This window comes from Eulemur rufifrons, chromosome 3, assembly GCF_041146395.1.
Source record: "Eulemur rufifrons isolate Redbay chromosome 3, OSU_ERuf_1, whole genome shotgun sequence".
Classification (NCBI taxonomy): domain Eukaryota; kingdom Metazoa; phylum Chordata; class Mammalia; order Primates; family Lemuridae; genus Eulemur; species Eulemur rufifrons.
In genome coordinates this window covers 4,826,105-4,956,057 of record NC_090985.1, presented here as the reverse complement: position 1 = coordinate 4,956,057, position 129,953 = coordinate 4,826,105, and the positions used below count along the sequence as shown (strand labels likewise).

At 51.2% G+C, this 129,953-nt stretch overlaps 2 protein-coding genes and 1 non-coding gene across 6 annotated transcripts; 2 read left to right on the top strand and 1 right to left on the bottom strand.

Moving 5' to 3' along the window:
- Positions 1-9,657: 9,657 nt before the first annotated feature.
- On the top strand, positions 9,658-62,744 carry ALPK3 (alpha kinase 3). 4 transcript variants are annotated; one of them, XM_069466579.1, is made up of 14 exons: positions 9,658-9,828; positions 15,041-15,079; positions 19,106-19,227; positions 30,489-30,606; positions 31,170-32,388; positions 48,682-50,806; positions 51,494-51,641; positions 52,043-52,170; positions 52,869-52,904; positions 55,422-55,702; positions 56,327-56,415; positions 57,221-57,444; positions 59,690-59,738; positions 60,293-62,744. In XM_069466579.1, exons 1-14 carry the CDS (start codon positions 9,683-9,685, stop codon positions 60,636-60,638), a joined length of 5,070 nt encoding a protein of 1,689 aa, XP_069322680.1. In that variant the 5' UTR covers positions 9,658-9,682; the 3' UTR covers positions 60,639-62,744. The 4 variants fall into 4 exon arrangements, with proteins under 4 accessions (XP_069322680.1, XP_069322678.1, XP_069322679.1 ...); XM_069466577.1 differs by lacking the exons at positions 9,658-9,828; positions 15,041-15,079; positions 19,106-19,227 and adding exons at positions 22,837-23,033; positions 23,796-24,013; XM_069466578.1 differs by lacking the exons at positions 9,658-9,828; positions 15,041-15,079; positions 19,106-19,227 and adding an exon at positions 23,640-24,013.
- A 9,307-nt stretch (positions 62,745-72,051) lies between these two features.
- LOC138381928 (sodium/nucleoside cotransporter 1-like) lies at positions 72,052-121,184 on the top strand. Its single transcript, XM_069466576.1, has 18 exons — positions 72,052-72,176; positions 83,798-83,909; positions 84,815-84,900; positions 86,135-86,226; positions 88,911-89,094; positions 93,548-93,689; positions 94,423-94,536; positions 96,201-96,278; positions 103,428-103,508; positions 103,934-104,014; positions 106,598-106,723; positions 112,794-112,924; positions 114,761-114,929; positions 115,045-115,242; positions 118,461-118,542; positions 119,211-119,309; positions 119,392-119,503; positions 119,785-121,184. The coding sequence occupies exons 2-18, from the start codon at positions 83,814-83,816 to the stop codon at positions 119,855-119,857; spliced, it is 1,944 nt and encodes a 647-aa protein (XP_069322677.1). The 5' UTR covers positions 72,052-72,176; positions 83,798-83,813; the 3' UTR covers positions 119,858-121,184.
- On the bottom strand, positions 117,371-117,477 carry LOC138382083 (U6 spliceosomal RNA). The gene has a single exon (XR_011233255.1). It is a non-coding gene; the product is annotated as a U6 spliceosomal RNA (small nuclear RNA).
- Positions 121,185-129,953: the final 8,769 nt, after the last annotated feature.

Here is a 129,953-nt window from a genome sequence, read left to right as displayed (position 1 = left end):
ATGAATCTGATTCACCTGGTAGCTACAAGGTTCTGTCAGGGTCTGATCTGATCAAGACAGGACCTTCTAGATTCCAGAATGTGTCCCCTTTTCTCTTCCAAGAGGTTCAGGATGCTGTTCACCTTCTCCACCAACAGATACCACAGCAGCTGTAGGAGCTGGGCACAGGGAGCACTGGGCCCCTGGAGGAAAACACAGAAACTAAAACCCAGGTCCCCAGTATGAGATTTTTTTTTTTTGGTTCCTACTTAAAATACCTTTTTCTTATTGGAAAATGATGTAACATTATTAGAGAAAATTAAAAACACATGTATTTATAATCTCATCCTCCTACCATTGCAGTTATTTTGGTTTTTGCATATCACTTTCCAATTCTTGTTCAGTATATTCATAGTTGAATTTATGGTATAATTATGATAATAACAGTGGTTAACATTGAATATTTCTATATAGCAGACATTCTCACATTCATTCTCTTATTTGGCCTCATAATCATCATGTAAGATAGATACTGTTACCCTGTTGGAGACAGTAGAATTGAGGTTCACGGTGGTTGAGTGATTTACTTAAAGCCATGGAGCTGGTAAGGGGCAGAGCTGGGACTCAGACTCAGGTAGGACAAACACTATATTGTCTCTGATTTTGTACCCGCTTTTTTCCATGTAACGTTATGTCCTGGACATTTTTGTGTTTCTACATAGCCTTTAAATCACAATTTATTTTCTTTCTTTCCTTCCTTCCTCTCTTCTCTTCTCTCTTCTTCTTTTCAGAGACAGGGTCCCCCTCTCCCAGGCTGGAGTGCAGTGGTACAATCATAGCTCACTGCAGCCTTGAACTCCTGGGCTCAAGCTAAGGGATCCTCCTGCTGAGGGATCCTCCTGCCTCAGCCTCTCTCGAGTAGCTAGGACTATAGATGCACACCACCTTGCCTGGCTACTTAAAAAATTTTTTGTAGAGATAGGGTCTCGCCGCGTTGCCCATGCTGGTCTCGAACTCCTGACCTCAAGCCATCTTTCTGCCTCCCAAAGTGCTGGGATTGCAGGCATGAGCCACCGTACCGGCCCCATCATTTTCTTTTTTCTTTTTTTTTTTTTTTTTGAGACAGAGTCTCACTCTGTTGCCCAGGCTAGAGTGAGTGCCGTGGCGTCAGCCTAGCTCACAGCAACCTCAAACTCCTGAGCTCAAGCGATCCTCCTGTCTCAGCCTCCCGAGTAGCTGGGACTACAGGCATGCGCCACCATGCCCGGCTAATTTTTTCTATATATATTTTTAGCTGTCCATATAATTTCTTTCTATTTTTAGTAGAGGTGGGGTCTCGCTCTTGCTCAGGCTGGTCTCGAACTCCTGAGCTCAAACGATCCGCCCACCTCGGCCTCCCAGAGTGCTAGGATTACAGGCGTGAGCCACCGCGCCCGGCCTGGCCCCATCATTTTCAATAATTGTTAGTCACTTTCATCGTGCCAAGTTAACATAATTGACCATTTCCTGTTTAAAATTTCAATTTCCTACTTCATCAGTGCAATGAAGAGTGCTGGGCATATAGTTTTTGCCTCTGCAGAATTATTTCCTTAGGAGTTTATCCCTATTTTTTCTGGAGTAAACTCCTGGCAGAGTGGATAGAATGGAGAAAGCCAGTGACTAGAAATCGGAAGCCCTAGGTTCCAGTGTCATTTGTCCCTCTAACTGACCTTTGGTCTGTCTGGTCCCAGTGGGAATCTGTCAAATGAGGGGGTTGGTTTATATCTCTGGCAGTCTTGAGCCTGGCAAGATTTTTATCTTCTCATTCCTGTATATGTCCATGTCAAAATAGAGATCTTCCCAAAGGCAAGAACTCATATTTCCTCTTTTGTTTTGTTTATTTACTTTTGGCCTAGATATATACAAAAATGGAAAAGATCCCTCCCACTCAGCACCCCCCACCAAGGCAGCAACACTTTTATCTGCGTTTATTTGTATTTCAATTTGCATCGGATTTATGTGTTTTCAGATAGAGTTCTAGCTTTTATGAGTACCTGTTTTGTTTTTTTTTTTTTCACTTTGTCAAGCCTTTTGTAGTTTGAATTCTATCTACTTGGTAATTCCCAAGCATTTTCAAATCCCTCTGTCACCCAGGCATCTTTTCATTAGGTCCAGATGAATTCCTGAGCTGGTTCATTGTGTCTGTATTGGCCTTTAAAAATGCTCTTCTTTTTTATTATTTTTTTTAACCATTTGCAGATTTGAGGTTTTAGTGCACGAATACTAAAAAAATCAACAAATACATAATTGGCCGTATGGAAAATGGGACACAGAAGGATGTGATAAAAACCATTTAAGTCAATTAATTCTAACTGGGAAAAGCCCCCATCACAGCAAGTGCTCAAGTGACAGGGATCTGCTGCACCGTCGTGTTTCGTGGGTGGGCAAGGGATCACACAGACCACGTTCTCCCGGGTCTGCTGGATCTTCTCAGATGTAATCCCATAGCCTTTGCCTTCATGGGGACAGCAGATTATGCTTTTGATGTTTGAAGAGAGGGATTAAGCTCCTCTTCAATCTGGCATTTATTACACTGGGTAGCCCCACTGTTTCTAGGCCTCCCTGTTCAATTACAGCCCAGGGCATACTACACAATTCCTATTTTCCTTTGGGGTTTTATAGTCCATAGACCAGTTTGCTTGGGATTTTTCCCTAAGATGCATTGCACATAACTGGGCTGGATATTTTTTATTTTTTATGGGCTGAATATTTTTGCTATCTGAGGAAGAGGCTAGGTGCTGCTAGGAAGCTCTTTGTCTACAGAGGAGACTTTGCATTTCTTCCCTAGACTGGTTCTGAGGAGGGCTTTGGGTGTGATTTTAAAATGAGGAAAAGGAGAGAATGTGAAGCAGGGGTGGAGTGGGGGGTGGGGAAAGGGACAGAAAGTTGTGGAGGAGCAGGTAGGAGAGTTGAGAACCTGGGAACTGCGCTTTCAGGACAGTGCTGGCTGTGGTGCTGGTGAGCTCAAAAAGGAGGTGGTGGCCTGATTTGTCAGTGGCGTCCCTGGGTGAGCAGCAATTGCGGCAGCTTTTGCCGGGAGCTGTTCAGGAAAAGGAGGGCTGAGATACAAAGAGTTACTTAGAAAAAGACCTTGCAACACCAGGAGAGGCCTGGGCTGGAAGCGGCCTTTCCAACTGAAGACGTGGATTTGTGTCTGGGCCCAACCAGCTAATTGCTGCCCCCTGACCACAGACTCACCCTCTCATCTAATGATTATTTTATTCTGGAACATTCCTAGATTTGTGGCAGTCCTGCATGGAATCAGAGCAGGTGGACTGGGGAGAACACCTGGCTGGGGCAGCTCTATCCTTGAGTCTCAAATTCCTCTTCCAATGAGATGAATCAGGGGTGGCTTCATGTTGCCAGTAATCCTTTAATTGGTGTCCACGTACCCAAGCACAGCTGTGGCCACATCTCCAATCCCTGGATAGGAGCATGCCAGGGTCACCAGCTCATCCCAGAGCGGCAGGAGCTAGAGTGTCCACCCTCCTAAAACAGAGGCTTAGCTGCCTGAGCTGGGAGCTGTAGCAGCTCCTGGAGGGAAGTCAGACAAGCAGCAAAGAGTGCTGATCAGCTGGCAGGAAGGGCAGCCTGCAGCACCACGCGGTAGGTTCCCATGGGAGGGCAAGACCAGCAGAGATTTGGGCTTTGTTGAGCTTTGCGCTAAGACCTTACTTTGGAATGAGTGGAATCAAGAGAAGGGAAAATAGAGGAAAAACTGGAGGGGTTGGGCAGGTATTTGACTGCCACGCTATTAGTGATTCACACTGAGATGGGCCACAGGTCTGGGGAGCTTTGAGGACTGAAGTGGAAGCTGATGCTGCTTCATAAAGGGGTTCTTATTGACCGCTGACGCCAGTGCTGTGCCACAGCTTGTGGAAAAGGCCATCTAAGCATGAGTCCACATGGGTGCCAAAAAAGCGAAATAAGACCTGGAAAGTCTACTGACCAGAATCAAGTTGATGAAAGTTGTACTACACTTTGTCCTAAAAAGCTCATAGTGAATTACGACTGTTCATGGCACAGTAGCTTATGGTGGATGTTGGCAGCGTGGACACGTCCAGAGAGGACCGTCCTGAATGGTGTGAAGCTCTCCGCGCCATTTTGTTCAAGGAGCTATTGAAGGAACTTGATGTTTCATTGAGAAAAGAGATATTTCAGGCCAGGGCGCAGTGGCGCATGCCTGTAATCCTAGCACTCTGGGAGGCCAAGGCAGGGGGCGGGGAGGGGGGGGAGCGCTTGAGGCTGGGAGTTTGAGACCAGCCTGAGCAACAGTGAGATCCTGTCTCTATAAAAAATAAAAAAATTAGCTGGGCATGGTGGCACACGCCTATAGTCCCAGCTACTCGGGAGGCTGAGGCAGGAGGATCGCTTGAGCCCAGGAGTTTGAGGTTGCAGTGAGCTATGATGACGCCACTGCACTCTAGCCAGGGTGACAGAGCGAGACACTGTCGCCAAAAAAAAAAAGAAAATTTTCATGAACAGTATTTTCACGCCTTTGCGGGGCTATTATATCAACAAAGAGTCTAGACTTCTCTGTGGCTCCAGAACAGAATTTGACTCCGAATAAAAGGAAAACCCGCCTGAAAATGAAATGGGCTGCCTGGATGAGTAGCATTCTCCACTCCCTGGAGATGTCCAGGCACAGGCTGGGGCACCTCCAACAGGAGCATCTAGACATCACTGAGGCCCTGCAATGGCCTTTCCTCCCCTCCACACAGCTGGGGCAACACATTCCTCCCCTGCCCCAGGCCAGGCGACCAACCCTGGCCCCTAGGAGCTCCTCAGGGATTGGCATCTGGCTACTTCTATTGGGTGGGTGGGCCTGGCTCTGACATGTTTCAGATCTAGTCATTGGGTTGCTTCTGCCTCGTTCAGGAGGCCAGTGTTTACACTTTATCACCCAATTCCGGTACCTATTCCTGCTTGATATTGTGGCTGGTTCCCCCTGGGCTCTTGAGAAGTTTAATAGTGAAGGGAAGTGAAAGGGTGAATATTTCAGGGAGAAGCAAACATCTGATCATCTTCACAGGCTGTGGGGAAGGAGGCCAGGCCAGGGAAGATAGAGAGCTGTTAGATAGAGCAGGGCACTGAGAAGGCCAGAAGTTTGGGGTCTTTTAAGGAACAAAACGCAGGAAGCAGAGGTTAGAGTGACACAGGGATAATACAGATAGCCTGTCCTTCAAAGTCAACGTTCTTGTCCGATGGTCTCACTTTTGCCTGTATTTTGAAGGGACAGTTGACCATTGCAAGTGAGGAAGGCAAAGGGGAGGTTGTAATCTTGTTTGAAACAGTTGCCGTAGGGAAAGGAAAAGGTCAGCTTCGGAGAATGTAAAAGGATTGCCAAGCTGCCTGAGACCGTACTCAGGTTGGAAACCAGAAATGCTGGCCCTCCGTTGAGCAAGAAGCAGCCCACAACCAGCTTCCAGGTTAGAAACCAGCAAGGTAAACGTAGTAGAAGGTCAAGGGCAAGTGAAATGAGATCCCTGAAGTTACTGTTCACTCTCCTCTGTGTCCATGTGGATATGGGAATGAGGTGGGGATGCACCAGAGAAGCCAGCTAGGAAGGAACTCAAGAATGTAGAGTTTGGGACAGTTGAGGTCTGGAGTCGCCCAAAAGCTGAGGGTAGGCTTGGGAGGTGGAAGGATAACAGGATGGCATTTTAGAGGTGGAGAAATTCCTGGTGACAAGGCTCAAGTGGTGGGCATTTGATTAGGTTGCTAAAGGGATGTGGGAGTGAAGGTCTTTGAAGGGACAAGGTCAATGGACCTGCTGCCAGGGTGTTGGCTGTCATGGATGATGGCAGGGGACGAGAGCCTGGTACATGTGGCAGTCAGTGTGAGGCGGCCATTGTTTTCAATAAGTGCAGGTGGATGATGGTGAAGAACGTGGAGTGGTGTCCTCATAGCTAATAAATATGACACACGTTGGGGCTGAGTAGTGTACCATGGCCAGTGCTTCAAAGGAGGGTGGATTGTCCCCTTTGCATTCTGTTAGCATTGGAAGAGAGAGCGCTGAGTAGGATGGGGAAGAGATGGAACTAAGTCCCAATAAAAGGCATGTTCAAACTCATCCAGACCTTGTTGAGAGAGGCCGACATAGTTGGGTCTGAGTGTCCTGGGAGACTCCACCACGCTCTGACAGGGAGCAGCTTCCCCAGTTACGCTAAGCGTGCCAGTAACAGTAGCCCAAGCTTTTCCTACCACAAGCACCCAGTTTACTCTGGGGCCCCAGGAAGTTCCAAACAACCAAGAGGAGGGATCCTGGCACCAATAACAAATTCCTACAGCACTTCATCAGTACTCCCATTGAATGGCAAACACTGACTGCCTTGTACTACCTAGTTCCTAACACAGATCGAGAGCATGTGCTCCTCTGTGCTCCTTCAACACCATGTACAAAACTCCATCAGAGGATTTATGAAGATTCCGTTTTAATTTTTCTATCTTCAGGCTTGAGAAGTTCTTGAGGGAAGAAATGATAACGTGTTCATTTCTGTACCCTCAACATAGTAGCCAGTAGTCAGTAAATACTTGCAGAATGAACAGCTATGACCTTCAGAATCGTAAATGGAATGCCCCTCTCCCATTCACAAAGGAGACCGCTAAAGCTCAGGCATGGTAAAGCCACTTGCCCAAGGTCTCAAACCTGCTCAGTGGAAAAGTAGGATTAGTCTCTGGACTGCTGGCCCAGTCCTTGTTAGACAACACACTTTCCATGTCCTCTTTCTGTCGCTAGAGAGGAAAGACATTACTGACCTCTCCATCCCTATGTGCCTTGACACTCCTTACTCAGCGCTGTCCCTATCGTCATGAACTTGGTTGCAGACAGAGAAAGTCTGCTTATTAAATCTGCAGATAGCAAGAAGCTGGGAAGGACAGATTATCCTATAGGTTAACACTGGATGATGGGCAGAGTGAAAAAAAAAATCTAGATGAGAAGGAAAGGGAGTGTGAGCGTAGGAAGATGAGATTTTTAGTTAAAACAAAAGTAGGTAGGATTTTCCAGTTAGGATAAAAAAGACTTTACAAGTAGGAGTGGGGAAAACTTAAATGAACAGTGGTTCATGTTGAAATCTCACAGGCTCAGGAGTCAATGAAATAATTTGGCTGCCAAAAAAGTTGTTAATTTGTGGAGCTCAGACCCAGCGAGATGTTAATTTAGTTGTAGGTCGCTGTGGTGGTTTAAGCTCTGCAGAGGCCACATTTTCAAAAGGAAATCAGTCAGTTGGAGGGTCACTAGAGTAACTAGTGGCACCATATCCATTGCCACATGAGAAATGGCCTAGAAGGGAAGCCCAGGTCCCCCGGTGTGCTAGGCAAGGCCTTCAGCCCCTAGCCCCTGTCTAGTTCTCTCTCTACCAGTTCTACTCTCTCCCATCTCCTTCACACTTGGGTGACATGCATACCAGGCTGTTTCATACCTCTATACATGCTGTTCCCTCTATCTGGAATATTCTGTCCCTCCTGCCCCCCACCCCTAACAGTCTACTTGATGAGCACCTGTGTAATTTTCAGAATCCTCAAGGCTGGGTGTTGTGGCTTACACCTGTAATGCCAGCACTCTGGGAAGCCAAGGTGGGAGGGTCACTTGAGCTCAGGAGTTCGAGACCAGCCTGAGCAAGAGCAAGACCCCATCTCTACAAAAATAGAAAAATTAGCCAGGCATGGTGGCAAGAGTTGTCCCAGTTACTCGGGAGGCCGAGGCAGGAGGATCTCCTGAGCCCAGGAGTTTGAGGTTGCTGTGAGCTACGATGACACCACTGCACTCTAGCCCCGGTGACAGATGGATACTCTTGTCTCAAAAAAAAAAAAAAATCCTTCTGAAGCTTTACTTCCTTCCTTATAAAACTGTCCTAATTGAATCTCCAGGCAAAACTCACAACTCTTTTCTCTATGCTTTTATGCTACCCTATACAGGGTTTTATAATTTTATGTTTCACCCTGCATTGTATTTTGCCTGTCTCCCCTATTAGACTGTAAGCTTACTGAAGGCAGAGATTATGTGACCTAACCTGACACATAGGTGTTCACAGGATTTAAACAAATGAACCAAAACTTCAAGTGGGTTTTCAAATATTTGAAGGACTACTCTGTAGATGACTGAAGAGATTTCAATAAGTGCACCTCCAGAACACCAAGAACAAGAATGAATGGGGGCATGTGATCAGGAGACAGATTTGGGATCACTAGGAGAAAACACTTTTCTATGGGTCAGGATACTTAGATGCTACTAACAGAAGCCCAATTTGAAGTAGCTTGAACAGCAGAGGGAGAACTTTTTTGGCACACAGACTCCAAGGCAAGTTTGAACTACTGACCTGCAGGGAGGCCAGGGGCAGAGCTGGACCTCAGGAACACCTGCGAGGAGGAAAGCCACCCGGACTCCGTGCCCTTGGCTTCTGCTTCTCTGTGTCAGCTTCCGGAAATGTGGCTGCTCCGCTGCAGGCTTGGGCCTCGCGGCTCACGGATGTCCACCACAGAGGGCCTGGTTTTCTTTCCCAGTTTCAAGTTCAAAAGGTTTGGTGAATAACTTTAGTTGGCACAGCCTGGATCTGTGGTCAGGGAGGGAGGGCACCAGGAACAGCCTGGCTTGAGAGACACCTGGCAGCTGAGGCCAGGGCTCGGATCATGCAGGAACAAGGTAGTCGCCATGGGAACCCCGCAGAGTGGGGAAAAGCCATTTCCAGGAGCAGGATGTGGTGCAACTCTGGGAACAGAGGGTCGCACTCCTTTGCTCTCACTTCCTGACAATTATAACCGCCCAGCTCTAGGCACTTTCTGGATGCTCTCAGGGATGTAAGAGAAGGAAGGAGGAATAAACAGGTTGTGGTCACTTCCAGTGTTTAGAACCAGGTTTAGGTAGTGCTTTAGTACCTTGCTCTTGGAAATTGTAGAATGATTTAATTATTTTTCTGGGCATTAGGACTCGGCCCATTTCCCCCTCTGATGCTGGGAAACAGGCCGAAGGGGTGAGGAAGGAGGTTCCACTAATCTAGACGTGTTAACTGAGCCCGTCAGTCATCTACGCTGGATACTGGGAGGTGTCGTATCCCGAGCAGTTCTGGCATCCCAGGGAGGGGGTCACTGATGGAGGTGGGTGGGTTTGGCCGAGCCCTGGGCCAACAGCCCCTGGGGAGGCGAGGGTCGGTCTGGGCTGGAGCCGGGAAGGGGCCGGTTCTGTGGCTCCGGGTCTCCCGCCTGGTCCGGGCCCCCAAGCAGCTTACCCGGCTCCGCGCCTCCCCGGCCTCTCCAGGCTGCGTCTCACAACCCGCTCCGGGAGGGCGGCAGAGCCGGACCCTCCGCACCAGCGGAGCGGACCGGACCGCAGCGGGACGGACCACCGCGGGAAGGGGGCTGGCGGGCAGCGGGCGTCGCGGGAGCTCAGCGAAGGGCCTGGCCCGCGCCTCCCTCCCGAGGCCTCCCCGCCCGACGCCGGGGCTGGACGAGGAGCCCGGCGGCCCTGGGACGCGGACCGCGGCGAGGCCACCCCCCTCCGCCCCCGCGGTGCCTCAGAGTCAGAGCCGCTCGCCAGGCCCGGCCAGGGAAGGGACAGCAGCAGGTGACGACGGCTGCCGCGGGCTATAAATAGGGGCGCGCGTCAGGCGCGGGCGGGAGCGGCGGCCGCGGGCAGGGGCTGGAGGCCGGGCAGGGCGGCGGCGCCATGGGGTCGCGGAGGGCCCCCAGCCGGGGCTGGGGCTCGGGCGGGCGGTCCGGGACGGAAGGCGACGGCGGCGAGGACGACGGGCCCGTGTGGATCCCCAGCCCCGCCAGCCGCAGCTACCTGCTCAGCGTGAGGCCCGAGACCAGGTGAGTGCGCCCCAGGGGCAAGGCCCTCCATGGGTCCCCTGGTCCCGCCGGCCCGAGGGCGGCCTGGCCTCGAGGCTGAGCCCAGGCCACCCCCCATCCCCCCCAATCCCCGAGCTCTCAGCCCGAAGGCCCAAGGCCTGGGGCCATGGCCAGGCTGGAACGGCCCTCAGGGCCCTCGTGGCCCCTCATGGCCCCTCATGGCCCCTGGGCCTCAGGCCTCTGGCAGTGCAGGCTTAAGAGAGGAGAAAGGCCCCACTTTGGGGTGATCTCACTGGCGCCTGAAGGCTTTCCTTACCTCCCGCCCCATACTCCGCTACTCCCTGGACTCCGCATTTAACTGGATTCCACAGTCAGCGATAAGGACAGCCAGACTGGCTGAAATTCCTCCCTGGCAGGAAGGGAGGGAGAGCACTTGGGTGGGGGCTGGAGAGAGGGCAGGGGCGCCAGGGGGACTGCCCTGGGTCGGGGAGATTCACCAGGAAGAAATAAACCTGTGTAAGTGAGGCCCTGCTCTGGGTCCAGGACGTTGGTCATCCCCAGGGTCTTTGCGGGGCGCAGAGATGAAGGGGTGGGATGAGGTGCTGGTTGGCCCTGTCTGGGGATGTCCGGGATTTGAGGACTTGCAGCTCTGAGGGAGCCCATTGCCCTGCCCAGTGTGGGGGAGCCAAGTGCCAAGGGAGGCGGGGAACTGATGAGTCCTTCACTGGTCTTCTAAGAGTTAAAGAGGTGTGGATGCTTTGTTTCAGGAGCTAGCTGCCCAGATAGAAAGGCACACGGACAATAGAGAAGCTACAGGCACTCCGCAGAGGTACACAAACACACAGGACACAGGACACATGCTACACGTGCATTGCCATGGAGACAGACCCTTCCTGCCCCCCTGGGCGGCTCAGTTTCCCTCCACCTCTGGAAACTATTTTCCAAAGGGAAATGTGATGGTTTAGCTGTTGAGATAGTGGTTGTTTCATAGCCCAAGAACTTGGCTTGTACGTTTATGCCGAAAACAGCCACTCCTCTGAGACGCTGTCTAGAGACCTGTTGTTCTCCGTTCCTAAAACAGCACAAAAACAGGCATCAAGGACGTTCAGGAAAAGTCCTGGGCACTTCCTCATGGATTGGCCAAGTCCTATTGACCTTGGAGTCGGAAAAGTTCAAATGTAACCGGAACCGGTTTCTGCATAAAACTCGTCAAATGGTGTCACATGTCTGGGGCAGGGCTGAGGACTGGTGTTAGTGACTGAGTCAGACACAACAAGGCCCCCTGGCTGCCAGGAAAGAATGCCCCTTCCACCTCCCAAGTCCTGGCTCTACAGATAAACCGGAATGAATTCCGATTCTATCTAGTCCGTAGTGAAGTTGATGCCCTTGTGGGAGCCTCACACTTGTCTCCCACTTGTGGCAGTGACTTGTCTGGGCTCTGCCTCTTGTGTTTGGCCTTTGTCAATACCAGTGGGACAAATAGAAGAGGCAGAAGCAGGATCCTTCTTGGACACCCCAGCGGTGGAGGAAGGGAGTGAAGGGTGGCTTGGGAACCAGGCAGAACGGGGAAGGCAGGGGATCTGGGCTGTTAGGGGAAAGGCCTCTGCCTAGCTGAGCAGTTGCAGATGAATATTAATTGCACACCTCACGAGCACAGAGCAGTGTGCCAGCCTGAGAGCTAGAGGTGGGGCAGAAGTGGCTGGCTTAAGTGTCTTTGGACCTAAATGGGAACACTCTCAAAAGGAGTCTCTTTTCATGAAGTATTTGTAGGAGGCAGGACAGGGACAGTGGGAGAGAGAGTTTTCTAGCCTTGGACTGGGCTGTGTGTTGCCCCTGCAGAGTTTCTCACTGCCCTTGCCAGCTGGCCACAGACCCCGCAGGTTCTGAGGGATGCGGGGAGCCAGATTTCTCTGGCCTCTGGAAAAGCCTTTGGCCAGAGTGAGGAGAGTGTGAACAGGGCTGCACTGGGGGATGCAGGAGAGAGGCAGTTCCCAGTTCTCTAGCAAGGCCTGACTGCCCGTGAGGGGCCCAACAGACAAGGAGAAAGAGTCCCTTGAGAGCTTTGCCAGCCGAGCCCTGACTGTCCCAGAGTCCTGACTGAGAGGCAAGTTCCGTCTCCACTCTCTCTTCACCCCGATGTTTTCTAGGACCGCCTTTGCGTAACTCTGTCCTGAAGCCCCTGAGGCATCATTCTCATGGACGCTTGTGAGGATGGGCTGTCTTGGGAGCTTATGGCCAGCCGGCCGGGCAGGTGGCAGGGCACCAGAAGCCTTGGTCCCGGGGCCAGAACCCGTCTCCCCACACATACCTGACCTCCACCTGCCCCACAGCTTTCGGGGGTTCCAGTCAAGCGTCAGCTGAAGGATATTTCCAGTGCCCATTGGGGTCAGAGCCCCACACACAGCTAGTCCCACCAAGCTGTAGGCCCAGCCTCCTGGGCCATCCAACGTCCAGCACCTCACCCCATAGCAAGGTGGGGTGTGGGGAGACTGGAGTAGGTTAAGGGACCACAGTTGGGTGGAAGCAGTTATTACCAATTAGCTTCTGTGGTACACTCAGAAGTTCCAGAAGCCCCTGTCCCCTCATTTCTTGGAGGCCCTGGTCTAGGTGGGCTCAGAGGAGCAGCAGAACCTGTGATGTTGCTACACACGGTTTTGAAATAACCTCTGCTGTTCTGCTTGGGTCAGTCAGGTTGTTTGGGGCTTTCAGGGAAACTGAGGTATCAGAACAGGACTTTCCCAGGGCCTTTTGCCTCCCAGAGTAGATGAAAGCCAGGAAGGATGGAGACATCTGGCTTCCGCAGCCAGCCCAGGTTTCCCCCGGGCCTACTTTTCTCCCCTTTGAGGAGACCTTTCCTTCCTGGGCCCTGAATTCCCATTCTGTAAGATGAAGGTGGTGTGGAGAACACTTTAAAGCCTTTCTGCCCCAACATTTGGTGCCTGTGATTTTGACCCCGTCGGAGGCAGTAAGTGGAGCTCCCCTGCCTGGGCACGAGCCCTGAGCGTAGCTGTGGCCCAGTCTGCCAGGCACATGCAGGGCTTCTGCCTTCTGAAGACCAGGTGCCTCCACTGGCTCAGGGTTCCCCCTGGCCGGACCAACCAGGGAAGGGCGAGGCCTAGAGAAAGCAGGACAGTGGGTCCAGGGAGCAGAGCATCCCAGACGGCTCCAGAGAGAGCTGGGGGAGGGCCAGCTATCCCAGCTCAGTCCCTGCAGGTGGGTCCTGTGGAACCTGTCATCTGCCTCTCTGAATGAGAAAGCTAACTCTCCCCCTCTTCTTCCCAGGGAAAAGTCCAGAGCCAGAGAAGAAGAACTCTCTCCATTCTAAGGAGAGAGACCAAGGAAATTTATGGTCAGGAAAGGATGGAGTTGGCCAGTGCCTTGGAACCATGGGAGGTTCTGCCCACGCAGTCTCCAGAGGATTTTTAAAGCTCTGAGCAGAGGCAGCTGCACTCTTGAGCCGTTCTTTCCATCTTTTCTGGAGTGGCAGCTCCCTCTGGGGGCCGGACCTTTCTTGCTCGAAAAATGCATTTCTCCTCCCACTCCCTCACTTCCTCTCCCCCGTTCCCCCTCCCTCCCCTCCTTCCTCTTCTTCCTCCTCCTTTTTCTTCTTGTTCGTCCCTTCTCTCTCTCTTCCTTCTGTAGAACAGCAGTTGAATACCCATTGTATGCCTAGCATTGTGCTGGGAGCTGCAGAAGCTACGAAGGAGCTAGGCATGAAGGCTCAGTGCACAGGACTTAGTTGAGCAGAAGGAAGGAGGGAGGACTTTCCAAACAGGGAGGACAAAAGTGAAGGCTCAGAGGCCAGGAATGGACTTGTCCATGCCATTTAGGGACAGGTCTGGCTGCAGTGGCCCCTGAGTGTTGGGAAGTAGAGAGAACCACGGTTGTAGTGGGGTGTGAGTAGATTAGTAAATGACTAACCAAGGAGGGAGGCTCAGTATAACCTACAGCTGGGGGACGATAGCATTTTGTTTGGAGAAGTGGTGTGGTACGAGGGTTAAGGAGAAGGGGGTTGAGATGGTCACCAAATACGGAGCCGTGAGGGTCTAGATCAGGGCACAACAGCAGGAGTATTGAGAAAGGGAGAAAGACGGGCCAAGAATTGTTGACTGGCTGGATTTGGGGGACGGAGGAGGGGCAGGAATACAAGATGGCAAATTTTGAGTTTAGGAGTTTGGGAGAACGCCCGGTGATATTCACAAACCAGGAGCATTGGGGAGGAGGGAAGCCAGGTTTGGAGGAAGAGGATGGGTTTGTTTTGTAGTTATAAAGAGATGGGATATTAGTAGAGCTTTCTTGTGGTTAGAGATATAGACCACAAGTGCCATGGGACAGACTGGGCTGCTGACAAAGGAGGGAGAGCTTTTCTTACCCTGGGGACAGCTGCAGGGAGTGAGTGTGGAAGAGCTGGGATCTGGAGCCCACTGGAGAGATTGTGTTAGGAAAGGTGGAGGGAAAAGTAAGAGTTGGCTCAGACCAAGTGGGCGGGAGCTCCACTAAGCGGGGCAGCCCTTTGTGGGTCCCCGCCCCTCAATGGCCTACGCAGTCCCCCGTTAGTGTCTGTTCCTAGCTGCCCAGAACGGACACTAACCGGGGACTGCGTAGGTGGGGGTGGGGAGTGGGGGGGGGGGGACAATCAGGGCCTCCAGGCAGGATGGGCCTTGTGCTGGTCTGATGGACCTGGGTGCCTCCCAGCTCCTGCTGAATTAACTGCTTTGTTTTTCTCTTCACTCTCCCAGCTGGTTTGTACTTTAACATATTAATGGTGGGTGTTCTCCAAAGCACCTGTCTCCTTCCCAGCCTGTCAGGGGACTTCCAGGAATGGGACTCTTTGCTTCCAAGGGGCCCAGGGTTGAAGCAGGAGCTGCCCCCAGGCTGGTGTGCTGTGGGGTGGGGAAACATACCCGGCAGCTATAAGCCTCACTCTTGGGGGCAGTGACCCAAGTGCCTGAGACACACCTTTTTGAAAGCATGGCCCCAAAGGGCCCCCTTCCTGCCTAACCATTTTCCTGGACTCTGCTGCCTTTAATGAGCTCTTGGTTTCAGATACACTGGTGTCCGGTGGTGAGGCCACTTGCTAACCGGAGCAGGCCAACTAAGACAGCTGGTCCCTTTTAATAGAAAGGCCTCTGGGCCCCAGATGGTGGCCGATTAATAGTTTGCGACTGTTGATTTCGGCTCCTCCCCTCCTTGCTTTTTTGGCCTAATGGTTCCATTTGCTGTTTTTGCTTAGCTTATCAAGCAACCGGTTGTCTCACCCCAGCTCTGGAAGGTAAATGCACATTGCACTACATTTCTCTGACTGCTTTTCTCTTGGGTCTGGGCACTGAGGGGCCACCGAGTGACTGCTCGTGCACTAACCAGGCTGCATGGGGTGGGGAGGGTGTGAGAGGGCACTCACGTGGGCATGGTTCTCACAGGGGCCAGAGTGGATGCTTGCATGGGCCATTTGAGAGGGGCACAGGGACTCAGGAATAGAAATGCCTGTAAGGACATCCCTGTGCCCCTGGGAGGGGCACCATGAGAACAGAACAGGAAGTCACCAGGCACATGATCCACCTCTTCCCCATCCTAGGTTTTCATGTTTTTTGTAACCACATATCTAGGTGTGACACTTTATTGTCTATCTTCTTCTAACCATGGCAACCTCCTTTTAAATTTTTTTTCTGCAGTCCCTTAATTAAGTTCTTCTTTTCCCTCCTCTTTCTCTGAATTTTCTTTTCCTTTGGTTTCTCTCCATCCCTGCAGACTGGACTCTGGGAGACCGTAGAATACCATGTTAGTGTATTCCTGCGTTGGCTTAATCTCTGAATCTGCTTCCGGGCCAGGGCAAGGCCCAGGCAGGCTCGTAGTCCAGGTTTGCAGGTTGAATGACTGTCCTCTTGCCTCCTGAGCTGGGGACAGCTCTCCAACCCTGGGTGAACTGTTATGACCGAAGTGGGAACATTTCCTGGCTACTTCCTACCACTTGGGCCTCATCCCAGGCTCTGATAGATTTGGGGAGAGTTGGTTACAGTTTCTCTGTGTAGAGAAAGATTTCTGAACAGCTAACTGGTTTCTGAAGAGCTAATCATGTCTACAGACATGATTATCACTTACCATGTATGTGGTCCTTGTTGGGGATGAACACTGAGGAACCTTTGTGCTGTGCAGCTCGCGGTGGCAGAGAGGATATCACAACTAATTCAGAGTGGAGTGTGTAAGTGCTGAAAGAGAGAGGACAAAGCAAACCTAACCTAAGGGCAAGGTTAGTTCCCTTCGAACATCAAAACCCCACGATACTGATGTTCTTTAGAGACCCGTGATTAGTCTGTGATATCCTTATGAAGTCATGGAGTTGAAAGCACTGGGCAGTGTCAAGATCATTCCAGATGTGTGGACTTCCTGGCTGTCCAGGGGACTGGACACAGCCCACTCAGTGTCCATCCCACATCCATGTGGAGGAGTGGGCCAGAAAGCTCGTGGCAACAAGAAGCTGTGCAACATTCAGTCGGCATGACAGTGTATAAGTGACTCTCCCCGTCCCCCCAAATGCACCTCAAATCCTCTTCCCTAGAGGGCGGGCTTTCACCTAGCTATGGCTTTCAACAGTTACTTGTGGTTTTCCAACGTGAACATTTTTTATAATATAGCTTATGTTAGCTCACGCCTATAATCCCAGCACTTTGGGAGGCTGAGCTGTGAAGACTGCTTGAGGCCAGGAGTTTGAGACCAGCCTATGCAACATAGCTAAATCTCGTCTCTATAAAAAAAAACCACAAAAAAACTAGCCAGGCGTGGTGGCACACGCCTGTAGTCCCAGCTACTTAGGAGGCTAAGGCAGGAGGATCACTTGAGCCCAGGAATTTGAGGCTGCAGTGAGCTATGACGATGCCACTTTACTCCAGCCTGGGTGACAGAGTGAGACCCTGTTTAAAAATATATATATATATTTTGAAATATATATAAATATATATATGGACCTAGTGTGGAAGGTTTGAGAACATAAGTGTTCTTTTCCATTCAAAAAGAGTAGTGAAATAAAATAACTGTCTGTTGTTGGATATCTAGCATGAGCACTTGTTTCTGCAAATTTGTTTGAAGCATAGTTTCTCTGTTTTCTCACTTATCCAATAACTCAAATGATTTTCTTAGACTTGCCCAAGAAGCTTCATACCTAAGAGCCTAAGCTGAATATTGGATCTAGGCTCATGTTCCAGGATGAGGTAGGATTCAAATTATGTAGGGAGGACATAATCAGAGATGTTTTGAATTAGTTACAGAATCATAGAAGTATGATTACGTTTGTACCGTTAGTTTCTAGCAACTGCTGGTTTAAATTTGGTATTTCCCAAAGTCAGAAATTGCTGTTAGTGTGATAGCAGCAGGAAATGTTTTCAGATGTTGTATTTCCTGACTGTTGAGGCAGTTGATAGCCTAGGTCCTGAAGGACCCTCTATTTCTGAGTGGCTTAAGAGGGAAAGGATTTGACACCAGCCTGAGAAAGAGCGAGACCCTGTTTCTACAAAAAAATAGAAAAATTAGCTGGATATGGCAGTGCGCACTTATAGTCCCAGCTACTCAGGAGGCCGAGGCAGGAGGATGGCTTGAATCCAGGAGGTGGGGATTGCAGTGAGCCATGATGCCACTGCATTCTAGCCTAGGCTACAGAGCAAGATCCTGTCTCAAAAAAAAGAAAAGAAAAAAGGGGGGGGGGAAGGAAAGGAAAGAAAAGGAAACAGCTTCTTGGACAGATGAGTTCTAGGTGAGAGAGCATTACAGGAAGAGTATAGAACATGTATAGGTGCAGACCCAGCTCAAATGTTCAGGTGTGTGAGAGGTTGGGATCCTTGTTTGGGGTGGCCTTTGTTGGGTGAGGGCTCCTGCCAACCCCTTGAATGCCCAGACATCTGCACCCCTGTGGGGAGACCATGGCTGGCCCCCATCAGTCCAGAAGTCTTACTTGACTCCAGACACTGTTCCTGGGCTGCAGCCTTTCTCCTCAAAGTCAAGCCCAGACTAGTAGTCACAGAACAGATGCAATGAATGTGGACCCCCTCCCCACTGTGGTGTGCAGAGTCACGGGTTCTGTTTGCTTGTGCTCCCGCAGACTCTCCCTCGGCCGCTGGAGAGGTCATGGCGACGCCATTGCCCTTGGCTGACCACCCTTTCCGTGTGGCACAGGGAAGGCACCTTTGAATGACTTGTCTTTCTCACCACGGTTCCTCCTGCTTCTCTTTACCCCTCACAGTCCCCTCTGCTGCTCACATGAGGGTGTGTGCCTGGGGAGCGGGAGGAGGGCGCGCCTCGTGCACCACACAGCGTGGCTCTGCCGTGGCGCTTCACGCCTAGGAATGCACTGTGTCTGTGCTGGCTCGGGAAAGGGTTTGGCACTGTGGTTTGCTTCCTGGGCCCAGGAAGGAGAAGACTGTGAGCCCTGAGCATTGGTGGTGAGTCTGGGCTGGACTCTGTAAGCCCACAGATGCCCCTGAAATCTGGGAGATGGACTGCCACAGGGGAACTAAAAGTTCTGGCTTTTGCAGGGGTGGATCTGTTTGGTTTGGCCGTCCTGCTGGTTGGTCCAGGAGCTTTCACCCATGTTTTCACTACGGCACGTGGTAGCCAGGGCTGGAGCAGGGCAGCCACCGCTGGCTTTCCAGCGCTTTTCCACAGCCCTGTTTGGGATCAGAGTTCATTTGAGTCTCTTTCTGATACCCCTAGCAATTAGAGTCCACCTGTGGGTCTAGACCCCTGGCATTGGCTAGCGTTTTCTTGGTCCACCATGAGTCTGTGCTCACAAATGGAGATGCTTATTTCTGAGCACAAGCTCCAGGAAAGGCTCCCAAGCTCTTAGGAGCTCTGAATCCTTGAGGGTTGGCTGGCTATTCCCTCTTTGGCATGAACGGAGGCTCTGCTATGCTGGGGGCTCCATCTCTGAGGCTTGACCTATCCATATGTGTGTCTCCCCCGTGCACCAGCTTCCCTGGAGATGAAAGGGAGGGTAAAGCAAGGCCCCCAGTGAGGACGGGATGGGGACACCCGGGCTGGCAGTCTGGCATGCTCGGGAGCATGGCCCATGGTCAGCAGCCTGCCCATTGCAATGGGACTGGATCAGGAGTCCATATGATCCTTTGGTGCCATCCCTGCCCCTAACCCAGCAAGAGGCACAGGCTGCCGTGAAGACAGACTTGCCCAGGGGCTGGAGCTCTGGCCATAGGATGATGGACAGGCATGGTAAGGTTTGGGCAGCCTTGGATGAGGCCAGGCTGAGGTATGTGTGTGGGGAGGGCGGCTCTGAACAGCTCCTTGCCTTTCCTAGGAGCACCTTCTGCTCCATCATCGCTCAGCTAACAGAGGAGACCCAGCCGCTATTCGAGACCACGCTCAAGTCCCGGGCTGTATCCGAGGACAGCGACGTCAGGTTCACCTGCATCGTCACAGGTAATGAGGCTGTCCACATGCTCGGCGCCAGGGCATCTGCACAGAGCAGGGTGCATGCAGGCCGTGGGGACAGGCATGGTGGGGCGCTGGGCTGTGTGTATAAGGCTGCCAGCTGACATTTGCTTTCTCAGCTTTCCCTAGGGCTTAATCTTCCTGCGTGGGCTATTGTCCCTGGCTCCTCCACTTCTGGAGCCTGTACCCTGCTGTCTTCCTTCAAAACCCGTCCTCAGTGAAGTTTCCTCATCCTCAGGCATACAGACATGACTGCCCAATCTTAGTTCAATTGAAAGAGATCTTTGAGGCCATCTCTCCGAATGTCCCCATTTTACAGTTGAGCAGTTTGAGGCTCAGTCGCTGAGAGGCAGTGACATGTAGTGACTGCAGACCCTGGAGCCAGAATGCCTGGCTTGCAATCCTGTATTATCCCCTTTCCAGTTATTATACTGAGCAGGTGACATGGCCTCTCAGCTGCCTCATGTGTAAGTGGGGATAATAACAGTGCGAACATCGTAGGGTTGTGAGAGACTGCATGAGTTAATACCTGCAAAGCATTTGGAATAGTACCTGGCACGCAGTAAATGCCAGGTAAGTGCTAGACATTAAGACAGGTATTATTTGCATTCTATTGAGCTCCATGGTGGAATCTGAAGCAACAGACTGGCAAGAGTGATACTCCTTGGAAGGGGAGGGAGGATGGGGGTGGGTGTGCCAGGAAGCTGCTCCAGGCATTGCCCCTCCCCCAGACCACCCAGCAGTCTCCCTTGCACCAGCCTGACCTACCTCAGGGCCCGCAGGACCCACCAATGGGCACCTACCCCTCCCAGCTGTGCAGACACCAGTTCAAGGGTCCCAGGTCCAGGCACCGTCTGAGAGCCTGTCTTTTCTAAATCAAGGCATTGGTGGTTTCCAGCTTTGACATTCCCTGATTCCACGGGATTTGTCTACCCGAGCCAAGAAAGAGCTTCTCTGGGATTGGGTTCCCATGGGCAGTTCTCACCCTTACCCAGAACCCTCTGAGCTCCAGGCTGAGAACACTCTCTGCTCCAAGGGACCAGAGACAGGCCCGCATCCCTTACCTTTGTACAGCGTGATACATCTCGCAAGTTGTCTGTTCCCATTGTTGTTGGATTCTTACAAAACCTGTGAAGTAAGTGCTATTTTTAGTCAAATTTTACAGAGGAGGAAACTGGAAGAGGCTAGATGACTTGCCAGGGTTCACAAAACTGGGCAGGAGGAGACATCGCTCGTTTCTCTGTGACGTCCGTGGCTGGGGGCCTGTGCCTGCGTCTGCGGTGTGTCTGTGGCACTGACAGTTTCCCAGAAAAACCCAGTCCTTTCACAACTTCACGATTTTGCATATGCTATTTTCTCTATTTGAAAATCCCTTAACCCTTCTTTTTAAAGAAAATTACATTTTATTGTGCCAGATTAATATAGGTACACAGATTAAGACTTCAAATTATGCTAAAAGGCATATATCAAAATGCAGCAGTTCACGCCTCCCAATCCGTCTTCCCAGAAGCAACTGTCTTCTGGGAAGAAGTTGTCCCTTCTGGCCGCTATACATTTCCATCATGCTGAGTAACATGTGAGTATTTCTGAGTATTCAAGTTTAGATGTTCACTATTATTATATCTTTCTGCTACGGTAGATAAGGAATTAGCTCTTTTACACCATCATTTTCTCTGTTTCCCTAAACTTACCTTCTCATTATAGTCATATCATAATTTTTGCTTATATCAACATTTATCGTTTACCTTATTATGCCTATGTGATATTATTCATAATCGAACATTATAGTGTATTGTGATTTCTTTCTTTCTTCTGTTTTTCCTCAGGTCAGTACTTTCCTTAGTTTTTAATTTATTTGGTTTTATAATTTCTATTGCTAATTTTTCTCATACCTTCTGATAGCCTCCCAATACAGTGTTCCACATGGGCAATGCCGTCAGTAATCTGTTCCTTCCCTTGGAGACGCCCCTCTCGGACACCTCCATTTATTCCTTTAACTGAACTGGTAACCTCATACATCTGGTGCACAGCTGTTATCCTGGGTCTTCCCTTTGCCTTTCTTCTGGGTTTGATCCAGCTTTCTGGATCTTTCTTGGTTTATTTCCTGGCTTTATCAAAGTTCTGCCTCCAGAAGTGTCCTCAGGTCCTGAAGATGGTGCAATAGCAAAGGGCATTGTGATGGCAAGCCCGGGACCTCGCTCCCCTTTGAGTCACTCTGCTCCAATATGACTTAGTTTTTCTCTGTGTGGTGCATGGGTGTCACCCTAGGATCTCTTCACTGCCATCCTGTAGATTCCCTTTACATCTTTGCTGGGGTGGATTTTCTGCTTTTTGTATTCTACATTCTTTTCTTTCTTGATCTACATTTTGGTAGCTTTCTCTTCTCTTCTCTTCTCTTCTCTTCTCTTCTCTTTTCTTTCTTCCTTCCTTTGTCCCTCCTTCCTTCCCTCCTTCTCTACATTTCTTTCCTTTCTTTCCTTCTTTCTTTCAGACAGGGTCTCATTCTCTCACCCAGGCTAGAGTGCGGTGGTGTCGTCATAGCTCTCTGCAACTTCAAACTCTTGGGCTCAAGCAATCCTCCTGCCTCAGCCTCCAAGTAGCTGGGACTGCAGGCGTGCACCACCACACCTGGCTAATTTTTCTATTTTTTGTAGAGAAGGCGATCTCATTTTTGCTCAGGCTGATCTCAAACTCCTGGCCTCAAGTGATCCTCCTGCCTCGGCCTCCCAAAGTGCTAGGATTACAGGCATGAGCCACCATACATGGCCTTGGTAGCTTTCTAGAAAGAGTACACAAGAAGTAAATGTTGGACTGCTTGTGTCTGAAAATATCTTTTGATGGAGAGCTTGTCTGGGTATAGAATTTTAAGTTGAAAATAATTTTCCCTAGGAAGTTTAAAGATACTGCTCCTCTGTCTTCTTGCTTCCAATGTTGCTGTTTACAGTGGGAAGACAGTTTGATCCTAATTCTTTTCATGTGACCAGTTTTTCTCCTGGAAGCTTGTAAGAGTGTTCTGATATTTCAGAATGATGTATTTTGATATGGGTCTCTTCATCCTGGGACGTGCTTAAATGCTTTCAGCTGGAAACTGAGAGCCTTTAGTTCTGGGAAATTTGGGACTATTTTGAAGTTGATTTTATCCTCCTGTTTTCTTTGTTCTCAATTTATGAACTCCTGTTTGAATATCTGTTCCCCTGGACTTGTTTCCTCATTTTCTTATCCTTGCTTCCCCTTTCATGTATTTGTCTTTTTGCTCTACTTTCCAGGGGATTTCCTCAGTTTTATATTAAAGTTCTTCTACTGAATTTTTAATTTCTAAGAGTTTTTTAAAATCCTTTTCTATAGCATCCTCTTTTCTTCTCTTAGTTCTCTGAGACTATTAATAATAGTTTTAAAAAGTTTCCTTTTCTCTTCATAGTGTTTCTTCTTACTTGCTTTTTTTCTGTTTAATTTGATTTTGTCCTTTCGTCTTCTATTACGGGCTTTCCTCAGGAATCTGTGGCTGTCAGGTAATGATTAACAATAGGAGCCTAGCTGGGCATGGTGGTGCACACCTGTAGTCCCAGCTGCTCAGGAGACTGAGGCAGGAGGATCACTTGAGCCTAGAGTTTCAGAGCTGTAGGGAGCTATGATGACGCCACTGCATGCCAGCCTGGGCAACAGAGTGAGACCCCATCTCTAAAAAAAGAAAAAAAGAGTAGGAGACTAAAAAGCGATTGGAAGTTCTGAGCAAGCAGGAGGGGCCTGAAAACCTGGATCCTCTCTGTAGGGAAGTCACTGTTGGGAACTGCCAAGTAAGTTTTTTCAGTTCCTTCCTCTTGGGCTAACTAGATTCCCCAGTAAAAGGTTTCCTGGCAGTTGTGCAAATTAGAGGGCTGGGTGGGCTCTTAGCACGAGGCATTTATTTTATAATATGTGACTATTACATTTTTCTGTTTTTCATAGAATAGTCATGCCCTCAGTTCTGCTGGTTTACCTGAGGGCAAAGTTCTACACATCCGGCTGATATCCTCGCCTTCTGTGGGGGGGAGGAGCGGACACCCGGGGGTACCGAGTGCGTGAAGGATTCCAGAGATCTACTTTTTAAGCACATTTTAACCTTTCCTCCTTCCTCTTTGCCCGCAGTTCCAGAAGTGCTTGGCTGTCAGCACTTACGCCCTTTGGGGATTTTCTGGTGTTAAAAGGGTAGTTCTCAGTTCTCCCCACTGTGAGTGTGGGGTTCAGCTGTCCTGCGTCTGCGGGGTCAGTTTGCACGTGCCCATCTGCTTTCCAGCCTTCTAAATTTTGTGGCTTCCGTTGCTCTTCTTGCTTGGACTCCCCAACCTTATATAAATTTTGATAAAAAGTCTCTTTAGTGTAGTTGTTTGGGGGAAGGGCACGAAAATAACTGTCGTGTTCCTTCTGCCTTTTTACCCAGAGGGGTACTTCTTCGCCTGGCACATTCCTTCTCGTCTTTTAGGGGCTCGCCCTCTGGGAGAGCCTCTCTGGCATTTCCAGGAGAGTTCTTCTTCCATCCTCCATGTCACAGTTGGTTCACACGTCTCTCTTTCCAACAGGATCGTGACAGGGCGCACACCTGACACATCGTGCCTCTCTAGAGCTGGCACAAACAAAGTGTACATACTTGCCAGATGACCACAGCGAACCCTGACTGTGCCGATGACAAAATCAGCGTCTTTTCTACTCTCCACGCTGCCTGTTCATTTCAGTTGCAGCTTTGGTGCCTTGGTAGCAGCAGCTGCTGTGGGGACCTGGGGCCAGCTGAGAGGTGCAGGTATCGGGGATGGTTCTCTTTTCTTTTCTTCTTGTATTCTGTAGCCGTGGACTCTGAGAGCAATGTGGAGATGCCAGGCAATAGTCTGGCTTAGAGAAGCTTGGGGCGTTTTATTGAATACTCCCAGTGTAAGTACAGAGTAAGCTTTACCCTGATTCAAGCCCAGTCCAAAAGAGCAACCTTTTATCTCCTGACGACCAGCCAAGGCCAAGGTCTTCTCAGGAGCACAACGCTAAGATCAGAAATGCAACCAGTTGAGTCTGTAAGATTTCCAGGGTTCTGCCTATCTCTAACATCCAGACCGTAGTCTGTTGTCAGACCTTACCCTTTCCTTCCTCCTCCTGAACCTCACATACATCCAAAGTCTTGGGTTACCTGAGTTTTATGCAGTAGATTAGGAAAGAGGTCTCTGTGACTACCATAGCACAACATAAACATGCCTTTTCCTATTGGCAAGGGCAAAATGTAGACTAGGAGAGGGGAGCGGGGGAAAGGAAGGGTTAGAAATTAGGTCTCCCCAGTCTGGAGAGGTGGGTGGTGGATGGATCTCTGGCTGAGACTGACCCTTCTGCTCCTGGCTGTCTGTGTAGAGATGGAGTGACCACAAGTGCCTCTCCTCTCCCCCTCCGCCCCTCTCCCGCCAGCAGCTTTTCCTAAACAAGGCTGGGATGAGTCAGCCCCAGCAGGGCCCTGCCAGGCACAGGTGATGTTTTCCTGGTGGTCAGAACCTAGTCCAGGTGAGGGAGAGCCACCTGTGCTGGTGTCCCTGCTGGCTGACCTGTGAGGGAAGCCCTTGGGGCTTGGAGAACGGGGGTACGTCTGGGGGTCCTTCTACTCAGAGGAGGCACATGGGGAGATAATGGGCCTTGGCTGGGCCTTCTGGCCCCCGTCTCCCCCAGGGGCCCCTCTGGCTGAAGTGCTGCTGTCGTCCTTGAGGCTGCCCGTCTCTGTCCAGCATGGTGGCTTCTCTCCCCTACTCTCCTGGACCCAGATGTAGATTCTGTGTGTGTGCATGTGTGTGCATATATTGTAGATTCTGTGTTGAGGTGTGTGCACGTGTGTGTGCATATGGTGTAGATTCTGTGTTGAGGGGTGTGTGCACATATGTTGTAGATTGTGTGCTAAGGTGTGTGCACGTGTGTGTGGGTATGTTGTAGATTGTGTGTTGAGGTGTGTGCGTGTGTGTGTGCATATGCTGTAGATTGTTGAGGTGTGTGCATGTGCATATGTTGTAGATTGTGTGTTGACATGTGTGCACGTGTGTGTGCAGATGTAGATTGTTGAGGTGCGAGCACGTGTGTGTGTGCATATGGTGTAGATTCTGTGTTGAGGTGTGTGCACGTGTGTGCATATGGTGTAGATTGTGTTGAGGTGTGTGCATGTGTGTGTGCATATGGTGTAGATTGTGTGTTGAGGTGTGTGCACGTGTGTGTGCATATGGTGTAGATTCTGTGTTGAGGTGTGTGCATGTGTGTGTGCATATGGTGTAGATTGTGTGTTGAGGTGTGTGCACGTGTGTGTGCATATGGTGTAGATTCTGTGTTGAGGTGTGTGCATGTGTGTGTGCATATGGTATAGATTGTGTGTTGAGGTGTGTGCGTGTGTGTGCATATGGTGTAGATTGTGTGTTGAGGTGTGTGCGTGTGTGTGCATATGGTGTAGATTGTGTGTTGAGGTGTGTGCATGTGTGTGTGCATATGGTATAGATTCTGTGTTGAGGTGGGTGCACGTGTGTGTGCATATGGGAGGAGGAAGCACCAGCAGCAGGCAAGTTGGACAAAGGGACTGCAGCTTTAGACAGAACCGTGTTTCTGAAGAAATTGTTTTAAGAGAAATAAGTCTAGTATAATGACTACTGGTAGCAAAAACTCATATATTAGTCCTAGATCCCCCAGGGGAAGGAACACTGGAAAAAGGAAAAGGAGACCTGAGGTTTTGTCATGTGCCAGCTGTGTGACCCTGGGTAAGATACTTAGCTTCTCTGACCCTCATTTTCCTTTTGCATAAAATAGAGATGAAAACATCTGCTGTTTTATAGCTCTGGCTCTTCTACTTACTGGCTAGATAACTTTGAGCAGGAGCCTTAATTTCATGAGCCTGGATTTCCTCTTCCTTAAATTGGAGATTAGTAACAGTATATTCCTCGTAGGATTTTTATGAGGATTAAATGAGATAATACATGAAAAGTATTCAGCTCAGTATGTGGCACATAGTAAGTCTTCATTAATGTTAGCAGTTGTTTGCACAAGGTTGTTCTGAGGGTCAAGAGAAATTCTATATGTGAAAATTCTTTGCAAACTGAATTTCCATTCACTCTTCTTCATCTCCTGAATCTGAGCGTCTACAAACTGGGAATGGTTGGGGCTGCCTGTCTCGGAGCTGGGTTCTTGAGTCAGGCCTGCTGGCTGTGAAACAGAGGTCATAGGGTGTGAAGGGGCCGAGGGAAGGCCGCAGGCTCAAGTACCGCTGTGGGCTCTCCCGGCCAGGGCCGAATGTGTGTGCGTGCACACCTGCCTGTGGGCACACACACGGGCATGCACATTGTAGCACCCAGACCCCCCCTGCTTTTGTGTGTTTTAGAATACAGTTCTCATTATTCAGGGGACAAGGCGATGTGTTCTCCCAAATAAATTTTCTTCCAAAGCCCATTGTTGCTATGAAGGTCTAAGCTGTCAGGCTGGCCCCTACTGTGTGTAGAGGTACCGGAGGTGGCAGAGAGTGGCATGGAGGCTGAGGCCCTGGCCCTGGGGCCGCAGGGCCCTTTGACCATCTCCCTCCCTGCCCCTCCCCTGCCCTCTCCCGTGGACTCAGATGCCCTGGAGGCTGCAGCTGTGCCGGGCAGGTCATGGGGCAGGGAGGCTCTGAGCCGGGCCCTTGTAGGGATGAGATCACCCCACGGGATGGTGAGGACACCTGTGCTGGCCCTGGCCACACGCACGGTGATGTAACCAGGGGCTTTAGCTCACAGTGGAAACATGGGGCTCGCTTTACAGTCAGGGTTGCCCAGAGTTTGTTCCTGGCCGGCCCGGCTGCAGCGTCGCCTCCCTTGCTCCCGGCTCCTGTACACAGTTCCCCACGTGCCCTTTGCTTTTCACCCTCACACGCTGCTGTTGCAGTTCCTTTGTCAGCACCCACTTCCCACCCACCCCCTGCTTGTTTACTCATTCCCCTGCTCACTCATGCACTAACTTGTCCAGCAGAGTTTTATTAAGTATCTACCATGTGCCAGACACTCTCTTAGGTGGCGGGGAGGTAGCAGGGAACGAGGTACAATTCCTGCCCATGGGGACCTAAGTCTAGCCGGAGAGACAGACAAGGAAAGAGTCAGCGATGGTATGGTGACTGGTGTATGCAGGGGAAGAGCAGGTGATGTTAAAGCTCAGGGGAAAGGAGGAGATTGGAAGTACTGAACCCAGTTTTTATGAAATTGTGCTCATCCTTCAAGGGTGCTTCAAGAGCCACCTCTACAAAAGCCTTCCCTGATTCCCCAGCCAGAGGTGACTGCTCCCTCCTTTGCAACCCCGAGCACTTTGTACCTTGCTTCAGTTATTCATCTATAAATATTTAATGAGTGTTGATTCCATACCAGACACTATTCTAGGAACTGGGGACACAGCACTGAACAACACAGATAAGTCCCTGCTGTCATGGAGCTGATATATTTGTCTTGGAAAGGGTGGACCTAAACCAACACACTCCTAGTGTATAAGATGTCAGGTAGCAGTGTGTTCTATGAAGAAAAGTAAACATCGTGAGAGGAATAAGAAATGCTGGGGAGGGAGAGTTGCTGTTTGACACAGGGTGGCAGGGAAGGCCTCTCTGAGGAGGTGACGTGCCAGTGGAGACCTGCGGGAATTGAGACGTGGCCGGCAGGGACACGTGGCTGGGGCGCAGCGAGCAAGGCAGAGAGCGGTGGGCGGTGAGGCCGGCGCAGTCGCGGGGCCTGAGTGATGTGGGAGCTATTGGGGTGCTTTGAGCGAAGCAGCACCAGGTCTGGCTTTCTCGTTAAAGGATCGCTGTCCCCTGTGCTGAGAACAGATGGGGGCAGTGAGGTCGGCGAGGAGGTTATTACAGAAATCGAGGTGTGAAGTGACGGGATGTGGACCGGACCGGCGGTGGGGAATGGCAAGAGGTGATGGGATTCAGGATACTTGTGAAGGGAGGGCCGTTGGGGTGCCCGGTGGAGTGGGTGTGAGACAGGAGGAACACGGGATTGCCTCTGGGTGTGGCCCCAGCCAGATGAAGTTGCCATTTACTGAGCCTGGTGGGTCTTGGCTGGAAAGCGGAATAGGAGTTTGGCTTGGGGCATGGTACGTTTGGGACCTCTTAGACCTTCCAGTGGAAGTGCCAGGTCTGCCAGCAGCAGTAAGGGGCAGGGGTTCGGGGGAGGGGTCTAGGAGGAGGTAGGAATTCGGGAGTCACGAGTGTACGGAGATTTGAAAGCCACAGGACAGGAGCAGGCCCCGCGTGCTGTGAGTGTAGGTAGAGAACGGGGAATGCTCCTGAGGCCTGAGCCTGGGGCAGGTGGGGGTGGCTCGGAAGGACAGATAAAAGAGCGAGCGCAGCAAAAGCGGCCAGTGGTGTCCCAGGAGCAGGTGAGGTGAAGGTTTCAGGAAGTGGGGTCACCGCTGCTGATGGATGGGGCAGGTGAGGCATCAGGACTGGCTGTTGGATTTGGTGACGTGAAAGTCGTGGGGGACCTCGAGGAGCAATTCCAGCGCAGTGGTAGGTCCAAAAGCCCAGCTGGAGAAGGGATAGTGAAGACAGCGAGTGCAGGGCTTTCTCAAAGAATTTTTCTGTAAAGGAAAGAGCAGAGAAATGAGGGCAGGAGCTAGAGGAGGATGTGGGGTCAAAGGAAGTTTCTTTTAAAAAAGGGAGGCAGTATGTCAGCCTTGATGGCTGCCGGGAAAGATATGACAGAGAAGAAGAGTTTGCCCATGGAGGGAGAGCAGGAATAATCGTTGGAGAGATGCCCTTGACTGGGCGAGAGGAGAGGGGATGCCGTGAGCAGTCGCGCTGGACAGGAGTGTGGTTTAGCCGTAGGCAGTAGGGAAGGCAGAGCACACGTGCAGATGCTAGGTGCAGGGCTACCTTGGGCGGGTACATGTCTCCTCTTTTCTACTGTAGAAATTCGCTGAGAGCGGAGACCCTGACTTATGTGCTTCTCCGTCCTCATAACCCTAGCCTGGCAGTCAGCAGGTACTTAATGTATATATTTGAGTGAATGTATGTTAGGAGTCTGTGATTTCTGACAAGGAATGCAAATTAGTTGGAGTCAGCTTAAGAAATGCAGCAGAGCTGGGCGTGGTGGTGCACACCTGTAGTCCCAGCTACTGGGGAGGCTGAGGCAGGAGGGTCCCTTGAGCACAGGAGCTCAAGCCTGCAGTGAGCTAGGATCCTGCCACTGCACTCTAGCCTGGGTGACAAAGTGAGACCCCATCTCTAAAAAAATATTTTTTAAATTGTGGAAGAAATGAAGCAGAATTCATTGGTAAGGCTAAAGGGCCTTCTATGGAATTGACGAGAGGAGTGTAGAAGTGCCCAGGCAGGGAATGGAGCCAGTATCTGGAAGCGTGTTGGGACTCTCTGTCTCCCGCCTCTGACTCTATCCTGAGCTCAGCTTCATTTTTCTGTCTCTCTGTTGGCCAGCTTTGCCCACTTCTCAGTCCCTGTGCAGAACGTGGCTACCCTACCCTTTCAAAGTTAAATTTCCAGACACAACGGTAGACTGTCTCTAGGTCCTAATTCCCAAATCCTAGGTCAAATAATTAGATTATATTAGCTGCTTTGGTGTCCATTACTGGACCCATAAGCTAAGGCCAGGGAGGCAAGAGACATGTCACTGTAACAGTTGGAAGCTCTTCCTTATGGGTGGCCTGGGTGTCCCCAGAGAAGAGAGGCTGGACAGACGCCTCAGTCGGTCTCACTACGGTGGTCGGTTGGACAGGTAGGTGTGGATGGCTGGGTGGATATGGACAAGGGGTGGATGAATGAATGGGTGAGTGGATGGGCGGATGTTTTTAGCAGTGTTTTTGAATAATGCTAACAGCTCAGGAACTCGGCCTGAAAGGAGGAGGGCTCTTGGCAGCGGTGCTGGTGGTGGAGAGAGGGAGACCTCTGAGGACAGAGCCCTTAGCACAGCTGAGGGTGTAGAATCGGCCACTGCAGAAGGAAGCTCATTACTACTGGCTGGAGATTGCTGGAAACTCCTGGTTTCCCTTCCTTCTAGGAAGCTAGGAAGTTTCTCCTCCATATTTTCTTCCCAGCTGCTGAAGTGGAATCGTTTTCAGCCTTGACAGGGACCAGCTTCTAAAAATAAGCTGAGACATACAGTGGCTCTCTTGTCACCAAGCCTGGGGCAGTTGGTCCTGTCCAGTCTCTTCAGGTGGTCTGGGGAAGCCATGGCCTGCTATCCTCCCCTCCCACTATTTTGGGACTGGCCTTTCTGCAACCCAATCTCCTGTTTCCTTCTCAGGATACCCAGAACCAGAGGTGACCTGGTACAAGGATGACACAGAGCTGGACCGCTACTGTGGCTTGCCAAAATATGAGATCACTCATCAGGGCAACCGCCACACACTGCAGCTGTACAGGTGAGGGAGAGGGGCCTGTTCTGCTCTCTCTGCTGGATTCTGCCCTCGGCAACGGGGTTGGCTGGATGGAGATGCCCAGGCACCATGTGCGGGTAGAGGGCAGGGTTCCGTTGCTGAGTTGGGCCTCCTGGTGACCGTGTCTGCCTGCCAGAGCCTGGGATCTCCTAAGGCCAGGGTGGGAGTATTTCTGACAGAGAGCTAAGTGCAACCAGAGGAGGTCCTGACCCACAGAAACATTTTCCATGAGGTCAGCGGCCAAAAAAAGCAACTGTGTCATCATTACTTCACAAGGGGCTATGTTTGTCACCTGCTTCTGAAGGGAGCTCTCCTGGGCCCCACGTCTAATCCCTCCTGGGACAGTGTGACCTTGGTCAGCTGCCACCCTTTTGCCAGCCTCAGTTTCCTCAACTATAACGGAGGGTGTTGTATGTGGTGACATCTGAGGTGGGTGTGGCACTCAGCAGGACTTGCCGTCAGAGGGGAAGCGTGCTCAGCTCTGAGAGGGGAGCGGGGGCTCTCGGTGCCCCGCAGGGTCAGGTGGCACCTCACTCTCCTACCTCTAGGTGTCAAGAAGAAGATGCTGCCATCTACCAGGCCTCTGCCCGGAACACCAAGGGCATCGTGTCCTGCTCGGGGGTCCTGGAGGTGGGCACCATGACCGAGTACAAGATCCACCAGCGCTGGTTTGCCAAGCTGAAGCGCAAGGCTGCAGCGAAGCTGCGCGAGATCGAGCAGAGCTGGAAGCACGAGAGGGAGGCGGCGGGGGAGGCCGACGCCCTGCGCAAGCTCAGCCCCGACCGCTTCCAGCGAAAGCGGAGGCTGAGCGGGGCGGAGGCGTCGGTCCCCTCAGCCCCTACCAGGGAGGCTGATGGGGGGGCCCCGGCAGCGCGGCAGGAGGGAGAGGCCGAGTCTGCTCAGCGCTCGGGTTTGGGCCTGATCAACAGTTTTGCTCCCGGAGAGGTGACTACCAACGGGGAGGCTGCCCCCGAGAATGGGGAGGACGGTGAGCATGGCTTGCTGACGTACATCTGTGATGCCATGGAGCTGGGGCCTCAGAGAGACCCCAGAAAGGAGTCTGGGGCCAAGAAGAAAAAGAAGGATGAAGAATCTAAGCAAGGTCTGCGGAAGCCAGAGTTAGAGAAGCCCGCCCGAAGCCACCGTTCTTCAGAAAACCGTGTCCCCAGTTCAGACAAGCCTGATTCCTGCGGGACACAGGGGCCCAGGGGTGTGGAGCAGGCTCAGACCCAGCCCAGGGGCAGGGCTGCCCGGGCACCTGCATCCTCTGGGACAGGCAGTGCCAGGAAGCCGGCCTCTGCCGTGGGCACTCAAGACAAGGCCCCTGTCCCGGGCCCAGACCAGGAGGGGTATTTCTCCCTGAAGGACATGTATGAGGAGAGCTCAGGGGCAGGCAGGCCGCAGGGGGAAGGGCCCCGGCCCCCAGGTGTTAGGGCAGCTGGAGAGGTTCCCTCAGGGAAGGCACCCAGCAAGGCTAGAGGTGAGGGGCCGCCTACTGCTCCTGGCCAGCCCACCCCCGCCGTGGCCCCCCAACCCACTAGGCCTTTCAACAGGAAGCGATTTGCCCCTCCAAAGCCCAAAGGGGAGCCCGCCACTGACAGCAAGCCCGTTTCTTCCCCGAGTCAAGCTCCAGAGCACGAGGCCCAAAGCTCAGGGAAGGCGCTGCCTCAGGCCTCTGCCCAGGTGCCGACGCCTCCTGCCCGGCGGAGACACAGCACCCGGGACAGCCCCTTGCAGGGGCGAGCAGGTCACAGGACTCCGGGAGAGGTAAGTGTGGGTGTCAGGGGCCTGGAGGCTGCTCTGGGCACTGACCTCATGGAAACTCTTGCGGCAACAGCTCGGCAGCCAGTGAACAGTGGGCTAATTATAGAAGGGGGTGGGGAGGGGAAGGGGTGCCAGGAGCAGGGGACCACAGGCATGGCCCTCGCCCCAGCCATTCTGCAGATGCCAGGCATGTGGCAGCACAGCCTGACTGTGACCCTCTCTTCTGAGAGGGTGGGAGTTCATGGCCAAGGGGACTGTGCCCCAGAGGGAGGTGGAGGAAGATAATGTTCCCTGGGGCAGGAGGGGCCAGTGGAGAGTGTTCTGCGGATGTGCTGAGGCACCGGTGTCTCATGTGGGAGACTGAGGAGCAGGAGCGTGCTGTGGTGTACAGCGGGTCCCAACCTGGATGCTCATTAGGAGAGTCGTAAAAATACTAAATGTCTAGGAAATGCATTTGTGTTTATCTAAGGTTTTAGAGTCGGGTTATACTCTAAAGTTTTAGAGTCGGGTTATACTTATATGCAAATCTGACTACCCTCAACATGGTGTGATCTTGGACAAGTCGTAAAATTGGAACAATAATACTACTGCTTGCGGGGAGTTAGCTACGCTCCCTGCAAAGAGGTTTTTTCTCTTCTGATCAGATCTCTCAGGCAGGGGTCATCGCAAAGGATGAAAAATAGTAGGAAACAGAAATAAAAAATAAAATAATGGCAATAATAATACACAGAGCCAAAGATATAGTTTATAAAGTAAAGGTTTATGAAAATAGATATAAGGAGGGTATCCAGATGGATATATTTCTACCCGCATAAAATATATCCCCGACTGAAACTCCACACAGCTATTATATAGGGTAGATACAGGCTCCTGTTGCTAACAGGCAGTTTGCTTTAGGGTCAAAGTCTCCTAAAAGGCTACTACAGATCCTTTAACTAACTCTAACTAGGGGAACAATGAGTTATAAAATCGTCTTGGGGCAAACTTCTAAGTTTTATGATAAGGCTATTACTTTAGCAAAAAACAGAGACATCTTGGCTCCGGTGATTGTGTTCTTGGAGACAGAGATGATCCCAGAAGTCAACATGGGCTGTGCTTTGTGTTAATTACTTTAACCACATGGTTTGGTTTGGCTTGGGTATTAGCATATCTATCTGATTAGCTCTCATCTCCCGGTCTACGCCTGTCAGCTCTGGCAACCTTTGGTTCTAAGGGAGGCCTGTCTTGTCTTTCAAAACAGGTGAGAACCGTAGGCCTAGTTTATAGCTGTCTCTTTGAAGTGCAGCTATTACTGACCAACAAGACGCCCTCCTGAGACGAGGCAGCTTTTGAACTAACATATTTATTTTTTCTTTAAGGCAAAGCCTTATTTGACTTCTGAAATCAAATCTTGTCTCCAGAAATACAGGGGGCATTTCTATAACTCAGTATTCTTAGGCTCAACAACAGCTTACTTCACAGGGCTGTTGTAAGAATCAGGGTGTTTAGCACAGGGTCTGGTGCCCGCTAAGAACTAAATAAATGGCAGGTAGGCCTCACGTGGTGGCTCACGCCTCTAATCCTAGCACTCTGGGAGGCCGAGGCAGGGGGATTGCTTGAGGCCAGGAGTTCGATACCAGCCTGAGCAAGAGTGAGACCCCCCCCCCATCTCCACAAAAAAATAGAAAACTTAGCCAGACATTGTGGCACACACCTATAGTCCCAGCTTTTTGGGAGGCTGAGGCAGGAGGATCACTTGAGCCCCAGAGTTTGAGGTTGCTGTGAGCTATGATGACACCACTGCACTCTAACCAGGGTGACAGAATGAGACTGTGTCTCAAAAAAAAAAAGGCAGTTGGTGTAAGATACACTGTGGTGGGAGACAGAGGCAAAGGGTTTACCTGGGAACAGGAGTGCCATCATTTCCTGGGGAACAGGTAGCCAACAGAGAAAAGATGATGTTTTGTGTGGAGACAGGGGTAGTGGGGTGTCCACTCGTCACAGGAAGAGGTAGACGGGTGACAGCATAGGAGCCTGAAGAGTAGGATTGAGAGGATTGACTGGGGGAGGGGATAGTTTGTCTCTTTTGTTCATTGTTTCATGTTTCGGGTCAGAGAGGGCAACATTTCATAGGGGTTTAGGGAAACTGCTTTATAGCTAGAAATAGGGCAATATTTCTTACGAGTGGCAGAGGAAAAAGTGTTTCAAAAGTGGGGGTGGGGTGGACAAAATAGATGGGACATATTTATCCTAAGAAATTATTGGTTGTTTATCTGAAATTCCAATTTAACTGGGTGTCCAGTATTTCTTTTAGCTAAATCTGGTAACCTTAAGTGGAGACAGCCCCTGGTCTGGGTGGGAACTGAGATGAGACCGCTTTTGGGGATGGAGGAAGCAGGAGCCCTGGGTTCCGGGATGGAGGCCTGCGGGGTGGGGGTGGGGGCAGGAGAGCCTCAGGGAGCAGTGTGTCGCAGGGGTGGGCAGAGGACATGGGGTTTCTTGGAACAGCGAAGGGAAACACATGGGGACCGGCTGGTACAGCACCTCATGGAGGGCAAAGCAGAAAGGAGGCTCTGTGGGGCACAGGGAGGGGAAGAGAGAGAGACCAGTGTCAAAACCATGGGACATGGTTTTAGTTCAGAGGGTGCTGAGGTCAGACCATGGGAAGTGGTTCAGAGAGCTGTGGAGTGGAGCAAACCTCAGGAACCTCAAACCAGACTCTGGAACCTGTTTGTGACTCTTGCCCGCCTTGTGCGTGGTCTCGGGCGATTTCAGCCGCTGGTGGGGTGAGTTCACAGTGGCCGAGGAAGGCTTGGTAGGGCTGCTCCCCGAGCCTGCCAGCCCACAGGCCACACCGCAGGGCCTTTCGCAAGAGATGGCCTCGTAGGCCCCAGGGAGCTCGCTGACAAGTGCCCAGGCTGGCTGCCCGGTCTGGGTGCAGGTCTGCTTCCCCACCTACAGGGCGGGGAGCTCCACACAGGACGGCAGCGTCCGCCTGGCAGGGCCGGAGGGGGACGTGCCAGCCCCCACGCCCCCTTCCTTACCTCCAAAAGGTGGGGGCTGGTCAGGCAGTGCGGGCACCTGAGAGGTTGTCTGTGGTGGTTCTGCAGCTCCTGCAGAAACTTTGTATGGTTTCTGTTTTATTCTTTTAAACTTTAAAAAATTGTAAGATGAATCATACATGTGAAAAATGTACATATATTTTTAAGCTGTACCTTTCTAGTGGATGAATTTGATCATTTTTTCGCATTCTCGTCCTACCAAATATTTCTGGAAAAAAGTTATTTTTTCTGATTATAAAAGAAACAAATGGTCCTAGTAGAAATATGGAGGAAACTCTGAAAATTTGAAGGAGAAAGTAAAAATTCACCTACACTCTATCATCCAGAGGTAACCATTACCCAAGTGTTGATGAGACATCTTGGTGTATCTACCAATCTTTTTTATGTGCATGTTTAGTTTGTTTTTATTATTTTAAAAATTTAATTTGTACTGTTACTCAATTCAGTTTTATGTCCTGTTTTCTGTACTTCTCATTATTTCATGAGTATTTCCCCATGGTTTCTAGGAATTCTTTGAAAAACTTTATTTTAATGGCTACATAAGATGCCATAGTATTATTTTAATGATGTTTTCCATAGTATTTATGATTTCCTTCCCTGTTCTTTTTTTTTTTTACCTGAAAAGCTGCTAGTTTTGACCCTTCCCTATTCTAAATTAAATATTAATCTGTATTTTTTCTAATTTTTATTGTTTGAATGCTTTCATTTGACTTTTAATTTAATCTGGAATTAATTTGTGTATATAATACAGCATCAGTCTCTGGCTTGATTTTTGACTAATAAATGGGTAATTTTCCCCAACATGATTTGTGGACAATTCAGCCCTTATCTATTACTTTGTCATTCTTTCTTTATAAACTAATTCTTATACATACTAGAGCCTAGTTTAGTTCCTACATATTCATATATTATAATTTATTAATCTATTGATTCTTACAAGATAATCTTGTTTTAATTTTTATAGCTTTGATTTCTGGCAGGGCAAGTTCTTCTCTTACACTGCTTTTAAAATTTTTCTTAGCATTATTTATTCCTCTGGGAAAACTTTAGAATCGTTGTTTGAAATTCTCTAAACTCCCAGATATCATTTTTTTCTTTTTACTTTATATCTTTATGTTCACCATTTTTTAAAACTACATTTTAAACAAGTGATGAATTATTCATTTTTAAATTATTTATTTATTTTCTTTTTGCGACAGAGTCTCACTCTGTTGACCGGCCTAGTTCCATGGCATCATCATAGCTCACAGCAACCTCAAACTCCTGGGCTCAAGCAATCCTCCCCGCTTGGCCTCCCAGAGTGCTAGGATTACAGAAGTGAGCCCCCACACCTGGCCATGATGAATTATTTTTAACAAGATCATAAAGTCTCTTATATCCTTTCATGGATAACTAAAGGCAGAGTTGCATTTTGAATGCTTTTTTATTAATAGTAAAACTTGCTGTGTATATATATATATATATATATATTTTAAACAGCTTTATTGAGGTATAATTCATGTACCATAAAATTCAGTTATTTTAATTCAATGTAGGTAATTCAGAGTTGCAGAACCATCTTCACAATCCAGTTTTAGAATATTTCCATCACCCCAGAAAGACCCCTGTTTCCTTTAGCTGTCGATCTCTGCTCCCATCCCTAGACCCAGACAACCACTAATCTGCTTTCTGTCTCTATGCTATTGGTATTTTGATTGGGATTGCATGAAGCATAAGAACTAATATGGAAAAACCAATATCTTAATACTTAGCTTCCTCATTTGGGAGCATGGTATTTATTTCTACCATTCAAATCCTTTTTCTTATCTCTTTTTAAGTTCTGTTGTTGTCTTCATATAGGCTCAGCATGTCTCTTGTTAGGGTTGGGTATTTGGAGAGTCTCTGCTTCTGGGATATGATGCCAGTACTCCCTTACTCTGTCTTGATTTTCTTTCCTGGGAATAAGGGGTAACTCTGGAAGCTTGAGTTAGGCTTGGGTATGAATGAGGAACAGATGCTAGAGCTGGGGCCTCTTGGCTTGTTAAGAATGTCCAGCTATCCTCCCCTCCAGCCCAGCCATGCTGTTCAGACAGCACTTTCCCTGGCAGAAGCAATCTTGCCTAAAGGTACCTGATATGTGGAAACTGGCCCTCAGTGCCCTCAAAGGTTGCTTTTTAGATCCTAACCTGGGATCTTTTCTGAAACTGCCTCAGATCTCTGGAGCTGAGGTATGGGAGTGTAGGGACATGGTAGAATGCCCCGTCTGCCCAAATCCTCAGAGTGGACACTGCAGGTGTGGGAGAGCTCTACTGAATGCTGTGGGACCTAAGAGTGTGTCTCCTTGAGAAACCCCGTAGGTCCTGAGGATGATCACCCCAAGATGTGGGAACTCCACTGTCACAATAATGGCTCCTTGGTTTTCAGGTAACACATGAGTATAAGTATCTTCTGAGAGCTGTTGAATGGAGTGAGGATCGAGGGGAGATGTGATCCTTGCCTTGAGGCATCATCTACTGAATTGAGAGGAACATTCTCACACAAGACAATGAATGATAACCGCAGTGGACTTCCAGAGAGGGGGAATGGTATGGTGTGGAGTCACCTAGATGCCTCTCTGGAAGGTATCTAGGAAGAGGCTAGACTGCTTGGAACATGTATAGGATTTATTACTGGAAATGCCATATTAGAAAAATATGAATATAATTTTTTTAAATATGGAAGGATGCCCATAATATTCCCAGATAGAAAGAAATTAGATATGTGAAACAGAAGGAAAGACATTCTGGGAAGGATGAATAGCATGACGCAAAGGTAAGGTGGTAGGCTAGACAGGGAGTATAAAACCAGCCTGTCCTAACTTTAATGCCTAAGTGCATCAAAAGCTTCTCAACACTTTGTCTTGTGTTTTGCTCTGGTTTGTTTAGCATCAGTTGTGACATTATCTAGGGTCAGGGGTGAGACAGAAAGGGGAGAGAACTAACATTTATGCAATTTCAGCTTCTAGTATAGTGCTGGGTTAGATAGTTCAGATGAACTTTGCTACTGAGAACAACTATAAAAGCTGGGCAAAATATAAAATATCAGCTTGCAGGCATTGGAGAGATAACAAAGTGAAGAATCACTAGGCCGGAATTTGAGAGGAGATGGAAATCCAGATGGTGGGTCCAGCATTTGGCATGGCTTTTGTCCTGGGGGTGTTTGCCATGCCAGAAGAGGAGACTGAGAGACTGAGTATTTTAGATAGTCTCATGAGACTAAGGAGACAAAAACTAGAGTCCGTGGTCTCAAGATCAGAAGCCTTTGTAAACCCCCAGGGCTTTGGAGTGGGACCCTGAAGGTTTGCACCCTAAGAGTAAGGGGAACCAGAAGTAAATTCCTCTCATAGATATTGATGAGCTCTGAGTCATCTGGGTGACTAAGAAATATCTCAATCCCTGAAATTAGATTAAGGTGATTCAAGATACCTAGTGCCCCAAGGCACCTGGCAAAAGCAAACAAAAATTACATCTGGGCCGGGCGCGGTGGCTCACGCCTGTAATCCTAGCACTCTGGGAGGCCGAGGCGGGTGGATCACTCGAGGTCAGGAGTTCGAGACCAGCCCGAGAAAGAGTGAGACCCTGTCTCTACTAAAAATAGAAAGAAATTATCTGGCCAACTAAAACATATATATACAAAAAATTAGCCGGGCATGGTGGCGCATGCCTGTAGTCCCAGCTACTCGGGAGGCTGAGGCAGGAGGATGGCTTGAGCCCAGGAGTTTGAGGTTGCTGTGAGCTAGGCTGACGCCATGGCACTTACTCTAGCCCGGGCAACAAAGCGAGACTCTGTCTCAAAAAAAAAAAAAAAAAAAAAATTATATCTGAAGGATGACAGCATCATCTTAAGCCTCAAACTATTTTTAAAAATTATTTCAAATATAATATTTGGCACAAAATGAAGATAAGCAGACACACAGAAGAAAACATGAAAAAGAACTAGCAAAAACAACAGACTATGGAAGTTAGCCATAGGGTTCAAACTTTTGGAATTATCAGACATGAACTGTAAAGCTAAAACTATACTTTCTATATTAAGGAAGGTAAAAAGACAAGATTGCAAATTTCAGCAAGGAACTAGAAAGCATAAAAAGTGGCAAAGACTTGAAAATGAACCAGTTAGAATTCCAGAACTGAAAAATACAATAACTAATATTAAGTCAGTTATTATGGTTATGGCAGTTTCAGTTCTGGATGAGATGGGTAAATATACTCCATCCTGTATCTCCCATTGATTGTAGCTAAAAGTTTAGCCAAAATATATGGTACAGCTATTTGAAAACATTGAAAAGCAAATAGTAGCAGACAGACTGGGGAAGATCGCAATTCAAAGTACCACTAACCAGCAATGTTTAACTTTATTTTTTCCTTCTGGTACTTCCTAGTCTGTTCTTAATGCAGTCTGAAACCCAGAAATAAGCATCAACATGGACAGAGAGAGCTACAGCAGAAGCCCTCTAGATCAGTCTTGAGGAATGGGAAGAGGATCTCTTGGTAGTGACAATGGTAACAGCAGAGGCCACAGTGCCCAAAACTTTGAGAGAAGAGAATCTTCCCCTCTATTCAGAGGAGCTGTGATCCTAAGAGAGTGGGATGAACCCCCATTGCCTTTTTTTCCTTCTGTCTCTTGGGTCTTTTCCTTAGTCCAGAGCACAGGCTCATGTGTGAAGGTATGTGGCAAAGAGGGGTAAATGAAGCCTCAGCTCTCTGACCAGAGGACTGAAAAAGGGAGCCCTGGGGACCTAGAAAGTACTGCGGAGATCATGGAGGGGACAAGCTTAGAAAAACGACCTCTGAGCATCATTTAATGGCCTCTAAGTTTATAAACTCTTTATAAATTTCTGTGCTCATTCCCAAGCTGTTCATGCATGGATCTGATTCTCAGCAGCATATCAAAAACTTTGAGAATGAAACTAACAGACCACCATCCAAGTCCCAGACTAGCCACTGGGTGGCACACACAGAGGGCAGATCCAAATAGCACTAGAAAGTCTTTGAAAATGGAACTGACATTGAAACTACAATCTCAGAGGGCTGAATGGAACTTGCAGCCTGAACACAGCCAAGTAGATTGCCTGCTAAGAGAAAAATGTTAATATTCTCCATGGGATTTAAACAAGAAACAGAGTCTCAAAATATTCAAAATGTCCAGGATACAGTAAAAGTTACTTGGCATATTAAAAATCAAGAAAATCTCAACTTGCATGAGAAAGACAATCAAAGAACACCAATGCCAAGATGACATAGATGTTAGAATTATCTGACTGTAAAGCAGTTGCTATAAAAATGTGACGGGGGTGAACACTCCAGAAAAGAATGGAAAGATAGAAAGTATCAGCAAAGAAAAAAGATATAAAGGAGAACCAAATGTAATTTTTGAACTGAAAAATACAATAACTAAATGAAAAACTCACTGGTTGGGCATAGCAGCAGAATCATAGATGACAGGGAAAAGTCAGTGACTTTGAGGTTAGTTCAATAGAAATAATTCAATCTGAACAACAGAGAGGGAGAAAAAAGATCAGAAAAAGAAATGAACAGAGTTTTAGGGACCTATGGTGCGATATCAAAAAAGTCTAACATTTGCATCATTGGATAACCAAAAGGAGAGGAGAAAGTGTGTGATGCAAAAAACAAAACCAAAAAAACCAAAAACCCAACAACAACAACTAAAGAAATAATAGCTGAAAATTTCCCAAATTTGGCAAAAGTCACAAACTTATGGATCAAGAAGTTCAGCAAACTCCAAACAGGTTAAGCCCACAGAATTCCACACCCAGAAACATCATAATCAAACTGTTGAAAAGTAAAGACAATGAAAAACTCTTGAAAGTAGCCAGAGAAAAATAATGCATTATTTACACGGGTACAATGATTTGAGTGACTGCAGACTCCACCCAAAACAATGGAGGCCAAAAGGAAGTGGAACAACATTTTTTATTAATAAATGCTAAAGGAAAGAATGTTCAACCTATAATTCTACATTTGACAAAAATATATTTAAGTATTTAAGGTGAAGTAAAGACATTCTCAGATAAAGGTAAAACGAAGAGAAGACATTGTCAACAGACCTGTTCTAAAAGAATTGTGTAAGTAAAATTTTCAGACAAAAGGGAAATTATACCAGAAGGAAACTTGCGGCATAAAGAATGAAGGAAGAGCTATGGAAATGGTAAATATCTAGGTAAATAGAAGAGATTATTGTTTTCCTCTTGATTTTTTCTTTTTTTTTTTTTTTGAAACAGCGTCTCATTCTGTTGCCCCAAGTAGAGTGAAGTGGTATCATCATGGCTCACAGCAACCTCAAACTCCTGGACTGAAGTTATCCTCCTGCCTCAGCCTCACCAGTAACAGGGACTATAGGTGTGGACCATGATGCCCATCTAATATTTCCATTTTTTAGTAGAGATGGGGTCTTGCTCCTGCTCAGGCTGGTCTCGAACTCCTGAGCTCAAGCGATCCTCCTTCCTCAGCCTCCCCACATGCTAGGATTACAGACGTGAGCCAATTTCTTTAAAATATGTTTGAGGGTAAAAAGTAAAAAATATAATATTGTGTGTTGGAGATTTTAATGTATGTAGATGCAATACATAACAAAAGTAAAACATAAAGGAAGAGAGGCTATATTGTGGTGAGAGGCTATATTGTGGTGAGATTACTATGTGTAATTTGAAGTGGTAAAATATTGACTTTAAGTAGACTGTGGAAAGTTAAGAATGTATACTGTAAGCCCCAGAACGACGATGAAAATACTATAAAAGAGATATAGTAAAAACCACAAAATGTAAATTAAAGAGGAATACTAAAAGTTGTTCATATAATCTAAAAGAAGGCAGGGATGGGGAAACAGAGGAAGGAGAAACAGAGGGAACAAATAATAAAATTATTGACCTAAATCCAAAAATATAAATAATTATATTAAATTCAAATGGTCTAAACATACCAATAAAATACAGAGATTGTGAGACTGCATTAAAAAACTTTCCCAACTCTATGCTGTCAACAAGAAATTCACTTAAAATATAATGATATAGGTAGGTTAAAAGTGAATGATAGAAAAATATATACTAATACCATGCAAACACTAATCAAATGAAAGCTGGAATGGTCATATTAATATTAATATCAGACAAAATAGACTTCAGAGCAAAGAAAATTACTAGGGAAAAATAGTGAATTACTTAATGGTGAAAGGGTGGATTCAAGAAAACATAACAATGAAAAATGTATGTGTACCTAACAACATAGCTTCCAAATACAGGAAGCAAAACCTGGCAGAAGTGAAAGGAGAAACAGACAAAACAACAATTATAGTAATCAACAGACCTAATATGGAAAACCAGTAAGGATATAAGAGAACTGAACAGTACTATCAACCAACTATATCTAATAGACACTTACAGAATATGCTGTGTCACAACAGAATTCTCATTATTTTCAAGTGCATATAAAACATTCACCAAAATAGAATCATATCTTGGTCATAAAACAAATCTTAACAAATGTAAATCATACAAAATATGTTCTCTGACAGAAATGAAATTAAACTAGAAATCAATGATAGAGAATAGAAAAATCTCCAAACACTTTTAAATTAACGAACATACTTTCATGGGTCAAAAAGGAAGTCTTAAGAGCACTTGGAAAACATTTTGAATTGAATGAAAGTAAAGATACAACATATCTAAATTTTGGATACTGCTACATAAGTGCCTTGAGGAAAATTTATAGCATTAAATGTTTATATTAGGAAAGAAGGCTAGGTGTGGTGGCTCATGCCTGAAATCCCAGCTCTCTGGGAAGCCAAGAGAGGAGGACCACTTGAGACCAGGAGTTCAAGACCAGCCCGGGCAACATAATGAGACCTCATCTCTACAAAAAATTTAAAAATTAGCTAGGCATGGTAGCACACACTGTAGTCCCAGCTACTTGGGAGACTGAGCGGGTAGGATCACTTGAGACAAGAAGGTCAAGATTACAGTGAGCTATGATTGTGCCACTGCACTCCAGCCTGGGTGACAGAGAGAGACCCTGTCTCTAATTTTAAAAAAAGAAAAGGAAAGAATAAGGGTCTGAAATCAATAATCTAAGCTTCCACCTTAGGAAACTGGAAAAGGAAGAGCAAAATAAACCCAGAGCAAACAGAAAGAAGGAAATAAAGAACAGAAAACAAAGAAATTAAAAACTGAAAAACTATGGAGCAAATAAATTAAGCCCAAAGCTGGTTGTTTGAGAAGATCAGTAATATTTGATAAACCTTTAGCAAGACTCACAAAGAAAAAAAAAGAGAAAGACACAAAATACCAGTGTTAAGAATGAAAGAGGCCGTGGGAGCATTATAAGGTTAATAAAGGACTACTCTGAAAAACTGCATGTAAATCCAGCAGCTTAAATGAAACAGACCAATTCTTTCAGAATTAAACTACCAAAACTCATGAAAAATGTAATAGATAACTTAAATAATCTTATAACTCTTAAAGAAATTGAATTTGTAGTCGAAAATCTTCCAAAAAAGAAACCTTCAGGGCCAGATGGTTTCATTGGGGAATTCTACCAAACATTTAAAGACGGTGAAGCCTCAGTATCAGCCCTGGGTCTGGGCTTCAGGGAAGAGAGATTCCGGTTCCTTGATACCACCCTGCCCCATCCTTGGTAAGCTCCTGGCTTTGTTGCCTACCCCCCAAAACCAGCACCCTAGGGCCATGCCCCCTTACGGGGTTATGAGCCATTCTGCTTTTTGTTCAGTTGTTCACTCCTCTGAACCTCCTATGTGCTTGGGTCCATGAAGGATGCAAAGTGAGTCTGCTTGGGTCCTTCCTATCTGAGAATTTACGGGGGAAAAGGGAAAGACAGGCCGGCAAATTAAACCTAGTAATGTGCTTTGTAGTGAAAAAGCTTATGTAGAACCAGCTAGGTTCACTCTGCTTACATAATTTTTCTTTTCTTTCTTTCTTTTTTTTTTTTAATTTCCTGATTGAGTCAAACAATTTTTATTTTTAAGAAACACATGACATTCCTTCTCATGTCTTTACCCACTTCCAGATGTAGATGTACACACACACACTGTAATGTTTAGAGGGGTCAGCCCTTGTAGAAGTATACAGAAAGCATTCAGTCGTCCACCATGTGTTTATTGGTCTCCAACTCCTGGGCTTGTGCTGGGCACTCATCAGAGGGAAGAGTTCACAGATTAGCACGTGGCACGTGCGTGGAACACAGAACTGCCACACAGAATGAGGGCAGCGTGATGGAATTAGGTGCCTTTGCTATGGGGGCGCAGGGTGAGGGGCCATAACATTTTGGGGCGTGGAGAGAACTCAGGAAGTCTGTACAGAAGAAAGGAAACTTGAGTGAGGCCTTCAAGGGTGAGGAGGAGTCCTGCAGGTGGGCAAGGAAAAGGGTGAGAATGTCCTGCAGAGAAAAGCACGCGGAGGCGGTACAAATAACACAGGTGTCGGCACAGTTAAATTAGTGTTGGGTAGAGGGACCCAAGAGATGACCCTGGGGAGAGAGATCAGGGACCCTTGCTGAAGGATGGGCCGTTTGTTTACATTTACAAATGTGTGTGTACCTGTGTATTTTCCATACAAAGGCTGTGTTTTGTACTTTCTATTCTTCACCTTGATTGCTTATTTGGGTATTTATTTCTACTATGAATGTACGTAATTCATTGAATCAGTCCTGTATTGGAGGAATTTAGGTAATTCTAGCCTTTTGCTGTTATAAACCGTGCTGCAGTGAATATCCTTGTATACAAACAAGTCCGTCTGCACATGAAGACATATCTGTAGGATAAATTGCTAGGAATGGAATCGTTGGGTCAAAGAGTGTAAGTATGTTTAATTTTAGTACATAACACCAAATTGCTGTCCTCAGAAGCTGTGCCTGTGCCTGTGAGTCCGGCCAACAGCGTACTATATTCCCTCCTTATCCATGGGGGCCTTTCCCAGACCCCTAGTGGAGGCCTGAAGCTGTGGATAGTACCAAACCCTACAAATACTACTTTTTCCCTATACATACATACCTACGATAAAGTATAATATAGAAATTAGGCACAGTAAGAGATTAACAGTAATAAAATAGAAGATCCACACAAGAAACTGAAATGGCAGAAAAGAAGGAAAATAAATATTTAAAATTTTAAAAATTAATAAATTAATAAAAAATAACAATATGCCAGCATCACTACCCTTGTGCTTTGGGGCCATTATTAAGTAAAATAAGCGATACTTGAACACAAGCACTGTGATACCTCAGCAGTTCATCTGACGACCGAGATGGCTACTAAATGACCAACAGGGCAGGTGGTGTCTGCAGTATGGATATTGTGGACAGAGGGGTGATTCACGTCCCGGTGGGACGGTGTGAGATTCCATCATGCTACTCAGAACAGCACAAAATTTAAAACTTATCAATTATTTCTGGAATTTTCCATTGAATATTTTCGGACCAAGGTTGATTGTGGGTAACTGAAACCACGGAAAGTGAAACCATGAGTAAGAGGGGACTACTATGTAATTAAACTTTTTGCTCTTTTAGGCTAGGGCTTTTAGGCTTTATCCCGTAAGCAATGGTAAGCCATTGAGAGGTTTTTGGGCAGGGGATGTACCATCAGATTTGTACTTTGGAGAGATCACTTGGGCTGCAGTGAGGATGAGAGTTTAGCAGAGGCAAAGACTGGAGTCATGGTTACCAATTATGAGGCTTTACAGCAGCCCAGACAAGACAGAATTGTTGGCATCTTAGATTAGGTAGTTGGCAGTGGAGACAGAAGGAAATGGATATTGGGCTTAAGGAAGTAGATTCAGTAGAACTACGGACTGATCCCGCTGCGGGGAGAGTGAGGAGGAGTGAGGGCAGCTTTACTCAGGAAGTTCTGTTTTCAGGAGTCTCAACAGTAGGAGGCTGTGTGCGAAGTCCGCACTTCCTTTGCAAATTTATAGATCTACGTCTATATTAATACTTTCTAATCCTAGAATATCAGAAGGTAAAAGAAGCTTCTAGTATGTCACTAATTGCTGTTTGTTGGCTCCAGGCCATTTTCATCTGTTAGTATCTGGTTGTCGGAGAAGGTGGAAGAGCATTTTTGTTTAAATTCTTCAGTCGGACTTACTCCTGATAGTCACCGAACTCTTTAATTTCCCTGTATCCATACCATTCATTCAAAATTCCATATTCAGTAAAGTAGCTTCAAATCCTACACTTAATTTGTATGTATTTTAATTGGATATGTTTTATTTTATTTTATTTTTTTGAGGAAAAGGAAAGAGAAGTTTATTAATTTGCTGGCAGATGAGGAGGGCGGCAGACTAGCATCTCAAAAGACCACAATCCTCCAATTACGTATATTTTAAAGTCTTTCATTATGTGGTCTGATTGCTTTGATTTTGTGTGTGGTTCTGATATTTTAAAATGTTTGCATGTAGTAATTTAATTTATAATTTGAATTTGACACATTGCCATCAATTATTTTATTCATTCTCTGTTATTTTTTACAAAGAGCAACAGTAAAGTGTTCCTACTTCCTCCCACCCTTCCCCCATTCATCTTCTCTTTCATATCAGCCTAAAGTTTTATTTCTAGGTGAATATCTTTGTGTAGTTACATAGCCTATATTTTTGTCACTTGGCTTTTCAGCTTTGAGTTAATGTCTTTGGTTCCTGGACAGGTGGTGACATAATCAAGGCACTTATTCCACTTGTCATTCTCTTCCTTCTTTCACTCTGTGCTAGTTGCGAGGTCTCTGTAGCATCAGGGCATGTCACACGGACATTCTGATTTGCCGCTCTACACCCCACCTGGCTTTAGTCTTGGTTCTGCTGTTCTATGTCAATATTAATATTTAATATATGCTAATACAGTATTATAAGTGAAATGTATTTAGTGCTTACCATCAATTCTTTCTCTGTGGTTTCCTCAATCATCTTTTTGTTGACTGAAGTTTGTCCTCTGGGCGTTTCCTCAAGCAGAGCTCATGGGAACAATAATCCTTTCCGAGATCTGTCCTCCCCGTCCCCTCCCCACAATGTGTTCCGCTTGATTTCTACCCAGCCCCCCTCCCCCCCACCCCTGCTCCGCCCCGCAGCTCGTGTGGTATTTGCCTGTCTGTAGGCTTATCACCTCCAGGGGAGTCCTTCATCTATGGTGCTAATAATTGTGTTTTTGTTGGCATATTCTGAGACCTGCTGAGCTGCTTCACGGTTTATGTCCACCCCCTGTAGCTTTTGTTTCTCCTCCGCCTCCCAGTGCCTGCATTCCTACAGCCCTTATCCTTTTGTTTATTTGTATCTTTAGACTGTGGTTTTATTTTCACTAACAATGGAGTTTGCTCTGTTTATTTCTTGTTTACTTTGTTGGTTTTGATGATATCCAGGAGGAAAAGAGGCAAATTACTGTCTTATGCCACCATAATTAAACAGGAAGTCTTTTACAATAACTATATTTAAATGGGTGGCATTGCAGTATAATCTTAATAGCAAAGAACATGGGATTTGGAGCTAGACACACCTGGTTCCTAATCTAAACTCTGTCACTTACTTACTACCTGATAGTGGACAAATCACATCCCTTCTCAGCATTATCTCTGGGGTGGGGATGAGAATGCACAGTTGTGAGGAGTGTGGTGATGTGTGTAGTATGTAGGAGCCGAGCATGGTGCTTTGCAAACAGTAGCTAGTGCTTTGCAAACAGTAGCTATTCAGAAGGGTAACATTACAGCGTTTCACTGATTTCTCGGCATAGGTGCCGTTCATAAGTTCATTAACCCTCCCTGTTGGGACGGCATCATGTCATCACCACTTGCTCAGTGTTACTGGTGGATGCTGTCATTGAGGCCATTACTGGGAGACCCTTTGGCACTCTCCCACTTCACCCATATTTCTGTCTGGGGCCGCGAGAGAAGGACAGAGTGACTACTCTGGGAGCCCTGGGCAGCACTGTCGTCCAAGGGCAGGGGTGAGGGGTAGGATAGCACAAGAGCAGGGCCTTTCAGGAAAGGCGGATTTCTTCAGGAAGAGGTGGAAAAGGCTGGAGCTGGGCCTGGATGCTGGATATTCCCTAGTCCAGCTTCTGGATCAGAGATTAGGGTGGGTGGCACAGGGATCTGGGACTATGTCCTATGTCTGCCTCCCCAGCCCCACCAGGATTCCCATCAGAGCAGTTCTGGGTGAGGTCAGAGGAGGTTGGAAAGAGCTTCTAGTGTACATGCAGTGAAGTCTTTGCTTTTGTCCATGTGTTCTCAGGTCCTGGAGTCCCAGGCAGCCATGGCTCTGACCGTGTCTGCCAGCAGCAGCTCTGATGTGGCCTCTGTTGGCTGTAGCACCTCCAGAAGTCAAGGTGCCATTGAACGTATGGATGTGGAAACCCAGGAGGATGGGAGACCGTCTGCCGACCAGGGGACTGGAGGCAAGAAGGACGTGCAGGCAGATGGGAAGATGCAAGCGGACGGGAGGACCCGTGGAGACAGAGCACAGGCAACTCAGGGGACACAGGCAGACAGCAAGGCACAGGTGGATGTCGTGACACAAGAGAGTGAGAGGCCACAGTCAGACAGGAGTTCACAGAAGGATGCGGTGATACAGGGAAGGGTGGAGACACAGGTAGAAAGGACACAGGCAGGTGAGAAGATGCAGGAAGACCGGAAGGCACAGGCAGATGAGAGGACACAGGAAGACAGAAGGGGACAGGAAGGAAAGGGGACACAGTCAGAGGGGAGTGTACCCACCGCCACCAAAGGCCAGCTGGAGCAGGAGGCCGTGACCAGCCCCAGCCCACCGGCCACAGCCCCCGAACTCCCACCTTCAGAGGGTCCTACATCTCCTCAGATTATTGAGAGTTTTACACAGACCCCAGAAGCATCCTATGTCCCCGAAAAACCTGCTTTCATGCTCAGATCTGAGAAAGCAGCAGCCACAGCCTCCAGGAACCCTGAGGGTCCCCTGTCAAAGAACCTTGTGCTCCCAGCACAGCTGCCTCCCAAGGGGAGCCTGGAGCAGGTGGGAGGAGAGAGATGTCAAGGGCCAGGGCCGTCAGGGCCAGTCAAGGCCAAGCTGGAGGACAGCGTGTTCCAGCGCTCCACGGGGGAACAGCCAGGGGAGGCTCCGTGCGTGGATCTGGGTGGCTGTCCTCCAGCTGACCTGCGCCAGGAGGCTCCCACTATGCCCTCTCTTCCCGGGACTGGCCTGACCCATAGCCCCAAGGAGGGGCTGCGCAGTGCCCCGACTTCTCAGCACATGAGCACAGCTGCCTTCCTGCCTTCTGGGGACCAGGCCTTGCTGAGTTCTACCCCCATACCGCACTTGGGGCCAGGGACCCTCACCCAGAGTCACCCGTCAGAAACCATGGCCTCCAGCAACGAGGGGGCCTGCGCCATGGCACCAGATGTGGAGGGGAGGACCCCAGGCCCCCGGAGCTGTGACCCCGGCCTCATAGATTCCCTGAAGAACTACTTGCTTCTGCTGCTGAAGCTATCCAGCACAGAGACAAGTGGAGCAGGGGCAGAGTCCCAGGCGGGGGCTGCCACTGGAGGTCTGGAGCCCCCGTCCACTCTGGTCCCCACCGTGGAAGTGGCTGGGCTGAGTCCCCGGACATCGAGGCGCATCCTGGAGCGTGTGGAGAACAACCACCTGGTGCAGAGCGCGCAGAGCCTGCTGCTGAGCCCCTGCACCTCCCGCCGCCTCACCGGCCTCCTGGACCGTGAGGTGCAGGCTGGCCGCCAGGCCCTGGCTGCTGGCCGGGGCTCCCAGGGCCCTGGGCTCAGCCCTCTCACTGTCCCCGCCATCGTGGTAGGTGAGGCGGGCCCTGGGCTGGCCTCAGAAGACGAGGGAGAGGTTTCCCTTGAGGGGCCTGGCCTCCTGGGCGCCTCCCAGGAGAGCAGCATGGGTGGGCCGCTGGGGGAGGTGAGAGGGCAGGCAGCCCCTGGGCAGGGCCTGCTCTCGGCAGAGGCCAGAGCCCAGGAACGCTCTCAAGAGGACGAGGTCCCAGCGGAGGCTCTGACAGGTCTCCCTGCAGCCACACCTGAGGAACTGGCACTAGGGGCACGGAGGAAGAGATTCCTCCCTAAGGTCAGAGCAGCAGGAGATGGGGAGGTGACCAGGCCTGAAGAAAGGGAGAGTCCTACGGTTTCCCCCCGGGGCCCCAGGAAAAGCCTGGCGCCTGGGTCCCCGGGGACTCCGGGGCGGGAGAGATGCTCCCCTACCCAAGGCAGAAAGGCGGGCATGCTGGAGGTGCCACGGGCAGAGGAGGAGCTGGCAGCAGCAGACCTGGGCTCCAGCCCCAAGGCCGGGGGTCTGGACACAGAGCTGGCCCCGGAGGAAGGCAAGCAGGAAGCTCTGGCCAAGCCCAGGACAGCCAAAGACCTGCTGAAAGGTGAGCCGTGGGGAGGGGGTATGGCTTCACGGGGAGGGCTGCCGAGAGGCCACTAACAGCACCACCCCACCAGGATGACACATCCCTCCTAGGGGTTTATAAATGACCTCTGTAGCGGTATTTTTATCTCACAGCCTTTGGAATCCGAAAGACCTAGTTCTTGTGTTGGTTCCGCCACTCCGTACAATGGGGATAAAAGGACCACCCTGGGACGTTGAGAGGCTGAATGGGATGGAATAAATCAAGTACTCAGCACAGGGCCTTGCGGCAGTAGCATTCGAGCTCTGTCATCATCGCCACAAAACCCCTCTTCGCAGACTTGTCCCGCGATTACAGTCGGGGAGACGGAGCCACATGCAGGTTCCTGGAGTTAGGGGCCTGGAATACAAACGGAAGTTCCCGTCTTGCCAGCGGTCTGTGTCCTCAGCTGTGAGCCCCTCCGGCCTGGGCTTGGGGGCGTAGCCGCTTCTTTCTAGCCGAGATGTGTACTGTGGGGTCCGGCGGGAGCCTGAGGTGCGGGTGGGAGGCGGCTGAGGACTATGACGTGGAGGGTTTGTGTGGACACTTGAATCCTGTTTCCTCGCAGCGTCTTCCGCCACGGACACCCAGGGAGGCAGGGCTGTGGCCAGAGAGGGCACAGGATGGAAGGGCCGTGGTTTCTCCCTCTTGACTTGGCCCTGCTCTCAGCCCCACAGGTGATCCGGAAGATTCGAGTGGAGCAGTTTCCTGATGCCTCGGGTAGTCTGAAGCTCTGGTGCCAGTTTTTCAACATTCTTAGTGACTCAGTCTTGACATGGGCCAAGGATCAGCGCCCAGTGGGCGAGGTGGGCAGGAGGTAAGCCCCCCGATACCACCTCCGCCTCACCCGGCTCCCTAATTAAGTGTCGATGTTGGGCATTTTCCTAGCACTTTGAATCTGTCGCCCCATTTAATCCTCATAATAGCCCTATGAGGGAGATTCTATTATTCCCATAGTAGAGATGAGAAAATTGAGGTTCAGAGGTCTTTAAGCCACTCGCCCAAAGTCACACAGCTAGTAAGTGACAGGACTGCAAACCACACCTGCATGATCCAGGACCAGCTCTTGACCATGGAATTTCGCTGCCTCCCCGGAGCTCTCGAAGCCTGGATTCACAGCAGCCAGTTGGAGTGGGGTCTAAGGACCCCTAGGACCGCCGTCTGGGCCTGTCTGTGACTCGGTGATGGCTTTCACAGAAGGGTCTCTGCTTTCTGCAGCGCAGGGGATGAGGGCCCGGCGGCCTTGGCCATCGTGCAGGCATCCCCCGTAGACTGTGGCGTGTATCGATGTACCATCCACAACGAGCACGGCTCGGCCTCCACCGACTTCTGCCTCAGCCCTGAGGGTGAGTGTGCCCCGCGGCCTGGTCTCCGCCTGGCCTGGCTCAGCCCTGAGGGTGAGTGTGCCCTGCGGCCTGGGTCTCCGCCTGGCCTGGCTCAGCCCTGAGGGTGAGTGTGCCCCGCGGCCTGGTCTCCGCCTGGCCTGGCTCAGCCCTGAGGGTGAGTGTGCCCCGCGGCCTGGTCTCCGCCTGGCCTGGCTCAGCCCTGAGGGAGAGGGTGCCCCGCGGCCTGGTCTCCGCCTGGCCTGGCTCAGCCCTGAGGGTGAGTGTGCCCCGCGGCCTGGGTCTCCGCCTGGCCTGGCTCAGCCCTGAGGGTGAGTGTGCCCCGCGGCCTGGTCTCCGCCTGGCCTGGCTCAGCCCTGAGGGAGAGGGTGCCCCGCGGCCTGGGTCTCCGCCTGGCCTGGCTCAGCCCTGAGGGAGAGGGTGCCCCGCGGCCTGGGTCTCCGCCTGGCCTGGCTCAGCCCTGAGGGTGAGTGTGCCCTGTGGCCTAGGTCTCCGCCTGGCCTGGCTCAGCCCTGAGGGTGAGTGTGCCCCGCGGCCTGGGTCTCCACCTGGCCTGGCTCAGCCCTGAGGGAGAGTGTGCCCCGCGGCCTGGGTCTCCGCCTGGCCTGGCTCCCGGCGGGGAGGCAGCAGCACCTGTGCAGGAGGCACTCGCCCTGGGCACGTCCGCCTGAGGCAGCTTTCTTTTCTTTTTCTCCACATAGTGTTGTCAGGATTCATCTCCAGAGAAGAAGGTGAAGGTACAGTGCCCCGCTGGGGGAGGAGGGGTGGGCCTTCATCCCTCCCTGTCACCTGCAGGGAGGACCTTCTTTCAGGGCTTGGAATCTGGTCCAGATCCACACACTGCCTCCCTTTGCCTCCTAGTTCAGGCTATGGCTTAGGGAGGACGATGGAGGATGCTATTTTCAGAAGATTGTGGGGGAAGAAGTGGCTGCGGGGCGGGCAGGCGTTGCACAAGGAGTCATTCCAGCCTTGTGCCCTTTGCCCACATCAGATTCCTTGATCAAGGGCAGGACTGGCCACCAGGGCACATCTTCTCCTGCCAGCTCCTACCCAGAGTTTGTCACAGTGGTCTGTGGACTCGTGCATTAGATTCACACAGTTTCTGGGCCCTACTGCAGACGTCCTTAATATCTAGGAAGGACCTAGGAACATTGGATTGTCAGCAGGCTCCCTGGTGACTGTGAAATAGCCAAAAAGTTTGATAAGCATTTTAAGGACTCAGATATTAGGGGAAGAGTCTATCCTGCTCCTGGAAGAGACATGCTAAAGGCTTGGGACTTTGAAGGCAGCCGATGATGAAAAGATTTTTAAAGCTTCATTTGCTAATTAATGCATCAATTCCTTCATTCATTCACTCATTCATCCAACTAGTGTCTTTTGTTATCAAATAATGTAATCAATATCAAATATAACCTCACAGCTAAAAACTTAGTAATAATTTTTTAGTATCACCAAACATCCAGTCATATTGCCCCAGTTGTCTCATAACTGGATTTATTTGAATCAGGAACCACTCATTGCTTTTGGCTGATACCGCCCAGGTCTCTCTGAACATGTAACAGTTTCTCCTACTTCATCTCTTTTCTCTCCTTGCCATTAATTTGTCAAAGTCACTTGACATGTAGAATTTCTTACATTCTGGATTTTCTTGATTGTATCACCACTTAACATGTTCCTCCACACATGTGCTTCTAAATTGTAATCAGATTGAGAGGTTTGGTCAGATCAGGTGTGATTTTGTTTTTGGCGTGAATAATTCACAGGTGTGCTGTGTAGATCCTTCTGTAGCCTGTGGAGAGGCACAGAACATGAGATCGTTTCACTTTTAGTGATGTTAAGCTCGGTCATTGGGGCCAGGTGCAGTTGCTCACGCCTGTAATCCTAGCACTCTGGGAGGCCGAGGCAGGTGGATCACTTGAGGTCAGGAGTTCGAGACCAGCCTGAGCAAGAGTGAGACACCCCCCCCCACCCCCCCCACCCCCGGCTCTACTAAAAAAAAAAGAAAGAAATTAGCTGAACAACCAAAAATATATAGAAAAAATTAGCCGGGCATGGTGGCACATGCCTGTAGTCCCAGCTACTCGGGAGACTGAGGCAGAAGGATCGCTTGAGCCCAGGAGTTTGAGGTTGCTGTGAGCTAGGCTGATGCCACGGCACTCTAGCCCGGGCAACAGAGTGAGACTTTGTCTCAAAAAAAAAAAAGATTGGTCATTGGGTTCATTCATTTGGTGTCTGTGGGATTCATCCTTTTTAAAGTTTACGAACTGTCCAATGCAATCCCTGTTGTCATCTAAAGGTTTTGGCAGTCACTGAGCATTGCCTAAATGTATCATTTCATCAGGAGTCGCAACATGGAGATATTTTAATTCTATCCTTCCTTCTTCATTCATTAGCTGAAACTTTTCTGTAAAGAAGAGATAATTATTTGGTTACCCTGATACAGATAAGTCCAACAGAAAATGAAGGATAAGTACTTGCTCTTTTCCCTTTACTTACTAGGTTTCAGAATAGTGAGTTGGTACCCTAGCAGCCCCTTCCAAAGGTGACGAATGAGGTTTGTTTTTTGAGGGGTAATTGGGTTTTTTTTTTCAGTTACCATTGTGAACACATGGATTTTTAACATATTTGATGTGTTCAGTACATTACAGTAATTACTCTCTTGTTGTTAAGACTGTTTTCATCTGTGGCCAAGGGAAACCCCTTCAGGTTGGCACCTGTGTCCTTTCGACAAGTCTCCAATAGTGTTGATGGCTCCCTTGCCTTCTGGCCTCGCAAGGTGTTTCAGGTCCATGCTGTACACCTGCGGGGGCTCTGGTTCCCTGTAGTGGGAAGTGATACTTGGCAAGCACAGTTTGGGCATTGGGGTGCTCACTGCTACTGGATTGATCCTGCAGACTTTTTGTTTCAGTCAAACGTGTTGGTTGAGATGGAATCATTTGATCACACCTCATTCTAATTCTAATTCTAATTGCTACTGCCCCAGAAAACCCCTGCCTTCCGTAGACACTTGCTGATCCCTTGCTGTGTGATAACCACTGTTAGATGATGGGGGTGGGATCAAGTGCAGTTGCTGCCCCAAGGAGCTCACAGTCTGGGAGGGGGCTCGTAGCGTGCCCGCGAAGAGCAGTCGTGGACAGAAAGTGAGCGTACCAGGTTGGCAGAGCGAGACCGTTCTGGCCTTTCCCTTCCCTATGGGCCCCATGCTGGTCAGGCAGGAGTTTCTAGTGTTTCACATTTTTCCTGTTCCCCTTCAGTTGGAGAAGAGATTGAGATGACCCCCATGGTGTTTGCTAAGGGTCTGGCTGACTCTGGCTGCTGGGGGGACAAGCTGTTTGGGCGACTGGTGAGCGAGGAGCTCCGAGGGGCTGGACACGGGTGTGGCCTTCGGAAGGCCTCCCAGGCCAAGGTCATCTATGGGCTGGAGCCCATCTTCGAGTCGGGCCGCACGTGCATCATCAAAGTGTGCAGCCTGCTTGTGTTTGGGCCCAGCAGTGAGACTTCCCTTCTGGGCAGAAACTACGATGTCACCATCCAGGTAGTGTGTCCCGTCATCATGCCCCATCCCTTTACTCTCTCACTTCCTCCCCTTTCCCAGCCTGGGTCCTGTGGGGAGGCCCAGTACAGAGGCAGGTGCCATCTCAATCTCGACCTCACGAGGTTCCTAGAATGGACCTCAAGGAGAGCCTGAGATGCAGCCAGAGTCCAGGTGTTTGGCCTCAGAGGACTCGAGAGCTTCAACACCATTTGGGCCATAGTTTTCAAGCCGTATATTTGCAGCAGAAACCTTTCCCCCCCGCCTCAAACATAGTTTCTCATGGCAGCCTTATTTCTATGTGAAATAAAAGGGAAGTGATGTGGGTGGGGTGCGTGGTCTTCCCTGCTCTCCAGAGCGGTCCCGAGGGCGCTGCCACCTATCATTGGTGCTCCAGGAAACATAGTTGGGAAACCACTTTGAAAACCTCAGTTTGAAAAGAAGTCCAAAGCCCCTTCTTATCCAAACGAGGAAAATGAGGCACAGAGTAGGACGGGAAGGAGTGAGCCCACCTCCCCCGGGCTGGGGGGGGGTGCATCCCCCGCAGGCGGCCCCCACTTAGAGCTAAGCACAGTAGAGAACTGGGGGCTGCTTTGCTGATCCGATTTGGTTCCCTCTAATCCGCAGGGGTGCAAGATCCAGAACATGAGTCGAGAGTACTGCAAAATCTTCGCGGCTGAAGCCCGCGCGGCGCCTGGCTTCGGGGAGGTGCCCGAGTAAGTGTGCAGGGACAAGGACGTGCAGTGGCAGAACTGTCCCCTTGGGCTTCTTCAAAGACAGTGATTTCACAGCCCCCCAGGGCCATCCTGAGTGACGGCCATGTGCAGATAGGCTCACAGCTAATCCCTCGCTCAGCTCAATGGTCCCCCAAGATCTAGAAATAAAGACCTCAGGATTCACTCCCCACTTGAGAAAGGTCTCTGCTCTGGTCTGAGTCTCTCCTCACCCGCCCTAATTCCCCACCCTTTAGCTCAGATTCTGCTGATGGCAGGGTGTGGGCACAGCAGATTCCGGGTCTCTGTGCAGGTGATGGGGTGGGCCTAGCTAGGCAAGCCGGTCGGGACTCTCTGCCTAGGCAGGGTCCGTGTGGATTTTTGTAGGACTCAGCTACAAACGGTGATTATTTCTGTTCTGAGACTTGAACTCTGACTCTTTCGTATCTAGGGTCTGACTGGCAGTGAGCCCCAGTCTGACTCTCTAGGGGTGTCCTTGCTGTGGACACTCACTGCCCTCAGTCCCTCACCTAAGCACAGCATCTGCCTGTGGCCATAGCAGCATGTGGTTCTAAAACCACCAACCACAGAGCGTGGACAGGACTCTGAAGCCCATGGCCTCCATTTCCTTTCCTGAGCTCAGGGTGGAACTGCGCCCCCCGCCAGCCCCGCTGTCCTCCAGGCTCAGAGCTGACGATTCCAATCTTGGAAGGGCCCTTCTTTTAGATTCACGAATGCAGAATTGGGTGGGAGGGAGGAGCTCTCTGGGCCATAATTCCTGCTCAGGGCAGGGTGAACCTGTGTTTAGGATCATCCCGCTGTACCTAATCTACCGGCCTGCAAACAATATCCCGTATGCTACCCTGGAGGAGGACCTGGGCAAGCCCCTGGAGTCTTACTGTTCCCGGGAGTGGGGCTGCGCCGGGGCCCCAGCAGCGTCCAGCAGCTCTGAGGTCATGCAGAAGTGCCGGACCTTCCAGCACTGGCTGTATCAGTGGACGAATGGCAGCTTCCTCGTCACGGACCTGGCAGGTACGAGGGTGCGCACGTGCATGGGCGTGAGCGCGTGGGGAGGACGCAGAGCCGTAGCGAGTGTTTGATAGTTTACAAGGCGCTTTTGTGTCTGTTCGTGTTTACTTTGCACGATAATTCTACACAGTAGACGGGACATGGGCTGTTTCCGATGCAACCCTAACACGCACCAGGGCCTCGCGTGGCCCCGTCTACAACTGCAGTTGCATTTAAAGAAGTGCAGTCCAGGCCTACTTAAAATTAAAAAGGAAGTTATCTCAAAGAACATTACATGCGATCTAATTCAAAACCCACAACCACCCTTTTCAAAATCTCCCTTCCTCCCTTCCCTGTGGCTTTGCTCTGGACTGTCACTCCCCAAACCTCCCAAGCTCTCTCTCCCGTCCTGGCACGAGTGGCTTCACTGTCTCTCTTCCTCCTCCTCCTTTTCCTCCTCTTCCTCTTCCTTCTTTGTTAGCTTTCTGTTATGTAAGCCAACTTTGTCTGCCTTCCTTTTAGTTTGATTTATACGTCTCCGATTGCCCAGAGACTCCCCAGCACAGGAAGGCCAGAAGCACGAACCGCCTTCCTTCCTGGAGCGTCTGCCAGGCCCGCTCTGACCTCAGCGGGGCAGGGGAGAGGAAAAGATAAAATGCTTGGTGGGAGGAGAGGTTTCTGGGAATATCACACATTAGTACATCTTGTTCCTGAGGCAAACAAGTGAGAAAACCCAGGGTCAGAGATGTAAGACTGACTCCAATGTGCTTTTCATTGGGGTTAACTTGTACAATAATTGTATGTAACTCCATATATTGGGGATGAGAGAGCGAGGTAACACATTAGGCCATCATCAGTCAATCTGTTTATTAATTTCCACATTCATGTGTCCCTCCCTCTTCCATCCAGCCATGACTAAATATTGGGAAGATAAAGATGAATTAGAATAGTCATTGTCCTCAAGAAGCTGTGATAAATAGGCCGATTTGTACCGTAAGACAGTAACATGGTGTAGTAGAAAGACTTTGCAGTCAAAGAAATTTCATCTACGTCTAAGCCCCGTTGTTTTCTAGCTGAGTGAGTCTCTCTCTGTTTTCCAAAGAAGAAAACGAAAGCTCAGACAGGGTAGGCCATTAATCTGAGCTGCAGTGTCCTTTCCCTCTCCAGGGATGACATCTTCCCTACTCTGTCTCTGCCTTGTCGTGGGGACTGAGTGAGACCTATCTGTGAGCGCCTCTGCAAGGGGCCGGGCAGGATGACATGAAATGGCATGCCGTGGGTGCCAACAGAAACGGGACGCAGGAGTTAGTGCGTGTCACGTCACTGCTGTGTTCCAGACACTAAGTTAGAGTGCTGCACACATGATGACCTTCTCAGCACCCCCGTGGGACGGGCCTTCTTGTCCCCACTTTTACAGCTGAGCGCTGGAGACGTGAAGTGGCTGGCCACGGTCACAGCGCTCGGAGGGACAGAGCCAGGGTGTAGATCCAGGCCTGTCTGATTCTGAAGCCCACGTCTGTTCTGCTCTACCGTATGTTGGTGCCCAACCCTGCTGGTGAAAGGCAGGCTCCTAGAAAAATGCTCTGGGCAGTTTGAAAATGGGGAAAGATCACAGACCTGACACAGAGATGCTGAGAGCCTCGGGTGGACTGACCAGGACAACTTTTTTCTCTCTCACCGTTGTTCCTGCCTCTGTTCTTCCACGGCCGTCTTCACCTGGACGCGCACCTTGGCGCCTCCCAGCGCGTGCTCGCTGCTCTAGCGCGGAGCCAGGCTTGCGCATCCTTCTGCTGCCACCCCACCCCCCACCCCGCCATCTGCCCTCCCGCTCCCAGCCCCTCCCCTGTCCCCATGCGCCGCTCATCTCGCAGGAGGGAGCAGAAGGTCTCAGCTCAAAGCCAGAGGCCAGGCCAGCTGTGACCCGGTCTGATCCAGGAGAGGCAGGACTGCGTAGCTGGCAGAGCTACCGCTCTAGGAGTGAGAAAAACTGAACCCTTACGTTGCCTCACAATGGCCGCTGCACTTAGTCAGGGCTCAGTTATTGAACGGAAGCACAAGCGTGCCTTTGCTCAAGTCGGTTAACGCCATACCGTTCCCAGTAAGGACGCAGGTCTGCACGCGGCCTGTGAGACAGGCTGGTGTGCCGGCCGGCCGGTGAGGGGACACCTGAAGGTGTCTTCACTGAAACCCGGGAGGTTCCCGTCTGAGGCGATGTCTGTGCTGGGGACGAGGGGACGTAGGGCCAGCCCTCAACTCTCTCTCCTCCCAGGGGCTGACTGGAAGATGACTGACGTGCAGATTGCTACTAAACTGCGAGGGTGAGTGGCTCCTGGGACAGAACGCGCTTGGAGAGTCTTCTCAGGGTGTAAAATGCCCTTTTGCTTCTCCATCCCTGAGGAGCTGGGCCTGGGGCCAAATGGTCCCAGTCACACCATGGCCACGTGGGAACATCCTAGGGGCCCCCGATCCCAGGTCTGGACCAGCCGCTGTTGCCGATGCCCGCACACAGGGTCCCCTGCAATTCGGGCCCTCGCTGTGCCCCTCTGCCTCCCCGTCCCCCGAGTGTGCCCGCAGCACGCAGAGGAGCAGGGCCCTGTGTTTACACTGCCGGCCCGAGGCCGCCCCGGTTCATGGTAAAAAAGCAAACCATTCTCACGCCAATTGTGTTCCACATGTGAATTCCATGTGTCAGGGTGTAATGAGACCACAGTTGTAAAATTCAGGTTTTGTCACCCAGGGGAGGCTCCCCATCACCCTCGGGTAGGGTAGGATGTACCCTGGGCGTGACACCCTGACAATAGCCATCCCAAAGCAGCCCCCCCAAGGGACTCCCGCTGTGGGTGGGAGCCAGCGTCTTCCTGTCTGGCTGCAGATACCAAGGCCTCAAGGAGAGCTGCTTCCCCGCCCTGCTGGACCAGTTCGCCGCCACGCACCAGTGCAGCGCCTACTGCGAGATGCTGGGGCTCAAAGCCCTCAAGGGCCCGGAGGCTGCCCACCCCCAAGCCAAGGCCAAAGGTTCCAAGAGTCCATCTGCTGGCAGGAAGGGCTCCCAGCTGAGCCCTCAGCCTCAGAAGAAAGGCCTCCCTAGTCCTCAGGGCACCCGCAAGAGTGCCCCAAGCTCCAAGGCCAGCCCTCAGGCCTCAGAGGCAGTCGCCGTCCAGTTGTTGGGACAGCCTCCCAGCCAAGAGGTGGGCTCCAAGGCCCAGGGCATGCGGTAGCCCCGACAGGAGGCTGGGGGCCTCCACCCAGCAGCAGACCAACCAGGAAGCAGCTTGAACCGGATGGAGACTTTCCTAACACGGAACTAACCAGAGAAGGTGCACTAAGGAGGCACCACTTGGGGACCTCTCTGAGCAGCCTCTCAATCAGCTCCTCACCAGACGGCGTTGGTGCATGGCACACAGCCCACTGGCCTCTTCTGGTGCCATCATCACCCAGGGCTCCCAGGCCTCAAGCGGGCCCCACCTCCAAGTGCCTGGCGGCCTAGGCCCTCCTTGAAGTTTACACTCGCCACTGCTGGAGGCTCCCCTGCGTCCTCTGCATGAGTTCTGCAGCCCAGCCCTTGCCCTAGACAGATCCTGCAGCAAGTGCTGTACCCGCTTGCCCTTGCCTGGCCCTGGTCTCTCCCTGTCCTCAGGGCTCCAGACCTCCTGTGCTGGGTCTGGCCTGGTGACTCTCAGGGTGTCTTCTCCTTCCACCTACCTTGGCTCATGCATCCCAGCTTATCCTGCCACTAACCTGCCGCTGAGCGCAGATGGGGCTCAGGGCCCTTCCGGAGCCTGTCATGTCCTTGCGCAGTGGTCTTTGATGACGTGTGTTCATGCTTTTCCTTCCCCCGCCACTCACTGCCCTGGCCCCTCGCACCCACCCACACATCCCAGGCTGTGAGCCCAGTGGCAGCCTGCTGCCTGCCCTTCACCGACTCTTTGCTTGTCCTTTCGCCTGGGGGCTCCCTTGCCCTGACCCCTCACCCTGCCCACCCATAGCCAGGTGAGGAACAGACCCTCTGGCGTCTCCCTCCACCCCAGTACGCCCTTCCCCACTTCTCCCAGGCTCTTTGCTCACAGGGTGGGAGCTGGCAGGAGGGCTGTGTCAGCAGGTGTAGCCAGAGGGCGGGGTTGACTTTGAGGAACCCTGTGCTCCATACTGAAAGGGGTGGGGTCACAGGGAAGTGCACAACCAGGGGTGGAGGGCTGGGACCCTCCCCCATGTGCTAGGAAGGACGCAGTCTTTCCATGCACTTGGGTGGAGGGGTGTCTCTGTGCCTGGAAATTAGGACCCCTGCCCCCAGCCATTAGCTCTTGACCCTGGGGCTCCACCTCTGGCCCTTGTGTTTGGGCTCCCAGGGGATTTCTATGCTGGCCCCAGCACCCTGGCTCCTTCCTGAGCACCCTCCTTGAGGCCTGGGGGGTGGGTCCGGAGCTAGCCGGCTCCCCTTGGAATGCATGAGTCCCGCTGGCCCTCTCTGGTGTGGTTAGAGGCACATGGAGTCAGGGTTCCCTGCCCACAGAGAGGCTTTCTGAGGGCGCCCTGCAGTCCCTGGGCCCACTGGGAGAATAGAAGCTATGTTTTGGCTCCTGGACTCAAGTTCAGTCTCAGCCTTCTGTGGCCACAACTAGACAGTCTGTGCTTCTTGTCCAACTGAGCCGATGGCTTGTGCCCCTCAGGGGCCTATGCCTTTGGAATTGCTCCTTCACTTGGAAGAAGAACACAAAGGAAGGAACCCAGGAAGGAGGAGCCGAGCTGGGGGCTCTGCAGAAATGCCCTGTGCCTCCGGCTGCCTCCCTTGCCGCAAGACCATCCCAGGAGACCAGCAGCACCCGCCTCCCAGCTGCGCTATTTCCTGCCTCTTCCCATTCCCAGCCCCACCCCTCGCTCCCCGTGGGGGGCCTTCCCTTGCCTGACATCTCCCCTCTGTTTTGACATTTCTGACTTGTCTACCTCCTCTTGTGCTCAGGTGACCCCTCACTTTCTCCTCTTGCCTCAGTGTGACCCCAGCTCTCCCAGCCTGCATAACCAGATCACTTTGGTGAACCGAGAAACGGAGTATTGCTCGTTCATTTGCGCACTCACCCACTCATTCAGCACACAGAAGCTGAGCACCTCCTTTACGCCAGACCCTGGGCTAGCAGCTGTTAGGGGGCAAAGATGTACCAGGCAGTCTCGGGAGAGACTGTCTATCCGTTAGGATTCTTGGGGTTTCAGCAACAGAAATGAACTTGGACCAACTTGAGCAAGAAAGAGCGTTGATGGGAAGGATGTTGGGACAGTTCACAGAGCCAAAAGCATAGCTGAACGACTAGCCGTGGGAAGGGAGGGCGCCAGGACAGCTCCGGGACTTGCCTCCCAGAAGCTGCTGTGGTCAGCACGTCCACACCCACCTGCCGTTGTTCTAGTGGGTCTCCTTCCTCTCAGGATTCAAATTCCGGGTCGGAGAGTCTGGCCTGGAGCTCAGGGCCTCACAGAGTGGGGGAGAGGCAGTTTCCCAAAGGATGGGGATTCTTCCCAGAACGGTGGAAAGCGGAAGATAGAGAGGGTTTAGTAGACAAAACCAAGACACTGCCTGACACACACACACTATTCTTCCCATCTGATGTGTTACGACTCTCCCACGTACAACCCAAACCAAATTCCTCTCTGCTTAGGGAATTCAAGGTCATATCCGACTCCTAAGTCCAGGGGTAATGACAGGACTACTATTCTTCAAAGCCCAGTGTCACTAGTGATAATCTTATCCTTTTAGTTTTAGCACAACCCTATTGTGAAATTCTGTACCCTGTGGATTAACTGGTAAAGTTAACCATAGTCAACCAAAATTATGTAACCCAGCAAGAAAGGAAGTATGTGTGAAGTCTACTGTCCATTTCTATAACTGGCCATGAGAACTAGTGTTTATGGTTATGGATTTTTGGCCTGTTGGAGTGACCCAAATCTTCAGTTGTGGGCTTCAGGAGCTGGCTCCTTGGTGGTCCTGCCTGTGTGACGGGCATTTACTGTTGGACGTGGAGCTCCAGGAAGCTCTCCCGGAACCCCGCCATGTCCATCTTTACCCCGCCCGATAGCGTTCATCACCTCCTGTTATCTGTCACTCAGAGATATGAGGAGCCTGAAGCAGCCAGGTGGCTGCCTTGGCTTCCAATTCCGTTGAATCCTTACTATGTCTTTGAGGATGTGTCTCTTCGTTGGGGACTAAAACCTCTACACTAGCCTGGTCCCAAACCTCAGGTATGAGGAAAGCATTGGGACGTGGTGACAGCACGTCCACACTGCTTCCCATCCCTGCAGGACAAATGGCACCATGCATTGGTTGCCAGCTCAAAGCTTATGCTACCTCCTGCAGGCCTGAACCAGGCTCTCAAGACGTTCTTTCTGGTGCCACAGAGAGTTTTCAACAAACCAGCCCTCCACACTCTCAAGCCAACTACTTGTGGTTTGTGGGAGTCCTGACAAGATGAGCGAATGCCCTCCGCCTCCACCCATGGCTTGACTTTTGCCATAAAGTACGTTCTTTGGTTGAACGTCATATGTGAGGATACCAGAGGGATATTTATGGCATTTGATAATTCCGTGGATGTTGACGGTGGCAGAGGCATGATGGGTAAGGAAAATAAATTCAAATCCAGAACAAGGGCCCCAAGTGGTCAAGACAAATGACTGCTCCCTCTGAGAGCCATAGGTGTAGACTGAGGGACCCTCAGCAGTATGGCAGGAGGCAGCAGTGGGAGAGTGAGTGCACGGACCACACACGCGACTGACATGTGCCTCCAGAGCCCCAGCCTGGAGCGACAATGTCCACCTGATGACGGAGTGCTTCTGGCCGTGCCTGGCTTTAGGGCTAGATGAATCAGATAACCCGCTTCCTGAGGGGCAGTATGGCCACCAAGTGTGCTACAGCCAAGCATTGAGGCCCCCCCCAGAGCCCAGTAGGGAGTCAGAGGGGTGTTGCTTTCTTTCTTTCTTTGTTTTGAGACAGAGCCTCTATCATCCTGGCTAGAGTGCAGTGGCGTCATCATAGCTCACTGCATCCTCTAACTTCTGGGCTCAAGCAATCTCCTGCCTCAGCCTCCCAGGTAGCTGGGACAACAGGTGCACATCATGATACTGGCTAATTTTTCTATTTTTAGTAGAGACAGGGCGTCTCACTCTTGCTCATGCTGGTCTCGAACTCCTGAGCTCAAGCGATCCTCCCACCTCGGCCTCCCAGAGTGCTGGGATTACAGGCATGAGCTGCCGCACCAGAGGGGCATTTCTTAAAGGGATAATAGCTGCCTGTTGGCCAGAGCATTAATTGGTTCCAAACCCCGGGTTCCTCTGCCATATTTTTCTTATTAGGTCTTACTGCAAGCTCCATCTAGCACTGTGCTCTGCCACAGGCTCTGTCTGGCTCTCTGGGATGCCACAGACAGACACATACCTCAAGCACCAGTGGAGCTGCCAGGTCGTGGGGCCTGGTGGCAGAAGCAGTTGCACGAAAGGCGTTCCCGGCTGGAGGAGCTTCACTTGCTCTGGGCCTAATGCCACGCTGGCAGCCTGCTAAGCAAGTCAGTCAGTAAATGGATGGGAGCAAGATGCCCCAAAGTGGCATATATTGCCTGGAATTAGGCCTTAGTGACAAGGGGTTACAAATTTGTCCTACATTATGAAGCAAATATTCTGACCTCAAGCAGACCCCTCAACCCCTAGAACTTCATTGAGGGGGCAGATCTTTGCACTTTTATGTGATTTATCTCCCTCTCTGACTCACGTACGTTTTACCAAGGCACCCAGGCAGGGAAACTACTGACTTCCTATCCTTTCTGTGGTTCCCAGCTAAGTGGACATAGATCCTTCTGGGGAAGGCTGCAAGGAAGTTTCACACTACGCATCTACGTGTTACAATAAGGTTTTCCTTCAAAAAGATAGTTGACTTCCTCTCCATTAAAGGTCTGGAAGCCAAGTGAGAGATCTTAACTTTACCTTGGCACCTTGAGACAGACCTGTCGGCGCAGCTGGAGGTCTTTAGTTATGGGGATCACTAGGCAGTGCCTTAGGGATGTCTGGCCTTTTTCACTCCTGGGACCCCGTGATTGATTCACCACCCATGTCCAGCATCATGAGCTCCCTACTTTGTTCCCCTGCCTATCTCTGCCGCTGAGACCCGGGGGCTCATTTTCACAGCAGCTCTTCCAGCCAGCGTTCCGGGCCTGGAGAGGAAGACCAGCGGAGCCTCCTGGACTTTTGTCCTGGCAGGGACGGAGCCCATCCTCCGGGTCCTGCCGGAGGACAGTGAGTGGGTGAATGTGCTGGATGCACGCCAGCGACCCAATAAAGCATTGTTGTCTCCTGAAATCTTTGAATTCATGCCTTGCTCGGATTTGGAGGATTTTGATATAATTTAGCATGGGCCCACAATGGGTCCAGACATGTACTGTCCCAGCCCCCCTAAAATGGCAAGAACTGCATCTGGCTGTTTGAGTTTCTACATAGAACGTAGAACCTCTGGTACGTGAACATACCAATAAAGACAACCTGAACCAAAAATAATGCTCTGCTCATCTTGGCCAAACAGCCTTTAAAAAGTTTCCAGAATGTCTCCCATATTTTTTGACAACATATTCACTCATTCCTGCGGTTTCTTCTGGACATAGCTCTTCTCTGTCCTGATCCGAGCCTGCCTCTCGTCCTTCCAGCCGTGCGGGTGTGGGTTCTGGTTCCTGGTACAGCAGCCGCGTGGTGCGGGCAGGGGGGGAGACAGAGGTACTTTCTTGGCAGTGAAGATCAGAAGAAAATCTTCCTGAGGGATTGTGTTCAGGGTTTTTATGTCCTCTGGCGACTTCCAGATATCACTAATCCAGTTGACAGAATTCCACCCTTTTCCGAGACTGGCTGAGGTTATGAATTCAACTAGCGGTGAATTTGGCAATTTTGCAGAATCAGTCTCTGGGTTTGTTTTTATTAATAGACACACTCAGTGGCTACAGCCAGCAGTAAGGGGATTTCTACGTAGCTAATAGAAAGGTCCTGAGTGTCATTCCACGCCCTGTGGTAAGAGGACTTCGATTATCACCCTCTAGCTTTAGAAGGGATCCACCCGGTGATGTCCAGAGGCCATTACTTTCCCTTCCCTGGATAAAGGCAGGGGTTTCATCGCCCTCCCGCATCTCACCTACGAAACAAATTCCAAAAACCCTCATTTCCTGGGCAAGGGGGAGACCGGCCAGGCCCTTTAACATCTCCAGAACGCACGTCTGCGTCGGTTACAGCTCTCTGACGGCCAGCACTGGACACCGGCTCCAACTTAAGAACTAAAGAGTCCCTGGAAGATGCCCGCGGGCCACTGACCAGAAGGGAGGACTGAAGCACAAGCCCAGGGGAAGACGGCAACCAGGGCGGCTCTGAGGGCTTCGCCTGACCGTCGCCCTAAGCGCACCCAGGCGATGACTCAGCCCAGCTGCCCTTGGGTACCTTGTGTCTCTACTCAGGAAAGAGACTCTGATTGGCCTGGCTTGGGTCACGTGTATCCCTGAGCCAGGAGCACCAGGGGTACTGCGGGACAGAGGAGGAGTGATTTCTGTCCCCTCCCACCAAAAATACCCCACAAAAACAAAAAGCAGAGGGGGTAAGTTTAGGAGAAAAATGGTTAGCACAGAATACAAAGTGAGAGTACCAGCTCGTTCTGCGCCCAGACACAGCCCCAGAAAACTCGAAAGGGGTTCTCACCACGGAGGGGCCTCAGGCTGGGCCCCAGGGCCCTAGATAAGTGGAGCTAACTTAGTGAATCCACCCCAGCGCACGGTCTGGGTCTCAGTTTTGTAACTTGATGCTGTCGGTGCCTACGCCTGAGCTGATCAGACTCGTGGAGGCTGCCTCATCCTGGTTAAATTTACACAAAATTGAATTTACACACGCAAAACTCCCCTTGCAAATTTTCAATGAGAAATTTCACCATCCAGTAGACTGGACACTTGTATTTATCCGACAAGTCAATTCTTCCTTTCTTCTGAAGAGACAAGTTCTAGGGAAGCCAAACTATCAGAAGGTTTGGTGAGCTTAGAACAAGTCCGATAAACCTCAGTTCAAATGCTGCTTTCCCAGCCGTGTGAACTTGAGCTTGGTGCTTGACCTCTCTGAACTGAGATGCCGCTTTTTTAAAAATCCTTTTACTAATATTTATAGAGGCTCAGAGAGGGCCAGGGCTAGGATACGGAAGGACATTTGGATTGAGTCCTAAGAGCGGTGTGCATCGGTCAGGATCAGCTACAGCTGGAAGTAGCAGAAGCCCCCGAATGACGAAGACAAAACAAGGCGAAGTTATTCCTTCCTCAGGAAGAGGAAGTCTGTAGGCAGTAGGAGATCTGTACCTGGTCCATCAGGGCTGGTGTGGCAGCTCTAGGATGCCACCAAAACTGGACTCCTCCAGCTCTCTGCTCTGTCCTGCCAGCACGAGCCAGAGCAACGATTGATGCCAAGTGCAGTATCATGAATAGAAGAACTAAAAATAGTATTGTAACTATCAAACATCAGAGAGGTAAGGGTTTGTTGTATATAGCAGAGAGTCAGTAGATAATGTCTAAAGTTGACAATAAAAAATAGTGGCCTGGCGCAGTGGCTCACGCCTGTAATCCCAGCACTTTGGGAGGCCAGGGTGGGAGGATCGCTTGAGGCCAGGAGTTGGAGATGAGCCTGGGCAACATAGCAAGACCCTGTCTCTACAAAAAATAAAAAATTTAGCTGGGCATGGTGGCATGCACCTGTATTCCTAGCTACTTGGAAGACTGAGGCAGGAGGATCACATGAGCCCACGAGTTTACGGTTACAAGGAGCCATGATTGTGCCACTGCACTCTCACCTGGGTGACAGAGTGAGACCTTGTTGCTAAAACAAAAAAAAAAAAAGAAAGAAAAGAAAAGAAAAATAGTATTGATATTGATTTTTTTTTTTTAGACAGGGTCTTGCCCAAGCTAGAGTGCAGTGGCATCATCACAGCTCACTGCAACCTCCAACTCCTAGGCTCAAGTCATCCTCCTGCCTCAGCCACTCAAGTCACTGGGACTACAGGCACACACCACCGTGCCCAGCTAACTTTTCTATTTTTTGTAGAGACAGGGTCTCGATATGTTGCCCAGACTGCTCTCAAACTCCTGGCTTCAAGTGATCCTCCTGCCGTGGCCTCCCAGAGTGCTGGAATTTACAGGTATGAGCCACTGTGCCTGGCCTATATTGATATTTTTAAATCTATTTATCTATCATATATTTTATTTACAGAGGTTACTGCCAGAAGGGAAAACTGAGAACGGCTTGTTCATAGTTGTCCAGGCGGGGGTCTGGGGGAACGGGGCTGGTCTCTGGCTTTCTGGGCCTTGTCTCCCCGAGACTGTCCAGTGGAGAGCTTCCCTCCAGCTTCCTTTGCTGGTTACTTATTTGGACCTTTCTTGAAACAGAAAGGCCAACAGAGGGACCCCAACCAACTCCTGCTTCAGGAAGTGCCAGAGCGGCTCATATCTCACCCAACCCAGGCAAATTTGAGCTGGGTTGTTAAGTGACAATGGCAGATATGAGGCGGAAGGAATGCAGCCGGACAGGAGTGTCAGTCTTCAAGAGGCTCCTGGTTTTAAGGCTGGAGCTACCTCTGGACAGGAGGTGCCCTTGGACACTCACTTCCCATGAGGCACTGTCCTCCGATTTCAGAACTGATGGGGTCCGGAGATGGTGCTTTCTTACTATTCCAAAGGGCGCCGAGGGGTAGCAGCCCAGGAGCCTCAGGGAACACGGCACACATGAGGAGGAAGGACTGTCACGCTGGAACCGGAGGCACACTCCTGGATGCAAGAGTCACAACAGGACGTGATTATGTGGATTTCTCGGCTGAGCAATGGTCTAGTCAATTGCTCTGGCCACTGGCTTTTTAATGATTGGACTAGTGCACCCAGGCCCAGGACGGGACATGTCCCCGTGGATTCACCCAGCTGACAGTTATGACCAAATTAAATACCCTGGTTTCACAGTAAACCTCTTTGGTTCCACCCAACCGCTGATAAAGATTCTCATTGGAACAAGGCTGTGGGCAAAGCCAGGGTCCTCCCCGAGACCCCCCCGAGGCAGGCCGCGTGCTGTGGGGAAGAGACTCTGCCTTGTCGTGGGCCCGTGCCCACCGTAACCCACAGGAGCCTCCCCCTGCTTCCAGAAGCCTGGGGCAAGAGGTGCCTACAGGAGCAACAGGTTCTTGCCTGTAGTGGATGCAGCAGGTGCCCGTGGACGCCCATCCGCAGGTGCTGTGAGTTGGTGCGGAACAGCCCACAGCAGCGCCTTCCTGGGAACACTGCCCTGCGCCCAGTGGAAGCCGCCTCACCTGGGAGGCAACGCCGTCCTTGGTCTGTGACAGCCAGTGGGCACAAAAGGCTGGCCTGCCTCGCCTCCCCTCAAGGTAGGACTAACTGTATGGGAGAGTTTGTGCTCCAGAGTGTTCCTGTGGGATCAGAGCAAAGCCAAGCTCCAGGTAGGACCACACTCTTGCTTCTCACCCTCACCCTGATCTGCCTCCCTGGCTCCCCTTCTGCCAAGAATGTTCCTCCAGCAAATTACTTGGACAAGAAACCCCATCTCTGGCTAAGGACTCTGCCTCAGACCCATAGGCGTCCTGCTGTGTAGACGCTCACTCATAGAAATTCCACCGGGGCTCCTATTTTCTATCAGTGCATATGTATGTGCTGGGAGCAGTTGGATTCTTGGTCAGTAAACAGCTCTTGCAGATTCGCAGTGGGGGTGATTCAGGAAGTCCTTCAGAGGCACGGTGTCCCTGATTACGTGGAGTCTGAGCAGAGATACACATTTAACAGCAATGGAGTCCAAGTATGGGCCCAGAAACCACCCTGCCTGCCAAGCAGCAGGTGAGATGGTGACGTGGGGTAGGTGACAAGTGCCAGTGCAGATCTCGCAAATACCAGCACGTAGCACGGTGGCCCCTGGTCGTACCTTGGATTGTACTTTGCAAGAGTTGCTCCCTTTGTGGTGCTGGCTTCTCCGTCACACAGCTCCACGGAGGAGGTTGCAGACATCGTGGCCAGTGCCCACCTCCCGGGCTTCCCGTGAGGGCTAATCGGGAGAGTGCACATAAAGCTCTTACCACAGAGCCTGGCACCTGCGCTACCATCTCCTGGAACTGCAGGGCCCATCTGAGGCCCCTCACACACTGCTCTTCCCCTCAGGCCGGGAGCCCTCATCTGCCTCCATTTCCTGAAGGAAGGGCGGCCAACAAAGATTTCGGCCCAGACCCTTGAATGCCATCCTCCCAGCTCTCATCCCTGCAGGAAACAGCACCGGCCAGAGAAGGGAGGACTGTTGGGAACCAATGGGACCTGCAGCAGTCGAGACTTCTGACCCAAGAGCTGGCCAATACTCAGCTTCCGTGGTGGGTCGGGTTCTCCTAGAAACGCCAGCGTCACGGAACCGAGCGGATTGGACACAATCTCTGAACTAATGAAGCCCGCGTCTACGGCAACAACACCCTGAATGCGCCCGATCTCGTCTGAAATAATGAAACTTGCGTCATGATTTAGGCTTAGTAAAATGGAAAGGAGTGTTTCAAAATGAGTCATCGTATGTAACTGGCAGGTCCCTACAGGAAGAATAGTTGGTACTCGTCAGAGTAGAAGAAGAGACGTGGCCATTGGGCCTTTGATTTTATGGCATGATACTGTCAGCGGAATTCTGCCTGGGTGGAGGGAGATGAAACGGACCTGGAAGGTTTCAATGTCTGAGTGTTAGATGTGACACTCAGAAGTGTGTGTTTTTGTTCTTCCTAATGACTATTTCATTCGTGTTGCCCTACATGTCAGCACCTTCTGTAAGGACACTGCTGGTCTTTGGTGGATTCATTGGACTGGCTCCTTCCAAAAGGCCTTACGTCCTCTTCATGACAGCTTCTGCAAAACACCTGCTCTGCTCCGAGGCTCAGTGGGAGCCATGTGACACCACTTCTCTGAGAGGGGGAGAAGACGGAACAGTCAAGGAATTATTTTTGCCTGTATAATTAATCAGCTTATCAACTATGACTCAACATGAGGCTATCAGCCAACAAGGCAACAGAGACCCAAATTAAGAGTCCCCTTGGCCCCTGCGGATGGCTGGAGGAGAATGGTGCATCTAGGAAGGACGGTACAGCCTTCGGTCCAAACCCCGCAAAAACGAGGGACATCATCCTTGCCCCCAGCGGGATGAAGACTTACCTTGGTTTGCAGAACATCTTAATCTGGAAAGGAAATATTCCGGTTTCTCACTATATAAAGAACTAAGAGGCCAGGAAGGGACAATTGCTTGAGGCCTGGAGTTCGAGACCAGCCTGAGCAAGAGCGAGACCCCATCTCTACAAAAAAATGGAAAAATTAGGTTCAGAGTTGTGTTCATGAGATAACACAGGGCTTGAAACATAAGGAGACATTTGCCGAGAACCTTTCAGAAAGGAGATTCTTGAGAGAAGACTGTTGACACAGTAGTTGGAATGGTTCCAATTGCAGACCTTGCAAAACACTTACGGTTCAAGGAATTTCCTTTTTTTTTTTTTTTTTTTAATTTCTTCCCCTCCCCCCCAGACATTGTCCCTGAGAAAAAGAATTTCCTTTGTAAAAGGAGAATAGAAGACGGCCATCTACGTTCAGAAGAAACCAACCCCACCGACACCTTGATGGTGGACTTCTGACCCCCAGAATTAGGAGCGGAACACGAAGGAGCAGGATACCGGCGGAGACCGAGCCCGGGAGCCTTGCAGTCCAGCAAGAAGGGTAGGTGGCGCGGCTGCTTTCTCCCCCCCCATCTCCGGCAGGCGCTGGGCTCCCGAGCTGCTCGAGGGCCCTTCTAGCCTCACAAGCCCAAACGCTGCGGCTGCCAGTGAACTGGGGGCTTTTTCCCAATGAAGCACCAGGCAGCTGGCGCCTTGGGTCACTCCCGTCACCACAGACCCGAGCCGAGGCGGCAGGCGCCGTGTTCCTTCTCCACCCACCGTGCACTTTGTCCTCTTGGGGCCTCGGCCCCTGGGTTTTCGTCTCGCTCATTTCCACACAAACCTTTCCCAACTCGGGTCCAGATGGCAGGAGCCAGATGGGGCTGGTGGGTCCCAGGGGATCTGCATAACCCCAGAGTCTGGACGTTCTGGGTGGGCTGCCTTCAGGAGAGAGGGACAGAGACGACCAGAGTGCTACCTTTGTGCTAGCTTTCCTCTGCTCAGACCCTTTTCCTCTCCTTCCCCTGCCTGGCCTGTGGCTGCTGAGAGACTGAGCCGGGCTCGCAGGAACTGCTTCTCCTCTCTGGTGGTGCATCCACCACGCCGGGCCTTCCACAGAGAGTGGGGCTCAGACCTTTCCAGACTCTTTTTCTCCCCTTCCCCTCCCCAACCTGTGGCTGCCGAGAGAGACAGTAGAGCCACTGCGCCAAGGCTTCCACAGAGACTGGGGCTCAGACCTCTCCTCTAGTGGGCCTGCAGGGGACCGAGGGGTGCTCGGTCTGTGAGCTCCCTGCCCATGGGCCCTCCCTGGTGCCACTTGCGCAGTGACTCCGTCAGTGCCGGGCACTCCCTGAGGCAGAGGGACATTGAACCAGCTTGGGCACCTGAGGGCAACTTGGGACCAGTGTGTGTCTCCCTGGCATGATCAGGGATTGATCTCTGGGGACCTAGGGACAGGCGACGGGCCAGATCCCATGCCTGTAGGTCTCAATTGCATTGCTGGGGGCAAGGAGGGGAGATGTGTGATTGGGTGGGACCACTACCTCCCCTCCCTGGAGGCTTTGCCTAGAAGCTGGGAGCCGGCCTTCAACCCCTGCTGGGAGAGATCCCTAGCCAGCTTTGGCGGAGCCTAAGGGCAGGCTCACCCAACCCAGCCCCCACTTCCCTACCCACCTCTGCTGTCCTCACCTGAAGTTCCAGGGCCCCACCCACCACTTGGGGCAATCAAGTGCTTCTCTGGAGGGACCAGAGCTGGTCACAGGACTCAAAAACAACATTGCAGCTTGTTCCTTTCTGGCAAGCGCCACCTACTGACAGGGAGGTCAATTTGCATGCACTTATAGCATTTACAGACTGAATCATACAGCATGTAGTTAGTTGAGTACCACCCACAAGCACCACCCACAGTCTCAGAGATTAAACTGGGCGTGCCATTATCTAATCAAAAGAAAATCCAAAAATAAGAAGCAAAAGCTCCTCCAGATGGGAAGGAATCAGCAAAAGATATCCAGATACTTGAAAAATCCAAGTGAAAGGACACCCCCAAAAGAAAACAATAACTCCATACTAATGAAATCCAACCAAAATAAGAATATTGAAATGGCTGATAAATAATTTTGAATATGCAGCCTGAGCAAGTGTGAGACCCCATCTCTACTAAAAATAGAAAAAATTAGCAGGACTTGGTGGTATGCACCTGTAGTCCCAGCTACTTGGGAGGCTGAGGCAGGAGGATCGCTTGAGCCCAGGAGTTTAAAGTTGCTGTGAGCTGGGCTGATGCCATGGCACTGGAGCCTGGTCAACAAAATGAGACTCTGTCTCAAAAAAAAAAAAAAAAAAGAAAAAGAAAAAAAGAAAAAAATGAATTTTGACTATGGATTGTAAAGAAGCTCAATGAAATATAAGAGAAAATAGAAACCCAACATAAACCACAAAAACAATGCAGGATACGAATGAACAATTCACTAAAGATATTAGATTATTTTAAAAAATCAAGCAGAACTTTTGGAAATGAAAAATTCATTCAAGGAAATACAGAACACAGTGGAAAGGCTTAAGAGTAGGCTAGATCAGATAGAAGAAAGAATCTCAGAGCAAGAAGACAACAGCTTTGAATTAAACAAGTCAGGCAAAGAGAAGGAACAGAGAATTAAGAGGAATGAACAAAGCCTACAAGAAATATGGGATTATGTAAAGAGGCCTATTATAAGAACTATAGGCATCCCTGAGGGTGAAAAAGAAAATACACAAGGGCTGGAAAACCTATTTAAGGGAATACTTGATGAAAATTTCCCAGGTTTTGCTAGAAATCTGGACATTTAGTTACTAAAGGCACAACAGACTTTTGGGAGATTCATTGTTCAGAGGTGATCACCATGACATAGAGTCATCAGACTGCCCAAAGTTAACACAAAAGAGGAACTCCTACAAACTGTGAGGCAAAAGGACCAGGTAACTTACAAAGGAAAACCCATCAGACTAACTGCAGACTTCTCATCTGAGAACTTACAAGCCAAGGGAGTGGGGCCCCATTCTCAGTCTTCTCAAATAGAATAATGGCCAGCCTAGAATTTTGTATCCTATAAAATTAAGTTTCTTATATGAGGGAGAAATAGAGACCTCCTCAGACAGGCAAACACTGAGGGAATTTGTCAAGACCAGACCTGCCCTGCAGAAAATACTCAGACCTGCATTATACACTGATCAGCACAGTAGACACCCACCAGTGGAAACCATCTAAAAGATACTAGTCAGAGCCCAGATACACAATGGCTCAAGAGGTAAAACAAAGCAGTCCAGTTCTATGCAACAGGATGAACAGAAATCCCACCTCACTTATCGATTCTTTCAATAAATGTGAACAGCTTGAATTCCCCACTGAAGAGACATAGGCTGGCTGAATGGATAAAGAAAATATAAGGCAAGTATCTACTATCTCCAGGAAATGCATCTAACCCATAGGACTCATTCAGACTCAAGGTGAAGGGATGGAAAGCAATATTCCATGCCAATAGAAACTGAAAGAAAGCTGGTGTAGCCATTCTCATATCCTAGGAGATAGAATTCCAATCAACAAAAGTAAAGAAAGACAAAGATGGTCATTATATAATGGTGAAGGGAATAATTCAATAAGAAGACATAATAATCTGAAGCAGCTATGTACCTAACACAGATGCACCCAGACTCACAAAGCAAATCCTACTTGATCTAAACAAAATGATAAACAGCAGCATTGTAATAGCTGGGGACTTCAACAGCCACTGACAAAATGGGACAGACTCTCTAAATAGGAAATAAACAAAGAAACAATGGACTTAAACAGGACTCTAGAACAAATGGGCCAAACAGATATTTACAGAACATTCTACCCCTAAACAAATGAATATATGTTCTTATCATCAGCTCATGGAACATTCTCTAAGACTGATCACATCCTAGGCCACAAAACGTGTCTCAACAAATTTTAAAAAATAGAAATTATACCATATATCTTCTCAGACCACAGTGGAATAAAATTAGAAATCAATTGCAACAGAAACACTCAACTCTGCACAAAGTCATGGAAATTAAACAACCTACTGTGGAACCATTATTAGGTCAAGGAGGAAATTGAAATGAAAATCAAAACATCCTTCAAACTAAATGACAAAGGGGACATAAATGACCAAAATCTGTGGGATTCTGCAAAAGTAGTCTGAAGAGGAAAATTCATAGTCTTAAATGCCTACGTCCAAGACAGAAAGAACACAAATAAACAATCTAATGAATTGTCTCAAGGAATTGAAGGGGAAGAGCAAACCAATCCCAAACCCAGAAGAAGAAAAGAAATAAGCAAGGTCAGAGCAGAACTAAATGAAATAGATTCCAAAAGAATTATACAGAAGGCTCATAAAACAAAAAGTTGGTTCTTTGAAAGATAAGCAAAATTGACAGGCCTCTCAGTAGATTAACCAGAGACAGAAAAGAAAGGACCCTAATAAGCTCACTCAGAAATGAAAAAGTAGATATTACAACTGATACCATGGAAATATGAAATATCATCTCTGAATACTACAAAAATCTCTATGCACATAAACTTGAAAATGTTGAGGAAACAGACAAACTCTTGGAAACACACAACCTCCCTAGGCTCAGTTAGGAAGAAATAGAACTCCTGAACACACCAATATCAAGTAAGAAAATTGAAGCAGCAATAAAAAATCTTCCAACAAAAAGAAAGTCCCAGACCACATGATTTCACAGCTGAATTTTACCAGAACTATGAACAGAGGATCTAGTACCTATACTGTAGAAATTATTTCATAGCATCAAGAAGGAAGAAATCCTCCCCAGCTTGTTCTACCACACCAATATCACCTGGATACCAAATCCAGGAGAGGATACAACAAACAAATAAAACTATAGACCAATATCCTTTATGAATATAGATGTAAAAATTCTCAATAAAATCCTAGCAAACCAAATTCAGCTTCACATCAAAAAATAATCTACCATGACCAGGTGGAATTTATCCCAGAGAGGCAAGGATGGTTCAACATATGCAAATCTATAAACGTGATTCACCACATAAATAGAAGCAAAAACAAAGACTATATGATCCTCTCAATAGGCACAGAAAAAGCATTTGACAAAATTCAGCATCCTTTTATGATAAGAACTCTTAACAAAATAGGCATAGATGGAACACAACACAAATTATAAAAGCCGTATATGACAAACAAACCCACAGCCAACATCATACTGAATGGGGAAAAATAGTGAGCATTCCCACTGAGAAACTGGAAAAAGACAAAGTTGCCGATTGTCACCACTTCTATTCAACATAATGCTGGAAATCCTAGCCAGAGCAATCAGGCAAGAGGAGGAAATCAAGACCACCCAAATGGGGGAAAGAAGAGGTCAAATTATCGCTGTGCTGATGATATGTTCTTATATCTAGAAAACCCCAAAGATTCTGCCAAGAGACTCCTGGAATTGATAAATAAATTCAGCAAAGTCTCAGGTTACAAAATCAATGTACACAAATCAGTAGCATTCATATACGCCAATAACAGTTAAGCTGAGAATCAAATAAAAGTTTCAATACCTTTCATAACAGCAACAAAGAAAATAAAATACCTAGGAATATGCTTAACCAAGGAGGTGAAAAACCTCCACAAAGAGAACTATGAAACACTGAGGAGGGAAATCACAGAGGATGTAAACAAATGGAAAAACATATCATGCTCATGGATTGGCAGAATCAACATTGTTAAAATGTCTATGCCACCCAAAGTGATTTATAGATTGAATGCAATCCTCATTAAAATAACAATGTCATTTTTCACAGATCTAGAAAATATAATTCTATGCTTCAGATGGAACCAGTGAAGAGCCCAAATAGCCAAAGCAACCTTAAGCAAAAAGAACAAATCAGGAGGCATCACTTTATCAGACTTCAAGCTATACTACAAGGCTACGGTAACCAACAGAGCATGGTACTGGCACAAGAACAGAGACATAGACCAATGGATCAGAACAGAGAGCCCAGATATAAAACCACCCTCATATTGCCATCTGATATTTGACAAAGCAGAAAAAAACATACACTAGGGAAAACAATACCTATTCGATAAATGGTGCTGGGCAAATTGGATAGCCACATGTAGAAAACTGAAGCAGGATACACACCTCTCACCACTTACAAAAATTAATTCATGGTGGATAACAGACTTAAACTTAAGGCATGAAATTATAAGAATTCTAGAAGAAAATGTTGGAAAAGTTCTTACAGATATCAGCCTAGGCAAAGAATTTATGAAGAAGAGCCCAAAGGCAATCACAGCAACAACAGAAATAAATAAATGGGGCCTGATCAAATTAAAAACCTTCTGCACAGCCAAGGAAACAATCCACAGAGTGAATAAACAACCTACACAATGGGAAAAAATATTTGCATGCTATACATTTGATAAATGTACAGGTAGATAACCAGAATCTACAAAGAACTCAAGCAAATAAGCAAGAAAAAGTCAAATACCCCACTAAAAAGTGGGCAAAAGACATGAACAGAAGGTTTTCACAAGAAGATAGAATAATGCCCAAAAAACATGTAAAAATGCTCAAAGTCTCTAATCATCAAGGAATGCAAATCAAAACCACAATGAGATATCACCTACCTCCAGTGAGAATGGCTTTTACCAAAAACCCCCAGAACAACAAATGCTGACATGAATGCAGAGAGATAGTAACACTCATACACTGCTGGTGGGACTGCAAACTAGTACAACCTCTATGGAAAGGAATATGTAGATACCTCAAAGAACTAAAAGTGATCCAGCAATCTGACTGCTGGGTATTTACCCAAGGGAATAAAGGACATTTTATAAAAAAGACACCTGCACCTAAATGTTTTTATAGCAGCACAATTTACAATTGCAAAGATGTGACAATAACCCAAGCGCCCATCAGTACATGAGTGGATTAATAATGTGATATATATATATATATGTACAAAGGAACACTACTCAGCCATAAAATAATGATGAACTAATACCTCTTCTGTTATCCTAGATGGAACTGGAGACCATTCTTCTAAGTGAAGTATCTATAGAATGGAAAAACAAACACCACCTGTACTCACCATTAAATTGGAACTAATCAAACAGCACATATGTGCACATAAGGAAATAACACTCATGAGAAATCAAGCAGGTGGGAAGGAAGAGGAGGGGACGAGTCCATTCACACCTAATGGGTACAATGCACACTACCTGGGTGATGGGCACAGTTAGAACTATGACTCCAACAGTACAAAAGCAATTTATGTAACCAAAACATTTGTAGCCCTATGGTATTCTGAAATAAAATAAAATAAAGAGCTAAATGAGATGAAGAGGCAGGAGGGATAGAGAAGGTGAAAGAACAGCAACAAGGGAAATATACTTTAGACAGTACCAACCAATTAAATATTCGGAAATAGTGATCCCTGAACTGCTCGTGTAAAATTCCCTCTGCCTGTGGCCTTGAACCCGCATGGCCGTGGGACCAGCTGTCCTTATTCTACCAGCCCTCTATTGCTGTGAGGGAGATGAATCCAGACTCACTGTGTCATTGTGTACTGGACAGTGGCCACTTGTGCCCAGCTGTTCCCAGTGAGTAGAATGGGTCAAGGGCTAGACTGTCTCAGGGACCCTTGGATAATCAGGCCAAGCAGGCCAGGGGCTGTCAGCCTCTGGGGTATTGGAATGCTTCCTTCCCCTGGGAGTGCCTGCGCTTGCTGTGTAGGTGCTGGGAGAGCCCTGTGCTGGAAGACGTGGACTAGTGCCTTCCCTCGGGAAATTTTATGAGAGTTACAAGTAGAGGGTATAAAAGCCTGAGATACTTCTTCAGTCTTTGTAGTGCTCTATGCGGTCGGAAGTTTTACATGCTTGCTGCTTTCCAATATTTCTACTATAGCGTATAGAAAGTCTACTTTTCAGTGCCCTAAATGTGAAAGAAAAAATCGCTCTGGGTGTCCTTTCTGCCAGTGATTCCAGGTTTAGGAGAGACAACGATGAGGTCATGTTCATGGAACTTGACTGGGGACGAGCCTCCCTATGTGCCCACTGCTTGGACACACGAATCAACGCGAGGAAAGAGACCTGCAAAGAGCCATGAAACGAGCGTGGGCCAAACCATGGGGAGAAAATGCGGAGACTGTGGGACCACCCTTCTGACCACGTTGCTCACACGGCTCTGAATGGCTCGCTCTCCACTTACACCAATAACCTCTTTATGGTACCAGAGCCTGGCAAGGAAAGGGATTCTCTTTAACTCTTTGGCCAAGAATCCCCCTAAAACAGGAGGAACCAGCAGAAGGACTAAAACCGGAGACTGTCACATGCCCCTGAGGAGGGGGGCAGGGTTGGGAGAGCTGGAGCCGCCTCTGCGTGATGAGCCCTTCTAAGTGCTGCTGGACTGAAAGGGAGATGATACACGGATGTCTGCATGGCCCTCCCTTCACTCTGCGCTGGCCCCACGGGGTGGGCCGGGCCTCAGAGACTGTCCTCAGGAAACAGGCCACACAGGGTGCAGAGATGCTCTGTGGTGCCACAGCTGGTGGCAGAGCCAGGACACCTTTGGCCATCCAGCTCCCAGTCTGTCCCTGGGGGTCTCCATCCTGCTCTCTGCAGCCTCCCAGTGGCCCCACCTGTGGCTTCCAGCCAATTCCACCTGAAAAGAGCATTTGGCTCTTGGGGCTGCTGGTCACCCCTCCTTGAGGGCAGGACCAGGGGAGAAGCTGGGGATCTCCTGGCCTAGAGGAGGGGAGAAATGTGTCAAGACAGCCCCGAGATGGAGCTGTGACAGCAGGGACACCTGCCAGCCTGACAGTGCCGGGCTCCCTGCCGAGCTCTTCTGAGCATTCGCTCCTTTAATCCTGACAGGCACTGTTACCCACCCCACTGCTTTGCAGAGAGCAAGGAAGTTAACTAGGGAGTCAGGAGTGAATCGAGACCTGTGGGCTCCAAGCTGAAGGTTCATCCCATGATGCACAGCTCAGTAAATCCTTGTAGTGGAGATCAGGGCCCACGGCGAGGTCAAGATTGTAAGCTGCAAAGTTGGGAATGTTTTCAAACCAGCATGGCTGCTGCTGGATGTGCTGTGCCTCCTGGCTTCCCTCTGGCACCAGGAGAAACCGAGGCAGGGAGGAAAGGGCAGCAGGAGATGAGGGAAAGGAGGAGAGGGGAGGAGGGGATGGAAGGGGCAGGGGAAGAGCATGGTTAGGGCAGGGTAGGGGCAGAGAGGCAGGTAGAGTCCGCTTGTCCTTCAGTGGCCTTGATGCGGGTAGCTCCGAGCCCATCGCCATGGAGGCTGCCCGTGGAGACAGGTGTCCTGCTCAGGAGAAACACTGAGTTTCCCAAGGTGGCAACGGGCCCCCAGCAGGGTGTAGATCCCTGCTGGAAAACTCAAACTGTGAGAATGCTGGTGTGGCATGATCCCCTGTTGGAAAATGAATGACATAACATGATATACATTTAGGGAAAAAAGTGGAGAAAAATGCCACAAACTCAGTAGTGGCCATTCCCAGGGGGCTCGGGGTAGGATTTTAACTTCCTGTGTTCTGTGTATTTCTACAGTGTTTAAATGTTTAACAGTGCACTTGTAATGCTTTGGTAATTTAAAGGACAAATGACAACAAAAATGTTTGCAAAGAGAGAGGGTGTGACCCCACTCTCCGTTCATCGTCCTCTCCAAACTTCCAAACAGCCAGCACGTGCAGGAAACTGCACACCCTGTGCTGCCGGGAAGCATTTGTGCATCGAAAAGGATTTTGTCCTGAGTATGAACCATTAATTATTAAGCAGATGTTGTTGATCCTGTCAGATTAGTTTAATGTTTAGTCTGAAGGTTGAAAACTAAAGAGTTTGTCCCTTCACTTTGCATACTGTTGCTTAGATGTTACTTTCAAAAAAGATGAAATGAGGCCAGGCAGGATGGCCCACGCCTGTAATCCCAACACTTTCGGAGGCCGAGGCAGGATGATTGCTTGAGGCCAGGAGTTCAACCAGCCTGAGCAACATAGTGAGACCCCATCTCTACAAAAATAGAAAAATTACCTGAGTGTGGTCGTGCATGCACCTGTAGTCCCAGCTACTCACAAGGCTGAGACAGAAGGATCCCTTGAGCCCAGGAGTTCAAGGTTGCAGTGAGCACCAACCTGGGCAACAGAGCGAGACTCTGTCCAGAGGAAAAGAAAAAAAAAAAAAAAAAAAGCAAAGAAAGAAAGAAAGAAAAGATGAAATGAAAGGGGAAATGGTGGTGATTTCATTTTGTTTTTGTGACTGTGTCAATGCTTAGGCCTGGAACACTGTTACTATTTGTGACAGCTACACTGGTCCCGTCATCTTCAAGCCAAGTAGGTTGCTGGTATAATAATTACAGATCCAGTGAGAAAGGCAGACTGAGTAAGATGCAAAATGAAAGATAAAACGTAAAAGCCTGAGCAGTGAGGATGGATGGTGTGGAAAGGAGGCCACGGTGGAACCAAAAATCTCAGCAGTCGTCCTCTAGACGGCGGCGTCAGAAGAAGCAGGACAAGTGGTTTGAAGAGAAGGAAAGGGGGGTTTATTAAATTGCAGGCAATTTGCCGGGAGGAAAATGGCAGACTCCCGTCTTAAAGTCCCGATTTCCCTGACTATAAGCAGAAAGACAGAGCATTTAGAGGGAGGGTGTCACCTCCAGGCTATGTCCCTTTAACTACAGTTGATGACTCTGATCTGTGCCATCTCGGCAGAAGACAATCTCCACCCTCCCCAAAGGGCTGTTGGGACATCTCCTGTGGTACAAAGGACACTCCCCTGCCCCTCCCAACCACTGGTCTGAGACAGAGATGCTGGTTTCGGTTCCCAAAACGAGTAGGGGAAGTTTTAAAAAGACAGCTCATAAAACACTCATGCCCTTTTCTTGGGCCGTTCTGTTACCACAGGAGGAAAGGGAGGGAGGGCAGGAATCACCCAAGAGGCTTCCTGGAAGAGATGGGCGGGGCAGGCCAGGAGGAGTGCGGGGGTTGGGGGGTGGAGCAGGCAGCAGCAGAGGAGGAATCTCAGGGAGGGGTGCAGCAGTGAAGGGGAGGAGCTGCAGGGGACAGCCCTGGGGTGGGCCCCCTCCTGTATCCCCTAAATACGCTTTGGTTCCCCGCCCCAGCTGTGGCTCTGGGCTGTAGGGAGGCGTCGGCCAGAGCTGAGTTGCAGGCCCAACGTACTCCCACTCTGGACTGTGCCCAGCAATTCCTGCGGAAGTGAGAAGACAGGCCCTAGGGAAGGCAGATTGGACACAGCTTGTCTCCACAGAAACGCTTCTGTCTCTCCCTGAGAGCGACCTGTTAACCACAGATCTGTGAGTAGAAATAGGACCCTGCCTCTCTCTGTGCAGCCGTGTGTCTGTGTGTGCACAGGGTGTTCCAGGCTCTGTCCTTGCTTGTGTGTGTGTGTCTGCATGTGTGTCCATGCACATGCCGCTGGGCATGTCAGCTAAAGCAGGCTGGCGTTTGGATAGAGTAGGGTGTCCCTCAAGGTCAGAAAAGGTGAGGGAACAGGAGTGGGGAGAGAAGAGGTGGAGGTGTTCGTGGGCACTCCTGCTTAGAGATGGGCTTAAGCCTATGAACTGAGCTTCAGCTAAAAAGGGACTGTATTCACTCTGGCAGTGAAAGAGCCAGGGACAGGATGGGTTTCAGGTACAGCTGGATCCAGGGACTGAAAGGATGTCTTCAGGAAGTTTGTCTCCATCTTTCAGAGGTGGGGAAGTGTAAAACACCCGAGATGGCACTTAGTGGCAGTGGTTTAACCTGTTGTGACAGGAGATGAAAGCTGGGGCCTCTCCAGAAAACTGCGTGTATCGGAGACAAACACATGCTGTCCTTCCCCGGGAAGTGGGCAGAATGGGCCCTTTCCGCCTGGAGCTCCCAGGCTCACAAGGACTTGCCTCTCACAAGGTCAGAGGTTAGTGTAGGAAGGGGGGCCTTCTCCATGTGCTGGGGGCAAAGGCCATGGCCAACAGGCATAGTTCGGGGTGAGTGTGGGGACACGCACGGGGACCCCTGCAAGGCCCTGCTGCACCAGGCATCTGCCCCCGACCCAGCCCTCTCTCCCTTCCCGGGCCCCAGCCTGGGTCCTTCCCAGGTCGCCCCTTTCAGCTCTGGGCCCTCCCCGATTTGTCTTGCAGCTGGAAGGTCTGGCACATGGAGAACGACACGCCAAGCAGAGGGGAGTCCATCCCTCTCAAAGCCGGGGCCAACAGTCCGGAGAATACAGGAGCGGATACCTTGGAGAGCCTGGTCTGTCCCCTTCCCATGGGCGGTCTTGGCCTCCCCTCCTCCTCACCTGAGTCCTGGCCGCTGGTGGGGGCTTTGCTCACTCTCCTCCCTCACCTCCTCCTCTGCCGCTGCCTCCTCACCTCTCTGCTTGCACAGTTAGGAAACCCAACGTGTCGGCCTCCGCAGCACAAAGCAGCTCCCTTTATTTCACTCACTAAACGTTTCCTGAGCACCTACTATGTGAGCGCATAGCCTACCCTAGTGTGCAGGGCAGGGGAGGTCCCAAGGAGGAAGTGACATTTGAGCTGTGATGTAAGGAATCAGAATAGGAAGCAGGTGAACGGGGCTCGTGGAGAGATCTCGGAGGACGCCTCGGCCTTCAAGGCTCTGGTCATCTTGTCCTCACTCTGAAACTGCCAGCTTGAGGCACACCAGCCAGGACCTTGGCACCTAGTATGAGTCTCCCAACCTCCGTGGCAAAAGCCCCTGCTCTTCACGGCCCTGTGTCCCACAGGGTGCACCTTTCACACCATCGTCTGCAGGAATGTCCACCCCTCGCCCCAACCACCCCACAGCCTGTGGGGTACATGGTGCCCTGAGTCACGCGATCAGGATGCTCGGCCTGGGCCTTCCTTAGAGGCTTCCTCCTGGCCCCCTGCAGCCAGACCTCAGTCACAGGTGTCCCTCCCTCATGAGGCCCAGGACCCCTGAGGGCAGGATGTGTCTAGAGCAGAGCCCTACACACAGTAGGTGCTCAGTGAGTGCGTTGCGGAATTTAGTTAAGCGCCTTCCAGTTCCTTCCTGTGCAACAGTCCAGTCCCGCCTCAGCCCACTCACGAGGGGCCTGCGGGTACCCCCGTGCGGCCGGGGTCCCCCTTTCCCGCCCCTCAGCTCTGTCTGACCTGATGGCTCCCTGCTGGCTTTAGGAGGAAGGACGGCTCCCTGGCAGCGACTGGAGCCCCACAGAGGCCGGGCACAGCCGGAGTGAGGCGGGGCCGGAGCCCTCCACCTGGTAGGTGACCTCTGTGAGGGACCGTGGCTGCTGGGGCGGAGACCGCCTTGGGGAACAGGGTGGGAGCCGCCTCCTGACCATGGGGGTCGGCTCCGCGCACCTTTGTTGGAGGAAGGGGTGATGGCGCCTCAGCTCCCTTGCAGCCAGATGAGCCTCAGAGGCGAGCCAGGCCCCGGGTTCCACACCCACTTTTAAGCAGCCAGAGTGAAGTCCCACTGGGAGGCCCACAGGTGCTGTGTGGCTGGTCTGGTTGAAGTTGGGTAGGAGGCCCCGAACCAGTCGGGCCGCCCTGCCAAGCTCCCCCACCTGCTTCCACCTCATCCAGTCTCCAGGGATCTTGGGGAGCCCCGAGGCTCAGTCTGGAAACTCCTGGACTGGGCCAGGCTCTCGTTTGTCAGGGGGAGGCCAAAGCCAAGAGAGGGAAAGGGACTGACTGGTCCAGTCGCACAGGCGAGTGGCCGGGGTGTGCCCAGAGCTCTGGCTCCTGATGTCCCAGCCCCCAGGGGCCGTCACTGGCCAGATCCTGAGCTGAGGAAAGCGGGAAGGGCAGGAGTGACAGTGGTGCAGGGGTCCCATCTATCTGCCCGGGTGGGGGATATGGGAACATGCCCTCCTCACCCTCTCAGGACCTGGGAACTGGCGAGAGGCTCCATAAATAGCAGCTGGGTGGCTGCGGTGAGCACTGGGTGAGCATCTAGCGGACGCTCAGCCTAGGGCAGCCCTGGAGCTGTTCAGGCCTCAGCCTTGCCCCGGGTACCACAAGTGACCAAATGGCCAGGCAAGAATGGGCAGCGGGGGCACGTGACTGCCAGGCAGGGGTGGGCTGCTTCCAGCATCCTCTCTAGGGAACAGGAGCTGCCGACTGGGCTGCTAAGTGTCCTGGTCACAGGGAGTAAATGCAGAGCCGGAGCCTTTGCGCCTTGTTCTGCGGACAGGTGGACGTGCGGTGGGGGAGGGGAGGCAGCCGTCCTGTGTGGGCGGGTCTGTGTGTTCACAAGGTTCTGCCTTATCAGTGAATTCCCCGCAAGCCCTGCAGGCAGGGTTATCACTGGGGTAGTGGGGTCTGTGGGTGCTGCGCCTCAGCCCTGTGCGATGTCAAGGCCAGCGCCCAGCTTGCCCCCAGCACCATTGTACGGGGGACACTCCTGAGTGGCTTCTGCCCGAAGGTGCTGAGGGATCCTCACTGCGGTGGGAGTCTGGGTGCCACTCGCAGACCTGCTGGTCCTATTCCTAGGAGGATCCTGCAGCCGTTCCAGAGAGCGACACGCTTCTGCAGGGAGCACAAGCAGCTGATTCGACGCATCTGCATAGGCCTGCTCTGTACTGGTGAGCCCTGCCCAGGGGACAGTGACTCCTGGCCCAGCTGTCCATGTCTCAGGGCAGCGTTGTTCACTTACCCGACCATTCAACAAATGTTGGTTGAGCAGCGGCTCCGGGCCTTCCCCCTTGCCGGGCACGGAGTCATCAGTTAGCAGGACCAGATCCTGTTCCCGAGGCGCTCCCTCTCCAGTGAGGGAGGGGAACGGACATTCCCAGCGAAGGCAGGAAGCCCTCTGGAAGCACGGAGTAGGGCAGCAGGATGGTCAGGGAGGACTTCCAGGAGGAGGTGACATTGGGGTCTGACAGGTTGAGCAGGAGGCAGCCAGATGGAGAGGAGGAACAATAAGAAGTGAGAGGCTCCCCATGCAGAGAGGAGCAAAGGTGAAGACTGTCAGGCTGTGGGTTTTGGGAAAGTCTAGACTTGGATTTTACCCTCAAGACCAGAGGGTGCCATTGGAGGGTTTAACTTTCTATTTTAGTTTAGTTTAGTTTAGTTTGTAAGATCTAGAACGTTGGAGGTTTAAACAGGGACGTGTCCATGCCGAATTCACACTGTGGGACCCTGGGAGGGGGCAGCACAGACAGGGAGAAGGCCGTGTCGAGGGCCACAGTGCATGTGTCAGAGCGAAGAGATGGAGGACGGCGGGGTAGAGGGGGGCCTGGGGAAGCACAGCCAGCTGAACGTGGGAGCTGGTCGCGTGTGCGGGACAAAGGAGACCCTGAGTCAAGCCTGCCTCGGTTCCTGCTTTCGTGTCGGGGGACGATGGTGCCCCCCGCAGAGCTGGAGAACATGGCTGAGGAGCTGGGAAGGGGTAACTCAGACAGTTTGCTGGAGACACAGCTGCCAGGCCACTCAGGGGGAGAGGAGGTTCCCAGGGTCACCTGGAGAACGAATTGGGAAGCGGGTTAAGGACAGAAGCCTGGGGACCAGCTGCACAGAAGGGCTTGGCCGGAGCCGGAGTCCCGGAGAGCGAAGGGTTTCAAGAAGGAGGGAAAGACCGACAGTGCGTCCAGAGGACCAGCAGGGCGAGGACTGAGCAGCGACACAGTGTCCACTGATGTAGGGACAAGGGGCTCCTTGGTGACATAGGATGTGGATGCCACAAGTGGACTGGAGTGAAAGGAGCTGAGGCAGTGTAGACAGCCAGTGTAGACGGCCCTTTGGAGAAATGTTTTCTGAGAACAGGGTGGGAGTATGAGTGGGCAGGGTGTGACCAGGTGTCTAGGATGGGCATGTGTCTATGAGCTGAGGCGGGAGCTTTAGGAAGCACGTGAAGTGACAGGGGATGAAGAGGTGACAGATGGAGCAAGGTCCTCTGGACACAGAGAAGGGCTCCCGGGCCCAGGCGGGGCAGGAGTGCCTAGGGGAGGCTGACTCGTGCCATCGGGTAGGGGTTTAAGAGGAGAGGATGTGTGTAGATGCAGAGCCCATTGTAGGTGCCAGAGAGGGGAGGGGACAGTGAGAGAGGTGACAGCAGTGGCCCCAGTCTGCTGAGATAGGGTTGGTCCATGTCCCTTCTAGAGAGCGTGTCCCAGACAGTGAAGTCTTCCTTTGGCAGGGCCTGAATCCAGGGCCCTCTCTGGTCCCCTTGCAGACTGAGATTTGTTTCTCTTGAAGAAGTGATCGAATTCTCTCTAGTAGAGAATGACAGTTGCCTCGTGTGTGTACTGACCTGCCCGCTTCTCCAGCTGGTCCGAGTTCTCTGTCTTTGCAGGCAGGTGGCCCTGGGGATGCCCCTCTCTCCAGCACGGGCCTGCTCCGGCCTCCCACCCCTGTCTTCTTCTGAGCCTCTCGTGGGGACAGCTCCTGCTGCTCAGTGCCTGCAGAGGCTCAGGAGCTGTCCGGGGCTCTGCCTGCCCACACCCGCACAGGCCCTCCCTCCTCTCTCGGAAGCCCTGGCGCCTCCCTGCGCCCTGCCCAGGAAGCCAGGCACGGGGCTGCTCTGCCTGCGGTGCCGGGGACACAGCTGGCTTTGGCTGTGGTGTCACAAGCCAGACCCCTTCCCTGGGGCCCACCAGTGTCCTTGCTCTTGTCATGCTTTCACTAGTGAGGCAGCAGGAAAGTAAAACTAATTTTTCAGATCACTTTTTTTAGTCCACGGCTGTTAGTCCTTTCCGTTCTTTAAGGGCCCTGGGTTTTCAAACTCAGAAGCCAGAGAGAGAGATTTCCCCTTTGCTGTCCATGATCACATTTCTGGAGGCCTCAACACAGACCGGCTCAGCCACTTAAATGAGAGAAAGGCAAATGGGGAAGAGCATTCCCGGAAGGAGACGATGGATTAATATTCCAGAATACAGGCCTGGCACACACGCGAACTCCTTCATGGAGCAACTGACTTGTTCGTCTCCGTCCTCCATCCTAGCAGGGCTCGGATCCTGGCAGGTGCTCCATGGAAGCCCCAGAGATTCATGCTGTTTTGTTTCACGGCCTCCTTACACATCTCCCTCCCATTTGTTCGGCACATTACAGTTTGCAAAGCCCTTTCACACGTTCTGCCAATGAGCTCATGACACCCTTTGGACATAGGAGGGATGATTGTTCTCGCTGACAGTTGAGGACACTGAGGCTCAGAGAGGTTGGGCGACCTTCTTGCCCTCTAAGATGGAGTAAGGTGGAGTCCGTGGAGGGCTGCAGGGGCCTGGAGAGGCGGGGTGGTCATCGCGGGCCCCTGCCCGGTCTCATCCCCCAGGGTACGCAGCCTTCCTGCTGGCTGCCTGCATCCTGAATTTCCGGAGGGCCCTGGCGCTGTTCGTGCTCACCTGTGTGGTCCTCGCCTTCCTGGCCTACGGCCTGCTGAAGAGGCTTGTGGCGCCACAGCTGGGGAGGTGTAAGAAGCCTGAGGCCCAACCCCGCCTGAAGCTCTGGGCTAAGAGGTGAGTGAGCTCAAGCTCCAAGGCAGGGCGGGGGGAGCACCTGTTGTCTGGGGGTCAGCTCTGGGGTCACAGCGGGGGCTGAGGACTTTCTGGGGGCCCCAGGGCAGGAGTTGCTGGCTGGCCAGAGGCAGCAGCCACCTCTGGTGTTTGCTAGTTCTCCTCTGGTTCTGTGGCCTGGTTACGACAGGTGACTATGCTGGCTGAGAACAGGACTCAGCAGTTCCCTGCACTCAGAGATCCCAGCCCATGCAAGCAGGGAGGCCCTGTCAGTGCCTCCCCTGAGATCATCAGGGTGAGCAGGGACCACCCCTGGAGTCTGATGGAGCAGGCTGGGTTGGGGTCCAGGTGCCAGTGTGTGTAGTTACCCCCAGGGCATTCTGACTAGCCAGCCACGCCCCTGGACAGCTGTTTGGAATCCCCTGGGTTTCCAGTTGGATTCCTTGGAGCCCTGGAAACCTCAGAGATGCCACAGGGCAGGAGAGGAAGGTTGGGAGGGGAACATCAAACTCTCCCCTTCCCATTTTAACCAGGCAGCTCTACATTTATGTGCTTTGTAAACCAAGGTTTGCAAAAAAAAAATACCCTAGAGAAAAAGGTTTCTATGGTTTAAAAAAAAGACCACAGCCTATTTCAGTGCTGATGTCAATGAGTGAAGTGATGGCCAAAGACATCCAATGACTAAGTCAGGACAATGTAGGGCACAGTTGTCTTTCCCAGAATGAGATTCACATACCAGAGCAAAGTGATTTGACCTGGCCTATTGATGAACACATGTAGAATTTTATTTATAATTGCCTTCATTTTTAAATTTGCTTTCCCTTTATTGAATAGGTTTTTCTTTTCTTTTCTTTTTTTTTTTTTTTTTTTGACACTAAGTCTCGCTCTGTCACCCCAGCTAGAGTGTAGTGGTGTCATGATAGCTCACTGCAACTTCAAACTCCTGGCCTCAAGCGATTCTCTGGCCTTGTCCTCCCAGAGTGCTAGGATTACAGGCATGAATCACTGCACTCAGCCTATTAAATAGATTTGTTAAAGGATTTATTTTTACAGTGGTCTTCTATTTATGACAAGTCATTGATAATGGTTTTCCATTTGAGGGATTGATAGAGAGTTTGCTTTAAAAAATACAGATAAATTGGACTTTATAAGAACTAAAAACTTTTGTACCACAAGTGGTGGCTCACAGCTGTAATCCTAGCAAGCTGGGAGGCCAAGGCAGGAGGATTACTTGAGCTAAGGAGTCCCTGGCCAGCCTGAGCAACAGCAAGACCCTATCTACACTAAAAATAGAAAAAATTAGCTGGGCGTGGTGGCACATGCCTATAGTCCCAGCTACTCAGGAGGCTGAGGCAGGGGGATCCCTTGAGGCCCAGGAGTTGGAGGTTGCTGAGAGCTAGGCTGACTCCGCGACACTCTAGCTTGGGCAACAGAGACTCTGTCTCAAAAAAAAAAAAAAAAAAAGGAAAGACAGGAAGAAAAAAGAAATTCCATTCCTAGGTATATACTTAAGAGAAATGAAAACATATGTCCATACAAAAACTGGTACACAAATTTTTATGTAGCATTATTCATGACAGCCAAACAGTAGAAACGTTCGAAATACCCATCAACTGAAAAATGGATAAGAAAATGCATATATCCATACAAGGAAATATAATATGGCCATAGAAAGGAATTTAGTTCTGATAAATACTTCAGTAATGATGAACCTTGAGAATGTTACGCGCAGTGAAGGGAGCCAGTCATGTAAAAGCACAGACTGCAGGATTCCATTTGCATGGAATGTCCAGAACAGGCAAATCTATGGAGACAGGGATAGAGTAGTGATTGCTGGGGTGCATGGGAAGATTAGGGGGTGATGACCAGTAGTTCAGGGTTTCTCTTCAGGCTGAAGAAAATGTTCCAGGATTGAGGTAATGGTTGTACAAATCTGTAACTCTACTAAAAACCACTGAACCATCCCCTTTACATGGGCAATTTGTATGGCTTTTGAATTTTGTCTCAATAAAGCTGTTAAAAAATACATGGATTTGGGGCCAGGCACGGTGGTTCACACCTGTAATCTCAGCACTTTGAGAGGCTGAAGAGAAAGGATCACCTGAGACCAGGAGTTCGAGACCAGCCTAGGCAACATAGGAAGACTCCATCTCTACAAAAAATACAAAAGAAAAATGAGCCAGGCATGGTGGTGCGCACCTGTAGTCTCAGATTTTTGGGAGGCTGTGGCAGGAAGATCACTTGAGCTCTGAAGTTTGAAGTTGCAGTGAGCTGTCATGATGCCACTGCACTCTAGCTGGGGTGACAGAGCGAGACTCTGTCTCAAAAACAAACAAACCGAAACCATGGATTTCATTTTGGCTTCCAGTCAAGATGAAGTAACGGAGACCAGGTTTACCCTCCCACTTGAAACAACAAAAACACTGGAACAAAAATGTGAAACAAGCTCTTGTGATACTGGACATTACGCAGTAAAGGACAGTGATCTTTGAGAACTAGGAAACACATGAGGTGAGCCCTGTGATCGTCCCAGCTTACTGTCTGGAGAGGGTGTCCAGGTCCCTACAGGGCAGAACTAGGAGGGGACAGCAGATCCCCTAAGCTGAAGAGGCAGAGCTGGAAATCCAGGGAGGACAGGGTGGCTGGAGTTCACGCTGCAGAGCACCAGAGAAGAGAGAGCCACGCAGACAGAAAGGTCCAGAGATATGCAGAGAGTCCTCCCTGAACATCCAGTGGAGTTCTGATCAGTGAGTGCGTAGGAGGAAACTCCCCGAAGCTTAGGACAATATCACACAGGGCCAGGAATAGTGTCCCAAGAGTCTGGTGGAAAAACCTCATAATTCACAGGACACTGTGAGCAATAGCAAGGGTCTTGGCTCAGTGGCAGGGAAAAAATTAACCCCAGAATAAATGCTTCTGAGGCCCTGCCCTGCAAATCTTCGACAAAACCTGAAAGAATCAAAGGGAGCATCAGTTAACCACGGCGCAACTTTAAGTGAGCAAATATACGTGCAATTGACTTCAGCAAAGGAGAAGGAGGGCAGAAAGGAGAGTTGAAGAAATAATGTCCAATAAATTACAAATTTCCTGAAGATTTTTATACCCAAGGATTCAAGAAGCTCCATGGACCCCCAGCACAAGAAACATGAAGAAGACGACACTAAGGCAGCTCATAATAAAATTGCTTAAAATCAGTGATAAAAAGAAAATCTTAACAACTGGAGAAGAAAAGACAAAAAGTATGGATAACTAGCAGATTTCTTGTTAAGAACATGTGAGAAAAGAGTGGAACAGTAAACAATAACAGTAACCCCCCAAAACCTGTCAACCTAGAATTCTTTACCAGTGAAATATCTTCCAAAAAAGAAGGGGAAATAAGACCTTTTTCCAGACATGCAAAAGCTGAAATAATTTTGCAGGCACGAAGCCAACTTATGCTATAAGAAATGTTAAAGGAAATTCTTCAAACAGAAGAAAAATGATACCAGATAGAAACCTGGTTCTTCACAAAGGAATGAAGAGCCCCCAAAATGGTAACGCCACGGGTCAATATAATGACTATTTTTTTTATTATTTAAACATCTTTTTAAAGTGTAATCAACTTGTATATCAAGAATAATAACAATATATTGTGGAATTTATTTTATATATGCAGAAGTAAATAGCTGGGTTCAGTGGCACACGCCTGTAGTCCCAGCTACTCAGAAGGCTGAGGTGGGAGGATCAGTAACAGTGTTTCTCAGCACTCAGCATATTACCTGCACATAATAGGTGTCAATGAACATTAGCTGTCATTGGTAGTACCCAGTGAGTTGACAACCAGGTTGGGGGCAGACCTTGAGCGCCTGACGCCCAGAGCTGGGCTGTCCCACCCGTTGGGCTGACTCCTGGACAAGCAAAGCCCAGACCCGGGAAGGGAAGCGTTGCTGTCAAGGTTGGATCCAGGCCTTGGTCTCAGGTGCCTGGCTCAGCGATCCAGACTGACACTATTGCTCCTAGGTGTTTGGGAGCGTGGCCCACAGTGCTCAGTCCTGGGCTGCACAGGCCCCTCCTTCCCTGAGGTCAGAGACTGGGCTGAGCATCATAGCAGCTGTGAGAGTCCCGTACCTGGGTGAAGCCATGTGCTGGGCACCACGCTAAGCTCCGTACACACATCCTCTTATTTAATCCTCTCAGCAGCCTCGAGAAATGAGGGGTCTTTGGCCTCATTTGCCCAGTGAGGAAAGTAGAATCAGAGAGGCCCGTGGGTCTGCCAGGGGCCACACAGCTAGAGCGGGACTTCCTAGTGTCTGGGTCCAGAGCTCGTGCTCTTGCCACGGTGCTGTATCCTTTCTCCTTCTCTCTGCCCTGAGTGCCCTTCCTCTGGGTGCTCGTGTGTGTGTGTGTGTGTGTGTGTGTGTGTGTGTGTGTAGGTGGGGACATGCCAATGTTGATGGCTTTCGCCTCTCCCCTGCAGGGGCCTAGCTCTCGCGGCTCTCCTGGTCCTGGTCCTGTGGCTGTCTCTGGACACGTCCCGGCGGCCTGAGCAGCTGGTGTCCTTTGCAGGAATGTGTGTGTTCATCGCCGTCCTCTTTGCCTGCTCGAAGCGTCACCGCGCAGTGAGTGCTGATCTGTCAGGCCGGGGCTGGAAGGGAGTGGACGCCTCTGTCTTCTGGCCCTGGGCTGGATCTGGGAGCTGGGGTGGGAGCAGATGCTCCTGCTGGGAGAGCCCCGGAGGCTCAGAGCCTGGAGAAGACAGTGGGTATCAGGACAGGGTCCCTGTGAGGCTGGGGAAGGAGATCCCAGGACTAGAGGCCCCGAGTGGGCTGTCACCTCTCTTAGCAGAAGTCCTCAACCTTCCCAATGGGGCAGGGGATGCTGCCTGGATGTCTCTGCAGACTCAGAGGCCGTCACTTCTCGGCCACTTTGGCTAAGATCAAGTGCAGACTCAGAGGCATGTGTTTCCTTGGCGACAGCCCCTCTGGTCAGCGCGAGCCTGGTCCTCCGATCTGTTTTCTCAGGAGGCCAGACACCCAGGCACAACTCTGGCTCCCCCTGCCCAGTGATGGCCCAGGGACACAGTGCCGTGGCACACCCAAGGCTGCTCCAGTTTCACACGGGTTCTTGATTGTGTCTTACCCACTGCCCTGGCCCGCTGCTGCCTAGAACGTGGCCTATTCTGAATGCCAGGGAGGCTGTGACCATTGGCAAGTGGCCCAGCCCCTGTCTGACAGGTGGACGAAGCTCCCACCTCCCCTCAGCGGCCCATGGCCTGTGCCCTCACCCCACCCTGTGCCCTGCCCATCCCCCAGGAGCTGAGCTCACCACACCTTTTTGTCGGGTGGGTAACAGGTGTCCTGGCGGGCCGTGTCCTGGGGCCTTGCGCTGCAGTTTGTCCTTGGACTCTTTGTCATCAGAACAGAACCAGGATTTATTGCGTTCCAGTGGCTGGGTGACCGGATCCAGGTGTGTACATGGGACATCCTAGGCTGCCAGGGAATGTGGGAGAAGCCACTGGTTTGGGGCGAGGTGGGTGGTGACGCCACAGAGCAGGGGCGGGACTAGGCGGGTGGGTGTGAACGGGGCCCAGACCAGGTAGTGCCAGCTGGACACAGTGTCCTTTGAGAGGCTGGGTCGTCTGTGGAAGAAAATCCCAGACAGGAAGATCTCCGGGTACCTGACCATGGCACGTAGCCTGGGCGGCCATCAGTGATTTGTAACTTAAAATAGTTTAAAGAGCTGACAAAAAAAGAATTGCAAAGAATTTACTCCATATGTGTGAGTTTAAAAATAACGTTTGTTGAAGTTATTCTTTTTTATTTTTTTTATTGTTCTAAAATACACATAAGATAAAGTTTACCATTTCAACCATTTTTAAGTATCATTAAATTCATGCACATTGTTGTGCACCCATCATGACTGACTTTTGTCAGAAGACGAGATGACAGCAGATTTAGTTTAAAGAGCTTGATAGGCGTTTATCTGCGATTCTAGAGTCGGGGCACAGCTGGTTCTGCAGGCTGGAGTGAGTATTCCGGGGAGGCGAGCAGAGGGCTGCGGTTTGGACGAGGGAAGAGGGCTGACGACGGCAGGAAACAAGAGGGGGCTGCGTGTTTCGCAGTTGCCGTCCCTGCAGGGGTTGAAGCAGAGGGGACTCCCCTCCCCTGCCAGGTGGGGCTTGGCCGGTGTCTCTCCCTCTCCCGACTGCGTGGGAGGCCGAGCAGCAACGTGGTTCCCGGGTGGACACGTGGAACTGGAGCACGAGGGACTCCATTTGGGTGGCTCTGTTGGGCCCGTGCAGGAGCTTGGTTAAACCAACGGCCTCCTGTCATTTTATTTCACTTTAGGAAACATAAATTATCGAGGGCACGAGTGTAACCCCCCACTCACCTCCCGCTCGCCAGCTCGCCCGCGTGCTCTGTGTGGGGTGAGCTGGCTGTCCTGCCTGCCCGGCTGTGCACACCCGCTGGCCCCACGCCAGCACCCGCGTGGCTATTGTGGAGGAAAAGACAGAGTTGCTGCTCTGGGCCCCTCCCCATTTTACAGACTGGAACGCTGAGGCCAGGGCGAGAGACGTGACTTGTCCCTGCAATCACAGTGCAAGTCGGGACCTAACACTGATCTCCCGTAGAAGTGTGGCTGGACTCGAACGCCCAGTCCGTGAGCCCGGGATGGGGACAATATGAGAGACGGCTGTGCCCTTGGTTGTCAGGGGACTGAGCAGGCACGAGAGGCACCACCTTTGACAGCCTTCGCCACACATCTCGTAGTCTTGCTTCCTCACCGTCCCTTCTGTATTGTCCTAACCACTCCCGACTCAGAGCATTTCCTTAAAATTGACTGAAAAGGTGTCTCTTTGGAGAATGTGTTCAGAAGGAGCCAGTGCTCACGATCGTGGCTTTACACACCCAGCCAGGTGGCACCCCACCTTTGCTAAGGGACCAGGGGACTTCGTCCCTGGCCAACCTGCCTGGGCCTGGTGTCCCTGTCTCCCATCTAGGCCGGGCTCTGGCTGCGGGGTGCTCACGGCCCCTCCAACTCACTCAGCCTGGTTCTCTGGCTACTGGTTCCTGCGTCCTCCCTTCCTAGCCTCACTCCGTGTTTTGGTTTTGTTCTTTTTTTAATTTCAGGTCTTCCTGAGCTACACCAGGAATGGCTCCGTCTTTGTGTTCGGAGAGAAGCTGGTTGATGAGGTCTTTGCCTTTCAGGTCAGCTTGACTCTCGGTCCTAGAGGCCTTCAGTGGCCGCTGCCCAGCCACCTCCAGCTGGCAAGGGGTCTGGGCAAGGCAGCCCGGCCAGGCAGGGCGGGGCGTGTCCTGCGGGCAGAGGCTGGTACTGGGAGGGGCCCAGCAGTGTGTTCAGCTGGTGATATGTTTTTGTTATATTTAGTAACATTTGCAAAAGGAAGACATTTCTGTATTGTTTTCCTTAGAGATGACCCCCAAGTTACAGAATTGCTGGGAGGCTGAGGACAAGGAGCAGGGTTGGGAGTCTGTTCTGATCTCCTGCTGAGACCTCAGCCCTGACGTGCAACCAGGACTCTGGGCCTGGAACAGTTTCCAGGAACACTTAGGCTCAAACCATCCCCTTCTTTCGAGGCCTCTCAAGGCCACCTCCACCAGGAAGCCTGCCATTATTAATCCAGCTGCAAGTACAGCTCCTCCTCTGCATCCTCCTAGCCCATAGTCCCTGCCTTTCTTTCTCTTTCCTTCCTTCCTTCCAACAAAACTTCATTGTGCACTTAATGCACTGCTAACTATGATAGGGGAAATTGAGACAAAGACACTGTTTGAGAGACCTTGTTGTCCAATGGCAGAGCCCCAGTCCTAAGTCACAACAGGGCGGCCTGTGTGTGCTGCTGCTGTGACCTGCCGCACTGTTCTGGGGGTCCTGTGGCTGTGTTTCTTATTTCTCCAGGTAACTGCTCAAGTGCCTAAACGCCATCTTTAGCGAGAACCCTTTAGCGTGGTCCTCCTGTGCCTGCCTCACGTCAAGACTGTCTAAGACCATGAGGCTGCTCCAGGCCTGGGCTCCACTGGCCGGGTAGAGAGAGAGACCTGGGACCCGCTCACTCAGCACTGACCCGGGGCCCCACAGAGGGCAATCGGGGCTGCCCGCCCTGGCCTATCCTGGACCACCGTGACCATGGAACTGCTGTGCGGGACTCCATGCACAGGTTCCAGAGGTTTCTGCTCTTGATCATTGCTCTGGCCACTGTTCCCAGGCCCCCCCCCCCCCCCCCCCCCCCCGCCGACCCTGCTGGGCCCAGTAGGCCTTTCAGCCTAAGCCATGGACTCGGCCATGGACTTCTGGGCTGGTGTTGAGCCGCTCATGAGTCCAGAGCCTCCTGCCTACCCTGACCTGACCTCTGGCGAGTTCCCCTGGGAGCCTGAGTGTCTGTGTGCCAGCAGACCCTGTGGGGAACGCCCAGGCCATCGAGGGGTTCTAAGAGTCTCACCCTAAACAGAAGGGAAGGGACAGGTTCCTGTCTTCCCAAGAGTGTTCTTGCCCTCCCCGGACAAATTTTCCCATCATGTTTCTGAGACCAGCTCTGTGTAGAGAGGATATGGGGAGGGGCAGCCTCTGTCAGTCCCCAAAGGTCCCCTAACCCCATTCCCTTAGGGTGAAGGGGGCTGCACCCTCCACATTTGCATAACCAAGTAGGGAGGCCACCTAGGGTTTCAGGGGAGAGCAGTGAAGTTCTGACTTCTTGTGTCCGCCCAGACAGAGAAGCTCCAGGAGCTCCTCACACTTAAAAAGCAAACACACAGTGCTGCAGTTCCCCCTGGCAGGCAGCTGCATTCAAGTGCAGTAAGACAGGTGCAAAGGGCAGTGCCTGGGGAGTGGCTCTAGGGAGAGGTCGTTTACGATGAGGGATGGTGAGGAAGACTCTTTCAGAAGGTGCCATTCGATGTGGAGCTTCAGGGCAGAACAGATTTGGACACACGGAGCTAGGCAGGAAGAGGGGACAGTGAGGGACGCACGCAGCTGAGGATGTGCTGCTGTGTCCACGGCGCAGGGTGCAGGTCAGCGAGACGGGCATGTAAGCTGATCCCCAAAGGGAAGTTACAGCCCAGTGAGCCAGAGGAGCTGGCGGAGAGGAGCTGGCCAGGCCACGCGGCTGCCGTCCACCAGGACCCCACCCCACTACTGTCCCATTGCAGCACTGAACTGTCACTTGGCCTGCCGCTGTGTCTGCTCCCTGGCCAGTGAGCTGTGCTCCTTCCATCTTTCCTCCCCTTCTGGAAGAACGTGCACACACCTGCCACTTGCCTGTCGCCCCGAATCACCCTTCAGAGCCATGAACTCCTAGACCGTTAGTCACAGGAGGGAGCCCAGGGGTCCTTGGGTCTCCTCTTTGTATTGCCATGGTCCCAGCAAGCGCCAGAGAGGAGCAGGGGGCCGGCCAGGATCGCCCAGTGAGTCAGGGCAGAGCCAGAGCCCGCCCCGTCCCTGGACTTCAGGCCAGGGATGTTTTCTTCCTCATCGTGTAAGTAGGAACCAGTGGCATCATGTCTGTCCTCCAAAAACAAAAAGGTGGGCACGGTGGCATATGTCTGTAGTCCCAGCTATGTGGGGGCTCAGGCGGCAGGATCCCTTGAGCCCAGGAGTTGAATTCTGGCCTGGGCAACATAGTGAGGCCTTGTCTCAAAGCAAAGGTTCCCTACATAACAACAGTAATTTTAAAACATATTAATGGTGCAAAAAACTTTGAGACTTCAATTGAGAGAGCAGCAACAGTGAGTGCCTTTATCATTAACCAGCCTCAGCATTTCCAGCCAAACATGAGCCATTTCCTGGCGCCTGGGAGGCCCTGTCCCCTGGACAGATTCCTGGCCAGCGTGTTGGCCAATGGCATTCGCAGCTGTGTTGGGCCAGATGCAGGAGGGTTGAAAATAAGTGTTCCACAGCCCCAGAATTCCCTTTCTCACGTCTCACTAATCACACAATGTTATTCACACTCCCCATATCACACACATGCACTCGTGTGTGCACACACACCCATACACACATGCACACACACACACATACACACACACGCTTGGGACTTGTCCTCAAGGCAGGGGTGGCTTTGTTGAGTGCTCAGTTCTCTCCGTTCTTTCCGTAAATCACGTGGACCTAGTCCAAGGCCTTTGGCCAAGTTCAGCCGGGGAAATTCTTCTCTGAGCTCGCTGGGATGCTCAGAATCCAAGCTGCTTCCTCTGGGCCATGGTCCAACTGGTCTCTGCTGGAGGTTGTAGCATCTCTCCTTGGGGGTCCTCAGCCCTCAGCCTACCCTGGGCCTGGAGTCCAGCACAGTGGATGTGGCAGTCACCTCCCAGCCGTGTCCCCTGGGTTAGTCATTCCTGCTTGGCTCCGTCTCCCCCTTAGCAACTTCCCAGCATGTAACCCCCGGCCCAGCCCCACATCCTTCCCGGGCCTGGCTGGCCTGGGAGCACACTCGCGCCTTCTTGCACTGTCGCTCCGCCTCTGGGACAGGCCCCCACAGGTGCTCACCATTGCTGCCCAGATTCTATCCCTGAGCAAACTCAGGATGAAGGGAGATGTTTTCATGTCCCGAGGGTCTCAAGGTGTCTGACTGACGCAGACTGCAGTGCCAGTGGTCAAGAGTGCCAAAGTTTGCACACAAAGATCAAACAAGATAAGGTCTGAAGGTGCCGGTGGCTTTGGTAATGAAGGGGTCACCTGTAGCCTTAGTGGGCGTGATGTTCAGGGGGGGAAATGGGAGGAAAGGCTGGGAGGAGGGAGGGGGGACAGTCCCGGCAGGAGAGATCTGCTGAGCACGAGGCATCCCGGCAGAGACAGGCATGAGGGGCAGAGTGCGGTGGTTCAGGGCGAAGGGATGGCACAAACGGGAAAGCAGGGGGCATGTCCAGGGCACAGCCAGGGTTCCAGCCTATCTGGACTTGGAGTCCTTTCTGCTTTTTGGTAATGCTGGTGCTGTGGACCCTGCAGCTGTTGTCTCTGAGGACTCTTCCAGCTCTGAGTTTTTGTGGTTCATTGTTGCCTGAGGCTAGTGACAGGACTTAAGCCTTGGGGTCTGGGGACATGGTGGTGGGGGTTGCCCAGACAGCCCTGGGAAGTCATCAAGAGCCCTGGCTCAGACCCTCCAGGGAGAGGAGGGGGCAGGGCCTTGTCCTTAGTGGGTTTAGTGCTGCCATCGAGGCCCGTTTCCTGGCAAGGCGATGGCGTTTGCCCGGGGTCTGGGTCTGCTCCCCGAGCACGGCGGTTCTCATGGTGTGTGTAGATGAGCAGCAGCAGCAGCGTCCGGGACAGCCCCCCCTGGACCTGCTGAATCCCAAACTCTATGGTCAGGCTCGATTTCCATTTCTGACAAAGTCTCAGGTGCTGCTGCTGGTGCAGGGACCACACTGAGAACCGCTGGCCTAGAAGAGCTGGACGTTCCTTCTTCCCTAAGTCTGGCACTAGCAGGCCCAGCCGACAAGGCCATTTTCACAAGGCCGCGGCCAGCGCTCACTTGGCTTTTCCAAGTGAGGGGCTCGTCGTAGTCATGCAGGAGGCTGTGATGAAACCGCAGACCAGGTGTCTCAGAGACGACAGAAAGTTCTTCCTCAGAGTTCTGGAGGCCGGGAGGCTGAGATGAGGGTGCCGGCACGGTCAGGTTCCGGTGAGGGGAGCCACATGCTGGTCATAGCGATGTTCTTCTGTCTGTGTCCTCGCATGGTGGGAAGGCGGGGGAGCTCGCTGGGGCCTTGTTCATCAGGGCACCCATCGAGTTCATGAGGGCTCCGCCCCATGACCTGATCACCTCCCAAAGGCCCCACCTGCTAGTACTGTCACCCTGGGATTAGGTTTGACCAAATGGGTTTGCTGGGACACGAGCACTCAGGCCCCTGTGGGGAGGCACGCTACCCCTGCAGACAGGGAACAACCCTGCAGAACTGCACCCAGCGCAGACCTCGGGGTCACGGCAGGACCTTGGCAACCTGCCTGGTGGCTGGGAGGTGCCTCTGCCTCTTTGCAGGCACGTGACCTTGGGCAGGTGGCCAAGATCTCCCAGCCTCAGGGCGCCCATCTGTGAAGCATGGACAGTTGCATGTGCCGTGGTTGCTTTGTGGATCAGTGAGTCCCCACACATCAGGCACCGGCACACGGTAGGCCCTCACAGCGGCACATAGTAGGGCTTACTGGCACTCCCTTCCCCTCCCAGGGCAGCACTCACCGCCTGGAACCACCTACCCCGTTGTTCTGCCGTCTCACATGCTGCAGGCCCCAGAGGTGTGTCCTGGGCTGTGAGAGCAAACCAAGCACAGGGACCTCACTTAGTGGTAAACATGCCACCTTAGGAAACTGAGGGTCACCTCCGCTATCTTTCATTTCCTTCCCTCCCTAGACACTCAGCACTTAACCTAGAACATAGCTTCTCTTCCACCAAAGTCCCCATCTTGCAGACAGAAAACCAGTTTTTGTTGCTGGGGGGCGAGATTCCCAGTTCTGCAGTGGGGTCCTGCCGCCCCGGGCACCCTCCTTCCTGGCTGGGGCCCGTCTCCGCAGGCCTCCCCGCTGCCCTGGGGTGGCTCTCAGGATCAGCTGGACAGGCAGTCTAGACAGTTCCTGATCCTCTGTGTGTCTCGCCCCCAGGGCGAGCAGGGTGATGTCATCACACCCTGTGCTGGGGCTGTTTGCAGCCCAGGCAGCCAGGAGGAGTTGCAGGGCAGGGAAAGGGTTTCTTGGGCCAGTGCCTGTGTTCCCTGTCAGGTGACATGCCCAAGTGCAGTGCAGCTGGTGACAGAGGTGGCGAGTAGAGCAAGCTGAGGTGGAACCTGCGGGTTGGTCTGGGAAGGGAGGGGAAGCACCTTGGCAGGCTTATTTCTCGTGTCCGGCCGCAGCTGCCTGGGCAGAATCTCTGTTCTCGTCAGGGGACCGTTCTGTAGTCCAGATGCATTTTCAGCTAGAGCCGCCCAGATTTGCTTGCGCAAGACTTTCCTTCTTAAAGAATAAAAACAACCCTCCCTCGACGCCTAACCCCTCCCCAGCGGTGGCTCCGCTTCTCCACAGGGCTGGCGTCCTTGCTGTGTCTACCCTGTCAGGGCCCAGGCCCTCCTTGGCTGGTGACATTAGTCTCTGTGCCCACCCTCCTCCGACACTGCTCTCACCTAGTGGCCAGCGACCCTTGAGTTGCTAAGGGTCCGGCTTGGTCCTTACCTTGCCCAAGATCTCTCAACCATCTGACTCAGCCCTTCTTGCAAAGCCGCCCGGCGGTTTCCATCACCTTTCTCCTGGACGTCCTCCTTCACAGGTTCCTGGCCTCAAGTGATCCTCCCACCTTGGCCTCCCAGAGTGCTAGGATTACAGGCGTGAGCCACCGAGTCCAGCCACTTTCGTGTCCCTCTAAGATATCCCATGACCATACAAGATCACACATAATGCTCCATCTTTTCTTAAATTTTTTAGAGATGTGATGTCACTGTGTGCCAGGCTGGCCTTGAACTTCTGGGCTCAAGTGATCCTCCCACCTCGGCCTCTCGAGTGCTGGGACCACAAGCGTGCCCCACCACGCCAGCTGCCCCCTGGTTTTCACTCGCATCAGAGCACAGCATGCACCCTGTTGTGCACCTTCCTTCTTTCCTTTTGATAAACTGTCTTGGAAATCGTTCCCCAAGTGCCATAGGGCTTCCTCACTCTTGTCTCCTTTCCGTGCACCATTGTGTGGCTACACCTAGCTTATTAACTAGTCCTCCAGCAGAAGACACTTCACTTTTTACCAGTTTGTTATTATAAATCAGACCACAGAAAAGAAAAAGCACTAGGGTGGGGCCCTGGGGCTGGGAAGGAGCGAATGGACGGGAAAGAGATTTGAGGGGAGAACTGATGGATGTTGGGGTCAATGACCAGCAGTGCAGAGTCCGGCACCAGGTACCAAGTGACAGGAGGAGGTGCTGGCTGCAGGTGTCACATGAGTCTGCTTCTGGGCTTGCTGGCACTGAGTGGACCTGGAACACTGGAACGATGCAGGTCCCCTCAATCAGGCTCGAAGCAGAGGACAGGGGTGAGGGCCGAGAGCCGAGGCCAGGGATTGAGCTCGTGAAGGAGGACGGACACTGCAACCCTCACAGCAGCCCTGAGCGGTGGCATCTTACCCCATTTCAGACAAAGAAGCAGGGGTGACAGTGGTGCCTCTGGCCCCTCCCTCCATGGCCCAGGATGGCCTGGGCGTTACTCAGAGGGGAACAGAGGGGGCAGAATTGCCTCAGAGAGGCCCCATGAGTGGAATACCGGGAATTTCGTGCTGAATTCAGAGCTGCTTCCTTGACCCTGTGAGGCATCTGCATGGGCTGTCTGGGGCTCCTGGCCCTGCCTGCCTCTGACCAGGCCCTACACTCTTGTTCCCACAGGTTCTGCCCATCATTGTTTTCTTCAGTTGCGTTATGTCAGTTCTCTACTACCTGGGCCTCATGCAGTGGCTGATCATGAAGGTGAGTCCCGGTGCTGGTGACCCCAGCTCTCCCAGAGTCACCAGCTTCAGGGGTCACGCTGTCCCAGAATGCCTTGCACCCAGAGCCTAGCCCCTCCCCACATACTCTGCTCCCCAGGCCCTCGCCCTCCCGGAGCCCCCTGCTCCCCAAGCCCTCGCCCCCAGAGCCCCCTGCCTCCGTGTTAGAAGCTCTGCTCTAAGGACTGGAGCTGTGCTAAGGTGGAATGGGTGGCCTGGGAAGTGGAAAAGCCCCATCAATGCAGGTGTGGAAGGAGAAGATGAACGGGCCTTCTGGGGACACGTGGTGAGGGGTCCCACACTAGGCTGGGAGTTGGAAGGAAGACGTGTCAGGTACTTCTACCCGACTCTCTCTGACTCTGGGGTTTGCCCATGTCAGCCCACAAAGAGCACCTTGCTTCCTTCCAGATTGCCTGGCTGATGCAGGTCACCATGGGCACCACTGCCACTGAGACCCTGAGTGTGGCTGGAAACATCTTTGTGAGCCAGGTGGGTACCACAGCCTCCTGCCCACGTGCTCAGCAGCAGCTTCCCCAGAGAGGATGGATCCCTGGGTCCCCGGAGCTCTGGTTCAGTTCGAGAAAGAGCCTTTGGAACCTTCTCCCCGGGTCCCCAAAGGCTGCTGCCCCAGCGATGCTCCATGTGGGAGACCCATTTGCCTGGGTCATGCAAGGGAGGATGCCATCTGTCTGGCATCTCCTACCATTCTAGCTGCCTCATCAGCCTAAGGACTCCCAAAGCCTACAGATGCAGTCCCATCGCTCATTTCATACACGGGGAAACTGAGGCTCTCAGGTGGAAATGACTTGGCCAAGATCCCACAACCACAAGCCACAACTTAGAGTCCCAGTTTTCTCTTTCCCGGCCAGAGTTGTTCCACTACATCATTTTGTCTTGTCTTTCCTCTGTCTTTCTGAAAATGCATTTTCCAAAGTAAGTGTGCCTCCGAAGACACCGTCAGCCCTGAGTCCCTTTCAGAAGGCCTGACCCTCCTGAGGGTCAGCCTCTGCAGAGTGTTCCAGTTTCTGTCCTGACCCATCTGCCTGACATTCTAGTGGCTAAGAGACAGACTTGCCACAAGATGCCATAGTACAATGGACAGTTTAGGAAACTTTGGAGAATATTTGCATGTCTTTTAAAGTTAATTTTTTTTTTTTTTTGCTTCTGTTTTAGAGATAGGATCTCACTGTTTTTTTGTAGACATGGGGTCTTGCTTCTTGCCCAGTCTGATCTTGAACACTTGGCCTCAAGTGATCCTCTCACCTGGGCCTCCCAAGGTGCTGCGATTGTAGGCCTGAGTCACCACAGCCAGCCCATTTGCATCTTTTTTGTTGTGATGCAAGTGTGTCAATTTCAAAGGGTTTTTGGTGGTTTTTATTTTTTTTATTTTTAGCTAATTAAGACAGATGTGATCTCAGATTAAGTACCCAAAACTCCCTTAAGGCAAAAGAAAGGGATATTAAAATACGACAGCATTTATTTTGTGTGAAAAGCTGAATGTGCTCAGTGTTTCTTGCTGAGAACATACGTAGGTGAATGTGACACTGGGTGACGTGAGGACCTCCCAAGGTAACCTATCTCTGGACAAGTTGTTGCTCAAGCTGACCTAGACCCCAGGGCTTCACCACATCTCCCAAGGGGAGGCCCTGGGGGACCTGCGTGGAGCAGCGGCGTCATGTGAACCTCAAATGCCGAGGCCAGGCCCGCTGTCCTCCCACGCGCGCCCCTCCCCGCGCTGCAGCACCCCAGGGCTTCCCAGCCAACTCTCCTGCTCTGCAGTCCTCACCCCTGCGCTGAACTCTCCACTGCCATGGCCGCCTGGCTCCTGCCCCTCGTCTCCGGTTTCTAAGGGGCATCTCACGTTTGATACGCTCAGTCCAAGCAGACAGAACCTGCCTTCTGTCCTCACACCTGCACCTCTCCAAGTCTTTCCCTTCTCAGCAAATGCTGGCACCTTCCATGCGGGTGTTCAGACAGACCTCAGACAGCCACCTGCCTTCCTCTGCCTCCCTGGCTCCCTGCATCCCGTGAGTCCTGCAGCGCTGCCTCCAGGTGGCATCCACAGCACCCTGCCACCCTCCTCCCTCTTCTCCCTGCTTCCAGCCCCGCCCCTGCTGTCTGTCCTGACCCTTCAAACACACAGAGCAGATGGCGCCACTCCCCACTGGAACCGGTCCACTCCTCACCTGCTTCCCAGCCCTGCCGGGGCCCTGCCCTCCTCTGCCTCCACGGGACCCGCGCCCAGTCACCCGTGTGTCTGCGGCAGACTCGCAGGCCTGCTGAGCTCCTCACCTCGCTGCGCCGATTCCTGCCTCGGGCCTCTGCTCTTCGCTCTGCCTGGGTGCTGTTCCCCCAAATCCTGTGGCTGCTCCTTCAGCTCTCAGCTAACCCAGACCCCGGGTCACCTCCCCGGGGAGCCCCTTGCTGATTACTCAATTTTAAATGCCCCTGAAGCACTAGGCGTTCTCTCTCACGTATCCTCATAGCTTTTATTAATGTCACCATCTAAAGTGCCACCGCTTATCTACTTGGTCCCTTGGTGATGAACCATGTCCCCTATCAGCTGCTTAAGCCACTCCCACCCTCCTGGGCTCCCAGGCTAGAAACCGCACAGGGCAGAGACTTGGTCTTGTTCACCTGGTGCCCTTTTTCTGTGGAGCAGTGTGCGGAACACAGTAGGTGCTCAATAACTATGCATTCAGTGAACAGTGAGGGCCAGGCTGCCCAGTGCTCTGAAGCGAACACACCGTCTAACGTCCCAGCCCCTTTCTTTTTGGCCACCCCCAGGGCTTCCTTATAGCTCAGGCCTGGCACCTGCTTTCCACCCCTGTGCGGAGCGGGGCTCATTCTCTGAGCCTCTCTGAGCCTCCGTGTGCTTTGCTGGGAAGTGGGGGTGACTGCTCCTCTCTCAGAAGGTTGTGAGTGACGGTGTTAAGGTGCTCTGTGGGTGCTGGCACATGGCAGGCCGTCGGGACAGTGTCACTGTGACCTGTCTATTCCTGGGGCAGGGGGCAGTGGAGGGAGTGCCCAACCACTCGAGCTCTGCTTGTCTGACATCCTTCCTCTTTGCAGACCGAGGCTCCTCTACTGATCCGGCCCTACTTGGCAGACATGACACTCTCTGAAATCCACGTTGTCCTGACTGGAGGCTACTCCACCATTGCTGGCAGCCTGCTGGGCGTCTATATCTCCTTTGGGGTAGGTAGAGGCTCCTTCTGCTTGGCTGTGCCCAGGGCCTGAAACCCACCTTCGTGGGAGCCCCACACAGCTCCGGCCAGAGCAGCCCTGGGCTCTCTCTGAGCCTGGAGCCCGGGCTGCTGTGCTGGGGAGAGGAGAGGCGTCCCCTGGGCAAGGCAGGCCTGGAGGCTGCACCATTTGCTCAGGCTTCTCCCATGGCCACTGGGGGAAAGACTCCCAGTATTCCATGTACGGAGTGCCTGCTACGTACCAGGCAATGTGCTAGTTGTTTAATATCCCCATTTCACAGATCAGGAAATTGAGGCATAGAGAATAGTGAGAAACCCAATGCCAGGATCTGAGCCCAGATCTGTGTGACCCCAAAACTCATGCTCACTTCTCCACAGTCCCACACCCAGGCTGTCCCTGGAGAGCTGCCCTACTCCTTCCCTGCCCGCTCCCCACACTCTGTGGGCTCACGTCCTTCCTCTGTTCCGACATTATTGCTGGTGCAGCTACTGATCACCTGCACTTGTAGGTCAAATAACAGCGGTGTGACCCGGGCGCTTAGACCAGTCTCAGTCCTCCTCCTGCGCCGCAGGCAGAGGAACCTGCTGTGGATGCCGGTGCCTTATACTTCCTTGTGCTTCCACTTGCAGATCCTCAGAGACGGTGGGTTTTTCCTTAACTGTCAAAGAAATTCTCGGTTGTTGCAAAAGTGACAGTTGAAAATCTGTTTCTTAACCCCACTTCGCACTGGTAACTGCTTTTAACAGCTTAGAGCAGTGGTTCTCAAAGTGTGGTCCGTGGGCCGGCACCATCAGCTCACCTGAGAACTTGCTACAAATGCAAAGTCTCAGCCCACCCCAGACCTGCACAATCTGAAACACAGGTTTGGGGCCCAGTATACAGATGGTCAATTTCAGACCCACTGACTTAAAAATATGTCATTCCAGAGCTTTCTTTGTGGCCATCTAAGTACATACACCTGAACACACACTCTTGCTTTGTTTTTCATAAAAGATGAGGTGATTCTACCCGTACTTTTCTGCAACTTGCTTTTTTCTTGTAACATTCTGGGCAAGACACAAAATCCAGAGGGACAAAGAAATAGTTGACAGAGCTGACTAATGTAAATGAAAAACGTGCTGTGGGGGAAAGTCACTGTTTAAAAAGTTATTGATCAGGAGAAAATACTTCATAAATTATGAAAACATATTCAAGCTCACTGATGTTCAAAGAAATTCAAACAATAATATCTGTATTTCTTCTAAATGATAGGCAATACTGTATGCGCCTCTAAAGGGCCAGGGGGTGGGGTACTCACCCACTTGTGGTGGGAGTTTAATTTGCTATAACCTTTTTGGAGAACATCTATCAATCAATTTTTTAAAGCTTTTTAAATTACATCTTATTTTTTGTATATCTATCAGTCAATTTAAAAATACTCCTTCCCTCTGATCCAGTGAGGAATATTATGATACAGAAATGTCCTCAGAAGTGTTCAAACAATGTAAAATTTTGACATTATTTGTAACTGTGAACAAAGAAAAACCAGAATGTTCTGCAGGTTGGGGATGAGGGGGTGAGTTACTCCACGTGTGGCAATGCCACTGAGCCCTGGAGCGAGGACACCTGGTTTGGAGAGAGACCCTCACCTGCCTGTGCCTGTCCCCCAGGCTGTCCTGATGCTGCATGTGTGTGGGTGGGGGGACCACAGAATGACCTGAGCTGTCCCCTTCTCTGGTCCCCAACTACACCTGTCTCTCTCATCTCTGTCCCTGGTGGTGGCCTTGAGGTGGGTGAGAGGACAAGCCAGGCTGCCCCTCAGTCTGTCCTTCACTCAGGACACCTGGGCCACACCAAGACGCTCAGCTCCACTCCCCACAGAGCTGCCTGGGCAGAGCTGGCGGCTCAGTGACTTTTCAAGAAGGGCCCCTTGCACGCTGGGACTTTGGTTCCTGGCCAACCGCCCGAGACTGTCATCTGCTTTGCACCTTGTCTCACTGAGGCCCGGGAAGGGCTCCTCAGAGCTGGTGCAGCCCCCACCCTCCCATTGCCAGTTGTTTTTGGAAGGAATTTGATGTTTCAGAAATCAAAACCCAAAACTTTCTTCCTGAAACTTTTTTCATGGTAGAACATTGGGGAAGGCGATGCCATAATATTTTCAGGACTCAGGGCCTTTAAATGTCTTAACCTTGCTTTGGTCCCTACAGTTATGAAAACAATACCTCTGGTGTTCCCCTAGTGCAAAAGTGTCACTGCGGCTCCCAGCCACTGCTTAAAACCGAAATACTGGAAGAACGTTCTCCCTTTCTACACTCTGGCTTTATACCCAGGCTCCTTCCTTCCCTTTCTCAGGCCAGAGTCCAGGCCCAGCCCTGGGTAATCTGGCCTCCTCAGAGACAGAGCCTGGGAACCTACTTCCCTTTAGCTGCAAGGAATGTGCAGGTGGCCAGGGTGAGTTGTGTGTCCCTGGGCCTCCAGTCACAGCCTGTGGTTTGGAAGCCCCAGGCTACAACATAGCTGGCCCAGGGGGAGAGCCTGGAACAGGTCTTCCTCCCCTCCTCCCTCTTCCCCTCCTCCTCTCCTCCTCTGCTCCCCTCCTCCCCTCTATCTTCCCCTTCTCCCCTCCTCCCCTCCGTCTTCCCCTTCTCCCCTCCTCTCTTCCTCCCCTCCTACCTCTGGATCTGCCCCTATCCAGTCTCCGGAGAAGCTCTCTTCTGCCCCCACCTGGCTGTTGGCCGCCATTGCAGCACCCTGCCTCCCCCGCCCGCCCACCTGTCCTTTAACTCCTGCCCAGTCAGGTCCTCAGTATCCTTGGCTCTGCCCTCAGCCCCCTTATCCCAGAAGAGTCCCTCTTGCTGTCTCCTCCAAGCCCCCATATCCTTAAGACCTTTCACTCTGTTGTTCAGCCTCTGGCTCCGTTTGCCCCGCACCCCTCCTATTGCTGATACACGCACATTTCTAGGCCTGCGCTGTCAGCACGGTAGCCACCGACCACACGTGGCTGTTGAGTACTTGAAATGTGACATGCAGTGAGACTTAGTGCAGGAAAAAGATTGAGATTTTATTAATAATTTTATATTGATTGCACAGGTGGAAAGAAACTATTTTGGTTATATTGGGATAAATAAAATATTATTAAAATTAACAGGCACAGTGGCCCACACCTATAATCCTAGCACTCTGGGAGGCTGAGGCGGGAGAATAATTTTGGCAGGAGTTCAAGACCAGCCTGAGCAACACAGAGAGACCCCATCTCTACAAAAAATAGAAAAATTATCCAGGCATGATGCTTGAACCCGGAATCCCAGCTACTTGGGAGGCTGAGGCAGCAGAATCCCTTGAACACCGGAGTTTGAGGTTGCGGTGAGCTATGGTGACACCACTGCACTCTAGCCAGGGTGACAGAGTGAGTCCCTGTCTCAAGAAAAATAAATAAATAAATAATTTATCCTGTTCCTCTATGTTTTAGGATATGGCTACTGTAATAGAAAATTTTACATTATGGATGTGTATCCCATAATATTTGTATTGAGCAATGCTGGTCTAGGCCTCCCCTCCGTGGCTCCAGGGGTCACAGCTGACCCTTTCATTGTGACTCCCACCCACAGCTGCACGCACACCGTGCTTCCCCAAGGCTCTAAGGTAGGCAGCGGCTCCCCCAGTAGCCCCTAGAGACTGTCCCTCTACCGGCTCAGGGACCCCATGAGAGGAGACCCAGATGTGAGCCTCAAGCTGCGGACACAGGCTGGGCAGGGTGACACTGAGCACTTGGCCACCCATGTTCCTCCATGAATTGTGCACAGGACCTGTGAGACCCCGCGCAGGGCCGAGTGTGAGTCCACAGCTTAGTGTCCCCATCTGTACAACGGGCAGAGTCACTGCCCACCGCACGGCAGGGCGGGGATTAAATACAGTAACAGGCAGGCGATGCCTCGCGTGGAGGTGAAGGAGCGAAAGTTCTTTCCTGACATGTCGGGGTCAGAAATCTGTCCTTCTGAAACTGTCCACTTAATGCTTTGCAGTTGTCTGGATTTACTCCCTCTCTCGGCAGAGAGCCTTTAGAAAATTCAAGTGGGGCGCTCTTATCCTTGATCTCTGTCCACATGGAACACCTTTGGGTCAGAGAGAGGAGGGCCGTGGCAGGAGTGGGCCCTCGGGTGGCAGGACAGAAGGCATTCCTGACCGGGTGCCTGGAGGCAGGGCTGGGGATATCAGGGCCTTGCAGAGCAGCTGGCAGTGGGGGAGCTGGGTGGGGCTGACCCAGCACCCAGGGAGCCCCGCCTGTGCAGGACTCAGCCCTTTCCACAGGGAGCAGGAAACAGCCGGCCGCGGCATTTGAGGCTGTGGCCACCATTGGCCCACTCAGAGGACAGTGTCCAGGAATGTGACAACTGCAGAGTATGTTCCCCGCTGGGACCCAAGTTTACAAACCAGACGTAATCTACAAGCCGGAGGAAGGGGCAGAGTCCTGGCTGGTGGAGGGAAAAGTCCCAAGATTCCGGGTGTTGGTACTGTCCCCACTGGAGCTGGGCCACCGAGGAGGAGGGAGGTGAAGTCCCAACGCCCAGCCCAGACAGTGCAGAGAGGACACCGCCCCCAGCGGGGCTTCATGCAGCAGGGAGCAGGACCCGGGGCCCGCACACCTGTCAGGCTGTCGCTGGTTCTTGTCCACGTTTTAAGGAATTTCTGTTTGTGATGGAAAAGAACAACTGGGGTTTAGAAGAGGAAGAAGGACGATCCAGGGGTTTCAGAGCCTGGGAGCGTTTCCCGGCTGGCTTCCCATTGGCAGGTCCTGGTACATCCCTGGGGTGACAACGGGGTGTTTCTCGGGCTTCTGCCTTTGCTTTCATCAGCCTGAGCATGGACTTCAACTTCCCTCCTCCTCCTTCACCTTTTTATTTGAAATTTGAGAATGAAGTTGGCTTATTATAAACTTTAAGGAGAACAAGTGTATTTTACAATCATAAAAATGATATTGTAGATATTTTGAAAGATACTGAAAAGCAGAAAGGAAACAAAATGACCCCTGACCCCAGTACCAGGGACAGCTAGTGCGTTGACATTCCGGGGTATTCTTTCTGCTCTTCTTTCCGTGCATCGCTGGGGTTTGTTTTCTCCCCCGTCGTCTTGGTTATTCTCTGTGTGCGACTGTGTGGGCACGTGCCCGTATTATCACCAGGCATTGAGCACCATCATTTTCAGTGGCAGCGTGTGGTCATTGTCCTGTTGTTAGATGTTTGAGTTGGTTCAAATTTCCCCACTCAGTAAATGACACAGTTCTGGGGAAAGTTAAAGTGTCTCATCTACCTCTGTGGAAGAGAACAGGGAAGCAAAGGGCTTGGGGCCACAGTGGGGATGAAAATTCAGGAGGGAGAATGCCGGGGGCGGCCCTGGGGGCTGACCCAGGGCCAAAGGATGGCTGTTGTGGGCGGGAGATTTCCTGGGAAACAGTTCTCGAACTACAGGAGCGGTGTCATGCACTGCCTTGAGGTGGTGAGTTCCCCGTCACAGTGAGCATTCAAAATGGGATCCTATAGAGGGAGTACGATTCTTGCACTAGGACATGACCTATGCTAAGGTTGAATCGGGTTACCTCTTAAATCCATCTCAACTATCAGTTCTGGAGCTTTGTTGAAAACCACCACAAAACCCTCAGTAAGAGAGAAACTCAGCTAATGGGGATTAGTGGTCAAAGACAGATAGCTAAAAAACTTCCTATAAAGGAAGGAAGCACCTTGAACTTGGAGCCAAAAGATGTGATGGGTTCTAACGCCTTCTCTTCTTTTATTTTTGGTAAGTGGTGTTTAATCCATTGGAGCCTCAGTTTCCTCATCTGTAAAATGGGGATAGCAGCACTTGTGTAACTGAAGGAAGTTCTGGGAGGAAGTACGAGTCCTGTACATACAGCCTGTGACCCTCTGTGCACAAAGGTATTGTTATTAGCAATGATCACAGCAGTAATGACAATGAGGACATAGCAGTGGGGAGACTACACATGTCCCCCTGCCGGCCTGAGCCTCAGTCCTTGGCCCCCAACATTTCTCTGACCGTCTGCCTGTCACCCCCACCCTCACTCTTGCAGATCGATGCCGCCTCATTGATTGCTGCGTCCGTGATGGCTGCCCCTTGTGCTTTGGCCCTGTCCAAGCTGGTCTACCCGGAGGTGGAGGAGTCCAAGGTTAAGAGTGAGGAAGGAGTGAAACTGACCTACGGGTGAGCACAGCAGGAGGGCCTGCGGGGGGCGGGGGGTGGAGCACAGGCGCAGGGTCCTGTTCCCTCTGCCCATCACTGTCCTCCACCAGCCCAGGCCCGCCTGTCCTCTTCTGCTGCCCTGGTTGTGCCTGAGTCCGTTCTCTGTGGCTTATAACAGAAAACCTGAAACTGGGTCCTTTATAAGCCAGGGGAATTCATTTCTTACATTTATGGGGGCTGAAAAGTCCAAAGTCAAGGGGCTGCATTTGCTGAGAGCCTTCTTGCTGTTGGGGACTCTGCAGAGTGCTGAGATGGTGCAGGGCATCGTGTAGTGAGGGGACTGAGTGTGCTACCTGCTAGCTCAGGTCACTCTTCCTCTTCTTATGAAGCCACCAGTGCCACGCCCCTGATAACCCATTAACCCATTGATCCAAAATAGTGTCAGCCCCATGACCCAATCACCTCTCAAGCCCCCCCCTCTCCATACTGCCCCATTGGGGGTTAAGTTTTGACACGAGTTGCAGAGGGAACAAACATTCAAACCACAGTGCTTGCAAACATGCAGACTCTGCTTCTCACATGTTAATCTCCACTGTCTGACCAGCAGGACACAGCGGACTGGTCCAGGCTTGGGAGTGAGGCCTGGATTTGGGGGTGTGGCCTGTGGTCTGTGTATGTATGTCATGAAAAGGCTTCATGCCACCTCCTCCACGTGCCTGAGCCCTGACCACCAGGTGTCAACCACCTATTGACGTATTTTGCACTGTCTTTGATTTCACTTACCTCCTAGCATCTCTTCCTCACAGTCTTAACCAGTGTTGTGTCACATTTAATCCTTAAAAAATGTTGAAAACGCACCCTGTGCACTAATGTGCTTGGGGACACCGTGGGCAACCCCAATGTCACAACGTCCTGAGGCTCCAGGGCAGTGCTGTCCCATGGAAAGAGAACATGAGCTGCTTCTGTCATCTTCAATTTCCTCTAGCTGTCTTTTAAAAACCACAAAGAGGGCCAGGTGAGGTGGCTCACACCTGTAATCCTCCTACTCTGGGAGGCCCAGGCTGAAGGCTCACTTGAGCTCAGGAGTTCGAGAGCAGCCTGAGCAACAGCAATACCCCATCTTTACTAAAAATGGAAAAATTAGCCGGGCATGGTAGCACAGGCCTGTAGTACCAGGTACTCGGGAGACTGAGGCAAGAGGATCACTTGAGCTCAAGAGTTTGAGGTTGCAGTGAGCTGTCATGACTTCACTGTACTCTACACATGGTGACAGAGCCAGACTCTGTCTCAAAAGAAAAAAAAAAAAAAAAGAAAAAAAGGAAAGAACAGAAAGGACAAAAATATAAACAAAATATTCTAATGCTGAAATGTTAAGTAGACTCTTTATCCTTTTTTTGTCACAGGGTCTCAAAAGAAGGACAAAGAAATGGGGGATTTTCATAAGATATTTTACTTAAGCCAACATACCCCAAATATTCTCATTTCAACATAAAAAATTTATATTTCAATCAATGTGAAAGTTATTGAAATAGTTTGCATCGGTTCATACTAAATCCCCAAAATCTGGTGTGTGTCTTATATTTATAGCACAAGTCAGTTTGACCCAGACTCCCTTCATGTGGTTAAAACCCACATGTGGCTAATGGCTTCCGTGTGGGCCAGCGCCGTGCTAGAAACCTGGGTCTCATCCCAGCGTTTTGACCAGCCCCTCTCTCATGCTCCGGGTCTCAGAGGGAAAACAAGGGTCCTGTGGCTCTGAACTGCTCTGTCCAAGGTTTCCCCCTGAGCCTGTAGGATGGGGACCCTTGCCATTTGTGGGGACAGGCCAATAATGATCACTTTTGACCCCAACAACAGAGATGCTCGGAACCTCATAGAAGCAGTCAGCAATGGGGCCACCATCTCAGTGAAAGTGGTCACCAATATTATTGCCAACCTGATTGCGTACCTCGCTGTGCTGGCCTTCATCAACGCTGTCCTCTCCTGGCTGGGAAACATGGTGGACATTGACGGGCTCAGCTTCCAGGTGTGGGTCCAGCCAGCCCGCTCAGCCCGTGGAGGGGATGGCCTCGGGTGGGCAGTGGGCAGTGGCCTGGGCCCAGCACAGGGTCCCAGCCATGCTTCTTGTCCTCATGCCCTAGCTCATCTGCTCCTACATCCTGCGGCCTGTGGCCTTCCTGATGGGCGTGGCCTGGGAGGACTGCCCCGTGGTGGCTGAGTTGCTGGGGATGAAGCTGTTTGTGAACGAGTTTGTGGCCTATCAGGAACTCTCCAAGTACAAGCAGCGCCGCCTGGCAGGGGCTGAGGAGTGGGCTGGCACCAGGAAGCAGTGGATCTCCGTGAGTGTCTCCGTCCCCCCCTGCAGCCTGGCTCCCTGGGCCTGGCTGAGACACACTGAAGTGGCACTTACCCTGCCACATCCTATGGTCCTGGGAAACAGGATGGCTTCAGGCTTTGCTGCCATCTGTCTTGGGGCCTCTCAGGAGGCCGAGGTGCAGGTGTGAAGAAAGAGCCTTGTTTGAGATAGCTGAGATCTAGGTCTACATGGGCCACCCGCTGTGGCGTTGGGCCAGCCGCTGCACCTTGCCCCTTCAGTTGGAACACAGGGGGCAGTACCTGCCACAGTACCGAAGGCATAGCCTCAGCTTCCCATGAGCCGGGAGAGGGAGCGAGACAGGCAGAGCTCACCGTCCCCTCCCCTGCTAATACACTGCGTGCCGTCCAGGGCTTGGCTCTTTGGTTAAAGTTTATTCTAACAAGCCTCCGAAGCTCCATAAAATTAACCTTTCTAAGTGAATGCAAGCTCGAGTAACATTACTGAGAATGAAAAAATTACCCGTAACCTGACATCAGAAAGTAACAACTGTTGTTCTCTCCATTTTCTTCTATCCTTTTGAAGAGAGCGTTTACATTGCTGCTGTTAGAGCATCCACACTGGGGTGTGGCCAGCTCTGTTGTTTACTTACTGTTGTGACGTAAGCATCATTTTCCATATATGTCACCTAACACATTTAACACGTCCCTGCTGTTGGGCCATTCAAGTCAACTCCATTATTTGACCATTAGCCACCGTGTTGAAATGAACATCCTTGTGCGTAGCACTTTTCCCTTTTCCTGGATCATTTCCTTAGGAGCTGTCCCAGATGTGGGCTGCTTGAGTCACACAGGAGTCCTCTGCGGTTGCTGCCGGGAACCTCCCCAAAGGGTGACAGCAGCTGAGGCCATCAGCTGAAATGACAGGCCCCGGTCGTGCCGCGAGCATTTGCTTCACCGCACACCAAACAGCTTTCAGTAGCCTCTTTGCAAAAACAGGTTTTCTACTTTAATGAGCAAATAATAGCTCATTGTATTAATTCACATTACTTGGGCGCTGGAAACTTTTAACAGGAAATATTTTTCTTGTCTTTTTGATTATTTTTTAAATGGTAAAGAAATGTAGTCGTTAGTTTAAAAATAGTCTGTGTGAAGCATAAAACAAAGGTTTCCCCTCACTCCTTGCCCTCAGCCCTGGTCTCTCCCCTTCCTCAGAGGTAATAGCAGGCACGGCCCTTGGGGGTCGTTTTTATGAACTTAGATCCTTCAGCAGGTGTCTGTTGAGACCCCTTAGGCGCTGGGCACCAGGACGAAAGGGGCAGTTAGGTGGACACGCTGGCTCCCGCCTGTAGTCCTGGGACTTCGGGAGGCTGAGGCAGGAGAGTTGCTTGAGCCCAGGAGCTTGATGTTGCTGTGACCTATGATGACACCCACTGCACTCTAGCCTGAGTGACAGAGCAAGACCCTGTCATGAAAAAAAAAAAAAAAAAAAAAGAAAGAAAAGTAAAGAAAAGAAAAGGCAAAAGGTGGGGGGCGGGTAATCAGACAGACATGGTCTCTGCTCTCATGGAACCTATGTCTAGTGAGAGACACAGACAGTATAAGAAAGTGAAGGAATAAAAAATAAATAACCACAATTTATGGTAAGTTCTATGAAGAAAACAACAAGAAGAAGCAGAGAAGGGTCTTTCTTGGCTGCTCCGGTCAGAAGAGGCCTCCCTGAAGTGTGGCATTTAGGCTGAGACTTGGAGGAAGGAGACGGGGCCAGCCAGGAGCAGCTGGGAAGAACATTCCAGACAAAGGAAGAGGCGTGTGCAAAGGCCCTGAGGTTGCAAAGCACGTGGTCTGTTTAGGGAACAGAGAGGGGACAAGCACAGCTAGAGCAGGGGTGATTGTAAAAGAGAGTGGCAGAGGAGCAGGAAGTTACTGAGGATTGGCCCGTTTGCATGTTAAGATCACTCGGGCTGCTGTAGGGAGCACAGCTGTAGGTGAGCAGGCTGGGATACAGGTGCCTTAATACTTTCCCAGTAATCTTTATATAAACTCTTTGTTATAAAGACATTAGGCCTTTTCTGTTACATTTCCTACCTGCATTTTTCCTAGTCTTTTCTTTTTTTCCCCCTTCCTTTTGTAAACAGGGATTGGTTTTTGTTTGTAAATATGGAATCTCTCACGCATCTGCGTGTCAGCCTTGTGCAGGGGTCGTGCTAACCTGCTCTGTGTCATTCTGAGTTTAGTGCATGTGTTGCTGAAGTGAGCACAGGAATGTTTTTTACACCAAAGCTTTTCCGTTGTGATTGCTTCTATTATTTCTAAACTTAGACAGTTATTTGATAAGCGTTATAGTCCCGAGATTATATGATGCTCTAGTTACGGCCAGGAGACTTGGAGTCAGACAGGGCTGAGTATAAATTCTAACACAGCCACCTTCTTGCTGTGTCAACTGCCTCAGTTCCCTAAGCTTTCTGAGCATCACTTTGCTCCTCTCCAAAATGAGAGCAGTAATACTACCTTTTAACAACAGTAATTATGTATATTTTTATCATTTCATGCTTGAAATATTAATATTTATCTGCTTCAATCATGTAGAATTAATGTTGTATATGGTGTGAGGTATGGACCTAAACCAATTTTCTTTCCAAATTTTTTTCGTTTTGGCTCTTAAGACTAATTTCTGGGGCATTAAACAACTGTTGAGAACGAAGGGAAGAGCCGCCTTACTCAAACACGCGCTCTGTGCCTGGCGTTTCCCAAACATGAGATGGTCCTTAGGACAGCCCTGCCCGGCAAGCACTATCATTCCCACACTCCAGATGGGGAAGCGAAACCTTTAAAAGTCTGTTGACTTGCTCAAGCTGATACTTGGTGGCACAAGGCTGGACGCCAGGTTGGCTGGGCTCCAAGTCCCTTACTCTGTCGGGCAGGCCACACTCCCCCACTCCTGGCATGACAGCACAGCAACCAGAGGCACAGGGCTACAGAGTGTCAGGGACAGAGCTTAGTAGGGCCAGAGTGAGAGGACTGAGCCAGGCAGTCACACCCAGAACGGCTGGTGATGAAGATGAAGGGCTTGAAGGACAGGTGGGAGAGGTGGGAGTGGGGGGGCCTGGGAGGGCGCAGCACAGAGAGCTCGAAGGGCAGGGACATGTAGGATGTGGGTGAAATTAAGGCCAGAGAGCCTGGGTGGTGTCGGGGTGCCAGTCCTGTCTGTGGGAGCCCCTCTCTGTTCATCTGTGTATTTCAGGTCAGAGCAGAAACCCTCACGACGTTTGCCCTCTGTGGGTTCGCCAACTTCAGCTCCATTGGGATCATGCTGGGAGGCCTGAGTGAGTCCCCTCCCCCATGTCCTGGAGAGTTGGGGGCCTGAACTCGCTGGGACCTGTGGGCCTCAGCTGTCTTGCCTGTCCAAGGCAGGACCTAAACAAGGCGGCCATGGCGGTTCATCCCAGCCCGTGTTCTATACAGCTGGGGGTCGCCCAGGAGGTCAGCACCATGGCCTTGCAGGCCAAGCCTGGCTCGGGACAGGAGGTGTGGTGCTGGCCTGTCCCCCGAGGCTTTGGCCTGCCTTCCCCACAGCTGCAGTGGGCAGGAAGGCTCTGCTCCATCCTCAGCTCTTAGCAAATAGCACGTCCATTCCTCACGACGACCTGCCTGGTGGCATCATCATGCCATTTTACAGAGGGGAAACTGAGTCTTGGAGAAGTGACGTGATGGCCCAGGCTAATCAGTGGCTGAGTCTATGTTTAATCCCAGGTCTGCCTGACTCCAAACTCAGGTTTGTTCCTGCACCTGCCACTAATGGCACGTGGGGCATCACCTAGGGGTCCGAGCCAGGCCAAAAAGGCTCCTAAACTCAGCAAGAGGCCAGGAGGACAATGTCTGTCCCTCTGGCCACCCAGAAGCAGAAGGGAGGTCAGAAGACATAGCCAGAGCCACAGAACATGGGCAGAGAGGTACGTGGCTTCCTCGGCCCGAGCACTCTGTTCCTTTGCAGCCTCCATGGTCCCCCAACGGAGGAGCGACATCTCCCGGATTGTGCTCCGGGCGCTCTTCACAGGTGCCTGCGTGACCCTGGTCAACGCCTGCGTGGCGGGTGAGTGCAGCCTGGCGGGTGCAGCACCTGGGGCCGTGATTTTCTAGCGGGGGCTCTGCTCACCAGCTGCTCTCCCTCGCAGGCATCCTCTACGTGCCCAGGGAGGCCGAGGTCGACTGTGTGTCCCTGCTAAACACAACCCTCAGCAGCACTAGCTTTGAGGTGTACCAGTGCTGCCGCCAGGCCTTCCAGAGGTGAGGGCCAGGCACGGGGCCGTAGGGGCACGGGGGCACCAGCGGTGATGGCGTGTGGGAGGCCCGCGTGGCTGGGGATGCCTTTGGCACCAGGAGGAGAGGTACAAATGTCATGGCTGCAGCTGATGTGGCCAGGGGAGGAGGAAGTGAAGGCTTGAGGATCGAATTTGAAGAGGAAAGTGGACCAGAGACGTGCAGTAACTTTCCCAGGGCTGCACTGCCTGGTAGTGGCCAGCAGAGCCGGCCTGCAGGTCTCACAGAAACCTCTGCTTTCCTTTCAGCGTCGGCCTGGAGTTCGGCCCAGGGGCCCTGAACAACTGCTGTCAGTTTTACAGCCACCCGATCTGTGCGTAGCGGGGACGGACATCCTTGTGCCTTCCGAGGGCTGTTCTTCCCCAGGAAGCCCCTGTCCCCATCTTCCCCTCTCCAGTCCCCTCCTCAGGGAAGCCGCAGGGCTTAGACCCTCAGTCCCACACTTGGCAATGAAAGCAGGCACCTTGCAGAAATGACAGGAACATACCTAATCCCGCAATTTCCTACCAGCATGTGCAGATGAGTCGGGAGCGGTGTCCCTGCTCTGTCTCTGCCTGGCTGGCAGGCACCCTGCAGGGACCCCTGTGCTCACAAAGGCCTGGAAGGAGCCAGCAGACAACAAGGGCCTGCAGAGCTTTCTCTTTGCATGGCCAGAATCTGCTTTTAGAATTTGTGTTACAGCCTCCAGGAGTTCCTGGGAAGCCCCTGGAGGGACAGCAGGGGGCAAGCTCCAGGCCCCAGTTTCCTGCCCAAAACCATATCTCGGGCCAAATCGCATCCCCTGCGATGAGCCTGACTACATCTCAGAGATAACCGCGTGTCCGGGAGCAGAAAAAGCAGGAAAGACGGACCAGCTGACGTTGCAGCCCCTGCTACTTACTCCTCAGCCGCCTCTGCTTTAACTGACAGCAGTCACTAATTCTCTTCTTTCCCTTTGTCCCCATAAAATCAGCAGGCCACTGGTCCTTGCTGCTGACACCCCTTCTCTTTCTTTGGGATGCCACAGTGTCTCCCTGTTCTCCCTGCCTTCCCTCTCTCTTTCTCTCTCGCACTCCTTTCTCCCCAAGAAGGTAAACTCTTTACTTTATGTACACTAATGCCAGTGTGAGAAATCCTTCTCCACCCACAACGTGAGCACCTACTAGGCTTTCCACACTAACATCTGGTGGTGCGTACAGGGATCAAACCTGAGACCTTGGCGTTACTTCTCTCTCTCTCCTCAAGAAGATAAAATAAACTTTTTACTTTATATATCCTACCCCAGTGTGAGAAATCTTTCTGCACCCGCACCGTGAGCACCTACTAGGCTTTCCACATAACAGGGCAGGGGCGATGGAGTCAGCGGGGCCTTCAGTAAAGCGAGGACACCTCCCAGCCCAGCCCCTCTCTCTGCGCCCCCACTTCCTACCTCCCCCAAACGTGAGTTCTCAGGCTCACCTGTGCCTCCTTGTGTTTCCCCTCCACATGCAAATGGCATCCTGGTGCTCTCCGTCCCCCTCTCCTTGGGGTCCCTCACATGCACCTTGTCCTTCTGCTGTGGGCCCCACACCGAAGCCTGCTCCCCTCCTCCCTTCGCGGGCACTAGGGTCTCTCCATGGCTTCCCCGCAGATGATGTGTCCCGGACACTCCTGTCCCACTGCCTTCCCCCATGGCACTTCCTACACTGGTGTCCTGTGCAGCACCGTCCCACGAGGTGCTCAGAGGGTTCCAGGAGGCACAGGCTTGGAATAAAATTGGACAGGGTTGTTTGGGGCGTTAGTTCTGTTTGGTTTTTTTAACTGTGGACTTGTCAGAGCTTGGTGAGGGTATGCTATGAGGCTTTTTCCAAGGTTATTGGACCATAGGAAGTTTTCTGATGGCAGTTTCTCTTAGTTGAAGGTTTCCTGGAATGCAATTTGGTAAACGTTGGTTGATGTTCAAACTGCTTCACTGCACGTAACTGCAAAACTAGCAGATATTGACGTGGCACTGTGGGCAGGCACTGTCCTCAGCGCTTTCTGTGTTTTAACTCCATCCTTACAACAACCCCATGAGGTGGGTACTATTATTCTCCCTAGTGGACGGATATCAGAGGCCCAGACAGGTGAAGTAACGTGGCTAAAGTGACACAGCTGGCAAGACGCACAGGCAGGATTTGAACCGAGGCCATCTGGTTCCATAAGCTGCTGCGTTCGCCTCTGTGCTGGGCTGCTGGGGTTCAAGGAACTCCTTGTGTGGCTTGTCCTCAGCTCTCCCCGCCTTTCCCCCCACCCTGAGCTCTCTGCGCCGGTCGGTCAGGCCTGACGCCCCTCCCTGCCTGTGTTTCTGGAGTTCCCGTCTCCCTTATGTCCATGCTGCTCTGATCTCGGGGGCTGCAGTGACATGGGATGTACCCTGTCCCTGTGGCCACTGAGCCTCACCCTCACCTGCCAGGTCCAGCTTCCTTTGCAGTTGGGGACAGCCGTGACCTTAGGCAGAGGAGTGTGCATCTCTGGGTGGCAGCCCCCAGAGGAGCCCCAGTGAGCCAGGTTCTGCTTCTGCCCGGCCGCGGACTTCAGTTCCAGTGGGCACTGGCCTCGCTTCTTGTGACCCTCACAGGCCGACCTGAGCCCCTGCCCTCAGGACTTTAGCTCTGCAGAGGGGAGGCTGGGCCTGACTGCTACAGCCCATAGCTAGGCCCTTGCCTTCTCTCTGCAGCGGCCCTCCCCGTCCCCAGCATCTGCCACCTGTTCCCACTCCCCGTGGGCTGCTGGCAGGAGGCCTTACTGCTGTGGACGGCACCCCCGGCCGCCAGCGTCGGCCGTGCGCCCCTCCCGGCCTGTCTGCTGGCCTTGGCTCCCCCAGCTGGGTCGTGGAACAGTCCAAGGACTCCCCCGACCTCCCTCCCTGGACACCCTGCACACTCGTCACATGGCCAGGGCGTTCCCGCAAGGACTGTGAGCCCCTGAACACAGGGCTCCCAATGTACCGCAGTGTCTGAGTCCATTAGGGCTGATAGAGCAGAATACCATGAACTCGATAGCTCATAGACAACAGAAACTTACTTCTCACTGTCCTGGACGGTGGGAAATCCAAAATCAAGACAGCGACAGATTCAGGGTTTGTTCAGAGCCTGTTTCTCACAAATGGCAGCTTCTTGCTGTGTCCTCACATGGTGGAAGAGGTGAGCAGGCTCCCTCAGGCCCCTACAGAAGGGCACTAATGTCTGGCTGGGCACAGTGGCTCAAGCCCATCATCCCAGCACTTTGGGAGGCCGAGATGGGAGGATTACGTGAGGCCTCCCTGGGCAACATAGTGAGATTCCATCTGTAAATTGTATTATTATTTGAGACACAGTCTTGCTCTGTCACCTGGGCTACAGTGCAGTGGCATCATTGTAGCTCACTGCAACCTCAAACTCCTGAGCTCAAGCGATCCTCCTGCCTCAGCCTCCTGAGTAGTTGGGACTACACACAAGCACCACCACACCTGGCTAATTCTTCTATTTTTGTAGAGATGGGGTTTTGCTGTTGCTCAGGCCGGTCTCGAACTCCTAGCCTCAAGCGATCCCTCCTGCCTTGGCCTCCTAAAGTCATGAAATTACGGGCATGAGCCACCATGCCCAGCCATACTAAATTATTAAAGAAGTAATAATAGTAAGGTCACTAATCTCATTTGTGAGGGCTCCACCTCATGACCTAATGACCTCCCAAAGGCCCCACTTCCTAATACCATCACCTGGGCAGTTCGAATTTCTGCATATGAATTTTGGGTGACATGAACATTCAGACTGTAGCACATAGTCATGTAAGATGTTAACAGTTGGGGAAGGTGGGTGTGGGGTTTATGGGAGCTCTGTATTATTTGTGCAAGCTCTCTGCAAGTCTAAACTGTTCTAAAATGTTAAAGTTGATGTTAAAAGTTGCAGTGTCACTTGTAATTCAGCCCATGGGTAGCTCTGTCCTGGCCAATGCATGTCCCAGTAGGTGACCACCAAGGTCTGGGAGTTGACCAGTGGGCTACATTGATCCTCTTTCTGTCCCTTCTTCCCAGGGCTCTGCTCTTACCTCTGCTGCCCCCTCAGTTCAGTTCGAGCTCATGCCTTCAGCTGAATATTAATTGGTCCTGACCTCTTTCCAACCACGTGAAGAACATCATGTGCTTGAAATTACTCTTGACTCAGAATCAGTGAGCCCTGAGTTTGGACAGGACCTTAGACATCACTGTGAGGGTGTCTGCCTCCCCACCCAACTTCTATGAGAATTTTTACACCCACCGCACGGATGGTCTCTGTCACCAGGTTTTTTTTTTTTTTTTTTTTTTGTTGAGACAGAGTCTCACTTTGTTGCCCAGGCTAGAGTGAGTGCCGTGGCGTCAGCCTAGCTCACAGCAACCTCAGACTCCTCGGCTTAAGCGATCCTACTGCCTCAGCCTCCCGAGTAGCTGGGACTACAGGCATGCGCCACTATGCCCGGCTAATTTTTTTCTATATAGATTTTTAGTTGTCCATATAAAGTCGTTCTATTTTTAGTAGAGACGGGGTCTCGCTCAGGCTGGTCTCGAACTCCTGACCTTGAGCAATCCACCCGCCTCGGCCTCCCAGAGTGCTAGGATTACAGGCGTGAGCCACCGCGCCCGGCCTGTCACCAGGTTTTTATGTTTGAATCACGAGACTCCACTCCCACGAGTGAACCAGCACTGAACGCCTGACTCAGGGAAGCCAAATCCACGTTCTTGCCAATGGCCTTTCAGAATCTTAGGAAAGAGTTTGAATTATAAAACCCAGAAACAGAGAGCTGAGAGCTGAGTCACCACGGTGGGGCTGTGTCCTGGAGCTCATCTCATTCCCACCCTTCCCGCAGCCCAGTTGTTCAGCTCTTCCTCGGACTCCATGAGAACCGAATTCTTGCCCCAAATCCCCTCGAACCCAAGGTAATTTCAGAAGGTTCCTCTTTGTAATCAAAGGGTCATTGCCTGCGATAGCCACTTTGTTAAACCCCTCATTTCTCTTGCAATCAAGTGGTCATTCATCATTTGTTTACATCTCACCAAAAACAAGAACCTCTCTACCTCTCAGAGCAACTAATTTCATATCGGAGAGCTCCACTTCTGAAAAGGTTCTTTTCTGATTTTGCATGAAAAAGTATTGTGCTTTGATCTGAGTTTTGCCGTTCAGGGCCATTCATGGGCCATTCAAATCTCATCTCATGTGTATATCTTTGTTGTTTGTTTTCCTACACACCAAAGTAATACTCATTATTTTTAAAAAGTCAAATTTTATACAAATCTTACAGAAATGTTCTTCCCTTTTCCACATGCCAGCCCTTCAGCTATTTGACGATGGTGACCCCTGAGGCTTCGACTCTCTGAGCCAGGAGCCCTTAGTTCTTTCAGTTTTTCCTCACATGACGCATAGCAAGCTTTCAGCATTTACCCCAGACCCGATTCTCGGTGGTTCTGCATCCGTGCGCAGACAGCGCGTGCGTCATGAGCAAGTCCAAGATGAAGCCAGAGCACAACACGGTAAGTACGATCTCCTGAGTGTAACCCAGACGACGTGATGAGACGACAGATTGGACCCGGCCTTGGGAGGGGATTCAAAGGGGGCAGACTTGTTAGGAAGGAAGCGTGTTAAGAAGCTTCATGCCTGCTTCAGAAATCCTCCATCCTGAGGGCTTTCATGTTGGGGACGAGCTGTCATTGTGGGAGAGAATGGTAGAAAGTCCTGGCCCAGAGCACACAGGGACAGGGATAGGCTATAGCAGGAACAGGGATGGGGGTAGGACCTCATCTAGGGGCCATCGTACTTGCCCACCAACAAGGGGGGCAGTGAGTTCCTGACTTGCCTGGGGGCTGCTGCCCACTCCCACGGGGGGAGGGGAATTGCTGCCGTGGACCAAGTTCTGGTAAAGACATGGAATGGTGACATAAGCTCAACCGTGCCAACCCCGACTTTGTGATGGAAGTGGGGGACAGGCTGCACAGCCAGGCGCCTATTCCACACTGGAGTCTGAAGGCATTCAGGAAAGAGACTCTGCAAGGAAAGTCAGCCCTGCGTGGACCCCTGGCTCTGCTGTGGCAAAATGTCCCAGTGAGGAAGGAAAGGCAGAGATGACAGAAGAAACCAACATGGGTATAAATGAATGGCTGGGACCTCGTTCATAAACTCAGATTGGAAGTAACAGGTACCACCATCTGGCTGAAGGACACATGACCATGGGTAGAATGACAGCTGGATGTCCTCTAGTAGCCACTCTCCCTGTCTTCCTTTAGTAAAGACTGGCAGTCAGCGGGGCGTATGGCCACCAAGATGAAGACTTCATCTGTCCCCCTTCCTGTCAGCTAGCGGTGGCTGTGTGACTACGGTCTGGCCAACGGGGTGTGAGCAGAAGTCGAGCAGGCAGCACCTGATGGTGCCCTTAGGAAAGGGCTCGGCAGACTTTTTCTCACAGGGTCATATTAGAGAGTGGCTGTGTTCCAGTAAAACTGTGTCACAACTGCTCCACTCTGCCCTTGTGTGTTGAAAGCAGCCATAGGTAACACCTAAACAAAGGACAATGGCTGTGCTCCAACAAACCTCTGTTTAGCAACCAGGTGGCCAGCAGCAGGCTGTGGCTTGCTGACCCCTGCCTTAGACAAAGGGGCTCACCCTGGGCATCCCTGGCCCACTGTGCTCCCTGCCAGGTGGAATGCAGCGGGGAGGGAGGATGAGCTGTCTGGGACCAGGAAGACATAGGCAACACTGGAGGGATGGAGCAGCTGCAAGTCAAAAGGAGCCTGGCCCTGATGTCTTCGCAGGGCAAGGCTGCCAGAACAGCAGGGACTTTATGTGAGAGGGGCAAGAACTTGTGTCTCGCTTATGTTATTGCTGGGGTCTGCGAAGCAGCCTGCCGGTAGACAGGAAGAGCAAGATGAGCAGCAAGAAAGAGCAGATTTGCCGCTTTCCTGTGGGGCTCCCGGTGAACAAACGGAACAAGATACCATGAACCAGGTGCCCGGCTCCCCTGGCACTCCTGGTTCTCTGACCCCATGGGGCTGGCACATTCCCCGAGAGCCATAGGTAGACCCACTTCCTGCCACAAAGTCCAAATCTGAAACAGACACCCTGCTGGCCACCCAGACTTCAGGGAACAAGAGAATCCTGACACCACATGTGAGAGGGAGTGGACAGAGGGCCAGATGGCCAAACTGCAAGGGTTTCCAATTTAGCCTCACAACAGGACAGCACCAGAGAGAAAGACGCGGGAAGGTAGCCTCGTGACAGCTTGTGCCTCAAGCACCCATAAGCAGGAAGCGGAAGGGGCGGGTCCACCCGTGTCACCTGTCTGGACAGACCGAGCTGCTCCCCGGTGAGCGTGGCCCAATCTGCCAAGTGAGGTCCCTGTTCCCTCGTCCTGGAGAACAGCAAGGTGGAGCTGGAAGGACTTTCCTCTCAGCTCCCTGACCAGCTCCCGTCCCACCTGCCAAGCATTGCAAATCACGTTCAGAGTGAGAAGAACAAGGAAAAGGTAAGCCCAGGAGACTGTGGGGAGCAGTTTGCAAATCCTCACGCAGGTCATGTGGCTCTCTGACTGCTCCCCATACAGACACCTTTCACATCTTTCCAACATGGGACTCTGGATTGCTCATCCACAGTAAGACACGCTGCCCAGCACCCCGACACATGGGCTGCCACCCGTTCTCCTGAGTGTCCGTAAATACCTGGCACCAAAGTCTTTCAGGGCATCCTTTCTTGGGCAGTGCACAGAGGGTAAATATACGGAATCTCCTCTAATCTCCTTTGGGCCCGGGGCACGTCCTTGGTTCAGTGCCAGCTGCTCTGAGCCAGCGTGTGGGCCCAGCGCTGCAGGGGGGATCAGGGGCTTCTGGGTGGGAACAAACCAAAGGTGGGAAGTCCGCTGGCTGGTATGGGAAAGGCAGTGGCCGCCTGCTGAAAAGTTCTGCCATTCAGTGAATCATCTCTGGCTTCTCATGCTGTAATGAATTTCTGGAAGCTCATGTCAGGAGCTCTCCAAAGCTAGTGGGTTGTAGCACTTAGAGCTGTGTCACAGTAGTTAACTAGTTCCCTTACAACAGTGAAAGTGTGTGTATATACATAAAATCAGAGTGGTGTGTTACTCAGGATTCTTTTGGTTGCCAATGAGAGAAAAATGAAATAGCTTAAGAGCAGAGGATGATGGTAACCAGGAAGGACAGGGTGCAGCTGTGGGCCACTGGACCCAGGCACTTCACGACTCTAGGACTCCCTCTACCTCTCGGTCCCTGCACTGGATTTCTCCAGAAGCCTGGGACCATGAGAAAATCATGTATTGACATGTTATCCTGCTTCCCTGACGGCTAGCTGTGGGGGAAAGCAAACCTCCAAGAATGTGATTGTTCCATCGGGGCCATGTTCCCTCCTCCGGACCATCATTAAGGCCAGAAAATGGGGTGTGATGATCAGCGCAGTCTGGCCCTTCCGTCCGCCCCAGAGCAATCACTGTGACAGGGAGGGAGAAGCTGGCAGCTCCCACAGGCACAGCTTGGTTGGAAGGGGAGCGGGGATCGGGTCCACCACAAAATGGGGGTGCTGTTCCCGCAAGAAAGGCGACCATTCTTTCCAGTTACCTATAATGGCTTGCAGTGACAGCAAATCTTAAAGATTCTAAGATGATAGGAGTAACTGAGGAAAATGGGACTAACGTGTTCTGAATGCTTACCGCGGGACAAGTTCTTTTCACATGCTATCCGTGTCATCCTCAAACACAAACACTGTATGATGCAGGTGTTATTATCCCCACTTTACCAAGGAGGAAACTGAGATGTAGACAAGTGAAGTGGCTTGCTCACGGACACATAGGTCCTGAGCCAGGTTTTGAAACCAGTTCTGTTTGATTGTAATCCCAGACACTTAACCATCACGATACATTGGCTTCCTTGTTATTCTACCCAACGAGCATGTGTATGTGTAAAATACTTTAAAGTAAATTATTTTTATGCTAATTAATAATATTGGGTCTCAGTGGCGTGTTTGTAACATGGCTGCAAATTCTCAACACTCCTCCCATGGAGCAGTCAGGCCTACGTCCTCTCCCTGCTAATCTGGGCAGACTGTGCCTGCTTTGGCCAACATAGCACAGTCAGAATGAGGCTGTGTGACTTCCGAGGCTGCGTCATAAAAGGCCAGGCAGCTTTGGCTATGTTCACTGGGACGCTCACTCTTGGCACCCTGATCCGCCACACGAGAGGTTTCACTGCCTGAGGCTGCCATGCCGTGAGGAAGCCCAAGCCACATGAATGAGTGACATGTAGGCACCCGGTCAACAGTCCCGGCTGATCCCGGCCTTGAGGTCACCCTAGCTCAGGTGGTAGACATGAGTGAAGAAGCCCCTGGGTGCTTCCAGCCCACAGCCATTCGAGTCTTCCCAGAGAGACCTCCAACATCAGGGAACAGAGACCAGCCATCCCTATTGTGTGCCATGCAAATGCCTGAGACAAGGAATCCAACAGCACGATAGATGGGGGCTGTTGTATGCAGCTGGGTTTGAGATGGTTTATTACTCAGCAACAGATAACCGGAACAGCCCCAGGATCGGAATCAACAATGTCTGGGTATGGAATACCTGGATTTTGAAGATGCAACTGAGGACTGTCTTGTAACAGTAGAGTAGCAAAGTAGCGATTCTTCCCAACAGGGAACTGTTGGGAGAATCCTGACAGCCTCGTGCTGCAATCTCCCTTCTTCCACCAGGTGGGGTGGACGCATTGGTCATGGCCTCCGCAGCAGTGGCCATGACGCCTGCTGTGGGGAGAATGGCTTCCTCTGTTTCAGCAGGACTGTGGCTGCCCCACCCCAGCCCGGGTCCCTGGGCTCCAGGGCTGCAGGGCAGAGCCCCAGGAGGGCTGGGTGTGGCTGCTACTGGGAGCCTCCCCCTTCTTTTGAGGAGCTCATTGCTTTTGGAGGAGGGTGGGACCCGGAGGCAAAGTCCTCCTCTCCTGCCTTCCCACTGCCCTCCTGTCAGGTGTCCTGGCAGGATTCTCTCTCCCACTCTCAGTGCTGCTCAGTTGTCCCACCCGGGGGACCTTGGGTCGGGGCATCAGGGATGGGCTCCACGGAGAATAACCCATTTCCTCCCTCCTGCCCCACTTCCTTTTCTCCTTCCATTCAGATCAAAGCACCAGTCAAAGTTATAAGTGTGTCCGTCACCATATAGTGTACTTTATACCTGTTAGGTGTGAATTTACCCATCTCCTCCTTCCCCTCCCACCTGCTTCATTTCTGTTGAATTTTACTACCATATGTGTGCATGAGTGTTGATCTGTAAGTTTCCATTTAGTGGTGAGTACATGCGGTTTTTGTTCTTCCATTCTTGTGATACTTCACTTAAAAGAATGGTTTCCAGTTGATTCAAACTGTACAAAAGCAATTCATGTAACCAAAACATTTGTGCCCCCATAATATTCTGAAATTTAAAAAAT

Excerpts from the sequence above, each read along its gene's own strand:
- ALPK3 (XM_069466579.1), top strand. The coding sequence starts at position 9,683 with ATGGGGTCGCGGAGGGCCCCCAGCCGGGGCTGGGGCTCGGGCGGGCGG. Across the intron at positions 19,228-30,488 it reads GTTCACCTGCATCGTCACAG|GATACCCAGAACCAGAGGTG; the intron begins GTAATGAGGCTG and ends TTTCCTTCTCAG. Across the intron at positions 57,445-59,689 it reads CCTCGTCACGGACCTGGCAG|GGGCTGACTGGAAGATGACT; the intron begins GTACGAGGGTGC and ends CTCTCCTCCCAG.
- LOC138381928 (XM_069466576.1), top strand. The coding sequence starts at position 83,814 with ATGGAGAACGACACGCCAAGCAGAGGGGAGTCCATCCCTCTCAAAGCC. Across the intron at positions 83,910-84,814 it reads CGGATACCTTGGAGAGCCTG|GAGGAAGGACGGCTCCCTGG; the intron begins GTCTGTCCCCTT and ends TGCTGGCTTTAG. Across the intron at positions 115,243-118,460 it reads CCAGGAAGCAGTGGATCTCC|GTCAGAGCAGAAACCCTCAC; the intron begins GTGAGTGTCTCC and ends TGTGTATTTCAG.